Consider the following 140,934-nt stretch of genomic DNA (forward strand, 5'->3'; position numbering starts at 1 on the left):
ACTCTACTGTCTTTATCTGCTTTTTGTATCAGGGTGATGCTGAGCCTCATAAGATATATTGGAAAATGTTTCTTTCTTTCTTTCTTTTTTTTTTTTTTTGAGATGAAGTCTCACTCTGTTGCCCAGGCTGGAGTGCAGTGGCGCGATCTTGGCTCACTGCGACTTCCACCTCCCAGGTTCAAGCAATTCTCCTGCCTCAGCCTCCCAAATAGCTGGGACTACAGGCGTGCGCCAACATGCCCGGCTAATTTTTGTATTTTTAGCAGAGACGGGGTTACACTATGTTGGCCAGGCTGGCCTCGATCTCCTGACCTCCTGATCCACCCACCTTAGCCTCCCAAAGTGCTATCATTATAGGCGTGAGCCACTGTGCCTGGCCAAATTGTTCCCTCTTTTTTTTTTTTTTTTTGAGATGGAGTCTTGCTCTGTAGCCCAGGCTGGAGTACAGTGTATTCAATTTACTGTCTGGTATTCTTTCATTTTAGCATGAAGGACTCTTTTCCATATTTTTTGTAAGGAAGGTCTGCTAACAGCAAATTCTCTTTTTTGTTTTTGTTTATCTGGAAATGTCTTCATTTCTCTTTCACTTTTTTTTGTTGTTTGTTTTTGTTTATTTTTGAGATGGAGTTTCACTCTTGTTGCCCAGGCTGGAGTGCAATGGCACAATCTTGGCTCACTGCAACCTCTGCCTCCCAGGTTCAAGCGATTCTCTTGCCTCAGCCTCCCAAGTAGCTGGGATTATAGACGCGCACCAACATGACCGGCCTATTTTCTCTATTGTTTTTCTAGTCTGTATTTTCCTTATCTCCCTTATCTCTGTTCTAATCTTATTATTTCCTCCCTTAGGCCAGCTTTGGGTTTAGTTTGTTCTTTTTCCCCTAGCTTCTTTCTGTCTTTTTTTTTCTTTTTCTTTTTTTTTTTTTTTAAGAGACAGAATTTCACTCTTGTCCCCCAGGCTGGAGTGCAATGGCAGGACCTCGGCTCACTGCAACCTCCGCCTCCCAGTTTCAAGCAATTCTCCTGCCTCAGCTCCTGAGTAGCTGGAATTACAGGCACACGCCACCACACCCAGCTGATTTTTGTATTTTAGTAGAGACGGGGTTTCACCATGTTGGCCAGGCTGGTCTCAAACTCCTGACCTCAAGTGATCCACCTGCCTCGGCCTCCCAAAGTGCTAGGATTACAGGTGCCGGCCCCTAGTTTCTTAAGCTGTAAAGTTAGGTTGCTGATTTTAGATCTTTCTTACTGTTTTAATGTAAGCATTTATAGCTATAAATTTCTCCCTTAGCACTGCTTTTGCTGCATCTCATAAGTTTTGGTGTATTGTGTTTTTAATTTTCATTTACTTCTAAGTATTTTCTAATTTCCTTTATGTTTTCTTCTGTGTCCATTAGTTGTTTAAGAGTATGTTGTTCAATATCCACAAATTTGTGAAATTTCCAGTTTTACTTCTGTTAATTGATTTCTGACTCCATCCCACTGTGACTGGAGAAGATACTTTGTGTGATCCCTATCTTTTAAAATCTATTGGCACTTGATTTGTGGCCTAACATATGGTCTATCCTGGAGAATGTTTCATGTGCATTTGAGAAAAATGTGCAGTATGTCGTTGTTGAGTACGGTGTTCGGTACATGTCTGTTTGATCTGATTGGTTTATTATACTGTTTAATTCCTGCATGTTCTTACATTTATCTGGTTGTTCTATCCATCATTGCAAGGGCGGGTATTGAGACCTCCAACTACAGTTGTAGAACTGCCTATCTCTCCCTTCAATTCTGTCAGTTTTTGCATTTTATATATATGTATGTACATAATATATATGAAATATATATACAAATATATATAATATACAAATATATATATTGTATATAATATATATGTGTATATATAAATGCAAAAACTGTATATATTGTATACATATATGTATATATATGTGTGTGTGTGTATATATATTATTTTTTATTTTTTATTTTTTTGAGATGGACTCTTGCTCTGTCACCCAGGCTGGAGTGCAGTGGTGCAATCTTGGTTCATTGCAACCTCTGCCTTCTGGGTTCAATGGGTTCAAGTGATTCTCTTGCCTCAGCCTCCTGAGTAGCTGGGACTACAGGCGCGTGCCACCACACCCAGCTATTGTACTTTTAGTAGAGATGGGGTTTTGCCATGTTGGCCAGTCTGGTGTTGAACTCCTGACCTCAGGTGATCCACCCACCTCGGCCTCCCGAAGTGCTGGGATTATAGGCGTGAGCCACAGCGCCTGGCCTGCATCCTATATTTTGATGACCTGTCATTAGGTGTGTAAATGTTTGTTATTGTTATATCTTCTTGCTGTATTGAACCTTTAATATGTAATATCATTCTTTGTCTCTTATAACCCTTTTTGATTTAAAATCTATTTTGTCTGATATTAGTCTAGCCACTCTACTCTCTTTTGGTTACTATTTGCATGGAATATATTTTTCCATCTTTTCACTTTCAATCTATTTGTGTTTTTGGATCTAAAACGGGTGGCTTGTAGACAGCATATAAAGGATCATGTGGATTTTTTTTTTTCATTCTGCCAATCTTCGTCTTTTGATTGGGAAATTTAATTTATTTATACTTAAAGTTAATTATTGATAAGGAGGGACTTACTTCTCTCATTTTGTTATATGTTTTCTTTTTTATTCAATTCAATTAAATTAATTTTTTTTTTTGAGACAGAGCCTTGTTCTGTCATGCAGGCTGGAGTGCAGTGGCATGATCTGGGCTCACTGCAACTTCCACCTCCTAGATTCAAGCAATCCTCCCACCTCAGCCTCCTGAGTCGCTGGGACCACAGGCACGTGCCACCATGCCTGGCTAATTTTTGTATTTTTAGTAGAGTTTCGCCATGTTGCCCAAGCTGGTCTCAAACTCCTGATCTTAAGTGATCCACTCGCTTCAGCCTCCCAAAATGTTGGGATTACAGGTGTGAGCCACCATGCCCAGCCCATTATGTTACATGTTTTTATATGCCTTATAGCTTTCTGTCCCTCATTTCTTGCATTACTGTCCTTTTTGTATTTTGGGGTAGTAACATGTTTAAATTCCTTTCTCATTTCTTTCTGTGTATACTCTCTAGCTATTTTCTTCATGGTTACCATTAGGATTACATTTAGCATGTAAATTACACCAGTTTAACTTCAATAACACACAAAAACTCTGCTTCATTACATACAACACTGTGTTCACCTCTTTTCATTGTAGGTGTCACAAAATTACCTATCTTTATACATTGTGTGCCCCTAAACATAAATTAATGAAGTGGCCTCATTGTCTGGGGTAAATACCTGGGTGGGGTTCGCCGTCTCCCGCTGAGAAGATTAACAACACTGTCACACACTCAAGATGTGGGTTAGGGAGTGGAAAGTTTAATAGGCAAAAGAAAGGAGAGAGGAGAGCAGGTCTGTTTTTTGTGAGAGAGAGGTGTCCAAAAGGGAAAAGGTGGCCTGCGGCAGACTGCAGCAGATTTGACAGGCAGGCTTGAGGAGGCGGTGTCTGCTTTACAGAGAGCTCACAGATTGGTTCAACCAGGTGTGACATTTACATAGCATGTGGGGAAGGCTGGTTGCCCCACCCTAATCTTATTATGTAAATGGACTTTCCACTTGGACAGTGCCATCTTGTCTGCTCCTTACTGTACACGTTGCTGGCAAAGAGGAGAGAAGACGGACCCACCATTTTGATCATGCCTAGTCACAGGTAGCCTTTTTTTATTGGCACAACTGCCGGCATTCACCCGTGCAAGCTTCTAGCTTGGTTTTCTATGTCTGCAGCTCGATTTTACAGGCTGCTCTTTGTTAGAAAAGAAAATGATTTGGGGGCTGTTTTCATTAAAAGGAAAACCTTACTGAGGACTCCCGTACCCTCACTATCTGCCGAAGTACCTTTCTCTTTTTTTTTTTGAGACAGAGTCTCGCTTTGTCGCCCAGGCTGGAGGCACGATCTCGGCTCACTGCAAGCTGCGCCTCTCCGGTTCACGCCATTCTCCTGCCTCAGCCTCCCGAGTAGCTGGGACTACAGGCGCCCACCACCTCGCCCAGCTAATTTTTTTTTGTATTTTTAGTAGAGACGGGGTTTCACTGTGTTAGCCAGGATGGCCTCGATCTCCTTACCTCGTGATCTGCCCACCTCGGCCTCCCAAAGTGCTGGGATTACAGGCGTGGGCCACCGCGCCCAGCCTAGTACCTTTTTCTTAATTCCTGTATCACTAATATTTTTAAACTACATTAGTCTCCTAAATTATACAGAAAACAAAATATAGAGTTGCAAACCAAAGTTAAAATAATACTGGGTTTTAGGCTAATAATTTTTTTAATGTATTCATCTCTCACATCATATAAAAAATAAAAAGTGGAATTACAAACCACCTTAGTTGCAATAATGCTAGCTTTTATAATTGTCCATGTATTTACCTTTATTATTATCTTTATTTTTTTCATATGGCATCAAGTTATTTTCTGGTGTCCTTTTATTTCACCCTGTAGGACTTCCTTGAGCATTTCTTGAAGGGCAGATTCAGTGGTAACAAACTCTCTCAGCTTTTGTTTATCTGGGAATGTCTTAATTTTTCCCTCACTTTTTTTTTTTTTTGAGATGGAGTTTTGCTTTTGTCGCCCAGGCTGGAGTGCAGTGGCACAATCTCAGCTCATTGCAACCTTTGCCTCCCAGGTTCAAGCAATTCTCCTGCCTCAGTCTCCAGAGTAGCTGGGATTACAGGCACCCACTGCCCAGTTAATTTTTGTATTTTTAGTACAGATGAGGTTTCACCATGTTGGCCAGGCTGGTCTCGAACTCCTGACTTCATGATCTGCTCACCTTGGCCTCCCAAAGTGCTGGGAAGTTTTTCCCTCACTTTTGAGGGACAGTTTTTCTGGATATAGAATTCTTGATTGATTTTTTTTTCTTTTAGCAATATATTATTCATTTATTTATTTTTTTTCCCGAGACAAAGTCTTGCTCTGTCACCCAGGCTGGAGTGCAGTGGTGCGATCTCGGCCCTGTAACCTCCACCTCCAGAGTTCAAGCAATTCTCGTGCCTCAGCCTCCTGAGTAGCTGGGATTATAGGCGTGTGCCACGCCTGGCTAATTTTTTTGTATTTTTAGTAGAGACGGGGTTGTACCATGTTGGCCAGGCTGGTCTTGAACTCCTGACTTCGTGATCCGCCTTGGGCTCCCAAAGTGCTGGGATTACAGGCATGAGCCACCACGTTTTAGCAATATATTCTTGAATATATTGGCCCACTGCTTTCTGGCCTCCAGAGTTTTTGATGAAAACTCTGCTGTTAATTTATTGGTGATCATTTGTATTTGAAGAGTTGCTTCTTTCTTGCTGCTTTCAAGATTCTCTCTTTGTCTTTCTAAAGTTGATTGTAATGTGTCTCAATATGCATATCTTTGAGTTCATTTCATTTGGAGTTTGTTAAGCTTCTTGAATCTTTATATTCATAAAATTTGAATCATTATATTCATCAATTTTGGGAAGCTTTCAGTCACTATTTCTTCAAATATTCTCTTTGCCCCTCTGACACTCCCACAATGCATATGTTGGTCTGCTCCATGGTGTCCCAGAGGCCCCTTGGACTGTGTTTGTTTTGTTGTCTTGTTTTTTTGTTCGTTAGACTCAATAATTAACATTGTCCTATCTTCAGGTTCACTACTTCTTTCTTCTACCTGCTCAAATCTGACTTTGAATCCTTCTAGTGAGTATATTGTATTTTGATTATTGTACTTTTCAGCTCCAGAATTTTTTCTTGTTTCTTTTTAGGGTTTTCATCTCTTTGTTGATATTTCCAATTTGTTTATACATTGTTTTCTAGACTTTCTCCACATCTTCCTTTAGTTCTTTGAGCATCTTAAGACTTTTTTTAAGTCTTTGTCTAGTAGATCTCCCATCAGGTCTTTTTCAGGGACATTTTCTGTTGATTTATTTTTTCTTTTGAATGTGACACACTTTTCTGTTTCTTTGTATGCCTTGTGAATTTTTGTTGGAAATTGGACATATGCATCTAATAAGATGGTAACTCCAGAAAGCCAATTCTTCACCTTCCCCAGGACTTGCTGTTTTTTGTATTTGTTTTTATTTTTCAATTTTTATTTTTTGGTTAGTGTAGGTTGTCTCTGTGCCAAGGATGAGCCTGAGGTATAGAGTTAAGGTCTCCTCAGGTCTTTTTTTTTTTTTTTTTTTTTTCTGAGATGCAGTCTCACTCTGTCACCCAGGCTGGAGTGCAGTAGTGCAATCTTGGCTCACTGAAACCTCTGTCTCCCAGGTTCAAGCGATCCCCCCACCTCAGCTTCCCAAGTAGCTGGGATTACAGGTGTGCACGACCACACCTGGCCAATTTTCCTCAGATCTTTTTTGAAACTTTCCCTGGGCAGGCTCAGTCACTTTCTAATTTGCTCCATATATGTAGTCGTTTTTTAATGTCCTAGTCTTTAATGTCTGGCTCCCAAAAGGAGAAAAAGCAAAAACGAAATGGGGGAATAGAGAGGTCACCAGCCCTTTAAATCTCCAGGAGTCACTACAGCCAGAGGGCAAGAGGATTGAAACAAATAGGGGAAGTTGCAACAACAATGGCTTTCCCTGCTTTGTTTATACCTCTGTGATAAGAAGCGGGAATGAGAGATCAGGGCATGGATCCCCCATAATCAGAGGACAAAGTCCTCTTTGCCTACCCTGGCTCCCACAAGCTGTTTGTAAGCTGCTCCAGGAACAGGTGCACCGCTGTCTGCCATATGGCTGAGTGGTGGTGGATGAGTAGCTGCTGCTGTGCTAAGAGCTGAAATGAACTAAAATTAACCACAATTTACCATCCTTGCCTTCCTCTGGATGTTGCAAGCCCTTATTAGACTCCGGAGTCCCGTAATAGTTACATCAGACAGATTCCACCAGCACAATTTTTGTCTAGGTGAGAAGCCATATTCCTGCTGCTTCCTACTCTGCCATCTTCCCAGAATCCTCTCCACCCAATTTTGACAATTTTGCTAGTATTCTCATTGTTTTTATGGAAGATTATATTTCAGAGGTCATTACTTCACCTTTCCAAAAAGGACAATTCCAGAATAACTTTCACAGTGTATTTAGAATTAATATTTTACCACTTTCAGTGGAATGCAGAAACCTTACTGCCTTATAGATCCCTTCACCCTTCCCCATTTATGTGGTAGTTATCATATGTGTTACATTTACACACACTGGCAACTTTATCAGACAATGTTATATGTTTTGCTTTTAATCATCAGGTATATTTGTAAGAACTTAAAAGGAGAAAAATAGCCTATTATATATCTACCTAGCTATTTACCACTTTTATTGCTTTTTCTTCATTCCTGACATTTCCAGTTTTACTCTGTTATCATTTCTTTTCAGCCTGAATAACTTCCTTTAGGCTTTATTTTACAAAGTGTGGCTGGTGATGAATTCTCTTAGTTTTTCTTCCTCTGAGAATCTCTTTAGTTTGCTTTCATTCTTGAAGGATATTTCTACTGGATATAGAATTCCAGGTTGACTGTTCTTTTCTTTCTGGACTTGAAATGTTTTGTGTCACTACTTTTTTGGCTTCCATGGTTTCTGATGTAAGATTCATAGTCATTCTAGTTGTTTTTCCCCTAAATGTGATACATAGTTTTGTCAGCCTAAATAACAGAGAGAGAGAGAGAGAGAGAGAGAGAGAGAGAGAAACTCTCCAAAAAAGAAGCTGTGTTTATTCAGGAATAAGCATTGCAATGGGAATACAGCTGCCACAGTAAATAAGGTGTGTATTCAGACAGGTAAAGGAAGACCAAAAATTTTTTAGGAAAAATGAGGAGGATTACATAAATGTTTCAAGACAATTATCCTTCACTACAAGGATCCTTAATAACAAGGATGGTGTCACTGCAAGTTTGGACAGGCAGTTGTTAGGCAGTTGTCCTTGCAGAAGTATGTTGTTGTTGTTGTCGTTGTTAGGTTGTGATGACTTTTGTGGAAGACTGTGATTTTTGCAGAGTCTTTTGTGATAGTTCTTGTTATCAGGCATTTATGCATGAGAACCCTCCCTTTGTGGGTTCCCTGGCTCTGTCAGAGTTTTGTTTTTTTGAGATGGAGTCTCACTCTGTGACCCAGACTGGAGTGCAGTGGTGTGATCTCAGCTTACTCCAGCCTCCACCTCCCGGATTCAAGCGATTCTCCTGCCTCAGCCTCCTGAGTAGCTGGGATTACAGATGTGTGCCACTGCACCTGGCTAATTTTTGTATTTTTAGTAGAGACAGGGTTTCACCATGTTCGCCAGGCATGTCTTGAGCTCCCAACCTCAGGTAATCCACCTGCCTTGGCCTCCCAAAGTGCTGGGATTACAGGCATGAGCCACCACACCTGGCCTGTCAGAGTTTTAAACATGAGTGACTCCATTTTGATTCTGACAACTTTCTCTGGCTCTTTTTAAGATAGTTTATTTGGCTTTAGTTTCCAGCAGTTTGGTTATGATGCATTGGGAGTGGATTTCTTTGGGTATTTACTGTTTGGGAATTTCTGAGCTTTTTGAGTCTGTAAATTTATGCCTTTTTCCCATTGTTTGGAAGTGTTTAACCATTATTTCTTCAAATATTTTTTAGCACCAAATACTTTTTCTACCTCCTTTTCTTTGTAGGACTCCGATGACATAAGTATTGGATCGTTTGGTATTGTTCCCTGGGTCCCTGAGGCTGTCTTCACTTTTTTTTTCCATTTGTTTTTCACGTTTGATAATTTTCATTGATCTATCTTCAAGTTTAGTGACTCCCTCCACCCCCATCATCATCATTCTGCTATTGAACCCATCTAGTGAAATTTTTGTTTTTGTTACTGTACTTTTTAATTCTAAAATTTCCATTTGGTTCTTTCTGCAGAGACTCACTATCTTTCTATTCATTTTTTAAGAGTCTCACTCCTGTGTTTTAGGTTACGGTTATAATAGCTATTCTTTAAATTGTGGTAAAAAACACAACATAAAATTTACCATCTTAACCATTTTTAAGTGTTGTTGAAAGAAAAACTTTACATAAATAAAATTTAGCAGAGATTATTTGAGAAAAGAAACAATTCATGAATTGGGAAGCATCCCAAACCAGTAAAGGTTCAGAGAGCTTTACCTACCAATGGAGGCATGCAGTATTTATAGACAGAAAAAGGAAGTGACATACAAAAATAACCTGATTGGTTACAGTTTGGCATTTGCCTTATTTGGACATATTTTGGCAGTTTGCATCCCCATGACTGACTGAAAGTTTACCTGCTATGATTAGCCCAGACCCAGATACTTGTTACAAGAATATACTTTCGGGAGGCCAAGGCAGGCAGATCACAAGGTTAGGAGTTCAAGACCAGCCTGGCCAATATGGTAAAACCCCATCTCTACTAAAAATACATAAATTGGCCAGGCGTGCTGGCATGTGCCTATAGTCCCAGCTACTCAGGAGGCTGAGGCAGGAGAATTGCTTGAACCCGGGAGGTGGAGGTTGCAGTGAGCTGAGATTGTGCCACTGCACTCCAGCCTGGATGACAGATCGAGACTCCATCTCAAAAAAAAAAAAAAAAAGAATATACTCTCAAGTTAGGTTACAGTTTGTTTACATATTGTTAGATTACATTATGTATGGAGGGAGATTTAACCCAAATGTAATTTAACAGTGTACAGTTCAGCAGTGTTAACTATATTCACATTGTTGTGCAAAATATGTGCATTTTAGGTTGCCTTTTAGTACAAGTTGGGAGGAAACAAAGGGGAAAAAGATTGGGAAACTCACTCTTGATTTGACAGTTCTTTGACTTCTGGTTTCCTTTCTCCATATTTCTGCCATTTACTTTATACTTTACCATTTACTTTTCAGAATCCTCAGATAGTTATTCCATGCATTCTGTCTAAGGTTTTAAATTACATTCAGTGGGAGAAACAGAATGAAATGTGTTGTTTCAATTTTGACAGGAATTGGAAATTTCTGTTTTTCTTTTTATTCTTGGGTATTTTATATATATACGTGTGTGTGTGTGTGTGTATATATATATATATATATATATATATATATAAGAGATAAGTCATTTGTCAGATATATGTATTCTGAATCCTTTCCTCTCATTCTGTGGTTTGATTATTCAATGTCTTAATGGTGTCTTTTGTTGAGTAGAAGCCTTTTATTTTGATGAACTCCATTTTATCATTATTTTTCTTTCTGATTAATGCTCCCTGGGTCCCATGTAAAAAAAAAATCTTTGTCTACCCTAAGTCTGCAAAAATATTTTCCTATGTTTTCTAAGTTTTATCATTTTAGGTTTTAAGTTTAGGTCTATGATCTATCTTAACTTAATTTGCATTTGTCATAAAGTGAGAATCAAAGTGGGCCGAGCATGTTGGCTCATGCCTGTAATCCCAGCACTTTGGGAGGCTGAGGTGGGCGGATCACGAGGTCAGGAGATCAAGACCATCCTGGCTAACACGGTGAAACCGTCTCTACTAAAAATACAAAAAATTAGCCGGGCGTGGTGGTGGGCGCCTGTAGTCCCAGCTACTTGGGAGGCTGAGGCAGGAGAATGGCGTGAACCTGGAGGCGGTGCTTGCAGTGAGCCAAGACTGCGCCACTGCACTCCAGCCTGGGCGACAGAGCAAGACTCCATCTCAAAAAAAAAAAAAAAAGATTCAAAGTTCATGTTTCCCTATATATTTATCTGGTTTTTCCAGCACTATTCATTGGGTATACTCATATACATTAAAAAATAAAATTTAACTTTAACTTGACTATATTTTGAATGCATTCTCTCATTATTTAATGCTTTACATAAAAATTAAATCATTAAATTTGCTAAATATGTTAACTTTTTCAATATAACTCATTTCGTATACCTTATTTTATACCCTTCAAATTATTATTTTGAGAACGGGTCCATAAGCTTTACAAGATTACCAAAAGTGTTCGTGTCACAATGCGTGTTAAGAAGCCTTAGTGAGGTGGAAAGGACACTAAGCTTTAGAATATAGAGAACTAGGTAAATACCTGTTTGCTGCTTCCTAGCTCTGTAACCTTGAACATATCACTCAGCCTTCATTCATATTCCACACTTCCACAGATTCAGTAAATATCTATTGAGCACTGACCACCAGCCTCTGTTAAATCTTGTGAATTTAATACAGACAGACAATCTTTCCTGTACAGAGTTTACAGCTGAGTCAGGGAGGCAGATGAATCCACAGGCCATTACACAACACTGTGGTAAGTGCTTTGATAGTGGAAGGACAGAGTGCTTTAGGAGCTCAGAGGTGGGGCTCCCAACCTAGACTTGTGACATCAGGAAATATTTCGAGATGAGGACACTAAAGTGAGTCCTGAGGGATAAATGGACATTAGCCCAGCAAAGAGGAGAAGCATGATCCAGGCAGGGGGCTGAACTCTTAAGAGACATGGCATGTTTTGTTCTGTTCTGTTTTTGAGATGGAGTCTGGCTCTGTTGCCCAGGCTGGAGTGTAGTAGCGCAATCTCTGCTCACTGCAACCTCTGCTTCCCAGGTTCAAGCGATTCTCCTGACTCAGCCTACTGAGTAGCTGGGTCTATAGGCGCGCACCACCACACCCAGTTACTTTTTTTGTATCTTCAGTAGAGACAGGGTTTCACCATGTTGGCCAGGCTGGTCTCGAACTCCTGACCTCAGGTGATCCATCCACCTCAGCCTCCCAACGTGCTGGGATTACAGGCGTGAGCCACCGTGCCCGGCGGAGACACGGCATGTTTGATAAACTAAGAGTCAGCATGGGGAGAACTAAGGGATAGTAGTACAAGGCATACCTGAAGAAGGGGTCATGCTGGAGGGTCTCTGAGGCCATTTTAAGGACATTAGCTTTATTCTAAGAGCAATGGGACATCATTGATGGATTTTAATCATTGATGGGTTGTGACAGGATCAGGTTTAATTAATTAGTTAATTTTAAATTCCCTTCTTTTCACAGGTGTTGAAAATTTTAAAAATCACTTTGGTTTTGTGAAGAACGCATTAGAAGGATCACAACTGGAGGCAGTCACGGGAGTTTGGAGGTTACTGGAGAAATTCTGCTGAGAGGGGGTGAGTGCATGAATTGTGGCAATGGGGATGGGGGTGAATGGATGGATTTGAAAGACAATTAGGAGGTAAACGCAATTAAGTGTATGAGAAGCTTTGGGGTATGAAGAAGAGGGAGACTCCTCAGATTTCTAGCTGGACCAACAGGATGGATGGCAGCGCCCTTCACCAGGAAAAAAGTGAGCTGATGGGAGAACATAAGGTGAAATTTGAATTCATGGGGTTTGAGGTGACCGAGTAAAGATGTCCAACAGACGTTTGGCCATATTGGCCTGAAAATCAGAAGAGAGGTTTGAGATGGAGAGCCAACTGTGTCCATATGGTAAGATGCTATAGGCGGCATTCCTTCTTTCCTCCCGTCCTTCGTTCAAAATCTGTTGAGATGTCCCATAGGCTGGATGCTGGGGATACGGCAGGGAACAAGAACACTGCGTTCGCTCAACCAGTTTACCATCTACCTCTCTGAACTTGTTCTTAGTCTGTAAAATGAAGATAATGATAAGATTAAGTAAGATGAGGTCGTGTGAGGGCACCTAGCATTTATAATTTTTGTATTGGTTTCTCTTCCTCAGAGCCGAAGGAAGAGATAGTGACTTTTGCTTTTGCAGCCTTTTCCGGGCGGCTTTTCCGCGCAGGCGCCCCTGGACCTCCCAGGTTGCAGGGCGGAGCGGGCCAGAACCTCAGCGGCCTTTCCCGGGGCCGGGACCCGGCCGGGGGAGGACCAAGCCGCGGCGCTGTCCGTGACGTCATCAGGCTGCGCTGCCCGCAGTACCGGACCCGAGCGCGACGGTGCCGCTGGCGGACCTGGGCTGGCTTGTGGGGAAACGAAACTGAGGGAGGAGGCGGCGGCTCTGGCAGCGGCGGCGACAGTGTCGGCCTGACCCCCCCTCCGCTCCCCGGCAGCTCGCTCTCTCCCCTCAGCGTGAGTGCCGACGCGCGGCCCGGGGGGAGCAAGCGGGCGGGCGCGCGGGCTCAGCATCCTTCTTCCCTCCACCGCCACCGCCGCCTGGGCCCCCCACCCGCGGTCGTGAGTCTCCTCGCCTTCTGGCCCCTTACGTCTTCCCTCCTCCTCCCACCCCCAACGCCGGCTCCCTGGAGCCCGAGCTGCGGCTGACACACGTCTCTGCGCACACATTCACACGCTCACGTTATCTTCAAATGAAGGGACTGGCCGGGGGACATGGGAGCTTTTCTCTCTGTGATTAGGGGTGGCAGTGCCAAACCGAGGCCCAGGGAGAGAAGACTGCAGCGGGGATTTGAACCCCTTCTGTTCGGAAGCAGCAGGTAGAACCAGGCCGCCTGCCTTCCGCTTAGAAGTTCCCTGCCAGAGCATTCTGCTGGCGTGTGTGGGTCACTTGAGCTGGGCACTGCTTAGCTGTGTGGCCTTCCCCTCTGCGGCCGCAGTCTTTTCCAGTGGGAGATGATAGGGTTGGATGAGATGATTTGGAAGGCCCAAATCTAAGGTGATGTGGTTTGGGGAGGAGCATCCGCCTCTCCTGCCTTTCACACAACTATTCAATACAGTCCGCTTTGAGTTTGCTGTACTTCCAGTCTCCCCCCCCCGAGTCACTTAAGAATTAAAAGCTTTTAGCGCTTGCAATGGCTAGAAGCAAGCTCTATGATGAGCCTTCCTTTAGCTCAGCCTGGGGGCCTTTTGGGGGTATTTAAGACTACGGCTTAAAGTGAAATGCGGCTTAGCTTGGTCTTGCTTTCTGTTTGCTTCGTGTCTCCGGTTCTTCTCTGGGACAGCCCCTGCCTGTATCTAGTAAGAGGCTGCTTTCTCAGGAAGGTGGCGATTGTGCATTGGGTTGATTGGCTCTTCCTTGAGTTGGAGAGAACTGAAACGTGATCCAGGGTTTTATGAGGTTGGGGGGATCAGTGACACTTTTGGGTTTCAGTACTTTATTGCTGTACCTCGCCTTCCCTAAGGATTGTTTCCCAGCTGGTCGCCCACCCTGTATTGAGTCCTCTTTTCTGAGTTCTCTACAGCCAGTCAGTTGTGTGTAAGCCACGCTGTATTCACTACTTCTCTTGCTTGCTCTTTAACTTGATCATTCCATAAGATTTCAGGGTTTCATAATCACTTCATTCCATCTCATTTTTTTCTCATGCTTCTCTCTCATGTACCTAACCATGGGGATGGATGATTGATGGTGGCATGGTGCCTGTTTCCTTTCTTTCTTTCTTTTTTTGAGACGGAGTCTTGCTCTGTCGCCCAGGCTGGAGTGCAGTGGTGTGATCTCGGCTCACTGCAACCTCCGCCTCAGCAATTCAAGCAGTTCTCCTGAGTAGCTGGGACTACAGGCATGTGCCACCATCCGGCTAATTTTTGTGTTTTTTTGCTAGAGATGGGGTTTCACCATGTTGGCCAGGCTGGTCTTGAACTCCTGACCTCAGGTGATCCGCCTGCCTCATTCTCCCAAAGTGCTGGGATTACAGGCGTGAGCCACCGCGCCCAGCCGGTTTCCATTCTTTTTTGTGGAGGTGGATTTCTGTCCTTAAAATTGTTGTTTTCATAACTCAGTTCTGTGGTATAGCTGCCTCCAGTCCCAATAACTTTCCCACTCTTGTATTTCCTCAGTCTTAAGCCATTCACTGCTTCCATTCCTTACTCTGCTTAAAAACTTTCCCAATTCTTTCATGTTTTCAAACATTACGAAGTAAACCAAAACCAGTATTTTTATGATATTATGTAATTTCTTAATTGTTTTGGTAAAATAATGCTGATGAAACAGTCATTCTGGGATGGTCCCTTCACCTTGGGAATATTGGTTAATATTTATTAGGTTTTATAGTTCATTTTCAGTGTACATTGTCATGCATGGCCAATATTGCATCAAAAGTGTAGAATAACTACAGGTACCAAGGCTTTTTCTCCCAGTGGCTTGTGGAGTTGATCCATGACTTTCTGTTATCTGACACCAGTGGCCCAGGGCTCTCTCAGTCTGTGAGCACCACATTTTCCAGTAAAACAGCTATTATTGAAAACCAACACTTGGCTAGCATCCTTCCTAGACCTCATTCTGAGGAAGAGGCTATCCAAGTGCTGGCACTGGAAGATGTGTAGAGTTGCCAAATCTCATCCCATTGATGATTTACACTTTGGAATCCCTGCTGTGATCCCAGTGGCTCTGACCCAAGGGCAGCTGACTGACTGGATTTATGGTTACAGTTAACGATGAAGAGGAGAACTGACCCAGAATGCACTGCCCCCATCAAGAAACAGAAAAAAAGAGTTGCAGAGCTTGCCCTGAGCCTCAGCTCCACGTCCGATGATGAACCTCCCTCCTCTGTCAGTCATGGAGCAAAAGGTACGTGTGCTTGTGTGGTCTGAGGCCACTGGCCATCTGGTTATTTGAACACACAGTGTCTAATCTAGGTGGAGCAGACTATAATCCACTGCCCCTTGGTCTCTTGAGGAAAATTAGGAATACTCTACAGAGAGATGTTGGCTATAGACTCTTTTCCCTTCTGCCATTCTCCGACTAAGAGTGGGGAAACTTGTTTTAAATAAAAAATGGTAATTTTTCCAGATGTTGCTTTCTGTTGGTTGTCCTTCAGTAGGTGGCACTCTTGCTGCCTTAAACCAGTTAGAAGTAGTGGTGAGCATTGAGTGCTCTGTGCCCTTAATAGCTGTTAATTATTCTGGGGCTCTTTTGTAAGGGAGGGCCTCTTTGCTGCAGCCATCGAGCCTAATTTTCACTTTTTTTGCATGCATACTGTTTTCTCAATTCCTTCAGCAGTTGTGGTCAGAAACATCCAACTGTACTGGGGCATTGCTGTGTTCACTGTTTGCATTAATCGTCAAAGATTTCACTAATCTGGTTGAAACTAGCATTTTGCTTTGCCTGTCTTTTAGGGTTCTTCACAGTTTCCATAGATGCTTTCTGAGAAATGGTAAAATGTCTGGGAGCTTGCCTCAAATACCTCAAGGTAAATTTGCATTTACCTTGACTTGCCAGCTGTATTAGTTTCCTAGGGCTACTGTAACAAATTACTACAAACTGGGTGACCCAAAACAACAGACATTTATTCTCTTACAGTTCTGGAGGCTAGTAGTCCAGAATCAAAGTGTTGGTGGGGCCATGTTCCCTCAAAGGCTCTTGGGAAGACCGTCCTTACCACTTCTAGCTTCTGCTGGCTGCTGGCATTCCTTGGTGTTCCTTGGCTTGTGGTAGCATAACTCCAATCTCTGCCTCTACCTTTCCTCTGTGTGTGTCTGTATCCAAATTTCCCTCTTCTTATAAGGACTTCGGTCATTGGATAGGGCCTACTGTAATCTATTATTACATTTGATGTAATCTGGAAAGACCCTATTTCCAAATTAGGTCACATTTACAGGCTTTGGGGAGGATACCATATTCAACCCAGCACACCAGCAGGCTTACATATTGGATCCTCTGTTGGATCACTGGGAAATTGGAATGAAATTTCGTAACAGATTGGTGACTGAAAGGGTGTGAAGCACCCTTTGAAGGTAGTAGGAAGTACAGTTTATTCACAAGTGATAAGCTTATTGAAGGGCAGTTACTCATCAGCTGCTACTGAGAAGCTGGTCCAGAGAGAAGCTTGACAGGCGGTACAGTGAATGGAGCATTGGTATTGCTGTAGTCCAGGCTGGATAAGAGACTCACTTGCAACTTTGTGTGTGGAGGTGTTCACGCCTTTAAAGCAAGCTTGTCCAACCTGCGGCCTGTGGGCTAATGTGGCCCAGGATTGCTTTGAATGGGACCCAACATAAATTTGTAAACTTTCTTAAAACATTATGAGATTTTTGGGGGATTTTTTTTTTTTTTTTAAAGCTCATCAGCTGGCCAGGCGCGGTGGCTCACGCATGTAATCCCAGCACTTTGGGAGGCCGAGGCGGGCGGATCACGAGGTCAGGAGATCAAGACCATCCTGGCTAACACGGTGAAACCCAGTCTCTACTAAAAAATAGAAAAAAGTAGCCGGGCGAGGTGGCAGGCGCCTGTAGTCCCAGCTAGCTACTCGGGAGGCTGAGGCAGGAGAATGGCGTGAACCCGGGAGGCAGAGCTTGCAGTGAGCCGAGATCGCATCACTGCACTCCACGGAGCAAGAGTCTGTCTCAAAAAAAAAAACAAAACTCATCAGCTGTCATTAGTGTATTTTATGTGTGGCCCAAGACAATTCTTCCAGTGTCGCCCAGGGAAGCCAAAAGATTGGACACCTCTGCTTTAAAGTCACAGTAGATTCCAGGGTAGGTAGGAATTGAAGTTCCTGAGTAGGAAGGCAAAAACTTATTGCACGCGATGGTTCTGGAGATTCTTGAGGAAAGGGAATTTTACCTCTCACCTGGAATTTGAGCAGCTTGGTGAAGATAGAATCTCCTTGGATAGGGGTACTGGGAGAGATGGCCTGTAAGGGAAAAAGAGAGAGCGTGTCTGGGGAACAAGTGATGCCTGGTTCTAAGTGGATCTTGGGGGACATTTGCTCTCAAGTAACATCTCTTTGAAGTAAGGAAAGGACAACTCCCAGGTAAAAGAAGGTAAGTGTATAAGGGTAAGGATCCTTCAAGGAAACCATTCTGATTTAAATTTCAAGCTTTTGTGACTGAATTGAGATTACTCTTCCCTCTTCTCTGGAAATGGTACTATATGACTCAGTCAGGATTGACTATTGCTGTTGTGTGTGTAGAATGGAAATCCAGGCTGGGCATGGTGGCTCATGCCTGTAATTCTAATACTTTTGGAGGTCGAGGTGGGCGGATTGCTTGAGCCCGGGAGTTTGAGACCAGCCTGGGGAACATGGTGAAAACCCACCTCTACAAAAAATACAGATATTAGCTGGGCATGGTGGCATGCACCTGTAGACCCAGCTACTCGGGAGGCTGAGCTGGGAGGATCACTTGAGCCCAGGAGGTAGAGGTTGCACTGAGCCAAGATTATGCCACTGCACTCCAGCCTGGGCATCAGAGCAAGACCCTATCTCAAAAAGAAAAAAAAAAGAATGGAAATCCAGAGGTGTCCAGTTCCTTGTATGTGTCTGGCAAGAGGCCACTTGGTCCTTTCATTTGCAGAAAATGAGATGGGAGGCAGAGGCAAACTAACATTTCTAGATTTCCCTAGGTTAGTTTATTTTAGGAAGGGGCAGCTCTGCATTGACACAGAAACTGAGGGCAGTATCTTTATCAGCAAGACTGCTGCCTGTGCCTTCTTTCCCACCATGCCTAGCCTGGAGCAAAAGCTCAGTAAATAGTTACTGAATAGAACTGATGAAAGGCAACAATAGTATCTTTTCCAAGAAGCTTAAAATGCGTCACAGTTTTCATTTTGCCTATCTCTTCCAGTCTGCGGAAGATCATTTCATTAAGTACTTAGCATTTATATCATCTGTGTTCTGTATCTAATTCTCTTACGTGTCCCCTGGACAGTATACCCTGGTGGTTTGCTGTCTACATATCCCCTGAAATGTATATGCAGCTTTCCTATTCAAATCATTCTATTAAAGCGGGGGTGTTTCCATTTACTGCAGCCACTTCTACCTGAACATAACGTTCAAGTAGATGATTGAAAAATGCTCTTTAGGGAGGACAATTAGAAAAACAAAACAGTAGTTACTATTTCCGTCTGTGTGGACCTTATTTTTTCCTCCTCTGCTAAATCAATGTGATGACTCATTATTAGATCTATTTAGTTTAATCGGTGTGTTTATTTTCCATTATTCACATGGTAGCTGCATTGCCAGGTCAAAGACTGACGTCTGGCCAGAGTAAAGAAGAAAAGGGATGTTGTTGTCATGGCCACTGTTGCATCATGTGATCTTTTGAGTAGTTTCAAAGGAGTTTGAAGGTATTTTCAAGTGTAAATACATTCTTACAAATTTGCTGTCAAATAACTTTTTGAAGTAAGGAGAGGCAGATGAGGTCATTTTGTTCTTTTTGGTTGTTTTTCACGGGGAAACTATGGGCTAGACCCTAAGAAAATTCCTTCTCTCCTTAGCTGTGCATCTAGTGTAGGCTCCTAGCCCTGCTGCAGCCAGTTGCTTTGGAAGTTGCCAGCCTCCTTCACCAGTATCACATTAAAGGCACCTTCCTTTCCACCAGGTTTAATTCTTTCCTAAATAGGCTATTTGCCCTGAAACACCATCGCTTTCCTGTCAGCCCAGATTCATGACCTTAATCAAAAGCTTCCTTTATCGGTATCTGTTTAAATTGCTCTAACAAGTTACCATTTGTCTGGCATGAAGGAGAAATTGAGTCTTTAAGCAGGAATGAGTTTATTTCACAACAGTTGTTAAGCAGGATGTGATGTTTATTAAAATTCATAATTTATTTTTCTGTATCTGTATGCTGCTCACCTTGGCCATTAATGGTTGGAGCTGCCCCTCTTTGTTGTCACTGTCATTTTTTAAACATAGCGTATGTATTCTTTTTCTTTTTTTAGAGACAGGGTTTCACTATATTGCCCACACTGGCCATGGACTCTTGAGCTCAGGTGATCTTCCTACCTCAGCCTCCCAAGTAGCTGGGACTACAGGCACATGCCACTGTGCCCAGCTTGTCACTGCCAATTTTAATCTTGGCATGTTTGTCCCATTGCTGTATTGCCATGTGAAAAATTTTGCCAACAGCCAGGAGACCTCTGTTTCCTCTGTAAAGTTGAACCTTTCTTCCTTGTAATGACTTAATAGTGATTTCTATCAGCTGGAGGAGAAATCTTAAAACCGCACATACTGTTTTGGGCTCTCTGGTAGGTTTTAGGAGGGAGCTCCCCAGGAGGTAAATGGGAATGCCATCCAGCTTTGGCAAATTTCTTATTGAAACTAATGAGTTTAATAGACTGACCTTATTACTCCTATTAATTTACAACCTCATTACAAAATTATCTGCTCAATGTTTGCTAAATTCTTTTTTTTTTTTTTTTTTTTTGAGACGGAGTCTCGCTCTGTTGCCCAGGCTGGAGTGCAATGGCGCGATCTCGGCTCACTGCAAGCTCCACCTCCCGGGTTCACGCCATTCTCCTGCCTCAGCCTGCGGAGTAGCTGGGACTACAGGCGCCCGCCACTGCGCCCGGCGAATTTTTTGTATTTTTAGTAGAGACGGGGTTTCACCATGGTCTCGATCCCCTGACCTCGTGATCCGCCCGCCTCGGCCTCCCAAAGTGCTGGGATTACAGGCGTGAGCCACCGCGCTTGGCCTATGTTTGCTAAATTCTTTATCAGTCTTGAGAAGCTAAGCCTCCTGTTTAGTTCCTGCTGCAGCCATGACAGTTGTCTCCCTTTCATATGAAAAGAGTAGCCTCAAAGGCCCCTGAGTAAGAATAAGTAGTGGCTGTGGCAGTCTGTGGACATCAGGAATAATCTAGGGAACTTTGGCTTAAAGCATGTCAAGCTAAGAAGTGGTCTCCTATACCATGTGAATAAAAGAAAAAAATAAGACTTATTTGCTTATCTAGCACACTTCTTGATCTTTACAAGGAATTGCCTAGTAGGGTGATATTTTACTCCCATTAACCTCACTCTTAGAACCTGGAAAGGACAATGTACCTTAGGTAACACCTTGGGAGGAAGAGTAGGAGGGAAAAATCTTTGTGCCAAAGTCTGGTACTGGAATTTTACACCAGAGTCACCACTGATTTGCTTAGTGAGCCTTGCACTCAAATTTGGTTCTCCCTGTCATTTTTGCCCAGAGATATTCTGAAGACAGAAGGAAACAAAAGATCTCTCTTTGAGATCTTAGGGTGGCAGGAACCCTGTGTGCCCAGGAATGTTATTTGTACTATTTCTGTGCTCATTGTTGGGCCCTCAGGCAAATCTAACAGCCTGGCAACTCTTTAGAGCTGGAGCAAGGGCGTACTCTCCTTTGAGAAGGATACCAGGTTTTCAGACTTTTTCATAGGTAGACCTATGAATGTCCAGATTGCTGGTGAAAGGAATAGCAACTGATTTAGCCTTGTAGCTTGTGATTAGTCAGGGCCCTGGATCCCTGGACTGCCCAAGAGGAACTTTAGGTCTGTGCTTAGGGAGCTGCCCACATTCCTGATACCACCTGTTTCTGTATTAAGCAGTGCAGGTTGAAGGCATGAAAGCAACTGAGTGAAGAGAATCCATACCTTTGGAAGTGCAGTTCTTTAGCATGTGGGCACTCTGTTGCAGAGTGCATCTCTCTCCTCTGCGTGGGAGAATAGATGAGAGGCCCTGGAACAGTCTTGAGCCATTTAGAAGGCCTTTCCCCTCAGATTTGCTACTCTTGGAAGATTTCCCTGGAAAGGAACCAACCTCTTCCCAAGGCTTGGAGTGGTAATCTATTTATTTATAGCTTTTTTTACCCTAATTTTCTTTTTCTTTTTTTTTGAGACAGAGTTTAGCTCTTCTTGCCCAGGCTGGAGTGCAATGGCTCGATGTCGGCTCACCGCAATCTCCACCTCCTGGGTTCAAGTGAATCTCCTACCTCAGCCTCCCGAGTAGCTGAGATTACAGGCATGTGCCACCATGCCTGGCTAATTTTGTATTTTTAGTAGAGACGGGGTTTCTCCATTTGGGTCAGGCTGCTCTTGAACTCCTGACCTCAGGTGATCTGCCCACCTCGGCCTCCCAAAGTGTTGGGATTACAGGCGTGAGCTACTGTGCCTGGCTCCTGATTTTCAAACTAATACATTCTTGTGTCTCACAAATGCAGAAAATGCAGGAAAATGCAAAACAAAAGAAATATCAGTTTACCTCTCAGTTTCCATGGTTACTCATTCTTAGTGGTCTGGATTTTCTGAGTGGCACACTCTGGCACTCTGACGTTTGCCAGATTGGTTCATGTAAGCAAGTCAACTCGATTAAGAGAATTGGAGAGCCACCATAAAGGGAAGGGCAGATTTTGTGCCTCTCATACAGGGACTTTCTCAACCAAAATTTCTCCTTGCTGACTTATTAGGAGCCAGAATTTTGGTTTTAAGTTTATTCTTTCACACACATTCACCTGTCTTTTCTTTCTTTCTTTTGTAAAATGTTGTATCCTTGAAAATGCATATTAACCTTATCTATTAGATTTTTAATAGATAAGGGTTGTTACTTTTGCACAGTACCCCATTACATGTAGCATGATCTTTTATAGAATAGGTGCTGAACCAGTATAGTAGTCTGATCTTTTAAACAGTATCAGTGTTCTGAACTATGACAGATGTCCTAATTCAACCTACTGGTGGGGAAGCTAAATCATAGCCCAGGAGGGCTGTGTTCTCTGTTAAGATATAGAGATCCCATTCTCATCCTTAAACTTTTGAGGCCTGAACAGCTTGCACTATTTGTAAGAGGAAATGTCTTAAGGAGTCATATACTCTGTAGGTCCTTAGGAAAGTGATACTTGGCTGACACATCTTTATATTTACTACAGTAATCATTTAATTAATTTCTATTAAATGGAAAGCCTCAGTCCAGGTGTTGGGTACAAACTATGGGTGACATAGTTCCTGCCCTCCAGGAGTGACCCTTTCCAGTGGGGTCAGCAGGTGGCAAACAATAACTGGCTCTAAGGCAATGTGATGAGTGCTGTGCCAGTGACACTGGTGCTACTGGATCACAGTGGAGGGGATAATCAGTTAGGCCTGGAGTGCTGGGGAAAGCTTTGTTCTTCTTGAATGTCAACTCTTAGCAGGTTTTGGTTCTGGTAGGGAAATGGATGGATCGCTTAAGATTGGCTTCAGAATTATAATGTATTCTTCAAGTTAGAAATACCTGAATAGTGACCACCTCGGGTCTATTAAAAAATGTTTTACACACTGCCGTCTGTGACTTTCCTTCAGTATTTCTCACAAGCAGCCAAGTTTTGAATCAGCACCCTTTCTGAGTGGTGTCCCTTCTTCTTCAAAGGAATTATGCCACATTGCTAAGTCAGTATTTTCATATTTATTTTAAATTTTAATAGGTAATATATTCACATGGTTCATAAGTCAAAAAATATAAAAAGATAGCCAGTGTAAACTTTCGTGGTATAAAAATGTAAATCAAGTTTCACTTTCGCTTTCACTAGTTCCAAGTAATTGTTTTGGTATTCTGTCTCCAAGTGCTAACCCTTGAATGTGTGAATAATCACTTTTATTGGTCTTCTTGTATATCGTTCCTTCCAAAAGCTCTTTTTGCAATTATAAGAAATAAAAATGTTAGCCTTATAATGGAATCGTTGAAAATGGAATCAGGCATCAATGTTTGGATATTGATGTTCAAATAATAACCACCAGCAGCAGAAATAACAATCATATCTTCAGTAAATACACTTTATATTTGACAATGTACTTTTTTTTTTTTTTTTGAGATGGAGTCTCATTCTTTTTGCCCAGACTGGAGTGCAGTAGCGCAATTCTGGCTCACTGCAACCTCTGCCTCCCGGGTTCAAGCAATTCTCCTGCCTCAGCCTCCCAAGTAGCTTGGATTACAGGCACGCACTACCACACCCGGCTAATTTTTGTATTTTTATTAGAGATAGGGTTTCACCTTGTTGGCCAGGCTGATCTTGAATTCCTGACCTCAAGTGATCCGTCCACCTCAGCCTCCTGGAGTGCTGGGATTACGTGTGAGCCACCATGCCCAGCCAACAATGCATTTTCAAATACATTATTTCATTTAATCTTTAAACAATCCTGTGAGGCAGGTATTGCCATCTCAGTTTTGTAGTGGAGGAAATTGAAAGGGTGGGGAAGGAAAACTGTTATTTTTGAGCTCCCATTGTGTCAAGTCCATTAGGAACTTTCAGTAGTGACTTGCCCAAGATTACCTAGCTAGTAAGAGGTAGAGAATAGATTTGACCTTGGGTCATTTAATGAACTTTATATGTGCATTGTGTATACTGAACAGTAGTTGAGTAAATGAAACTTGGACTTCTGGAGGCTATTTTGTGCCATAAACCTACCTAAACATTTTCCTTTTTCTTTTTCAGCATCTACTACAAGCCTTAGTGGGTCTGATAGTGAGACGGAGGGGAAACAACACAGCTCTGACTCTTTCGACGATGCATTCAAAGCAGACTCTCTTGTGGAGGGAACTTCTTCTCGCTATTCCATGTATAATAGCGTCTCCCAGAAGCTTATGGTATGTCAGCGCTTGGGTTGGGTTTCTCAAGCCCCACTAGCGGAGTGAAAGAAGGGCAATTTGTATTGTATGAGAAGAAGAAAAGTTTGGCCATAGGTTTTTCCTTTGCTTTTCAGCTACTGAAATTTAGCAGAGTGTGGCCCACTTCTTGATAGAAGTGTATCTATCACATTTGTATCATCTATGGGCAGCAACTCCTTAGGCCTGTTTCTGCTGTTCTATCTGGACTGGATCACCTTTTCTTATCCACAGTAATGAATTCTTATTATTTTTTATTTATTTATTTATTTTTATTTTTATTTATTTATTTTTTTGAGACAGAGTCTCGCTCTGTCACCCAGGCTGGAGTGCAGTGGCGCGATCTCGGCTCACTGCAAGCTCTGCCTCCTGGGTTCACGCCATTCTCCTGCCTCAGCCTTCCGAGTAGCTGGAACTACAGGCGCCCGCCACCACACTCGGCTAATTTTTTGTATTTTTAGTAGAGACAGGGTTTCACCGTGGTCTCGATCTCCTGACCTCGTGATCCGCCCGCCTCGGCCTCCCAAAGTGCTGGGATTACAAGCGTGAGCCACCGTGCCCAGCCATATGAATTCTTATTATTAATGGGTGTGAATATACTTCCCTAAACATGGATGTTTGTCAGTGGGTAAAGAAGCTTCATGCTGTGAATTTTTGCTCTAGTGAGTGGTGTCAAAAGAAATGACTAAAATCCTGTTCACTCCCAGATGCCTAAAATAAATGGAAGTATTCCATTTGTTCTTTTTCTGAAAAAAGCCCAATTATCTTTCCAACTTTTATACCTAATTGATGTATCACAAGAAGAATGGTGGCTAGGAAGACCTGCTCATACTCCTTAGTGTATGTGCAAACGTTAGAGAGATCCAAGTTTACCTTCTGTCTAGCTTTAGAAATATTATAGTTGGGCCAGGCACAGTGGCTCACGTCTGTAATCCCAGCACTTTGGGAGGCCAAGGCAGGTGGCTCACTTGAGGTCAGGAGTTCGAGACCAGCCTGGCCAACATGGTGAAACCCCGTCTCTACTAAAAATACAAAAAATTAGCCAGGCATGGTGGCAGGTGCCTGTAATGGCAGCTACTCAGGAGGCTGAGTCAGGAGAATCACTTGAACCCGAGAGGTGGAGGTTGTAGTGAGCTGAGATCACGCCACTGCACTCCAGCCTGATTAACAAAGTGAGACTCCATCTCAAAAAAAAAAAAAAGAAAGAAATATTGTAGTTGACTCCTCCATTTTCTCTTGGATTCATTTAAGAATAAGAATTGTCACTGCTAAAGCCATAGGTCAGGATTCTAGTTTGCAGGCCACAAGATTTGGGGAAGTTAAAGATGAGAAGGCTTGTGACTTAGCCTGTTTGACCTGGGAGAAGTATTTGTGGCTACCATAGGAATTCCATCCAGCTCTTTAGCTGGTAATACCCCTTTCAGAAGGAATATAGACCCTCCAGGGAGATTTAGATCTTCTTAGGATTGCAGTTTTTTTTTTTTTTTATTAGGCAGGAGTCTGTGGGGTTTGGGATTCAAGTCTCTAATCTTTGGGTATATACCCGGGCCCAGTAACTCTAAAGTTTAGTGAGAACTTACAGATAGTTGTGGCATTTAAAAAACTGTTTCTGTCCCAGGGTATTATAGTACCTCCCATACCTCACTTTTTTTTTTTTTTTTTTTTTTGAGACGGAGTCTCGCTCTGTCGCCCAGGCTGGAGTGCAGTGGTGTGATCTTGGCTCACTGCAAGCTCTGCCTCCTGGGTTCACGCCATTCTCCTGCCTCAGCCCCCTGAGTAGCTGGGACTACAAGCGCCCGCCACCATGCCCGGCTAGTTTTTTTGTATTTTTAGTAGAGACAGGGTTTCACCGTGTTAGCCAAGATGGTCTCGATCTCCTGACCTCGTGATCCGCCCTTCTTGGCCTCCCAAAGTGCTGGGATTACAGGCTTGAGCCACCGTGCCTGGCCCCATACCTCACTTTTACATGAAGCAAGTTTTTAATCTCTTAAGTGGGCTCCTGCAAAGCCACTTATCCTTGCCTAGTAAGGCTGTTTGACTGGATGAGGGTAAGGTAGAAGTTACAGCTTGAAGCGGTTCCATTTTAAATTATGTTCTCTTTATCAAGTCTACTCTGGATCTATTTCTCACTTAATCAGACAAATTAGCAAATGTCCAATGAGAGATTCATTAAGTACTCTGGGTGCTTTTAATTATGGCTATGAGGTCCCTTCTCGTTTATCCAATTTCTGGTTGCCCTAGACGTTAACTCCAGAACAGCCAGCCACTGGGCCCACAGTTATACTGCAGTTATTTATTTATGCTTCTTTTCTTCATTAGGCTAAGACAAACTTTAGACCTTACTCATCTATTTTTCTTAGGATTTAGCACACTGTTTGGCATGTGATGGGGCTAAATAAATGTCTGTTGAACCTAATTAATTGTGCTCCATTACTTCTCTTTTTCAGGCCAAGATGGGCTTCAGGGAAGGTGAAGGATTGGGTAAATACAGCCAGGGTCGGAAGGACATCGTTGAGGCTTCCAGTCAGAAAGGTCGAAGAGGCTTGGGTCTGACACTCCGGGGCTTTGACCAGGAGCTGAATGTGGACTGGCGAGATGAGCCAGAGGTAAGTGTTAAAGAGAGGAGGAGATGGAAAGCCACTTGTGTTTTTGGATGCATGGCTTTAAGAAGCCATATCAACAAACTAGAAATCTCCAGAGGCAGTATGAGCAAAGTGGAATTAGTTTTTTATGTGGAAAGTACTGGGGATATCCAGAATGGAAAACAGAAGGCTGGGGGAGATATGGTGGGATGTGGATTTCCTGTTGCATTATAGGACTGTCTAAGACCAGTGGGTAGAAGATGTTTGAAAGGCAGAGTTTGGCTCCATAAAAACTTTAATAAATAGTTAGAGCTCTCCACTAGTGGACTAGGCTACCTTGTCAGGCAGTGTGCTCTCTGCTGAAGGTGTTCAGGCAGGCCAAGGGAGCACCCACTCTCTCACTGTGTGAGTAACTGGACTAGGTGCCTTCTAAGAAGACCCTTGTACCTCCCCAGGTTTATGCCATCCAGGTTCTAAATAGGTGCTTTTTTATGCCACATTGCTTTTCTACTGTGGGTTTAGTCTGCTTACTAGGGTACCAGTTTGTTTTCACCCTGAAGACCAAAGGAAACTCTCATTATCCCTTTTCATGGCACAGATAATGTGAGATTTTGTTTTATTCATTTATTTATGTCCTATCTTATTCCACAAAGGATCTGTAGTGGGTACAATAAAAACACCTAAAAATAACATTGAGATATTACCATTACAGAGTTGAAACTAGAGAAAATGGAACTCAAACATCTAGCTTTCTGCATAGTTCCTGTAGTTCAGCTTCAAATGTGGCTCTGAACTCTGGAAAATTGATATTTTATTTGTCTCCCTAATGTTCCAGTTCAGGAAAGAAGTCCCGTGAATCTGCATGTGATAAAAGCCTAATAAGTCTTCTGAGTAAGATTCTGACAAGTGAGGGGCTCATGGGTCCTGGGGCCGGTCTTGCTGTTGCCTTGTAGTTGTGGGTGTTGAGACCAGCAGACTGGCAATGCGGAGTAGGGTAGATACCTGCTGCTGGTTGCTGGTTGTGGGCTTTCATCTCAGAAGTACCTGATGGTTTCTATGTCTTCATTCGTGCAGAAATTGAACTAACTTTACTAAACTCAAAATCTGAAATCACCCTATAGGCCGGGCATGGTGGCTTATGCCTATAATCCCAGCACTTTGGGAGGCCGAGGCAGATGGATTACCTGAGGTCAAGAGTTCAAGACCAGCCTGACCAACATGACGAAACCCCATCTCTGCTAAAAATGCAAAAACTAGCCAGGCATGGGACTCACACCTGTAATCCCAGCTACTAGAGAGGCTAAGGCAGGAGAATCACTTGAACCTGGGAAGCAGAGGTTGCAGTGAGCAGAGATGGTGCCACTGCACTCTAGCCTTCCAGCCTGGGCAACAGAGTGAGACTTTGTCTCAAAAAAAAAAAAAAAAAAAAAGCCCTATAAGTAAGTAAAAGTTTGTAAGTAAAAGTTAGGTCAAATGGGGCCGGGCACGGTGGCTCACGCCTGTAACCCCAGCACTTTGGGAGGCCAAGGCGGGTGGATCTCAAGGTCAGGAGATCAAGACCATCTTGGCTAACATGGTGAAATCCCGTCTCTACTAAAAAATACAACAAATTAGCCGGGCATGGTGGCGGGCACCTGTAGTCCCAGATACTTGGGAGGCTGAGGCAGGAGAATGGCATGAACCTGGGAGGCGGAGCTTGCAGTGAGCTGAGATTGCGCCACTGCACTCCAGCCTGGGCGATAGAGATTCCGTCTCAAAAAGAAAAAAAAAAAAAAAAGAGGTCAAATGTCAGTTGGCAGCCACTTCTTCACAGCAGGTGAGTCTGGGTGTCCAGGGGTGTATATCCAGTCCTGGGGTTACCACAGGATAAGTGCTCAGTGGCTACTGCAGCCTAGGAATGTGGAGGACAGGGTATGACCCTCTGGATAAAGTCCACTCTGTAGGTAGGTATAATAATCAGACTTCTATAGGGACATTGAGTCTGCTTTTTCTTTCCAAGTTTATATGAGCTTCTTGTTCTCTAGAGTTTATAATTTATAACCAACTCTATCACCTTTATGCTTAAATGTGATAGATTTGACCAGGAAAAGAAGCCATGATTCACTGCCAGATTCATGGACAAAAGGCTTCAGTAATTTTTCTTTTCAACTTTGTCTCTGTTGATGCTGGTTGGCTTGTCCTCAAGACCTTTCATTGTGATACCACTTTATGCCTTTCAGAGCATGTAATATTACTTTTAATCACATTGCTTCAATTTGCAATGGTGAATCTCTTCTTCACACTTGCTTGGGAGCCAATATGTGAAGCTGCCATGCAGGTTAGCCACCTGTTTAGGTTTTATAATCCATGTTTCTCTATCCTGGTGGCACTTAGCGCTGCCTGCACAGTAGAATCATCTGGGGACTTCTGAAAACTTATCCCCAGGCCTCACCTCAGACCAGCAGAATCTTATACTCTGGAAGTGGGTCTCAGGCATCAGTACTATTTTTTATTTTTTATTTTATTTGAGACAAGGTCTTGCGCTGTTGCCCAGGCTGGAATGCAGTGGCACAAACACAGTTAACTGCAACTTCAAAATCCTGGGCGCAAGATATCCTCCCACCTTAGCCTTCTGAGTATCTGCAACTACAGGCCTGTGCCACCATACCTGGCTAATTTTTTAGACTTTTTTTGGTAGAGACAGAGTCTTGCTGTGTTGCCCAGACTGGTCTTAAACTCCTGGCCTCAAGCAGTCCTTCTACCCTGGCCTCCCAAAGCATTGGAATTACAGGTGTGAGCTATTGTGCCTAGCCCCAGGCATCAGTACTTGTTATGTTATGTTATGTTATGTTATGTTATGTTATGTTATGTTATGTATGTTATGCTATGTTTTTTTATTTTATGTTATGTTATGTTATGTTATGTTATGTTATATTATGTTATGTTATGTTATTTGAAAGATGGAGTGTTGTTCTGTCACCCAGGCTGGAGTGCAGTGGCACAATCTCAGCTCACTGCAACCTCTACCTTCCGGATTCAAGGGGTTCTCCCGCCTCAGCCTCCCAAGTAGCTGGGTTTACAGATGTGCACCACCATGCCCAGCTAATTTTTGTATTTTTAGTAGAGACGGGGTTTCACCACGTTGGCCAGGCTGGTCTTGAACTCCTGACCTAAAGTGATCTGCCCACCTAAGCCTCCCAAAGTGCTGGGATTACAGGCGTGAGCCACCACACCCAGCTGCATCAGTACTCTTTAGAAGCACTGCAGATGATCCTAATGCACTGTTTTGGCCTGATAGGAAAGTAATTGAAAAATTAAGAGGAAGCAGCCATTAGAGATGTCAGTTTTTGTTCTGTCATAGAATGAATGGGCTAGGAATCCTATTTACCAGTTTCTGGATTGTTTTGTGAATAACACTTTGAAAGGACTCAGGAGATGAGACTCATTGCCATTAAGGCTTTCTGATATACTTATCTTGTCATAGACCTACATCGTATGTGATAACTGCCTGTTTACTTCTCTGTGTCTCCACTGCTCTGATTGCAAACCCCTTTTGTCAAGGGCCATGTCTTATTTAACTCTGCATTCTGAGTGCTTAACACATAGTAGGTATTCATTAAATAATAATGGAAAAAATGAAAGAAACAGGTTTGAGAAGTTTCTAAGGATTCTAACCACAATTGGAGCTGGCCTTTAGAAGTTAAACTTTGGAATTCTGGCTCTCACTTCTCATGTCTGGCCACTGCATTTGGCTTCAGCAACCTGCACCCTTCTTGGTCTGTCTCAGTCCGTTTTGATTGTTTTGGGGAAGTCCTGATGAGTTGGGGTTTAGCTTTGAGAGTCTGTCATATCTGTCTTACTAGCCTCTCTTTTGTTTGCAGCCCAGTGCTTGTGAGCAGGTGTCATGGTTTCCAGAATGTACCACTGAAATTCCTGACACTCAGGAAATGAGCGATTGGATGGTCGTGGGAAAGGTAGGCTTTCAGAAAAACGTACCCTGACTTCTTGGCATTCTCTTGACTTTTCACTTGCTCGAGTCTGGTATGTACATACACTTGCAGTTTAAGAAAAATAGGAATCTGACCATTCACGTTGGTAGGAATAAAACTGTGTCAAGAGGGAGTGTCATGAGCTTTACAAGTATGCCCCTTGGAGATATGACAGGGTTTTTTCTTTTCTCCGAGTCATTTAAATTGTAAGGCAGACAAAATGTATAACCTCTGTCTTCTTCATGGATGCCTTTTGAAGTGGCTTATCATACATATCTGTGTATTCTGATCACTGCTAGATGAAAAGACATTGTCCCTATCCTCAGAAAGTAATGAGGGAATTGTTACAGAGGGAATTTGTTTAATCTTCTTCTGGAAAATTGTGAGAATAAAGTAGATGGCTACCAAATCAATATGGTATAGAGGGCAGTTCTCAAAGTATATGTGCTGCCGGGGATCTCTAAGACCCCTTCGGGGGTCCACAAGGGCAAAGCTATTTTCATAATGATATTGAAAAGTTATTTGCACTTTTCACCCTCATTCTCTCACAAGTGTTCAGTGGAGTTTTCCAGAGGCTATGATGTGATATTACAACAGATTGAATGAAAAAGCAGAGAGGAAAATCTGGCCTTCTATTAAGCGAGACACTGAAGAAATTTGCAAAAATGGAAAACAGTTCCACTCTCCTCACTCATTTTTTTGTGGAAATGTTATTTTTCTGAAAATATATTTCTGAAAAATATTTATGTTAACATTAGCCTTTTAAACTGAATTTAAAAATATTTTAAAAATGTTTTTAATTTCTAATAATATAATTATTTGAATTCTAGATAATAGATTACCTATTATCTATCCCACATAAACAAAAATTCTTTAGGATCCTCAGTAGTTTTTACGAGTGTAAAACCTGAGACCAAAGAGATTGAGTTTCACTGGTTTCGAGGTGGTTTCACTCATTTGGGGGTTGCACTTGATATCCCTGTGAGACCCCTTAGCGTCCCTGTTTTCTGAAATGCTACCAGGTCAGTGCCTGGTATCATGCATTTGTACTCATCGCAGAATGAGAGGCTTCCTGGTGGAAGGACAAGCTTTTGTCATTTGAGGCATTCCCCATCCTTCTGCCTCCATGCTCCAGGGCTAGACAGCTTGAATGTCTCCTTCCTGTTTGGTGTTCCTAGCCTCAGCATTCGTTAGTCTTGTGTCCATGTGGTGCTCCACTCAGAGCTCCTGGGATGGGGCTGAGGGGGTGCTTCATCTCAGCCATCTGGAGAATAGCCAGAGGGATTTAGGATTTTCTCTTTCCCACCCTTCAGGGATTGATATTTCTTGGCAGAGAACCAAGTCCCTTCTTGCTCTACTTATTTGGAACCCTAATTTCTTCATTCATCCCCGACAATTGCAGTCACATGTGGTCATTACTTAACTGCTTTTTTCCCCCTGTAGAGAAAGATGATTATTGAAGATGAAACAGAGTTTTGTGGGGAAGAGCTGCTTCACAGTGTGTTGCAGTGTAAGGTAAGGTCTTGTGGCTGGAACCAGATATGAAAACCTTGTGGGAGGTGATTTGCTGGACTTTTCCATTTCTCCTTTGAGTTGGTTTTGGGAAAGTTAAGATTTTTGCTGGAGATCAGATGCATAGCTTGGTTCGTATCTGCAAATTGTCCTTTTCCCGGGTAACTGTTCTGCCCTGTGGGTGTTGTGCTGTCCCTGTGGTCAGCAGCCAAGAAAGGATCTGCGTAACCTCAGTGGGTCTGTTCATTGTAATCCTGAGAGGGCCTGGTGTAGTAAAAGGTTTGGAGTCGTTCTTCAGCATCAGATAGACCAGGATTCAAATCCAAGATCTGCAGCTCTTTGCTGTGTGACCTTGGCCCGGTTGTTTTACCCTCTCTGAGTTTGAGTTTCCTCATCTATAAAATGAGGAGAAAATACTCATTTCTTAGGGTTGTTGTGAGAGCTAAATGAAATAGTGGGTGTGAAGTACCTGGGTAAATGTTAGCCTCCCCTTGACACTTTTTGGCCTAATTGAGAATCACATTGTCTGTGGGCAGAATGAGCCAGGGAAACTGAGGAGGAAATGGGTTGATGAAAAAGGAGGCCTCAGACTGGCCTCACAGATTTTATTTTTTGGCAGGCATAGGGTTGGGAATATCCATAAGGTGACTGGAACTCAGGTAATGTGAGGATTTCTTTATCTAGAGAGGAAATTGGTCAGGGGAGTTTAAGAGAAGGGATCGCTACTGTGTGGTCGGTGCCATCAGAAAACCCTAGTCTTGTTTATTTGTTTCTCCTCTCTCTAAGTGAGGTCTAGTCAGGTAAGCCTTCATACCAGAACTTTGATCCCTTGGAGAGTAGCTGCTGGTATGGGATGGAGAAACAGATTTACTATGAGGATTAGCAATGCCCAGAGGTGGCTCTGTGTGTAGCAGCAGGTGCTGTTTTGTAACCATTTGCCATGTGCCAGGCACCTGCTTACATTTTTTTTTTTTTTTAACCAATTTACCGGCAAGGTAGTTGAGAGAGTTATTGAGCAGCCTGTGTAGGGTCACACAGTGAGACATTTCAGAGCTGAGATGCCACAGGAATCTTGTTCCTTGGAGGGCTGTGAGTTGGGCACTGCAGGCTCTTAAGATCCCTTTCGTATCCTGGAATTCACCTTGAGGTTCTGATTCTCTGGGCAGAGCGTGTTTGATGTCCTGGATGGGGAAGAGATGCGGCGAGCTCGGACTCGGGCCAATCCCTATGAGATGATCCGAGGAGTCTTCTTTCTAAACAGGTTTGCTGACATTTCCCTCCCCGCCCCTGATGCTCCCTGCTCTACCTTTTCATTTGAGCCTAGTACATGTAGTACTTTTCTGTCTTGCTTTATTGCAGGGCAGCAATGAAGATGGCTAACATGGATTTTGTGTTTGATCGCATGTTCACAAATCCACGGGACTCTTACGGGGTGAGAACAAGATTCTGCTTCTGAATTCATGGTGCTAAGAGGGCTTAAGCTTCAGTGGCTCAGCCATTGCCATTTGTTCAATGCTAGGAGAGTATTCTGACTGTGTGATGGAGATATTTTGCTTTGAGCTTCTCAGATAGGGTCCCACAGTGCTTCTGTGGTCCCAGGAGTAAAGCAGTTTTCTCCAGGGCTTCAGTCCTGGAATCCGAGCCCCTAACCCCACAGAAGGTAGAGTGGAAGGGTGAATACTGTTTTTATATAGCAAGCTTATTTTCCAAATTTAAACTTGGTGACATCACCTGATTTAGGTGCTGTTTCTGGTAATGAGAGGGGAGTACTGGGAAATACGGTTTGAGTGTTGGATGAAATGTGGGCATTTCAGTGGGCATTTTCACTGATCTATTTAAAATCAGTGTTGTATCTGAAAATCTAGCCTGTGCTGTTGGAATGTGGTGAGGAGGGACATAGCATTTATGAAGCAGGATGGATTACTTAAGTTTATACCTTCTTTGGACCTCAGCTGCCTCATTCTGAAATGAGCCGTACTAACCTGCCAGAGGGCTAGGGTAGAACCAAAAGGCTCTTAAGATTTGTCCCAGCACTAAGACTGTAATTTTAGACTGGGCCACTTTCCTTCTCTGCCTCTCTGAACAAGCTTTGCGTGGGATCATAATTATAAGGCTTTGGCCCTTTTCAAGAAGTGGTAAAGCAGAATGATTTTCTACTCTGCTGCATCTCATTTCTCTGAACATAGACTCTCCATAGTGATAGAGAAAGAAAAAAGGAAATTTCATTCTAGAATTCCCTTCAGGGTTTCAAAGCATTTTTACCCGGTCCTAGAAAGTTACTTTTCTTTGACAGTGATAGGCCAGGAGCCAGCTATCCCCAAACCTGTTTCTGCTTCACTCACCCTCACTGGCTAAAGAAACTTGTTTTCCAAGTTCTTTAATGTTTCAGCTCCACCTGCCTAACTGCTTCCTCCTTGCTGGCAAAACTGGCATGTAGCTCTTCCAGCTATTACTCATTTTTCACTTCCAGGTCTCCCTTTCCATTCTCCAGTACCAGCAGGCAGCACAAAAGGGCTCTTGGAATTAGCATCTTGAGAAAATTAGGTTGATATAATGTTGATTTAATTTTCTGAGCTCCAAATGATTTCCTTTAAATCCCTGCCTGGCAGAGGAGCTCTGTCAAGCTGATGGGAAGTCACAGTGTCTTTTTTGGCTTTTGAATACAAATGCCTCCAGCAGCTGGTATCTGGTTATTGCCTTTTGCTGTCATGAAAATGAAGTAGGCACCAGGGTTGTACCATTCAGGTTGAGGGTGGAGATGTTAGTTACATAGGAAAAGGCAGCCGTGTTTGTAATGCTTCAGGCAGCTTCTTGACCTGAATTGATTGTTAGTGGCCACAGAGAATTGCCCTTTCAGAGATGTTTCTCTATGCTTCACTATAAAAAAAGTGATTTCTCTCGAGCCCCTAGTGTTTTATTTTCTCTTTTCATTTCCGTTTTCCCCTGAGGACCAGAGTTACAGCCAAGCCCAACAGGCTTGGTGTGGTTTTCAGGCAAGCAGAGACACTAGAGCAGTCCCCAGCAGAAGAGGGAGTGGCTGAAGGCCCAGGCACACACCCATGTTTGCGAGGGTCATAGTGGCTCTTGGATCAGGCAAATTATAGACTAAGAGCAGGAGAATTTGAAGCTTGGAATGTGGAGAGGTTAGGAGGTGATAACAGGTGATGGAGAGAGCAGACTAAAGTTTTTTGTTTTTTTTTTTTTGAGGTGGAGTTTCGCTGTTGTTGCCCAGGCTGGAGTGCAATGGCGCGATCTCAGCTCACCCCAACCTCCGCCTCTTGGGTTCATGCGATTCTCCTGCCTCAGCCTCCCAAGTAGCTGGGATTACAGGCATGCACCACCACGTCCAGCTAATTTTGTATTTTTAGTGGAGACAGGGTTTCTCCATGTCAGGCTGGTCTTAAACTTCCAACCTAAGGTGATCCGCCTGCCTTGGCCTCCCAAAGTGTTGGGATTACAGGCGTGAGCTACCACGCCCAGCCAACTCTGAAGTTTTTAAGTAGGTCTGTGGTGCGGCAGGTTATGGTAAAAGAGAAAGGGGGCAAGGGGAGGAAAATAAAGAAGCTATAAGCAAGAACTGGAAGAGACGGAGGGAAATTTAGATCCTTGGAGTATATGGAAGCATATTATAAACTGTTACATTATGTCAGGGGTTCGAGTGCCTGGGAATGTTGTTGAGACAAGAATACATTTTCTGTGAAGCATTGCAGAAGACAACTGAAGGTAGATCTGTAAGTTTCAGTCCTAACTGAGGAAATTAGACATCATTTATCTAATTTCCATTGAGTGTGGAGTGCTGCTGTACTCGCCCCTGGAAAGAGAAAAACATGGAAAAGGATAAGTTTTGACTCTGAGGAAGTTGATCTGATTGAGTACAATATCATCTTGCGTTAATTGTTTAATACTTTACAGTTTGTAAAGCTCTTCAATATAGGATACTTTATTTAGTCCTACAACGGCCTGGAGAAATACCTGCATCAGTCCCAATTTACAACTGAGCAAGCTCAAGCTTAATGACGTAAATTGTGTGCTTGTCCTTGACTGCCTAGTCAGTAAGTAGCAGGGCTAAGAACCCCAGCTGTCCTTCCTGTGAAAAGACTTCCTGGCCATGACCTATAAGGGCCATACATCTTGAAATCACAGAACGAGGTCATATTCATGCCCCCTTTTCAGGGGTGAGGTGTTTGCATCGATCATTCCGCATCCTTCTCCCAGTCTTCCTTTGGACCAGTGGTTCACTTAGAGGGCACGGCCAGTGGCAAGGAACCTTGTTTTCCCTCTTTGCAGTATGTGTAGGGCTTAAACTTGTGAGCCCTGCCTCATTACCACCATGCTGACTCGAAGATGCTACATAATGTTCTTGGCAAATACCATTGGGTCTTTTTTGTGTGCAAATGAATATAATCCAAAAAGATGAATAATCGATGGCTCAGGAACAAAGAATGCTGGGGCGGCTTAGTAAGGAAGTGGGGAAAGAACGATTAAGACCCAGCATGCCTGGAGTGGGCTTGTCACGGGATGATGACATTTATTTTTAGCTAAACTCACTTTCTCCAGAGACTTTTTCACTATTTTGATAAAGCCAGATAGCTATCATCAGAAGAAAGGCCCATCTCACCTAGAAGTGATTGGGTTGTAAACATTAGTATGTCTATTTCTTTCTTGGGAGTGTTTCCCCCAAAGCTTTCTGATCATTATCTAGCAGCTGCAGAACTCCAGACCAGCACTCAGCCATGCCAAACCTGTAGAGAGGGAAGACTGAGGTCCCTAAGCCGCTTCTGGCTGAGTGTTCATCATGGTCTGAGGCCAACTGTAGTCTTTTGCAGTTGCTTACTTGTAGAACTCAACCTTTTGTTGTTGTCACCAGTGCAAATGTTCATCCTGTCTGCTGTGGAGGGTGGGTAGAATTTCACTGCCTAGGGCTCAGGTGTGGGTAAGAGCATACCTAGCATTTGTGTAAGAGAAGTATAAACATACAATATGGGCCAGTACTGGGTTCAGCATAAATGTGAGGTTAAGAGATAAAGCTAGGCTGGGCATGGTGACTTACACTTGTAATTCCAACACTGTGGGAGGCTGAAGTGGGAGGATTGCTTCAGTCCAGGAGTTGGAGGCCAGCCTGGGCAATATACCAAGATCCTGTCTCTAAAAAAAAAAAACAAAGAAATTTGTTGAGCGTGGTGGTGTGTGCCTGGGGTCCCAGCTACTCAGGAGGCTGAAGAAAGAGGATTGCCTGAGCTCAGGAGTTCAGGGTTTCAGTGAGCTATTGTACCACTGCACTCCCTGCACTCCAGCATGGGCTGAGTGAGCCCTCATTGCCAAAAAAACAAACAAACAAACAAACTGGGGAGAGAGAGCGAAAGCTACTCAAGGGGCCACAAATGTAATTATGCCAAAATTCAAATGATGATTAGTCAGTCCTGAGTTGGCTGGGTGCTCCGAGGGTTGCCTGGAAGCTGCTGTTGCTGCACACCAGTATTTCCTTCCCTCTCTGTCTTGTTGCTTCTGACTGTGCCCTGCCCCAACCCCACACCCAGCACTGGGCAGTAGAAGAAAAAAGGGAGTGCAAAAAGGAGAAAGACCAAATGCAATGTGGTGTCTTGGATTGGATCCCAAACAGAAAAAGAACATTAGTGAAATCTAAATGAAGTCTAGAGTTTAGTTAATAGTAAGGTACCAATCTTAGTTTTGCCAAACATACCATGGTGTAAGGTGTTAACAAAACTGGAAACTGGGTGAGGGGTACTATCTTGGCAACTTTTCTGTAAATCTAAAATTATTCCAAAATAAAAAGTTATTTGGGATTTTTTAAAAGGTGGTTGGGAGAGCCAAGGAGGAAGGAGAGAAAGGAAGACAGAGGCTGTGATGGGAAAAGGGAGGTTCCTGTGGCTGGGAGAGGTTGTTAGAGTCCCCCAGCCTTTGGTTGGACAGGAAGACCTGAGTCTAGTGGCTAGGCCAACTGGACCCTGATTTAGCTTTGTTGCAGACTGGCTGTGAACAGATTACTTTGTGACTTCGTATCTTGGTGCCTCTTTTTCCCTATCTGTAATGTGGGGCATGTTCTGTTCAGTAGGACTCTTGAAAGGCAGGATATGGTGAGGAAAACACTCTGAGAAATAAAAAATGTAGTCAGATACCTATAAAGATTTTTTTTTGTTTTTGTTGAGACAGGGTCTTGGTCTGTCATCCAGGCTCAACTGCAGTGGCGCGATCTCAGCTTACTGCAACCTCTGCCTCCCAGGTTCAAGCAATTCTCATGCCTCAGCCTCCTGAGTAGCTGGGTTTACAGGTGTGTGCCACCACACCTGGCTAATTTTTTGTATTTTTAGTAGAGATGGGGTTTTACCATGTTGGCCAGGCTGGTCTCAAACCCCTGACCTCAGGCTATCTGCCTCTCTGGCCTCCCAAAGTGCTGGGATTACAGGCGTGAGCCACCGTGCCCAGCTCCATGAAGATGTTTTTATGAGGAGTCTGAGCTAGGCCTGGTGATGTGATAGGCATTGTGGGTATTTTGAGGGTGGGTGAGGCAACACTAAAGGGTGTTAATCACCAGAAGATACATTTCCTGGGTGCTGTAGCCCTGGTGGGAGCTCTGGATTGTACTTGCTGAAAGGCTTATTTTACTCTCCCTGCATTCTCCTTCCTGTTCCCCATTGAGCTGTCTTGTTTTCCTTCCTCTCCTGTCCTCCACTTGCCTTTGTAGAAGCCACTGGTGAAGGACCGGGAAGCTGAGCTTCTGTACTTTGCTGACGTCTGCGCAGGCCCAGGTGGCTTCTCAGAGTATGTGCTGTGGAGGAAGAAGTGGCATGCAAAGGGCTTTGGAATGACTTTGAAGGGCCCTAATGACTTCAAGCTGGAGGACTTCTACTCTGCTTCCAGTGAACTCTTCGAACCCTACTATGGTAGGGATACTGAGGAGGGTACTAGGAGGTATGAGGGACAACCCCTCTATGGGGACTTCAGGTCAGAAGCCGTTGTTATCCACATGCCATATTTTCTTTCCTAGGTCTCTTACCCTGGGCTTCACAGTTCATGTCAGAATCTTGGTTCCCTCTGGACTATCCCTTTTTACCCTGGGCCTGCAGAATACAGGTCAAACACTCCCTCAGCAGATTCTCATCAAGGCCCTATTAATTCCTCCTTTCAGGAGCACTCTGCTTTTGTGGTGGCAGGAGATAATGAAACTGCCTGATCTCTGGCTGAGAACTGGCAGGGTTATTAACAAATATAAACCCATGCCCATCTCTCGCCCTCTGTGCCAGGTGCAGAATGCACTGGGTTGCAGACAGCTCGGCAACCCACAGCAGTCCCTCTGCTCTATGTTGATTGTAATTTGACAGCAAATCCTAAGTTCTTTCTGAACAGTCCTTATTAAAAAATTGATGCCTAAATGTAGGTGCCTTAAACACAACTTGGGTCTTAAAGAGAAAGTTCCACGAGTTGATGACTTTTGGCTGGTCAACTCCTTTGGGACTGTGTTTCATTATAGCAGAGTACTGTTCTTCCTCCTGGTCCATCACTGTAAGGGAGCCTTGCAGGATGGGCCCTAGTTCTTGAGACACCTGATGCCCGTGTTCACTGACCCAGAGCACTTGTGTCCCAGCTCCTGACATGTATAGGGCAGATGAACTCACTATGACTCTTGTATTCTGACAGGTGAGGGTGGGATTGATGGAGATGGAGATATCACCCGCCCAGAGAACATCTCTGCTTTTCGGAATTTTGTCCTGGATAACACAGATCGCAAGGGTGTCCACTTTCTGATGGCTGATGGGGTAGGTTACCTTTTTTCCATAGACTGATACATTAAGGATTTGTTATTTTAGAGGTTTGAGAATTGTTTGTTTTATCTGGTTCTTTAGCTGCCCCCAAAGATGGTATTTCACAGTTCAGAGTGTAGGGAATGCATTTTTATTCTTTTTGTACATTTTTAAAATGATAATTGTGTAGAGACTGATGTTGTGGATACCTTTGCCTGGAGCAGGGTGATCTTGGTGTTGCTCCTGGTGGAGGCTGTCTATGCATGGTCACCTGTAGGCCTCTCATAGGCTGACAGATGGCCACCTAACCAAAGACGGCAGCACAGGGGAATCCACAGGAGGCTCTTGTCAGGGCTGGGCTGAAGTGAATGTTCAAGAGGCCTTGTCTACGGGCTGCTGCTTGAGGCACAGAGGGAAGCCCATTGCAGCTTTGTTCAGCAGAAGCTCTCACCCAGGAATCTGACAATGCAGGCATTCCTTTCTGGAGTGAGCCACCACTTACTCTAGAGGAAGGACAGACAATGTGGCAGCTGCTCCAGGGTCATATAGCTAGAGTTGAGAAAAGCCTCAGGGACTCTTTGGGTGGCCTCTTAAGCAGTAGCTGTGTGGCTAGTGAAGGAAGGTGGGCAGGATGTCAGCATGATATCCAAAGATGCCTAGGCTCACCAAAGCACTGTGCACAGCAGGGAACAACAGATGACAGGCTTGGGGCTGGATGTGAGGGAGGGGCGGCTCTGGCTGAGCAGATGTGGGAGTCTGATAGCGCTTATGAGGCAGCTGTTGCCGTGCGGCAGCTGTAGAGTTGGAAACTCAAGGGCTTTCTGCTTTAGCACTTCAGCAGTGTAGAGGGGTGACCTGGGCTTTTTTTTTTTTTTAATTGACCCCATAATCAGGCATGCATTTTGAGAAGCATCTTTAAGTCTGGAAGACACTCCCAAACATTTTTTATCCTGAGTCCTTTAGCTATCACTTTTGTAGAACTGAGTCAGGGACACCTGGGGCATGTTTAATAGAGGGGAGCGTCCTTTTTTCTTTATTTTATTGTAAAAAACACAAATTTGATCATCTTAATCATTGTTAAGTGTTAACAGTAGTGTTAAGTCTATTCACACTGTTGTGTAACAGATTTTCAGAAGTTTTCACTTTGCGAAACAGAAACTATACCCATTTAACAACACCCTGCCACCCGATGTCCCCTGGCCTCCTTTACTTTTATGTAAGCCTGACTCTGTCTCTTGCTGGGATCTCACAAGGAGGGAGACCACTCTAGAAATAGCGTCACACATTCTTTCAGTAAATACCCTGGCCAGAGAGTCTGCCAGCTAGAGAGAAGAGGCACTGTGGTCTTAGGACAGGAAAGGGGGTATTGTAAGTAAAACCTGAGTCAACAGAGAGAGATTACTGTGACTAGGAAAGTTAACTTTTCTCCTGTCACCAGAGTGGGAAGCTGAAGCAGAGTGTCCTCACTGCACTCACCCCCTGGTCTTGTTAGGACTCACCAGAGCATTCTGTTTCCTGTGTCGTCGTTGACCTCTGACTAGCCAATATTTTGCCTCTGTTCTGCCTTACTCTTCCTGGATTCCCATGAGTTAAAACACTTTCTAAACCATCTCCTTGGAAAAGCAGGCTTGGTTCCATCCCCTGAGAATGATAGAGCAGGAAAGTGGAGCTGGTCCAGTAGTAGGCCTGGGTCCTGTGCTTACTCCATCTAACAAGCCCAGTGACCTTCTAAAATAACACTGAGCTGCTTCTTCATCAATCAGATGGTGATCAGTGAAAACACTTCAAGAACTCTCGATGAAGGATGAAGATGAGGTAGTAATGTTATTCTCAGTCCTTCTCCTTTCTCTTTCCCACCCCATTCCTTGTGCTCTCATTTCAGGGTTTCTCGGTGGAGGGGCAGGAGAACCTGCAGGAGATCCTCAGCAAGCAGCTGCTTCTGTGTCAGTTCCTCATGGCGCTGTCCATTGTCCGGACAGGTGACACTTCCTCAGCTGTTTCCTCACCCCAGGACCCACTTAGAGGCCCTATTGGACAAGAACATGTACAAGGGGTTGGTGGGGAAGTTAAAAAAATCTGCTTATATTAGATGACAGGTAGCTAAATGAGTAATTTAGGGAAGAAAGGGCTGTGGAATCCTCAAAGTCCCCTCCAAAGATGGTTCTCCCCCTTAAATTGTCTCTGAGTTTTAACAGACCCAGGTGCTGGTTTCCTTGACTTTGTCATATTTACTCCCAAGACTACTTCACCCATCTCTTGGAATAGACCCATTGGCTGCTTTTGGTGTTTTCTCTCTAATCTAGGAGGCCACTTCATCTGTAAAACCTTTGACCTGTTCACACCGTTTAGTGTGGGGCTTGTCTACCTGCTGTACTGCTGCTTTGAACGAGTTTGTCTCTTCAAGCCTATTACCAGCCGTCCTGCCAACTCAGAGAGGTGAAGCCTTTCTCTCTATATTAGCCAGATTAATTGGCTAAATGTCAGAACAGCAAATCACGGTGCATCTCTCTGGCATGACCTCTTAAGCTACATTTAAAACCTTGACTTTAAAGAAGTGATGAGAGCCAACAGGATTCAGGATTCCTGGATCTTTTGGTTTTATGATATGCCAGTTCAGCCTCTGCCTCCTTCTTCCAAGCCTTATGCTCCATGCTTATGTGAGGGATTCTCAGCTTGGCCAAGGAGAAGGTGACCAATAGTAGGGACACTTCGGGGGTCTTGGGCTGGGAAGGGGCAAGGAGCCGCTATCCAGAGGCACTCACTATTGGGGTCCCAGTGTGACACTGCCCACACACAAGGTGAGAGAAAATGCAACCAATCAGAATTGCCTGGTGGCTTCTTACAAACACATATTTCTGGGCTTTCTCCTGGGAGAGTTTGATTCATTAGGTCTATAATTTAACAGATTCCCCAGGTGATTGTGACACAGCCCGTCTGTCACAGGGAAGTTAGGAACTACTGCGATAGAGAGTAGAAATAGAGCTTAACAGAGAAGGATTTGAGGGGAACTTTAGCACCACAAAGGGTCTGTGTTGTTCTTTGTGCGTAGGCCTAAGGTTGAACAGGGAAGCTGTTAAGTTTTGTGATTCCACAAGGGGTTGGGGGGAAAGGAATGTATGGGGAGGAAGCCCTTGCTCGGTGGAGTGACAAGAGTATCTCCTGCCAGGTATGTGGTGTGCAAGGGCCTGAAGGTGGGCATAGATGATGTTCGGGATTACCTCTTCGCAGTGAATATTAAACTCAATCAGCTGCGGAACACGGATTCCGATGTCAACTTGGTGGTCCCCCTGGAGGTGATCAAGGGAGACCATGAATTTACTGACTACATGATTCGGTCCAATGAGAGGTAAGCCAACGGGCTGGTTTTTGCTGGTACCACTGAGGTCCTAAGGAAGACCAGAGAGTGAAAGACCGAATGGTTGGCTCTTGGTATCACTTTGTCAACCCTGACAAATTGGCAACTGGGTATGGTCTGCTGGTTTCAGGGCTCCCTGGGACTTTGGTTAGTTACCCTCAGGGACCCCCATCCTGCTGCCATGCCCTATCCCAAGGGTGGCAGGTAGGTGCCTGGCTAGTATAGGCCTGCCCGCAGGAGCCTGTATATAACAGTGAAAGCTGACAGAGCAGCCTGTGTCCCTGGAGGCAGGAGTAATTTCCCTTTAATTGCTGCTGTTTGTAAAAGGCCATCATGCTTGTTGCCTGGTGAAGTCCCTGTTTGGAGGCAGGAGATGGATGGAAAGCTTGTGTACAACATGCTTTGGAAGTGCCCAAACTTTTGCCAGTTCTTCATGAGTTCCCCAGCTGGTGATCCAAATGCTTTTTTCTGTATCTTCTTTGTTTTCCCCACTCCCTGTTAGTGGTAATAATTTAAAGTTGTGACATTTGGCTTAGTTTTCTTAGTGGGCAGGCCTTAGAAAAAAGTGTTTGGAGATAGGCTGGAGGGTTGTATAGTAGCAGTGAATCAATAGAAAGTGCTCTCTTAGGGGGCTAAACAGGTGTTGGAAAGGCCTTAGTTAAGGGTCCAACCTTAAGTCCCCCAGAGAAGTTTGAAGATAGAGGTGGCCCTGGAGAATCATAGAAGGAGAGGAAGTCTTTATCCTGTTCTCTCCTGTTTTTCCAGTATTGCCTGGTGTTTTAACTTTCCACAGTACTGCCATATAAGCTCCCTCATTTTGATAGCAATGTAGTCACCAAGGTGGAGCAGACAGTAAACTTCAGCATGTTATAGATGAGGAAGCAAACAGGCCCAGGGACCCACCTGGCTAGGGCTTTATAACACTTCTCGGTTATGGAACATGTCTTTTGGCTGAACAAGTGTGCACAGATGCATGGCAGAACTGGAATTCTTTTCAGTGGTTCCAATAACACAGAGTGTTTAAGCAACTCTATAACCAGCCACTTTTCTTTTTCTAAAAAAGTTGAGGTATAATTCTGTAAGTGAAATGCAAATCTTAAGCGTATAATCAGTTTTGACAAATGCATATATCCTTGTAGCCTACATCCCTATTAAGATAAAAAATGGGCCGGGCGTAGTGGCTCACACCTGTAATCCCAGCACTTTGGGAGGCTGAGGCGATGGATCACAAGATCCAGAGATCGTCTACCATCCTGGCTAACACGGCAAAACCCCGTCTCTACTAAAAATTCAAAAAAAAATTAGCCAGACGTGGTGGTGGGTGCTTGTAGTCCCAGCTACTCGGGAGGCTGAGGCAGGAGAATGGCGTGAACGCAGGAGAATGGCGTGAACGCAGGAGAATGGCGTGAACCCAGGAGGCGGAGCTTGCAGTGAGCCAAGATGGTGCCACTGCACTCCATCCTGGGTGACGAGCAAGACTCCATCTCAAAAAAAAAAAAAAGATGAAAAACGTTTCCATCACCTAAGGAAATTTCCTTGTGCCCCTACTCAGGCAACCCCAAAGTAAGCCCTCTTCTGATTTTTATCACCACAAGTTAGTTTTGCTTTTGTATTTTGTGTCTGGGATTTTTTCCTCCTCATGTTTTTGAGATTCATTCATATTATGTTAGTTGGTTTCTTTTTCTTGCTGACTAGTATTCCATTCCATCGTATGAGGATTCTTTTGTCAATGGCCACTTGAGATATTTCCAGTTTGGGGCTGTTACGAATAAAGCTGATACAGACATTCTTGTACAAAGCTTTTGGTGGACAAATGTTGTAATTTCCCTTGGGTAAATACCTGAGTGGGAAATTCTGGATCATAGAGGAGATGTATTTTATTTTAAAATACCACATAGTTTTCTAAAATGCTGTGTGTGTGTGTGTGTGTGTGTGTGTAGACACACAATAAAACAATGTATATGTATATAGTATACATATAATATGTATATTATGGCCGGGCGTGGTGACTCACACCTGTAATCCAGCACTTTGGGAGGCCAAGGCGGGTGGATCACCTGAGATCAGGAGTTTGAGACCAGCCTGGCCAACATGGTGAAACTCCATCTCTACTAAAAATACAAAATTAGCTGGGCATGGTGGCACATGCCTATAATCCCAGCTACTGGGGAGGCTGAGGCAGGAGAATCACTTGAACCCGGGAGGCGAGGTTGCGGTGAGCTGAGATAGCGCCATTGTACTCCAGCCTGGGCAATGAGCAAGACTCCGTCTCAAAAAAAAAAATGTATATTATATATAAAAACAATAAAACAATTGATGTATATTGTTTTATTCTCCTTCCTGCAAAGTATGAAGTTCTGATTACGTCTTTGTCAGCATTTGGTATTATCAGTCTTTTATTTTAACCGTTTGGTGCGATGTAGTGTTATATCATTGTGGTTTCAATATGTATTTCTGTGACAACTAATTATATTGAACCCCTTTTAATGTGCTTATTGGCTATTTGTATATCTTCTTTTATGAAGTGCTTCTTCAAGTCTTTTGAACATTTAAAAAAATTGATTTGTCTTTTTATTAAGTTGCAGGAATTATTTTACATTCTGGATACAAGTCCTGTGAGTAGTTGGAGTAGCTAGGATTACAGGCACCCACCACTACCCCCAGCTAATTTTTGTATTTTTAGTAGAGACAGGTTACAGCATGTTGGCCAGGCTGGTCTCGAACTCCTGACCTCAGGTGATCCGCCCACCTGGCCTCCCAAAGTACTGGGATTTCAGGCATGAGCCACCATGTCTGGCTGACCTTTGGCTGTTTTTAATTGTTTTTTGTTTGTTTGTTGTTGTTGTTGAATTGTAGGAGTTCTTTATATATTCTGGATATTAATACTTGTCAGATATGTGATTTGAAAATATCTGCGATTCTGTGGATTTTTTTTCCCCCACTGCATTGATTGTGTCCTTTGATGCACTGAAGTTTAAAATTTTGATGTAATCCAATTTACCAATTTTTTTCTTTTATTCCTTGTGCTTTTGGTGTTATATGCAGTAAATCATTGTTAAATTCCATGTCATTAATCTTTCCTCTATGTTTTTAAAGAGTTTTACAGGTTTTTTTTTTGTTGTTGTTTTTTGTTTTTTTTTTTTTTGAGATGGAGTCTTGCTGTGTTACCAGGCTGGAGTACAGTGGCGCAATGTCGGCTCACTGCAACCTCTGCCTCCCCGGTTCGAGCAATTCTCCCGTCTCGGCCTCCCGAGTAGCTGGGATTACAGGTGTGTGCCACCACGCCCAGCTAATTTTTGTATTTTTAGTAGAGACAGAGTTTCACCATGTTGGCCAGGATGGTCTTGATCTCTTGGCCAGGATGGTCTCGATATCTTGACCTCATGATCCTCCTGCCTTGGCCTCCCAAAGTGCTGGAATTACAGGTGTGAGCCACTGCACCCGGCTGAGTTTTACAGTTTTATCTGTTACATTTAGATCTTTGATTCATTTTAATTTTTGTATAGAGTATTAGGTAAGGGTCCTTTTGCATGTGAATATCCAGTTTTCCCAGCACCATTAGTTGAAAACACTGCCCTTTCCCCATTGATTGGTCTTGGCATCTGTCATTTGACCATATATATGTAAGAGTTTATTTCTGGGCTATCTCTTCCATTGGTTTATGTGTCTGTCTTTATGCCAGTAGTAGACAGTTTTTATTACTGTAGCTTTGTAGGAAGTTTTAAAATTAGGAAGTGTGAGTTCTCCAACTTTGCTCATCATTTTCAAGATTATTTTGGCTATTTGGTGTCCCTTGAGATTCCACATAAATTTTAGGATGGGTTTTTCTATTTCTGCACATATGTGTATATATATATAATTTTTAATGTTATAAATTTCCCTTTAAGGATCCTTTAGGGCCAGGCATGGTGGCTCACACCTGTAATCCCAGCCCTTTGGGAGGCCGAGGCAGTTGATTACTTGTGCTCAGGAGTTTGAGACCAGCCAGGGCAACATGGTGAAGCCCTGTCTCTACAAAATGTACAAAAATTAGCTGGGCATGGTGGCTTACACCTGTGGTAGCAGCTACTCAGGAGGCTGAGGCAGGAGGATTGCTCGAGCTCAGAAGGTGGAGGTTGCAGTGAGCCAAGATCGCACCACTGCCCTCCAGCCTGGGTGACAGAACGAGACCCTGTCTCAAAAAAAAGGATGCTTTAGCTGAATCTCCTACATTTTGATATGTGTCTTTTAATTATCCTATGGCTCATATATTTTAAATTTTTTCCTTATGATTTGTTCTTTGATTCATAGATTATGCATATGTGTTGTATTTAATATTCAGATAATTTAGGATTTTCAAGATATCTATTAGATTTAGTCACACCATTCTCAGAGAATGTATTCTATATGATTTTGATCCTTTGAAACTTAATGAGGCTTATTTTATGGCCCATCATATGCTCTATCTTGGTGTTGCTTGGTATAATGTTCTATAAATGTTAATTTGATCAAGTTGGTTCATAGTGTTTTTCATATCTTCTAAATCTTAACTGATATTTTGAGTACTTATTCTGTCAACTGCTAAGAGGGTTGTTAAAGTCTTTAACTAGGATTATTGAGTTGTCTGTGTCTCCCGTTAGTTTTGTTAATTCTTCAGCTATTTGTTATCTTTGTTATTAGGCACACGCACATTTAAGATAGTTTTGTTTTCTTGATGAATTGACCTTTTATCGTTATGAAATACCCTATTTATTTCCAGTAATACTCCTTGTCTGAAAGTCTGCTTTATCTGACATTAGTGTAGCCACATAAGCTTTCTTTAGCTTAGTGTTTGTATGGTCTTTTTTTGTCCTTCTACCTTTGTCTTTATGATTAAATATGTTTCTTATAGACAACATGTGGTTGAGTCTTACCTTTTTGTCCAGTCTGACCTGGATAAAAGTCTCAGCATTTTAATTGGGGTGATTGGTACATTTACATTGAGTGTAATTATTAATGTTTGGCTTTAAATCCCCAATCTTGGTTGTTTGATTTCTATTTATCCTGTCTGCTCTTTGTTTTATTTCTATTTATCCTATCTGCTCTTTGTTCCTCTCTTCCTTTCTTCCCTGTTTTGGGGGTGGGGGACTAATTCAGTATTTTTTTTTTTTTTTGAGACGGAGTCTTGCTCTTTCGCCCAGGCTGGAGTGCAGTGGCGCAATCTCGGCTCACTGCAAGCTCCGCGTCCCGGGTTCACGCCATTCTCCTGCCTCAGCCTCTCCGAGTAGCTGGGACTACAGGCGCCCGCCACCACGCCCGGCTAATTTTTTTTTTGTATTTTTTAGTAGAGACGGGGTTTCACCGTGGTCTCGATCTCCTGACCTTGTGATCTGCCCGCCTCGGCCTCCCAAAGTGCTGGGATTACAAGCGTGAGCCACCGCGCCCGGCCTAATTCAGTATTTTTTAATAACTAATTCAGTATTTTTTAAGTAATTCTTTTTTTAGTATTTTTTAGTATTCCTTTTATCTCCTTGAGGTTTTTTAGATGCCTTTTTTTTTTGTTATGTTTCAGTTGTTGCTCTAGAGATTACAATATGCACCTTTAAGTAATCAGTCTGCCTTCCAAAACTATTTTGTTGCTTTATGAACAGTGTAAGAACCTTACAACACGATACATGCTATTGTTCTTTTGTCTTTGTGTTTTTGTTTTTATATAAACTCTATATTGTTACTATTTTTACTTTAAACCATTTATAGTCTTTTAAAGATGCACACGCATGCACATATATATCTAATTTTTTAAAAAAGGTCCTTGGTATTTACTGACATACTTACGCTTTCTGGTGTTCTTCATTCCTTCCTGTAGAACCAGATTTCTATTTGGAATCATTTTGCTTCAGCCTAAAGAATTTCTTTTAGCCTGTCTTTGTAGTACAAGTCTGCTGGAGACTAATTCCCTGCTTTTGTCTATTTAAAAATGTATTTAGGCCAGGCATGGTGGCTCACACCTGCAAATCCCAGGACTTTGGGAGGCTGAGGCAGGTGGATCACCTGAGGTCAGGAGTTCGAGACCAGCCTGACCAACATGGTGAAACCCCGTCTCTACAAAAGTATAAAAATTAGCCTGGCATGATGGTGGGTACGTGTAATCCCAGCTACTCGGGAGGCTGAGGCAGAAGAATCACTTGAACCTGGGAGGCGGAGGTTGCAGTTAGCCGGGATTATGCCATTGCTCTCTAGCCTAGGTGAGAGAGTAAGACTCCGTCTCAAAAAATAAATAAATAAATAAAAATAATGTATTTAGACTGGGCATGGTGGCTCATGCCTGTAATCCCAGCACTTTGGGAGGCCAAGGCAGGTGGATCACCTCAGGCCAGGAGCTTGAGACTGGCCTGGCCAACATGGCAAAACTCCCATCTGGCAAGAGAATCGCTTGAACCCAGGAGATGGAGGCTGCAGTGAGCCGAGATTGTGCCACTGCACTCCAGCCTGGGTGATAGAGTGAGACTCTGTCTCAAAAAAAAAAAGAAAAAAAAATTAAAAATTAAAAAAAAAAACTATTATTTCCCTTTCATTTTTGAAGGATATTTTCACTGGGTATGGAATTTGAGGTTGATATTTTTTCTCTTAGCACTTTAAAGATATGATTCCATGGTTCTCTGCCTCCCTTGTTTCTGATGAAAAGTCAGCCATTATACCTGTTGTTTTTCTGTATGTCATGTGTCTTTTTCACCTCTGGCTGCTTTTAATATTTTATCTGTTATTTTTAGTATCTCAATCTTGATATATTTATATGTGGTTCTCTTTGTATTTATTCTGCTTGGGGTTCACTGACCTTGGATCTGTGGATTGATTTCATTCAACTCTTCAGGAAATTTCTTGGCCATTAGTTTGTCGATATGTTGTTTTATCCAATTTTTTTTTTTTTTTTTTTGAGATGGAGTCTCGCTCTGTTGCCCAGGCTGGAGTGCAATGGTGTGATCTCGGCTCGCTGCCACCTCCGCCTCTGGTGTTCAAGTGATTCACCTGCCTCAGCCTCCCGAGTAGTTGGGATTACAGGCACCCACCACCATGCCTGGCTAGTTTTTGTATTTTTAGTAGAGACAGAGTTTCGCCACGTTGGTCAGTCTGGTCTCAAACTCCTGACCTCAGGTGACCCGCCAACCTTAACTTCCCTAAGTGCTGGGATTACAGGCGTGAGCCACTGTACCTGGCCTAATATATTGTTTTATTCTTTCCTCTGCTTCTGGAACTCCAATTATGTTTATGTTAAGCAGTTTGCTATTGTCCCAAATACCTAGATGATTCATTTTTTTTTTTCACTTTTTTTCCTCTTTTATGTTTCAGTTTGGGTTTCTGTTGACATGTCTGCCCTCAAGTTCACTGATTCTTTCCTCTACTATGTTCAGTCTGCCAATCCCAGCAAAATAATTATTCATCTCTAACATATTTTCATTTATAGAATTTCTATTTGCCTTTTAAAAATATAGTTTCTATATCTTTGCTGAAAATCTTCACCTTTTTATATGTCATTCACCCCCCCCTTTTTTTTTTTGAGACGGAGTCTCGCTCTGTCACCCAGGCTGGAGTGCAGTGGCCCAATCTCGGCTCACTGCAAGCTCTGCCTCCTGGGTTCACGCCATTCTCCTGCCTCAGCCTCCTGAGTAGCTGGGACTACAGGTGCCTGCCACCTCGCCCGGCTAATTTTTTGTATTTTTAGTAGAGACAGGGTTTCACTGTGTTAGCCAGGATGGTCTCGATCTCCTGACCTTGTGATCTGCCCATCTCGGCCTCCCAAAGTGCTGGGATTACAGGCCTGAGCCCCCGCACCTGGCCGTCATTCACCCTTTCCAGTAGATCTTTTAACATGTTTATCACAGTTATCTTAAAGGCCCCATCTGAGAATTCCAACATTTGGGCCATCTCTGGGTCTTGTTCTGTTGGCCTGTTTTCCCTCTTGTCAATGGGTAGCATTTTCCTGCTTCATAATATGCCTCATAATTTTTTATTAAATGCCAGACATTGTGTGTAAAGAACAGTGAAGACTAAAGTAGAAAGGGTGGCTGTTAGCATACATAGGTCGAGTAAGCTTAGTCTATAGTTGAACTGAATCTGGGCTTGAATGAGCTCACCACTACTTTCAGATTATTTAAGGGTGGGATTAGAAGCTTCCTTTTAGTAGGACTTGGGATCTAAGAACTGAGTGACTCTGTTTTCCTGTTCTACCCTCATCCTTCAGTAATCCCCACATAACTGCACTGTGGGGTAGGGGTGTGGGTTTCTTTCTCAACTCTCCAGCTCCTTCACCAAATGTAGATGGCCACTGCTCCAGTTGAACCTCTCTGTCCTGATGTCAGTTACCTGTCTTTTTTGGTAATCCTAAGATCAAATAATTTTTTTTTTCTTCTAGCTACTGTAGTCTGCAGATCAAAGCTCTGGCGAAAATCCATGCCTTTGTTCAAGACACGTGAGTGTTGCCAACTTTTCAGAAACCACCTATTTCAAGGGAAGATCTTGCTTTTCCTCCCCAGAAGCTGTTTGTTTTTTTCATTTCAACAAACATTTTAAAACACCTACTTTTATCTCATACTCTGCATGGTCTCTGAAGGATGCCAGAGAAGCGTATGACATGACCCTTGTCCCCAAATACTTTACATTGTCTTTGGGCAGATAAGAATAACCCAGGAAAAGGATACAGGAAAGGTTATTAACAGTGCATCAGAGGGTGTAGAGTGGCATAGCACAAGTAGAATACATAATGTTCAGGGGACACAGAGTAAAGAGCGATCAAGAGAGGAGAGGTAGGACTGATCAGAGAAACCTCTGGTAGGGGGTGAACATAAGCTAATTCAGCTTTGTGGGGCATGGTGACATCCATTGGGATGGGTTTAGTGTGGCCTGTGTCAGCAGAAGAGGAGCTAGAATATGCTGATGGGTGATTGAAAAGGGGTGTCGGGGAGGACCCTGGCATCCAGGTGGTCTGGAGGGCACTTTCTCCTTTCCCATTTTGGTGAGAAGGGCAGGTAATCCCATTTCGTGTATGTTTGAGCTCCTGTCTTCAAAAGGAGAGCCTTGCATGTGTTGTAATCACGCTGGGCCAGTGGCAGCATAGTGTCTGCGTGTACACTCACATGTTCATTCATTCAGGCCTCCTCTCTATGGGATATGAGGGGTGCACAGGGGCACTCCTGTGCCTCTTAAGAGATTTTAATCACTAACTGGCTTCATATTCCCAGGACACTGAGTGAGCCTCGACAGGCAGAGATACGGAAGGAGTGCCTCCGACTCTGGGGGGTGAGTATCTCACCCAGCCCATTGCTGCTTCAGGGCAGGGAAGCCATAGAGAAGAATGGGGTTGACTCCCAATCCTGTCACCTTAGGGTCTCTCCGCTTCCAAAAATATCTGCTACCCTCACAGCATCCCAGAGGTTGACATCTCGGCATTGTTGGTAGTTACCTCCTTGGCCCTTTCACTGCTGGTTTGGCCCTGCAGCTGGGTCAGAAAGGACTAAAGGGGTGGGGTGTGGGAGGTGGGCTGGTGTCAGTTTTGCAACTGGTGGCCCCATGTAGCAGCACTGACAACAGAGAGCCCCAGAGAAAAGGAAGTAGCCTTTGGGGTGCATTGCCACAGGGTCTGAAAGGGAGCAGTGAGTGAATTATCCACTTCCATCCCTGTCAGCCTGGCCTCCTTTGTCGTGTGCCATTCCTCCTCCCCAGTCTGACCCTATCCTCCACCTGCGTACACTCACACACGGCCTTGCTCAAAAGGGCATTTGAAAGTCAGAGCTCTTTGCTGTCTTATTTCAGATCCCAGACCAGGCTCGTGTGGCTCCTTCTTCCTCCGACCCCAAATCGAAGTTCTTTGAGCTAATTCAGGTAAGACTGGTAACTGTGGTGGACATAAAAAGTTAGAGATCTGTCTCTAGATGTGGATGGTATCACTGAGGCCCCAGATGCATGGTCTCCAGAGGGGCTTGTGCAGATGCCTGCCATGGGCTCTAAGGGGTGGAGCTAAGGCTGCCACAGGTGGGAACCTTTGGTATAGGATGTTGAATTCCCCAAGAGCACAGTCAGGCCAACGGAAGATTCTCATGTTCAGTGCTTGTGCTCAGCATTGCTGCCACTCAAAGGGTGGTTCTGGCTGTGTCACCCTGGCAAGTTCAGGGTCCTGTGGGAGTTGCCTACAAAGGAGACGTAGAGTGTGGGATGATCTTAGGCAAGGGAGCTGGGCACAGGGTGAAGGGAGCTGCCAGGGAAGCCCACAGCAGGGTTGGCCTAACCCCAGGTTCTTTGTCTTATTTCTGGTGAGCTGGTCCTCAGAGTTCTTTTGCCCTGTTTCTTCCTACCACTCAACCTCCAGCTTTACTTGGGCCTCATTTAAATCTGGCCCAGATCATGGGCAATTGTGGTGGTTTTGTGGGGGTCAGGGAGTAGAGACCGAGGTTCAAGATGCCCTCAAAAGAATAGTATGTGTACATTTTTCTAAATGGGGTAAAGAGATCACTAAACTGTTCTCAAACCAACTGCTGGAGAATCCTTGCTTTTAGTTTTATTGAAGGGGCAGCTTTTATATTCTGGTGACATTTTCTTATAGGTCTGGTAAATTGATCTCTGCTTGGGGACTTAGTGTTCTTTCCTTTTCCAGCCTTTCCTGATAGGTCCTACAGGAGCATTCTAAGCAGATGGAAATAGATCCCATTTAGTGCACAGTTAGGTAGAGAAGGGGGTGCAGGGGAGCATATTTCAGAGAGCCAATGCTTCCTGTCCCTTGCCTTGTCGAGCCTGCCCCCAGCCCATATAGGCACCCATACTGTCCCCTCCCCCAACCCGGCAGTATTTTCTCTGACTCGTGGCTGCAGGGCACTGAGATTGACATCTTCAGCTACAAGCCCACACTGCTCACCTCTAAAACCCTGGAGAAGATCCGTCCTGTGTTTGACTACCGCTGCATGGTATCTGGCAGTGAGCAGAAGTTCCTCATCGGCCTGGGGGTAAGTCTGCAGCTGGCTTCCTGCCCAGCTTGGGATGGTGGATTTGCCCTTTGTGGGAATCTGGACAGCTGCCTGCCACACTTGGTACATGTTCTCTTGGCATTAAGTAGCTGTTGCTTTGACCCTAGTGAAGGTATTTCTTGAAACTTCATTTCCTTTCTTCCTCTGAGTTTGCCAAGTGTCATTCATTCTTTCCTTTGTTCCTTCAACTCTGTGCATTGCTAAAGGGAACACTGCTGCTTTTCTTGTGATACAGAGCTTCCCAGGCTAGCAGAGTGGTCAGCAGGCTAATCTGACTTGAGCTCATGCAGCCATTCCTTTGCAACACCACCACCACCCGATGCCATCCCCGGTCTTGCAAAGACACTCCCTGTCCCTACCCTGGGCCCCCTGGAGTCTAAAATGAGGTGAGGGAAAGCCTTGGCAAGCTCTTTATCTTACTTAACTGGGTAAAGTCATTGCTTTTCTTTCAGCTCTTGACTTGTGTTTCTACATAATTTGATCCTGTCTTCCTCAGTTACTTCTTTTGTGCCCTCTCACACTTTGTCTTTTTCTCCTTTTACTTACTCTCTCCTTCTCTGCTCTCTGGACTCTTCACTAAACCCACCTTAGACATATACAAAACTGGATCTTTTTTGAGGGCCACTAATTATGGACTTAGGTCTTTTGAGTGGTGCCCTGCACCTGTTCCAAGGCTGAGCCAGATCTCTGCTTCTCTTCTGCTGAGGCACTGGAGAACACTACTATTATTATCACTAAAGTATAATGGATTTAATCTCTCATAGACATTTCCTTCTGACATTTCCCAGTCCCATCAGTTTGTAGCTGCCAACTAAAAGCTCCTTTGAGAAGTAAGCCTCTTATCCCTGGATCTCCATGCCTTCCTTACCTGGTTGTTTCTCTCTGCCTGTAGAAATCCCAGATCTACACGTGGGATGGCCGCCAGTCAGACCGCTGGATCAAGCTAGACCTGAAGACAGAGCTGCCCCGGGACACTCTGCTATCTGTGGAAATTGTGCATGAGCTGAAAGGGGAGGTCAGAGATGGTTCTGCCCAGGTGTTGGCCCTGCAGCTAGGGGACTAGGGGGCTGCTGAACCTGGCCTTTTGCCCTGAGTTAACTTGGTTACATTGTGTAGTGGCTGACAGGGCCCAGGGCTGGGGTGAGGGTTTATAATGACTCCTTCTCCCCGAGCAGTTGCTCTGAGCCACAGTGGTTCAGGTAAGGAGGAGCGCAGTCTCCATGTGTCAGAGGAGACCTCGATTGTCTGTGCATTGAGGGCCCTGGTGAGTCTACTGGGTATTTTTTAGCAGCTGATTTAGTTTTTGACCAGAGATCCCTTGGGAGAGAAGAGACTTGTTATTTCTCAGGAGCCATGAGTATGAAATCTATATGGTGACATTCAGAACAGTCAGTAGGAACAGTTGGCAAGGGAGGTAAGCCAGATCCTGTCTGGAGTGCCATGGCAGCAGCCTCACTGGGTTTGAGGTTCAAGGGGTCTCATCACCCAATGCCTTGGATCTTACCCTGCTCAGAAGCCCAGGCCAGTCTGATGCTGAGGAGCAGCTGGGAGGGAGACAAGAGAACTATCCTGCATTTAGAGCCCTACCCTTCCCCCAGCTGTAGGCAGAATGGAGCCAGCATGCCATGGTGGGTAGTGGGGGCTGAAGGCTGACGCCTGGCAGAGTGGGCAGTGTACTTACTTATCCTTCTAGGGGAAGGCCCAGCGGAAGATCAGTGCCATCCACATCCTCGATGTCCTTGTGCTGAATGGCACCGACGTTCGGGAGCAGCACTTTAACCAGCGGTCTGACCTGGGCCCCAGGGTAGGGAGGGTGGGGGTAGGCCAGGGCAGCTTGGGAGGACAGCGGCCTCCCGAGGTGTGGCCCCTCACCTAGGCCTTCTCTGCTTGTTGACATCCTGAGAGTGTCCCTCTCCCACCCACTGGTTGGTCCCAAAGTCAGGGCGAGAATTGGAGTTGCCACTTCAGAGTTTGCTAGGGCTTGGGCCCTGGTTATCAGAGATACCAGCATGCTCCATTTTGCCACAGCTGCTCAGGTTGAGGTATTTATGTTAAGGTTGAGCAAGAGGGTGACCTTGCGGGAAGAGGGGGTACTCCTTGGAAGAAATATCCTGTGCTTGAGTGGTCCCATTTAAGTTGCTCATCTGAGTGGGTGCACTGTGGTGTCCATGCTTTGGGGTGACAGGGCAGACACATACAATAAAAATGATACTTGAAGTTCTAGTGGAGGTGACTGAGCACAGCTGAAGGCACACTTCAGGAAAACCAACCGACATAGTGAAATTAGAGGTCAGAATCCACAGGGGCGGGGCATGAATAAAGACGTCGGTGGAGAAGGGCAGGGCGGGCTTCCTGGGTGACATGGGTGCTGCCTCTTGGAGCAGTCTTGCCGCAGATTCAGAAGGTTCTCCTACTGGAGCTGTGAAAATGCCCTGGGGGTAGGGGTGCTGGTGGAGGCATCCTTGGCTTGCCTCTGAGAGAGACTGTTTGGATTGTAGAATTCAGCTTGCCGAGAAATTTGTGAAAGCCGTTTCCAAGCCCAGTCGGCCTGACATGAATCCCATCAGGTGAGTGTGTGGTCCCTACCCTCCACGCTTCTTTCTGGCCAGTACCTGCTGTTCCCGTCCAGTGAGGGACGGGAGGGCTCAGCGGAGGGCACTAGGCAAGTGGGTGTTAGAGACAAGACCATTCTTGCCGTGAAGTTTGTTTGGGGGTGCTAGGTAGGTGACTTGCCCCAGAGCATCTCCCCATCCTGCCTGGCAGTGGGTGAGGGGTTAAGGCATCCTTGTTTAGGGTGCACGTGCTTCTGAGAGTGCCAGCCCACCTCATGAATCACCCGTTCCCACTTGAGCATTGTTAGGACATCACCTGGCCTTTTAATTTTTTTTTCAGGTAAGAAATGGGTGCTGAGGGAATAGGAATTTTGAACATGAAAAAGAGAAGGATGGTTTGAGGGAATGGGACCCCCAGTGCTGAGGGAGAAGGAGGCCAGGGTTGTTATAATGTTAGATAGTGAGAAAGTTCCAGGACCCTGAGAGGGAAAGGAGGAAGAGAACAGAGTCAAGAGTAGACAGATGGAAGACACACTTTTCCAAGGTAGGCTGAGGTCTGAGGTTATTGCCAAAGGGCACTGCTTAGCCCTGTTCTTGGGGGCTTCATCCGGCTGGAGATGGAGGTATCTATTTACACTTTATCCACATTGTTTTTGTTCTTTTTAACATTAATTTACTTAGTTAAAATTAAATCCAGTATTGAGAATGCACTTTATAGATGGCACGTGAAAGTTTCAAAGGAATTTCTGTCTGCACTTTAAAATGTCCTGTCTGCTAGGTCCTGAAAGACAGCTCCCAGGGGGGACCTTGCCTTCATTGCTTGTGGTTTAGTTGCTGGATTTCTGGGAACCTTCCCCACTAGCAGTTCCAAAGACATGTTCAGGGCCCCCAAGAGCTGAGCGTGGGCATCAAACAAGAGCCCCGCATCCTTGTTAGGGTTTCCCCACACGCTGTGGGTAATAGGACTGTTAGGACTGTTTAGCAGCAACTTGTTATGGAAGGCCTAAAATCCATGTGGACAGACCTGGGCAAGAGCCTACTCCTTGGTTTTCTGCCCTCTGGTGATGGTGAAGATGACTTGGGGGTGGGAATGCTGACAGAGACATCTTTGCCAGACTTTTCTTCCTCTTTCTCCCTCCTGTCTTCCAGTATCCAGTTTCACTCCCCAGTTGCCCTGACGCAGGCCTGAGGAGCTGCTTGGCAGCTCTGAAACCCAGGGCTTGTCTGTGTAGAACAGCCACGTGGCAGGCTTGGCGTCCTCGCTGCCGGTGGGCTGGGTGGTTTCAGGGAGGGCCTGGGGCAGAAACGAAGGTCAGGTGCAGTCTCCTGCCTCCCAGCTGCCTCCTGGATGAGAATGTCCCCCAGGAAGCCTTTGTCTTGTCTCTGTCCCTCTACCCGCAGGGTGAAGGAGGTGTACAGACTGGAAGAGATGGAGAAGATTTTTGTCAGGTGAGTGACTTGACCGGTGAAGCTGAGATTCAAGAGGAGGTGGGGGTGCGGCCGTGTCCTGGAGTCATCCTCTGTTTCATAGAGATGGGTCGGGGTGGGGTGGTGAACTGGCTCCAGCGGTCCCCTCACCTCACCTGCCTCGCTGCAGCACTGCTGCAGTCAAGAGTCCCCCGGCTGAGAGCTGCTTCAGCATCCTATCAGGAGGGAGCCGGGCGGGCTGTGTCAGGCAGAAATACGGGCTCATTGATGCTGTCATAGTTACGATGGGCCCTGCGAGGGGCAGAGCAGCAAGCTGCTTGAAATACCATAAATCCCAGCTCCCGGTGCTGAGAGAGAAATTGAGCCTGGAGGGGTAGAAGGCGCATAAATGCGTCCTCATATTCTTAGTGGTGTGCGGGTGCTCGCGGGTGCTCACAGATCTCAGTCTCCTTCGGGGTGTGCTTATGTGGAGGTTACATTAACTCTTTAGTGGCCACAGTGTTGCCATGGGCATCCGTGGTGTCAGATCTCACCCTTACTGGTGTCACCCTGAAATCCCTCAAGCAGCAGTGACACAGCAGGGTCATTTGTTACTCCCCTGCCTCCACTGCCTGAGTGGGAATTCAGGGCCTGAATTCTAAACTCAGCATGGCCACCCACTCACTCGGCTGTGTGCCTCAGTTTCATCTTAAGTCAAACCAGGATCAGATACTGCAGTTGGGGTGATTTTATTAGTCAGAGACTAATTTTATCAGCCAGGGCCTTTTCTCTCTCCCATGCACATACCTTCTCGGGGAAATCAGGTTGGAGATGAAGATCATCAAGGGCTCCAGTGGCACCCCAAAGCTCAGCTACACAGGGCGTGATGACCGGCACTTCGTACCCATGGGCCTCTACATCGTCAGGACAGTGAATGGTGGGTGAGGAGGGACTGTTCCCGCCATCCCCTCCCCTCTCCCATCTCCCCGCCAGGTGATGGGTTCAGACCCTACCTGAGCCAGAGTGAAGGGCTCCCAGCTAAGGTGGGTAGCAGCCAGGCTGGCATTTTTCTGAGGCATATGTTAGGGGACAGTGTTCCCTGAGCCTCTTCTGTTCTTCCGTGGGCCCTGGGAGTTGGTTAGGGAATAGGGAGAGGAGCTCAACTTGTACACACACACGTGTTGTTCTCATGGCAGGAAAAGGGCCTTCTCAGTAGACAGCAGCAGATCCAGAAAGTCAAGCTTGGTTTCTGTCCATTTGCATCCCCCTTTCTTCAGAGCGCTCTGGCTAACAAGTCCTAGAGATGTTACCCTGATGGAGAGTTGGCAGGACTGGGGTGGGGTCATTGAGAAGCCATCGCTTAGTCATTCTCCTGGAGCCCCTTTGGGCTGGTGATGAAGGCTACTGCCTCACGGGCTATTCCCTGCTTGCTTTTGGTGGGAGGCAGGAATAGGACCACCAGGAGTGGAGGAAGGCACACACCTGTCCTCCACAAGTGCTTTGTGTCCCTTCTGGGCTTCATCTCCTCTTCCTCCCATCAGAGCCCTGGACTATGGGATTCAGCAAAAACTTCAAGAAGAAGTTCTTCTACAACAAGAAAACCAAGGACTCTACTTTTGACCTCCCTGCAGACTCCATTGCTCCATTTCAGTAAGTAGCTCTCCTCCAAGCCTGCTCTCCTTAGCAGCCTCCAATACTCCTGCAGGATGCCAGCCAGCTGTCCTGGGGCACACCCTGGGTCCTGAGATTGTTGCCCATGCAGGGGTTCCCCTGAGCACAGGCCTGAGAATACCTTTGTGGGGATGGCAGCCTCCTGCAGGTATGGCTGGACCTGGGTAGAGCTGGTGAGGGAAGCATGATGCCTGGACCTGCTAATGGTTACGGGCCTGGCTGTGAAGGCCCATCTGGGCAGCATATCCACCCCCATGGAGCAGCCACATTTCGGTGACATTCCAACACTGGCCTGATGGTGGGAAACTGCTGAGGGCCCACAGCCCTGCCCCTTGGCACTCAAGGTCCCAGCTGTCCCTCTTTAGGACCCGGTGTCCATTAGACTGTTGGTCATAGGCTTCCCCAGCAGCCCTAATGTGCCTGTAATTAGCCACTGACATTTTCTGTCACCACACTACTAATACTGTATATTAGAGAAGCACAGACAGATAAGCCAGGAATATCAGTCATTGTAGGAATCCAGTTGGTGCAATTAGCAGCAACAGCTGTTTGTTGGGAAAAGTTGGTTCTGGGAGGCAGGGTAGTTAGTTAGGGCCTACTGGGTACCTATTGCCTGCCAGGGGGAAGAACCTCAACTAAAGTCATTGACAGACCCCTCCGCCCCACACCCTTAAGAACATGTGACCCTGTGCCATCTGGGTGCAGTCCTGACCTCTTTCCTGTCCCTCTCCTCCCCAGCATCTGCTACTATGGCCGGCTCTTCTGGGAGTGGGGGGATGGCATTCGTGTGCATGACTCCCAGAAGCCCCAGGACCAGGACAAGCTGTCCAAGGAGGATGTCCTCTCCTTCATCCAGATGCACAGGGCCTAAGAGCCTCAGGATGCGCCACCCCTGCAGAATGCCCTGTCATTCCTGAGATGGGGCCACCTGGGGCCCACAGTGCTGGCTTCTTCCCCCTCTTGAAAAGGGACTGGGGAGCACTGTACCTGGCATGAGGAGTGGGTGGCCTCCTCTCCATCCCCTGAAGAGCTCAGGCAGGGCCCTGCAGAGAACACTCCCACGTTCCTTCTGGGACACCTGCCTGGGAACTTTCCCCTGCCAGGACTCAGCCTGAAGGAAGCTGCTCCTGAGGCAGGTATGAGGTCAGTGCCTAGGGCACGTGGGGCTGATGGAGGACATACCAGAGTGGCAGAGCTGTGGGCTCTGCTGTTCTCTCCTGCATCCTGTAGACTCACTTTTCTGAGTTCCATGCACTGCCCTGAGGGTAGCCATGCCCTTGCTTTGCCCAACTTTTTATTGGGCCATCCCTGAGTGGGTGGAGACCTGCTGCCGTGAGCTGGCCAGGAGAACCTGTTATAAAAAATCAAGGTTTTGTTTCTTTGAACTTACTCTGTTTTGATGCCAAGTTGGAGACCATTTTCTTGTCTCCTTCCCCCACTCATCCTGGCCTTCCCTAGAGTTCTTCCTAGCTCAGAGCTCTGACAGTCTAGCAGGGTGGGAAGGAGGGAGTGTGGGTGTCTCGTCCCTGATACCACACTGAGATCCTGGGAGCCCTCTTTTCGTACTGAGTATGGAGTTGTAGAGCCATCCTAGGTCCCATCCCCTTTTGGTCCAAACATTGGGCAGCACTAGATGATGGCAGGAAGCAGCCTTGAAGACCCATCTTTCTCTCCCCCACAGCAGCAGTGGCCCCAGCAGTAACAAAGGGTACCTCCAGGGGTTTGGGTAGCACTGCCCTCTGGCAGTCATGCACCGCTGTCTGCCATAGCCGCTCTAGGGTCTTGGCAGAATTCTGAGCTGAAAGTGCAGCTCCCTTACTACCCTTTCCCTTCCTTTTTCTTCCTTAATAGGAGGTACAATCTGCTTTTGTTTGTCGTTATGTGGTCACTCCCATTTCCTTTATCTTGGCCGACAGTGCAGAGAGGAGGGGGCGCTGGGCAGTAGCTTGGGGTGGGGGTGGGCACCTGTGGTTGTTTTTAATGGGAAATACCTCTCAGAGATGTTCATGCAGGCTCCCTAGGGCCCCATCCCAGTGCCAGGCTGGTTTCCATGGAGATAGGGCACTGAGGCTCCCGTGAGGTTGGAATCGACTTCACCATGGGGGTCCTTCAGCCAGCATCCAGCTCCCCACCCCCAGGCTGGCAGCAGCACTGCTGAGATGCTGTATTTCCACCCAATTCTGGGTATTATCAGTGTGTCTTGCAGAATCTTGGATCATTAAAGATAAACATATTTTTAATGCCTGTGTGGCTCTGTGTTGGGGCCGCTGCTGTTTGTCCTCAGTGCTTTGTGATCTGAGACTGGCCTGGATGAAACAGCTTGAGGTGAAGGGGAGGCAGCTCTACTCAAAGCAAGGAGAGAAAAGAGAGTTTGTTTAATCGGAGCCTGTCCAAGCTCTTGGGCCCCTGCAGGGCTCCCAGGGCTGCTGCTTGCTGCTCAAGAGGGGGCCCAAAGAAGAGTTGGGGGAAATTGTGCAGCTCCTGTTACAAGCAGGGACTGCAGAGTGAATGAACCCACAGCCCTGGGAGGGCAGAGAGGCACCTTCCCCCCTTACATAAATCACACAGCTCACTCCATGGTGGCACTGTGACAATCCAGGATCAGTCTGTGTGACTAAAATAACAGAGGCGTCAGACCAATTAGTGTCACTAGACTTGGGGGAAAGAGGGAGGGAGAGATGGTTTCACTGACCCTAGCCCGCCTCCCCTCCAAGGACGGCTGGTTCTGCCTGCATGGGGCTGTGCCTGGGGGCGGGGGATGCCCATGCTGCAGGCACCTCCCTCTCTGTTCCTGGCTGGTTTCTCCCCCAGTTAGTCATCGCCCTGGTGCTGGTTGCCCCTCCAGAGTCCACCTTCACTTTGCTGGACTTCCTCACTTTGGCCCCACGAGTCCTTCGTGTATGGCCTTAGCTCCCTGGGCAACTCCATCCCTTGTTTTTCCTACTTAATTGGTTCCATCTTGGCCATCCACGCCCTTCTTCCATCCTGCCTTGCTCGTAGTGTCCCACCTGCTCCCCTCCTTATTCCTAAGCTGGGAGTTAGAGTTGGGGGTGGAAGGGTAAGGGGGAATGTCTGAGTTTGCTGCTCCTGCCACAGCTCCCCCTCTGATCAGCTCCACCCCTACTTCTCACTACAAACTCTACCTAATTTACTGGCCACTGTCACCGTAAGTCTGGTCATTACCATGACTCTTCCTGCCCACTCGCCGCCTCCCCAGCCTTGCCTGCCTGTCAAAGATGGATTAACTCTGCACTCCCCCGGGATCGCCACATGACCACTTCAAGTCCCCAAGCCACCCTTCGCTGCACAGACTGCATTTTTTCTGCCATAATTACAAGCAATGGCACTGACTGGAGGGCATGACAGTGTGTGGTGGGGGGATAGACAGGTGGCACAATGTCTGCTGCTCAACCCCAGCAGTGCCCAAGCCCTGGAAGTAACTCCCACTATTTGGCTTGGGAAGTGTTTCCCAGTGTCTCCTTCCTTCCCACTCGAGCTGGGGCCTTCTCTATTCTGAATTGTAATCCTGAGCTTTCCCTTGAACATCTCTTCTTCCTTGATTCCTGAGTGCCGCCCCTGCTGCTGCTGCCCTTCCTTCCCCCACCCCCCACCCCCCCGCTAGTCAGACCATGACATTTACTCAGCAGACGGGAACAGCTTTGTGTTCTTTATCGCCTCTCCCTTGGGCTAAGGGAGGGGCCAGCACCATGTCCTTCTGGAGACCCGGAACCCCCCAGCAGGCCAGGGAGGCAAGGCCTGGGCCTCCAGGAAGCCATGCTTGAACACTAGGTTGGGAGGGGAACACCCCAGCACCTTGGTCCTGTTGAGGCTTGAAGTGCCTGCTTGGTCCTGACCAAGGGGCCAAGTGGAAGCCTGTGTTGGTTGTGGGGAAGTGCCAGGCTCACATGGTCCAGTAGGCATAGACGAGGGTCAGGAGGATAAAGATGGCCACAGAGAGCAGCATGTTCTTCCGGTTCTCTTGTCGAAGAAACTTCAGTTCCTTCTCTGGGAGGAAAGAGGATGATAGGGATGAGACAGGCAGTTTAGGCCCGTCTGTTGTTCTGCTCTGCCTCTCCAACGAGTGGGTACACACTGCTGAGGGCAGAGACGCACCCTTCCAGCCACTTCCTTACCCATAAAAAATGACCCTGCCCTTCTTAATCTGCCCAAATCCTGATACCCTTTTGGCTACAGAACCAGCCTGATAAAGTCCCAATGCCCAGTGCTGCTCAACTATTGCTCTTTAAATGTGGTTGAGGTTGAGGGTGAGGTGGGTGAGGAGTCACCAAAAATGCCACACCTGAGAGCCAAGCTAGGAGGTGGTGACATTGCCAGGTGAGTCTGCTGGCCTGTCATGGGGTTGGCTGTGTGGTGCTCATCCTTCCAGGCAGCTCATCCGCCAACCAGAAACTGAGGGCACCTGGGGCCTCCTTGGCAGTGGAGGAGGTGCCAGGTGGGGCCGTGTGTTTCCTGAGTCTCTGCCCTCTGCTGGGTGCCTGGTTGAGCAGAATCTAGGGATGCTAAGATGCAGTTTGTGTCCATGAGGCAGCTGGTCTTGACTCTAGAGGAAATCAGTCCTGCTGCTCTATGGCCACACTTGTATCTGAGTATCCCCTCCAGGTGACACGCAGGTAGGGGGTACTTTGTGAGGGCTAAATTGAGTGGTGGTGTGGTTTTGTGTGAAAACTGCTAAACTTGAAGGGAAACTAATGTCCCATCCCTGTCTGTGCTGGGCAGTGGAAGGAGACACCTGCAGAGCTGCTCTGGGCAGGCCAGGGCCCAGGGTGCACCGGCCTAGACATGCTGAACTCCAGGCAGGGCTGGTAGGTGTGCACTGTGCCTACGACATTCATCAGACCAGTGCTTCTGGGGGACTCCCTGCCATTAGAGCCTTCCTGGGGCTGATTCTTGGCCAGGCCTGGTCCCCCAGGGGAGAACAGAACTGACAAGTCTGAGGAGCACCTGTAGACCGTGATCCTCCCCAGCCTTTAGCAGGGAGCCCACCAGCCTGCCAGCCGCCCTCCGGCGCCCCGCCGGGCCTGGCCTCTACCTGCCTCTGCCCCCAGCGCCCAGAAGGTGGCGGCATCGCTCCACCCACAGGAGCCCTTGCCGTACCCAAGTGGGAGGTTCAGCTTCCTTTACCCCTCACTTCCAATGCATGGTTTTCCTGGGAGGGTGTGGTGGGCTGGGCTGGGGCGTGGGGAGAGCAGACTTCCGACGTCTAGGTGAATGAGTGTCTTCTAGACCTGGCCACAGCCACATCCCTTCATCCCAAAGAGCAGACAGACCCACAGGCCGTCTCATCCTCCCTTAGAACAAAGTAACAAACCCGCTCTCCCGCAGGCTGCTGGGCCTAGCAGGGGTGTCTGCAGCCTCTGGGGGCTGGTTCCTTCCCAAAGAACCCCCTTGCTCCCTGCTGCCTTGTCAGGCCCCTTGGGCTTCTGACCCTTCCTGGCTCTGGGGACTGGAGGCTGGGGCTGGTAACTGAAAGGAACTTTCTTACCGTAGTTGGAGGCTTTGTTCATCAGGCTGTTTTTCTCCTTCTCCAGGGACCTCCTGTGAGGGAGAAGGAGTTTCATGGACCAAACCCTTTTCCTTTTCCCCACCTGAGGGGCAGCTGGCATGCCAGCTGGCCGGGCTCGGGTCTTGTTCGGTGGGGGTGGGGGGGTGCATTGAAGCTAAGATGTCAGGGACCCAAACCTTCTGCCTCAGGCCTACTTTGGGGGACCCAGGATAGATACAGGGGGTGGGGGCCCGATGGGGAAGGGTGGGGTGGCTGGGCAGGAGCATTACCTGGCCTCTGGGCTCAGCTCCCGGCTGTGGAGCCTGGAGTTCACGGCCTCCAGGTCTCTCCGACACTGGGACAGCTTCTCCTCTAGCCCATCGATCTGAAACAAAGGCCACAGAGAGGTGGGCTGCCGAGGCTTCTAGCTCTCAAAACACTGGGACTGAGAAGCGGGACCTCCGGGAGTCTTCTTGGACAGGTGTCCCCCCGCCCATTCGTTTTGGCAGGGCAGGGCACCCAGGCCTATCTTCCCTGGAGTGTCTTTGTTTTGCTGTCCTCTGCCTCCACGTGGTTCAGCTCTGAACTGCATAGGACAGTGTCCTGAGCCACATAGGAAATGTTAGGTAACATGGGGTACCTTAAAATGGCGCCATACCTTAAGATGGGGCCGGTTCTGGGTTCTTCTCCCCTCCTTGACCGGGCACTGTCTGAACCCGCCAAAGGAGGGCCAATCAGAAAGAAGCATCTCCCGCCTTCCCTTGGGCCCGCCCCTAGCCCAATCCACGTAGACCCAAGGGATATAAAACCCAGCACACCAGCAGCCCTCTCTCTCTTCTCTTCTCTCTCTCTTCTCTTCCCTTCTCTTCCTTCTCCGCTCGATACCTCCAATAAAGATCTCTTGACCGTGACCGCTGTAGTCTGATCCTTGCCCGGCCTCTTTCAGGAAACAGTAGTGGGTGTTGCCCAGGGTCTCACAGCTGTCCCAGCCCTCTGGGCCAAGCACAGGTTGGGGGTGGAGAGGAGCAGCCCCTTGGTCTGTTGTCTCCCCAGCACGATTCCCCAGTTGGGCGCACAACAGGAGCAACCAGAACCCTGAACATGGCACGCACGTGCCCCACGGGCATATCCTAGAGTGGCGGAGACACTGTGAAGAAACTGGCTTCCAAACACTCCACACATGTGGGGCCGCGTGATTAGACATCTAGGGGCAACACAAAGGTGTTTTTCTCATTGACATACTTCATCTTAATAACTTAGTAGGCCGGGCGCGGTGGCTCACGCTTGTAATCCCAGCACTTTGGAGGCCGAGGTGGGTGGATCACGAGGTCAGGAGATCGAGACCACGGTGAAACCCCGTCTCTACTAAAAATACAAAAAATTAGCCGGGCGTGGTGGCGGGCGCCTGTAGTCCCAGCTACTCGGAGAGGCTAAGGCAGGAGAATGGTGTGAACCCGGGAGGCAGAGCTTGCAGTGAGCCGAGATCGCGCCACTGCACTCCAGCCTGGGCAACAGAGCAAGACTCTGTCTCAGAAAAAAAAAAAATAACTTAGTAGTCCAAGTTGTAAAAATATACATTTTTCTGTGAGAATCAAAAATTACTGAGAAAAATGCTCAAAAACACCTTTCTTCCTTTCTGACTTGGTTCTTAAGCAAAAACTTTACCTACCATCAAGGTAGCAAAATAGTTAAGGTATCTGTTTTTTCCATTTGTTTGACTGGAGTTTCAGAGAAGTGTTCTCGGGGAAATACTTGAGTTGTGGAGAAATGTTTATAACATACTGGACTGGGTTGTCTAAACCTGGGTCCTGGCACCATGCATTTGGCATTGAAAGTCCATCTCCCTGTGTCTGACTCAGTCTCCAGGTGTTTAGCTGGCCACCTCTCTGGCTGGGGCGAGCCTGGGTGTCAGTGGGTGGAAGGGTTCAGGGGGGCTCTGTGACCCTCCCAGCAGCTGACTGAATACTGCCTCGGAACCCCATAATGCTCCATTTCCCATCTCTGACTTCACTCATTCTCACCACTTCCCCAGGAGACATGGTAAATAAGACCTCTATTTCATGAATGGAAGAATGGGGGTCCCCCAAATGGAATGACTTTCTGAGAAGTCAGGGTGGGGCACCCCTCTCCTTATCAGTCTCAGCCAGTTCTCTGCCCCATTTGCTTCTGGAGTTGGCCCCTGCAGGGTTAGTAATCAATGACTGCAGGTAAGATTCCTGCCTCCCAGAATGGCTGGTTAGAGGGTAGCAGGCGTTCTGGGGCTGGGTGTCAGGAGAGTCGCAGTCCAAGTCTCTGGACCTTCTGCCTCTCTCCCTGGCCAACGCCCATCTCAGCCACTTCCATGTCAGCCACTTTTCCTTCTTCCCGAGGGAGGCCTGGCAATGACCCACCATCCACCCCCTGCCCTGCAGCCCCACCATTGCCACCTTCAGCCCCATAAGCAGGGCCCTGTGGGAGAGAGCGACCACAGAGCCTTGAGTTAATTGCCTGGTTAATTGTGTCATTTCTCTGCTAATGGGCACCCAAAAAGAGGGCTGTCCTGGGAAACAGACCCAGCCAGGAGATGGGGCTGTCCCTGGGGAGGCCAAAGGCCTACCTAGAACCTGTGCAGCAGGGAAATGAACACTGGGAAGCCAGACTCAGGGAAGAGCGGCAGCCCCATGCCAGTGCCTCAGGCCACCATGTGGCCTCCCCTTTACAGCAGCACCCCCAGCACACAGCCCAGCCCCTCAGTACCCTGAGACTCAGTTTCCTATGGTGTAGAAACCACAATCAGGGAACCAGATTCCACTCAAGAGCACAAATAAAGCTTAATTCTTGATGCCCTACCTCCTCCACCAGGCTTCCCTGCTGCCCTTGGCTGTGGCAGGGGGTGGGGGTTGGGGGGCAGGGGACGGGGTGCATTCCACCCTCCTTCTCCTGGCAAATTAACCAGTCCTTCCTTCATGAGGCTGAGTATATTCTTTGTTGCCCTTCTGTTTGTGTCCAAACGTTATCTTCCCAAACTCTAGGGGTCTCTAGATGGTGCCAACTGGCAGCCCATAGGTCAGGTCTAGCCCACAGATTGGCCCATTCCACTTATATATGTGACCTGCCTGCTCCCAGCAGAGGCCCGAGTCTAAAGCTCCTGTCCTAGAAGGAACAGTGACCATCTGTCTCCTCTTTGTGCCCACCACAAGGCCTAGCCTGCTACAGTCTTTGTATTTTTAGCCACAATGAGTGGAGTTGAGCTTGGGTGGGACTGAGGGGCTAGGACAGACGGTTTAGGTCTCATGTAGCAACTGGAGTCTGAAACCCTCCCTCCCTCATGTCCACAGAAGCTAGAAAAAGCTAGGAGGAGGAGAAGCAACTAGACATGCACATAAATTACACGCTTTGCAGATTGCCCAGTGCAAGTCTTAGTCCTAGGTGAGATTTCTCCTTACAGTCCTTCAGCCAGGCCTTGGTTTGCATGTCATTCTGGGGAGGGAGCAGGTTGGGGATTTCCATCCCTGAACACCTCTGGAAGGCTACCAAGTGCCCAAACAAGTGGTAATTGCCCCCAGAGCAAGGCCAGGAACTCATGCTAAGCAAAATCTTAAAATTGAGGTTGGCAAACCACAAGTGGCCAAGCCAATCTGCTATCATGCTCTGGGCAGAGCCTGCGGAGCTGGCAGTCGGGGGCCTTTATCTGAACAAGCCCAATTTATCTGCAGTTCCACTGAATATTCCCACTTTCATTTGCCACTTTTTAATGAGGCTTAAACGGTCGAACACAAATCAAGGTTTTAGGGACTCAAGTTCTAACCTCCCTCTATGAATATTTATGTCCTGCTGACAGCTCTCGCTGATTCCCTTCTAAATAGCAAGTTCCCCTTCTTTACAACCCAGCTGCTTGATGTGGGCTGAGTGAGGGGAGGCTAAGACTGTCAAGAGGCTCTTCAGAGGCCACAAACCCATCCTCAGAAGGTGACCCTGTGGGGTCCCCAGCACTGGGCCTGGTTCGGGAAGCTGACAATCAAACACCCTGCAGCATTTGCTGAAGCAGGAGCCAGCTGTCAACATGAGTGGAGAGACTCCAGGGGACCTGGCTGTAGAGGCAGGGAGGGAAAGTAGGTCCAGATGCCTCTTTTAGTTGTGGCTGGGGTCAGGAGTGGTGGCTACAGAGCAGAGCTGACACAGCAGGATGGGCCTGAAAGGTGGGAGAGGACCCAGAAAGTGGGTCTTAAAGACGTCCCGACTTGGATTTTCAGCCAGCTCTCAACTACATGCACACGGATTATGCACTTTGCAGATGACCCGAGGCAAATGTGCAGTCTTTGGTTAGCGCTCTCTCTGCCAACACCAGGCTAAAGGCAACAGAGGACAAGACAGCCAGGACCAGGAGAGAAGACGTGGGGATTAGGACCAGATAAGGAGACAAATGTCAAGAAGATTCTAGAAGTGTAAGGGCCAGAACTGGGCAAGCAGTTGGGAGCTCAAGTGCCCAGAAGCCTGGAATGGTGGTTCCAGGTAAGCGAGTGGTAAGGAGCATGGGCTATAATCAGTGCCCCTGGCTGTCACTCACTTGTGGTATGACCGGGCAACTCCCTTAGTTCTGTGCTCAGTTGACTCACGTGTAAAACAAAGATAACCACATTTCATCATTTCAAAGGGTTTTGTGAGGATGACATGGAGCCATACAGGTAAGATGCCCAGAACATGCTTTACATGGTCAGAGTTCAGTAAGTGTTTGCTATCTTTATTATCAGAGTGTGGTTTGCACTGGATCTTTGGAGAATAAAAGAAAACCTGGTTAGTCCATGGCAAGAGTAAGAGAAGGTGATAGAAGCAGGGGTGTGGCTGGGCGCGGTGGCTCATGCCTGTGATTCCAGCACTTTGGGAGACCAAGGTGGGCGGATCACGAGGTCAGGAGATCCTGGCCAACATGGTGAAACTCTGTCTCTACTAAAAATACAAAAATTAGCCAGGCGTGGTGGTGCATGCCTGTAGTCCCAGCTACTCAGGAGGCTGAGGCAGGAGAATTGCTTGAACCCAGGGGGTGGAGGCTGCAGTGAGCCGAGATCGCACCACTGCACTCCAGCCTGGGTGACAGAGCGAGACTCTATCTCACAAAAAAAAAAAAAAAAAAAAAAAAAAAAAAAAAAAAAAAAAGCAGGGGTGTGAGGTGGAGAGGAATCTCCATGAGTTGCTGACTGGCAGTGCAGGGAGAAGGGACTCTCTAGCTTGGATGTGGCCATTCCCAGTCCATGAAGGGGTTCAGCAGGGAGGGCCCCCAGGGTAGATGTCAGAACAACAACAGGCCACAGGCCAGCTCGCTCCGCTTACTCCAGACATGGCATGGTGGGAACCTTGCGATCCTGCCCTCGGACAAAGCTGGGGTGGGCCTCTGGAGCCAGGGCCAGGTTGCAGACGTGGCGCCTGGTAGAATCCTAGCATGAGAGGCCTGGAGCCATGTCCAAGGTGGAACAGCCTCGGGGCGGTCTGGGCATCAGTGGGCATCTGAGGAAACGTGGAACAGCAGGTGAGGCCCAGCAGCCAGAGCCAGGGCTCACTCACACCATGGTTCTAGGCAGCCTGAAGAGGCCCCATGGAAGGGATCTGACCGAGCCCAGTAGGAAGGGAAAGTTACACTCTGAAGGTCACAGGGGCTCCCAGGACTCCTGCCCGACAGGCTGCATAGTAGGGCCAGCTGGCAGGAAGAGGCATGGCTGGCTCAGGTGCCAGGACTTGCCTGGAGCTATCAGGCAGCAGCACTTCTGGCTGTGACTGTGACCAGCAAAGTAGAGACAGCTAAGGCAGAGACCCAGACGACACTCGGTCAGGCACAGTGTGGGCACAGAGAGCAGGTGCCCCCTGCTGTACAACAACAGTAAGCACCACCCATGCATTATATTTACACTCAGAAAACCAAGGTCAATTTTTACATGGGGAAAAAGAGCACTGTGTCCCAGTCACTGAGATGAGTCAGCAAGGGGCACAGGGCTGCGATCTGCAGGGGCTCTGGGGACCCCAGGAAGTAAGAGAGGCAGCGGTATGAACCCACTGTAAGCCAGCACACTGTGCTTCCTGGCATCTGGCCCAGCCTGAGCCCTTGCGAGGCGCTGTGTGAAGCCCTGTGTGTGCGGTCCAGGGGCCCAAGGAACAGGTTGGCGAGTGTGAAGGGTGTCCTGGGGGAAAGTCTGTTCTTTTCCCAGAGACCAGCAGTGGCTAAAAACTGCCTGGGGGGATGGCTGGGGAGTCTGCCTAGGCAGGGGAGACACAGAGCACAAAGGAAGAGGGGAGGAGGAAGGAAAAAGAGGCATATGAGGCAGGGAATGGAGAAGGAGCATCCCTCAGGTAGACAGGAGGGAAGGGCCCCAGGGGAAGCCTTGGGGACTGGGACCCAGCAAGTCCGTTCTTTTAACAGAAAAGTCCTGTAGTGATGCTGCCTAAGTTAGTATGAGAACTGCTGCTTCTCAGTATCAGAGCTGGGGGCAGGGAATTGAGGCCTGCTGGGTGGAGGAGTGAGCTCAGCGAGGAGACCCATGAGACCAAAGGCCCTCCACAGAGCGGGTGTTCTGTGCAGAAGAATGAGAAGATCTAAAATCAGCCCGGCAGTCAAGGCTGCAGAGGCTGTGTTGTAGGCCTGAGGGGTGCTGGGGACAAGGCCCTAGCCAAGTAGGGCCGTCAATCCTGCTGGCAGGCGCCAAGAGCAGAAAGGGCTTCTTCATGCGCAGCAGCAGAGGCAGGGACTCTTCCTGCAGCCTCCCTGAGAGCCCGTCGGACAGATGCAGCTCCAAGCACCCGGGCCTGGAGTTCAGCAGCCCCCAGGCAGATAAGCAAACTCCCCTCTGCAGCCTGACTTGGGCAATATCACCTTATTCTGGGAGCTTTAAGGAAGTCTCCCTGGGGTCCTATATGCCATAAAACCACTGTGTTAAGAGAAACTGTAAAATTCGTCTGAAATCCCCGCGAGGCATCTTTTCGGGAGTGTAGGCCCTCTCAGAATCAGAGCCCCACGGAGGCCTCACTGGGAGCAGGGAATTTCGTGCCAGCTCATGCACAGATAACTGCCCCAGCATCCTGGCCAGGTCAGCTGATGGGGTGCCAGCTCCAGGGCTAGCTGCTGTTGGGGGCCTCATATGCAGCTTTTCTTCTGCCAATAAGCACGAGACAGTTTGAGCCACAGGCTACCGTTCACTCCATTCTCCTACTGAATGGTGCTCCCACAGAGCATCTAGACAGCCAGAGAGGTGGCTCTCTGCCCACTCCCTAATGAGCCACTGGCTAGGGCCAGACCTTTTTCTGGGAAAGGGCAGAAGGCACCCCCGGGGCCTGGCGCTGGGCCACACAGGTCACTCTGCTTTCTGATTTAGGAAGTTGTTTGCTGTCTCTCCGGCTTTACTCTTGGGAGCTTCTGGCCAGCGAGTGACAGGTTTGCTACAAGTCAGGCAGTGGTCATGGGGCATACCCTGCACCTGGCTGGCCAGGCCCTTACTGGGCACCGAGACCTTCCAATAAAGAGCGTGGTGCCAGGGTAGCTGAGCCGAGCCAAGTCACGGAGTCTCCAGTGTCTGCATGACAGCATGAGTGTAAGCAGCCTCCGGAAAGCAAAAGTCCCGGCAAAATGGAACCACAACAGTGACAGCAGCAGCAACACTTCTGTAGTCTGTGCTGTGTGCCAGGCACTGACCTACATGCTTTACACCGATTAACTCGCATAATGCTCGTAAGAACCCTGTGAGGTGGGCGGTATTATCAGCTTCCACATTTGACAGATGAGGGAACTCAGACATAGGTAACTGTCCAGGGTCACACAGGCATTAAGTCCGGGAGCTGGGCAGCCAGGTCTGTGCCCTTAACCACCATGCCACATGGAGAAGGCAATGCTCATCAGCTCTGAGGGACTCCTAGCTCCTGGGCACAACCTCCACACCTTACCCCCGGAGCTGGGCACGTTGTGGGCAGCTTCCTGTGTCTGTAACCGCCCTGCAAGGAAGGGCCCATCTGCATCTCACAGAGGTGCAAGCTCCCGTTTTCAGCACCTTGCCCAGGGTCATGTAACTGGGAAGGGGCAGAACTGAGGCCTGAATCTGGGCTTTTCTGCTTCAGGGCTTATGCTCTTCCCACCACTTCAAGCTCTTTCTCCAAAATCCCTCATGAAAACATTCATGACAAAGAAGAGTTCTGCAGAACAGTCGTTCCACATCCCAGCTGACGCCCATCTAAGCTTGCTGATCTGGCTTCAACAGACTCTGTACTCGGAATACTCTTGTACAAGGCTCTGCTCAGTTTCTGTCTACATAACAGATACTCTCTGTGAGGGAAAGCCCTGATTGAAATTTGTTTGCTGAGACAGAGGAGACAGGAGCCCGGCGTCTGCCCTTAAACTGGGCCAACTCAATGAGCGTCACAAACATCCCAGGCATCTTGCCCCAAATCACCTCGACTGTCAAAGCATCCTCCAAAATTCACACAAAACAGATCCAGTTTGGAGAAGGAAAAAGGTGGGCTACTTGGGCCTGATAAACCCTTCTTTCCCCAGCAGTACCGAAGGCTTCCCTTTCACTTGCTAATTCACAGCCTGGAGAGTGGTGTCAGCTGTTTCATCTCCAGCCCCAGCAGCCTGGGAACTGGATTTTTGAAAATCCACTCATTTTCACACGTCAGGAGACCCCAGGACATTTATTATAATGGGTAAAGCAGCCAAGTGCCTGCCCAGATGGTCTCTGGCAAGAGTGCAGGGGCTTTCCATCTGGGGCCTTCAGGCTCCACAGCAAGTCACACGGGGTTCTTGGGCCTCAATTTTCCAGGTGACCAGCCTCAAACCCCAAAGGGCTCATTATCCCCACATCGTTTAAGGGATGTTTTTCTGTGGAGGCGGCTCACAGAGCTCTGTGGGGGGCAGAAAAACCTCCGCCCATGGCTCCCCCCATCAACAGGCCCTGTGAGGATTTCTCTCGCAGGTTGTGCAGCTGAAGACGGCAGACCTTCCCAGTTTTTAATCAATGAACAATTTTCACGAAGAGTAGGGAGAGCCTAGGGGCTTGTCGCTTGCCTGGACACACCCCCATGCCAGGTCGGAAAGGCGAGGGGGCCGCTGCAGCCCACGCGAGTCCCGACGCCTTCCCGCGCGGAGACGGAGGCCGAGCCAGCCCTGCAAGTAGCGCCCGAAGACGCCAGCTGTCCCTGGGCCGGAAGGTGGTGTGGGGTTTGTTTTCTCTTCCTTCCCCCCGATATCTGTTTTTTGATAAATTAGCAAAAGCTTCTTCACCGCTGAAAGGCTCAAAGCACTTTTCAAGAACTGGCATCCACCCCGAGCCTTATGAATTCATTAATTAAGATGCTGGCAGACAGCCACTCCGCACACGCCGCCATCCAGCCGCGCTAGGTAATGAGGTTTTAGTCTCCCGACCCCCGTCAAGTGGCGCAGAGCCAGACGCAGGCTGCCGCGAGAAATCACCTGCCCAATGGCGACCTGTCGCTCTCGCCTGGCAGCAGGTGAGGCTCATTTAATGGTCAGCGGTCCCTGAACAGTCCTCTGCGTGCTGCGAGCCTTTCTCTCAGCCCCTGGCTTTGGGGTTCAGGGTTCCCAGCAAGGTGGCGTCTAGCCACCTGCTCTACTGTGACCTCCTCACCTCTGACCACCCAGCCACTCAACTGGGCCCAGACGTCAGGGTGGAAGGTTCAATGCCTCCTCCTGCCAATCGAGCCAGTTCAGCAAATATTTACTGACAGTCCACTCACCTGCTCCTAGCCCTTGTCTCAGGAAAGTGGGAGGTTCCCCTGAGCCCTGTGCACAGCCTGCTCCAGAGCAGAGACCGTCTTCAGCCACACTTGGTGCTTCTGCCCGCCCTGCCCCACGGAGGCGACTGCAGTGGCTGGCACCACACAAATGACCACAAGCGTCAAGCCTTTCGGTGCTCTTCCTGGCCCAGGCCATTCTCTCCCCTCAGCCCACCACTCCTCCCTCATGGTCAGTGATCCTGCTCTCTTGTTTTTTTTTTTTTTTTGAGACGAAGTTTCACTCTTGTCGCCCAGGCTAGAGTGCAATGGCGCGATCTCGGCTCACCGCAACCTCCACCTCCCAGGTTCAAGCGATTCTCCTGCCTCAGCCTCCCGAGTAGCTGGGATTACAGGCATGCGCCCCCATGCCCGGCTAATTTTGTATTTTTAGTAGATGGTGTTTCTCCATGTTGGTCAGGCTGGTCTCGAACTCGTGACCTCAGGTGATCCGCCCGCCTCAGCCTCCCAAAGTGTTGGGATTACAGGCGTGAGCCACCGCGCCCAGCCGATCCTGCCCTCTTTTTCTGGTAAGGATTCCAGTGAATTTTCAGTGACTCCCATTAGCATTTATTCCTTACAGCAGATACTGTCAACTGGCCAACACAACACCGACTCCCCACCCCTGCTCCTTTGCCCACCTCTACTCCAGAAGGTGGAAAACCTCAGCAGATGCTCTCCCAGCCTCACCGCAACTAGGCTTGCTCATGACCCAGTTCTGGCCAATGAGACGTTCCAGAAGTCAGCTAGGAGACTCCCGGGGAAGCTTATGCTTTGTTGATAAAAGGGACAGTGTTGTTCCTTCCTCCTCCTTCCTGAGTTAAAGTTGAATATTAGACTGGAGCTGTGGCAGCTATATTGTGACCATGAGCAAACAGTGAAGAGAATGCAGAAATACCAGCTCTGACATAGCTAATCTTTTGAACCAATGCCAGTAGCCACCTACCTAAACATTTCTTTTTTTTTTTTTTTTTTTTTTTGAGATGGGGTCTCTGTCGCCCAGACTGGAGTGCAGTGGCATGATCTTGGCTCACTGCAACCTCCACCTCCCGGGTTCAAGCAATTCTCCTGCCTCAGCCTCCCGAGTAGCTGGGATTACAGGCGTGTACCACCACTCCCAGTTGATTTTTGTATTTTTAGTAGAGATGGTGTTTCACCATGTTGATCAGGCTGGTCTCAAACTCCTGACCTCAAAGGATCCACCTGCCTCAGCCTCCCAAAATGCTGAGATTACAGGCGTGGCCACTGCGCCCGGCCCCTACAAATTTCTATAAGGAGAAAAGTCTACTTCCATTTGCTTAAATCATTGAGGTCAGTTTTCTATAACTTATAGCCAAAAGCTTTCCAAACTGTTAAACTTTCTGTACTAGGGGTCAGATCCAACCAAGTTATCCGCTTTAGGATACCAGTTAAGACACCACACATCTGTTAACTCAAGACCAACTGGTCACTGAAACATCTAAAGACACCAGTTTGAACAGTCCAGCTACAAAAGAAAAGTGCAATGACCAAGGAACAGCTCATTACTATCAGAGATCCGAAAACACAAACAGGTTTTACATCAGTCAAAATTCTCCTATCAGTTTTGACTGAAATTCAACCTTTCCTTCCTCCCACACAACATTAAAATCAGTACTGGGTAGGTGATATCTCATTTGAACTATAATTTTCTTATTAAGAATGAAATCTCAGAAGGTAAAACTCACAGTTTTTTCCAACTCTGAGATCTCATATGGTGGCAAATGAATTGGATAAAAAGAACTCAAAAGGAACCACTTTAAGGGGGAGGTTAGAGGGTGCCCTGGTTGTCCTAAGAGGTGACTGCTTACACAGCTGGCCCGAGCCAGCCCTAGGGGTGAGTGCTGCCTGCTTGGTAATTGTTTCATTACAATTGGAGACTGTTTGCAGGTGCTGAGATCACTCACTTGTGGGGGTTTTATTGCACCCGTCAGATTAACAAACATTTTTGATTAAATCACCACTTCATTGGCTCTGAGCACACGACTTTCAATAAGAGGACAATATCTACTGCTACTGAGCATCAGTGCACATTCAATACTCAGACCCGCTGGGGGCAACTGAGAAGCAAGGTGGGGAGACAGCCAGCCAGATGTCAGGCTTTTTCCAAGGCACACGGTTACAGATGTCAAATCTTCGAATATCCAAGCAAAAAGTAAACTCAGGGACCAAGATAGCAAATATAAATATCTACCGTGGTATGGAGAGGGTAAAACAATGGAATCTGCCCCAGTATAAGGCACTTGGAGAATATATGTCCCACCAAGTTCAAAAATGTAAAAATCCGGCCGAGTGTGGTGGCTCACGCCTGTAATCCCAGCACTTTGGGAGGCTAAGGCGGGTGGATCACTTGAGGTCAGGAGTTCGAGACCAGCCTGGCGAACATGGTGAAACCCCGTCTCTACCAAAAATACAAAACTTAGCTGGGTGTGGTGGTGCACGCCTGTAGTCTCAGCTTCTCGGGAGGCTAAGGCACGAGAATTGCTTGAACCTGGGAGGCGGAGGCTGCAGTGACCCGAGATCATGCCACTGCACTACAGCCTGGGCAACAGAGCAAGACCCTGTCTCAAAAAAATAAATAAAAATAAAAACTTAAAAATCTGTGTCAGCCAAACAGAAGACATCTGTGATCTGTATTTGGGCCACAGTCAAGGAGTCTGTAACCCCTGGTGAAATTCAAGTCCTTCATGTTATAGATGAGTGAACGAATGCCCAAGAACGAGTTTGACTTAGCCATGGTGGAAGGATGCAAAAGAAATACAAAGGCTGGAGCTACCGTGTATTGATTACCAATCCGGTGCCAGACACGTGCTGGGCACTTAACGCAATGTCTCATTTAATCCTCACAATCACACCGTGAGGTGAGGTGCCATCTGCAGTGAGACTACAGGCTGTCTGTGAAAACACACTGGTCTCTTCCATAGTAAGCAAACAGTAGCTGGCTATGTGGCCTCCTGACTGGTGAACGCATTTCCCTGGTCCCTTGCGGTCAGGTGGGGTCTTAGTTCTTGCCAATGGAAAGTGGACAGTTTGGGCCCAGGACAGTGGGTGTGCTTCCTCCATTCTCCTCTTTCTCTGCCAGTGGACACATTAGTGGGGTATGCCCTGGTTCCACTGATAAGGTGACAAGATCCCAAGAGATGGTGGAGCCACAGAGGAAGGGAATCTGGCAGAACCACCATAGACCTGGTACTCTTAGGAGTTGGCAACTAAGCCCTGTGGCCAAATGGTCTAATGCCTGTTCTTGCAGACAAAGCTTTAGTGGAACACTGACACACCCACTCGTTTACATATTCCTTCATTTACATACTCTTTAGCCTCAATACAGTTGGTTCTTGTTATTCCTGGTAGCTATGTCCTATAAAGTTGCCTCCAATATTGAATTAGCAAATACCAAACCAGGTTAGGTTCCTGCACGCCTATGGACACAACATTTTTGCAACCTTGTTTTATGTGTGATTCTGTTTAAAGTGACCTTATTCAATATATATATTGTTGATTCATTAACACCGGACTCACAACCAACAGCATGTATAGTGCTGTTACATCATGAGTTATATCATGCCTCAACAGTTTATCTAAGAAACCTGTTTTCTTCTACAACATATCACAGCCTTCTTGGACTTAGGAACGCCAGACAGCACTTCAGCCCTATGCTTGGGGTCGGGGGTCAGGGATTGGAGGCACTTTAAACAGCGAAATCAGGCAGTGGCTCACACCTGTAATCCCAGCACTTTGGGAGGCCGAGGTGGGCAGATCACCTAAGGTCAGGAGTTCGAGACCAGCCTGGCCAACATGGCAAGACCCCCGTCTTTACCAAAAATACAAAAATGAGCCGGATGTGGTGGTGGTCTAATCCCGGCTACTAGGGAGGCTGTGTCGGGGGAAGGTGGGAGTGAACACTTGAACGGGAGGTGGAGGTTGCAGTGAGCCAAGAGTGCACCACTATACTCCAGCCTGGGCGAGAGTGAGATTCTGTCTCAAAAGCAAAACACAGCGAAATCACCAATAAAAAACACAAGAATGAAAAAAACAAAACAAAACAAAAACAGGGCACTAAATAGAACACAATAAGGACCCTTGTTTACAGTAGGACAGATGAAACAAGGCAGGGCATCATCACCTGTTCGACTTTAGCTGAGAACGTGGACTTTGAGCGACTCAAATTTTTTCCCACTGCCTTGCATTTGCCACAAAAGCACTGTGAGTACTGATTTTGGGGTTACAAATACATTTTAGCCATTAGGGAAATTCGCAAATGTGGAATCCTTGAATAATGAGAATCAACTGTAGTTGCAACCCAGACCATCTGGCTCTTTAGAAGAGACCATGTCTCTTCTAAAATAGTTACTATCTGACCATTTGCAGACATCTGCTGCCCCTTGCTCTAGCCTGTTAGAAAAAAACTCACTTTCTTGTTTTTGAAGCCACTGAGTTTTGGAGTTTCTCTGTTACTGCAGCTTATTGTACCCTAATGCAGGTTATAAAGTCTATGTTCCTCCTGCCACACAGTGCCATCAAAGGCACCACTCATAAACCATCCTCTTTACATTTCCATCAACCTTTTTCCTACCAAGTAGGCCAATATTTCTCAAGGGGTGCTACTAAAACTACCCGCTTCACCACGGGGTGTGTGTGGCTTGTAAAAAAAAAAAAAAAAATGCAGATTCTGGCCGGGTGTGGTGGCTCACGCCTGTAATCCCAGCACTTTGGGAGGCTAAGGCGGGCGGACAGATCACTTGAGGTCAGGAGTTCAAGACCAGCCTGGCCAACATGGTGAAACCCCGTCTCTACAAAAATACAAAAATTAGCCAGGCATGGTGGCACGTGCCTGTAATCCCAGCTACTCGGGAGGCTGAGGCACGAGAATCGCTTGAACCCGGAAGACAGAGGTTACAGTGAGCCGAGATCACGCCACTGCACTTCAGCCTGGACAACAGCGCGAGACTCTGTCTTAAAAAAAAAAAAAATGCAGATTCCTTGTTAAGAATGCACATCAAAGTCCAACTGAATTACTCGGGGTGTGGGAAGAGTTCAACTCTCCATTTTTAACAAGCCCTGTGACTCTATGCATGCTAAAGTTTGAGAATCACTGAACTCACTAGTAAGCCTGAAGAAGACTATGACCCTGTACCTCTCCTGCAACCTCCGGGAGGATGCCCTAAGGGAAGGGAAACAGGGGAAGTAAGATGAATTTCCAGGAAGACCACCTGTGCTTGATTCCCAGGCTCCAGCACTTCCATCATCTCAGCCTGGGTTCCACCTGAAACCTCAATTTCCTCATCTGTACAAACCTCACAGGCTTGCAGTGAGGATTAGCTGAGGATGCAATGAAAGTAGCACATAGCTGTGCTCAATATGCATGTTTTCTTTCCCTTCTATATGCAGCAAATTATTTTTAAGCCATTCAGTGACATCACCAATTCCAGAACTCTCTTTACATATTCCCAAAGCAATTTTGAAGGTACAAGCTTCCATACTCGGGAGGAAAAACTTCCCCTTTTAGAGGATATTTAAACCATTAATAATATACACCTGAATGGGCTCCCCCATCTTTGCGTCCTAGCCCTTTGGGAGCTCCCCTCATCTACAGGACCCTATTTCTCCGGGGTCTCCCTCACCTCTGTACCCATCCCTTTTGTTCTGTGTCCCCCGCTTTGAGTTCCCTCACTTCTATGCCAGGCCGTCTTTGCGGCTCCCCTTCACTTCCATGTCTCTTCTCTCTAGAGATGCCCTGGAGTCTGGTTCGCCCATCCGGCACCTCTTCGGGCTCCCTCGCCTCCGGGAACCCCATGGGCCTTCTCACCCCTCCCGTCCCTCTCCCCAAGCCGCGTCGCCCTCTCTTCCTACGCTTGGCTCCTCCTCCCACCTATAGCCCAGCCTATCCCTTATCCCGCGGCCAGAAGAAGGCAACTAACGAGGTGGCGCAACCCCCACTTTTCCCCTCACCTCCAGAGCGACGCCCAGATTCTCCCGCTTCTTTTTAGACATGTTACTTGCCGGGATCCCCCAGTCATCACTGGACGCGACCACCAAGTCGCTATATGCGCATGCGCAAGTCTTCGTGCTTCTCCTTCATTGGCCACCGAGGCAGCGGGAGGCGGGGCTGCTGCCGTCGCCATCTTGTTGAGGGGCGTGGCCGGCTTGGTGCGGACATGTTTATGAGGGGCAACTTCTAGCTTGAGACATCAGCCTAGGTGGGTGGAAGGAGGAAAAGTCGGTACAGGGAGGCACAATGGACAGCCCGGGAATGGACCTGCCCCTTTCTTCCCTAGTTTTAAGCCGCTTTGCATCACTGAGAGCCTTTTTTAACCCCATGTTCTCTTTCAGTGCGTTTTGTGTTTCAGCGACTACCCCCTCCCTGTTTAGGCCACGCCCCCCATTCAAAGTCTGTCCATTCCTTCAAGGCCGGTGCTGGAGCCCTGAGCTTCTGGGCCAATGGAATCTGATGATGGCCCTCTATGGTTACTTCTCCTTTGTGTCTTGACTTCTTTTTTTTTTTTTTTTTTGGTTTGTTTTATTGTAAGAACAACCTACAAACATCACAGAAAACATGTAACTGAGAAGCAGCATCCTTTATTCTACCAACTTTATCAGTTCCTTTTTGCTTCTGTTTATTCCTCCCAGGCTTGGCCTCACACACAGTATTTTATATATTGTTGTAATCCTACTATACTGTACACCATAGACCCACAGACTTTGAAATGTTTTGACTGTGACCCCACGATAAAAAATGTATTTTATACCATGGCCCAGTTACCCATGAAACCAAAACCAAAGTTTCACAGTAAATACCTTTACCTCGTGTGATGCACTCTGTTATTTTCTATTCTTGCCTATTTAATTAAAGAAAACAAAGTTGAGCACGGTGGCTCAGGCCTGTAATCCTGTGTCCGGAGTTGGTTCCTTCTGGTGGATTCCTGGTCTCACTGACTTCACGGTGAGTGTTACAGCTCTTAAAGGTAGCACGGACCCAAAGAGTGAGCAGCAGCAGGATTTATTGTGAAGAGCAAAAGAACAAAGCTCCCACATCATGGAAGGGGACCTGAGCGGGTTGCCATTGCTGACTGGGGGATGGCCAGCTTTTATTCCCTTATTTGTCCCCTCTTACAGAGCACTGACTGGTCCATTTTACAGAGTGCTGATTGGTTCATTTTACAGAGTGCTGATTGGTGCGTTTACAGTCCTTTAGCTAGACACAGAGCGCTGATTGGTGCGTTTTTACAGAGTGCTGATTGGCACATTTACAATCCTTTAGCTAGACATAGAACGCTGATTGGTGCGTTTACAATCGTCCAGCTAGACAGAAAAGTTCTTCAAGTCTCCACTCAACCCAGGAAGTCCAGCTGGCTTTACCTCTCAATCCCAGCACTTTGGGAGGCCGGGCAGATCACGAGGTCAGGAATTTGAGACCAGCCTGGCCAACGTGGTGAAAGCCCGTCTCTACTAAAAATACAAAAATTAGCTGGGCTTGGTGGTGGGCGCCTGTAATCCCAACTACTCGGGAGGCTGAAGCAGGAGAATCACTTGAAACTGGAAGGCGGAGGTTGCAGTGAGCCGAGATTGTGCCACTGCACTCCAGCATGGGCGAAAGAGCGAAACTCCATCTCAAAAAAATAAATAAAAACAAGTTGGTGGCAGGACACCTCTTAGGTTTATTTCATGACCTCTTAATGGAGGTTGAACTGCAATCTGAAAAACACTGCCAAGGATGTTTTTCTGTGTCTTTGAAATTATCATTTGCAGTGGCCTCATGTGCCACCAAGTGAGTCTCTCCCATTCTTGCACTGGATATCATTTTATTGACAGTAACTCCAAATAGTGCGAAAGCAAACCTTTTCGTGCACACAGCTCTGTCCTCTGGATTCTTTCTTTAAGATAAATTCACAGAAGTAGAATTACTAGGTCAAAGAGTATGAGACCAGAATCAAAGCTCCTTATTTCCTGATCAGTTATCTCTGTTGGTGCTTGTGTTTTTGTGTGTGAATAATAACCCCAACTCAGTGTTAGGGGGAAAAGTGTTTTCAGATCTGTGTTCTCTTCTTGATAGAGACATTGAGTGATGGAGCTGGAAGGGGCCTGAGATACCATCTTGCCTGGCTGCCTGACTGAGGCCCACAGAGAGAGAGAGTGTAGTAAATTCTATCTGAACAGGAAGCAGGCTGTTGAGCAGTTGTTTAGTGCAGTTCTCAGCTTAACACCCAGCACAGGAAAAACTGATTCAAGAACATTGTCCATCAACTGTCAATCAACATTCATTGTCAGAACACTCTTCACAGCATTGGTTCCAATCCCAGAAAAACCAGACTCTGTGCTTCCCAATTATCACAGGCACCAGCCCAGGGGAGGTGAGAAGAGGAAGAAAAACACTGTGTTCTTTGAGAAGTGGCTCCTTCTGCATTTGTTTGGCACCAAGAAAAAGCCATAGAGATCTGGGTGCGCCTCATGTCGGTCCCTTGTCCGTGAAATGATGGGCAATCTGTTGTCTGTCTTCCCGAAGAGCCTCATGTTTTCCCAACCAAACCTTGTCCCACAGGTCTGAAAATGGGAAGAAATGCTTGAAGTGGCGTTGGAATGAGAGTCTATGTGGGTTGTAGTGAAAGGGGAGGCTTTTAGAGGGAGATCAACCTGGATGCCAATCCCAGCTCTGCTTCTTAGCAGCCTGTGATGTGAGGCAAGATACCTCAGCCCCGTAAGCCTCAGCTTCCACATCTATAAAACAAGCACATCATACCAAACTCATAGGGTGTTTGTGAGAAGTACTAAGTGGCGGGTGCTGTGGCTTATGAGTGCCCAGGAGGGGCTCAGCAGGACTGATGAGGCTGCTGCCAGCTTGTCGTTATAGGGTTTTGCCTAGCAATTGTTGCCATGGGTATTTTTTGTTATTATTTTGTTCTCAGTTTCTATCAGCTTTGACACCATTGTATCTGTTGTTATAAATTTGGGGCAAATACTTGGGTGGTTTCCTGCTATCAAGGGTGCATAGTTCACTGCAAAAAGGCAGCCCCTAGCAAACACAAGCGTTTCTCTGTAAACAGGAGATGCCCTCTCCACCTGTCTATGTGTCCTTCCTGCTGAGACCATCAATTATGGGTTTCCTTTGCCCCAGACATCGCAGACAATAGTGACCTGTGTGGTGTCAGGGAGGACGCAAGTGCTCCAGGTACCCCACTGAGGTCCTTTCATCCCCCTGGCACATACAGAGACCCAGCTTGGATTCCCATGGAGGCTGTTTGCTGAGTCTTAGAGCAGCTTGACTTGCCTCCATGTTGGAAATTCTGCCCATGAGCAGATGGATTACTGTGGGCCAGCTCTCTGTCTGTCTGTCTTTATTACCCCAGGGGGCTGTGGTTCTGAACCTCCTATTTGGGGGCGTTAGAACTAAGTGTTTCAGGAAAGTAGAACGCTGCATTGACAGACAGGAGAATTGGAGTCATTCCTGGCTAGCCCAAGTTCTCACTGCATGACCTTGGGCAGGTCAAGCCTCCTCTTTGGCTCTCAATTTTGTCTGCTCAATGGGTACAGTGGGGAGAATGAGACAGTCACCCTAGGTTCCTGTTTTTCATGACCTCGTTATTTGTAAGGTACGCAGACATAAAGCTTCCTCGTTAGCTGTAAGGGAGACATATAAAGTAAGAACTAACGATCACCTCAAGATCTCTTTAATCTAGTTAGAGAGACAGACTGACAACATGAAATAGTGCATGCCAGACATCATATAATTAAATGCCAGCTGTCTGGTACTCACTGTTGATGCATTAGGAGTGCAGAAATGAGAATGGGGTGGGTATTTGGGGATGGCTTTGTGGAGGCTATGGGTCCAGGAGGACAGATGCGATTGCATCAGGCAAAGTTGCAGGAGAGGGCATCCCAGGTGGGAACCCACAGGGCTTCCTGTGCCAAGGAGGGGCGCCCTTTCCAACTTTGCACGAAAGCACTTTATACGCTAGCCACAGCCCTGGCTTATTTGTCCTAGAAACCCTGGGAGACCATTTCCTCTATCCCATGCCTCCTTCTGGGCTTGCCTGAGCTGTGGGGCCCCGTGTTGGGTCCCCATTACTGCCCAAAGGGAAGCTTTTCAGAGCAAGAATGAGGGAGAGTGGCATCGCTCACTATCAGAAGCATTTCAGGCAGGAAATGAAGAATTTTGTAGGTGGTTAAAAATACTGTGAAAGCTGATTTATGTTTGCATTTTGTTCCAGGACAGCAGATTATAGCCCAAGTTCTGAGGCAAAGGCAGCAGCGCCTTTATGGCCTGCTTGGAACAGTTTTATGTCTTAGTGAGTTTTATACATTTCAGCTAAGCCAAGATGGTAGAACTTTTTTGTCCACATACTTCACTGGGGAAAACTCACGTACCACTCCTTGCACCCAACCTCATGTTACCATGCAAAAAGAAAGAAAAGGAAGGAAGGAAGGAAGGAAGGGGAAAAGAATGTGCTTGCTATTTAGTTGGTATCCAGTTTTCAGTTAACGTAAATCAAATTGTAGACAGTGAATCCACATGAAACTGAATTAGACATCCAGTGACATGAAAACCAAAGGATCTTTATATATTGTTGAATATGCAGACCACTCCACCCTGCAGCATCTTTTTTTTTTTTTTTTAATTCCGTCTCACTCTGTCACCCAGGCTGGAGTGCATTGGTGCGATCTCAGCTTACTGCAACCTCCGTCTCCTGGGTTCAAGTGATTCTCCTGCTTCAGCCTCTCAAGTAGCTGGGATTACAGGCGCCCACCACCACACCTGGCTAATTTTTGTATTTTTAGTAGAGACGGGGTTTCACCATGTTGGCCAGGCTGGTCTCGAACTCCAGACCTCAGATGATCCGCCTGCCTCGGTCTCCCAAAGTACTGGGATTACAGGCGTGAACCACCGAGCCTGGATCACCCTGCGTTATCCTCTTGAGAAGAAATTTCTACCAGACATTGGTGCTGAGCTAAGCTCTGTAGCCTTTCCTGACATGCTGATATTCTCTTATCCTGTGACTACTGTATCTTTTGTAACTGATCATGTTTCCCACTTTGTTCATGAGGAAGCTCAGAACCAAACTTGTTCTGGGACTTTGAGCATAAGTTTCCAGGTACAAGAATTTTCCCTGGCTTTATTTGATTTTTCTACCTGTGTTTTCCCTCTGCTCTATCCCCTTACTATTTTTATCCCACTATATTGTGTGCATTTTGGTAAGCTACCTCAAATCCTTTTTTGAAACACAAAGGAGCATAAATAAATCAATAAATAGATCCTGTGTTTGTCAATATGGCACTTTGTTCTTTCTACAGCAGTGTTTGTATCCATTAACTCTGTGGGTCCTCACATACCTCTGTGAGGAAAGTAAGGCAGGCTCCATTGCCCCAATTTTCCAGACGTGGAAAAGTTTGCGGAAGAGGATACTCACCCCCTCCCTCTATATAGAAGACCATATGAGCCTCTCTGAAGAAAACAAGAGTAAGAAACTAACAGCCTATTAGGTGACTTCTTAGTAGATACAGATTGAGGAAGGAGAAAACCAAGGTTGCTGTTGCTAGTTGGAAAGGATACAAACTGAGGTGACCCAGGCTTCAGAGAGTCCCCCAGAGTTCACATCGGTGTTGCCATCTCCCCCTCCCACCCCACTTTCTTATAACAGATCCACTCCCACTGTTCACATGGGTGGCATATGATCTAAACGGGACAGCCAATCATAGAACCTCATGTCCCTAGCCATAGTGATTGGTTCAGAAGCGGGGACTCATGATCTGAGCTAGGCCAACAAGAATCCTTTCCTGAGATTTGTTTCACCTGTAGCTGGGAAAGGAAATCACACCTTAACTTTGGTTGCAGAGCAGCTGATGTGTGATCCTGGAACTGCTGGCGACAGTGTTCTCTTCCTGAGAAAAAGCTCATGGAGTATGAAAGAGGGCAGGCAGCCAGCACAAGGCAGCAGCAATGAGCGATGATGAGGAAGACTGCCCTGGGGGTGCTTGTTTGAAACTTGAATTCCAGGTGCCCTAGCCTCACCTTTGCCCCTCGGAGAGTGGAGGCCAACAAATTCCCTTTTTCGAGTGAGCTAATTTGAGCTGAGTTACTTCATTTACAGCCCACAGATTTTTTGATTCATGTAGTGTTTAGACTGAAGGAATAAACTCAGAAGTTTGCTTCTCTGGTGTCCAAGTTTTGGTTTCCCAGCTCTGTGGGTCTCAATGTTCAGCTTATCCGACAGGTCTTAGGCCCCGGGAAGTCATCATAATAATGTGTCTGTCTACAACTGGACCACAAACAAAAGTACTAGAACCTAGTTGTTCAGAGTGTGGATCTGACTCTATTGTTCATCAACTGTGTGACCTTCGGCAAGTTATTTAACCTCCGAGCCTCAGTTTCTTCATCTGTGAAACAGAGATTACAGTAGCAGCTACTTCATAAGGCTCTTGTAAGGATTATACATAATAATCATTTTCAGCATATGACGCTATGCCTGGCATCTAGTTAGCAGATCACAAATATAGTTCAATTATTATGGATAATTTTATACACAATATCCCTCAAACAGTTCTATGAATAAGGCAGAACAAAGATTCTCATATCTGTCTGAGCAGTGAAGACTGTGATGCTCAGAGGGCTGTGACCCACTAGGTCACATAATAAGTGGAAGAGTCTGGATTCTGGACACCAGAATCAAATCCAGAGTCCTCCCACTTTGGACTTTGCTTCTCAAATGGCATTGTGTTGGCAACTGTCAGAAAGCCAATTTAATAGCTTATAAAGGGCACTGTCCCTCCAAGGACAGTGTTTATTAGAGAAGCCAAATTCTGGCCAGAATGCTGCTTGGTGGGGACAGAGGATTGGCCCTGGAAAGATGCCCGGAGAAAAGACTGCTTAAGCTGAAGTCCCCAGGCACCCCTAGCCAGTGTCAGCACACCCTCCTTCTCCCCTTCTTCTCCCTCGCTGCCAGTTCCTTGTACCCACACACTTTACATGTGAGAATTCTAAAAGACAGACGGTCAGAACCAGAAGCGAATATAGAGGTCACTGTAGTCCATTCAGCATTGATTAAACAGGCAATAGTAGATGTAATGATGAACCAGACACAGATCAAATCTCTCATTTACAGGTGAGAACCGCGAGTCCGGGAAGGAAGGTATCTTCCCTGAGGTCTACGGTGAATTAGTAACTGCGTTAGGCACCTTCTAGAGAATATCTGCCTAGCTCACAATAGGCCCCATTTCCTGAGGTTTGTGTGATCCCACCTACCCAGTCACAGCTGATTCGATCAGAGGAACACACCTCACCAAAGCTGGGCCAATCAGATTTTAACTCCCAGGAATCTGACCCTAGGATGAGATGCTGATCATAATTAGCCCAGGGAGGAAGGGGACAGAATGACAGTATGGTTATATCAATGGTCCGATTCTTGGTTCCAACCCTTGATTGTCCTATGAGAGCACCACCCATTCCTTACAACACATCTCTCCTCTTCATTTTGGGAGTTTTGAAGTTATTAAAGTTATTGACTTCTTTTCCTTACAACCAAAATAATCTAAATTAAGACTGTGGTCAAGCTTGGATTAAAACCCGCCTCCTGGCTCCAAGACCCGTGTTTTTCCATCATGCTGACTGGCAGCAAAGATGTCTCCCCATGGATTTTTCAGAACTCTGTTCTTTAAATGTGACCTTGGATACACCAAACAAACTCATGCCATCCAAAGGTTGGAGGTAGGTGGTGGTGGGGGGTGGGGGTAGGTGGTGGTGGGGGTGGCAGTAGATAGTGGTGGGGGGTGGGGGTAGATGGTGATGGAGATGGGGGTAGGTGGTGGTGGGATGGGGGTAGGTGGTGGTAGGGGGTGGTAGGTGGTGGGAGGGGTGGGGATAGGTGGGGGTGGGGGTAGGTGGTGGTGGGGGTTGGGAGTAGGTGGTGGGGGGGTAGGTGATGGTGGGGGGTGGGGGTAGGTGGTGGTGAGGCGGGTAGGTGGTGTTGGGGGGTGGACATAGGTGGTGGTGGGGGGTGAGGGTAGGTGGTGGTAGGAGGTGGGGGTAGGTGGTGGTGGGGGGTAGGTAGTGGTGGGGGTCGGGGTAGGTGGTGCTGGGGTGGGTAGGTAGTGGTGGGGGTCGGGGTAGGTGGTGCTGGGGCTGGGTGTAGGTGGGGTGGGGGGTGGGGGTAGTTCTGGCAGGTGTCAAGTTCTTTGTTCTCTAAAGCAATTACCTTGGGGTGGGGGAGTGATAAATAACAACAGGATGGTGGCTACAGCGAGGCTTTCACCAGCTGCGCACCCAGGGCAGGTTACTTTTCTCAGTTTCCTCCTCTGATATTTATCTCGTATGTGTAAAGTGCTTAGAGCAGTGTGCAGCAATGCAAGCTATTTATTATATGAGTAACCTGCTTTTTAAAGATGGCATTTGCCCACAAAACCTTCCTAGACCCTTAGGGTTTAGCTTTCACTCACATCTCTCTAGCTACTGTAATTCAAGCCTGGAATGATTACATTTTCAGCATAAAAACAAGTCACATTCAAAGCCCAAGTGTGATAACCACATGAAAAGCAATCAGTCTCTGTCCTTTGACACACCTTGATATGAGGGCTGTACCTGTGATGAGGTAGTTGTCTCAGCGTATACATTCCCTAGGACTGGAGCTGACCAGCTTGATTGAAGTTTCTCATGAAACTTTCATTCAACAATTATTTGCTAAGTGCCTGGTCTGGGGGACAGGGGCTATCTGTATGGTGACAGATTAACAGATAAATGCAATACCAGGACTGTGAAAGAGGCAAGTGTAAGGAGCTATGGATGCAATGAGTATATGGACCCAGTTCAGATGGGGGCATTAGGGAAGGAGGCCCAGAGGAAGAGAAAGATGAGTAAGAGTTAGATGGGCAATGGAATTTTACACCCACAGATCAGCAGACACCTGACAAAACCAAGTGTTGACAAGGTTGTAGAACCAAGAAAACTCTGACATTGCTGGCAGAGTGTAAATGGGTACAAAACTCTGGAAAGCAAATCAGCATTAACTGGCAAAGTTGAAGATGCATTTGTGCACCAGTTGAGGTATATGAGCGTGAACTTTGTTGCAACAGCAAAGAATCAAAAATGTAAATGTCCATTGTATTCATTAGCTACAGCTGCAATAAAGCTGTGTAACAAACAATCCTAAGAATATCATTGGCTTATAATGACAAACATTTATTTCTTGCACACACGAGTGCAGGTGAGCTGGGGTGAACTCACGTTCACACTGGCTACACGTAGCTGTCATTTGGGGACTCAGGCTGAAGAGACCACAGTTTACTGGGAACATGCTCTTCTACGGCAAATGGCAGGACCACAGGATGCCAAACTAAACCCTAAAAGCATATTAAAAACCTCCATTTGCGGCCAGGCGCAGTGGCTCACGCCTGTAATCCCAGCACTTTGGGAGGCTGAAGCGGGCAGATCACGAGGTCAGGAGTTCAAGACCAGCCTGGACAACACAGTGAAACCCCATCTCTACTAAAAATACAAAAATTAGCGATGTGTGGCGGCATGCCTCTGTAGTCCCAGCTACTCAGGAGTCTGAGGCAGGAGAATTGCTTGAACCCGGGAGGCAGAGGTTGCAGTGAGCCGAGTGAGACTCCATCTCAAAACAACAAGAACAACAAAAAACCTCCTTTTGCATCACATTCTTTAGCATTTGCCCGGTTAAATTCCATTAGGCCAAACCCCAAGTCAATGGGATGGGGATATATTCTCCATCTACTCTGTATATCAACGAGTTTAAATGTATAGTCCTATATAGTCCTGGAGTAAAGAATTGGGAGTGATAATTCAACCATACCATGAATAGAAGAATGGATCAATAAACTGTGGTGTAGTCATACAATGAAATATTATACAGCAATGAAAACAAATGGCCTAGATTGGTAAACTATGGCCCATGGACCAAATCCAGCTTGCTGCCTGTTTTTGTAAATGAGGTTGTATTGGAATGTGGCCACATTCATTCATTTACATATTGTCTGTATCTGCTTTCGCACTGTAATGACAGAGTTGAGCAGCTGCAACAGACTGTTGGGCCCACAAAGCTTAAAATATGAACAATCTGTCCCTTTCCAGAAAACTTTACCGAGCTCTGATCTAGATCTACGCATATCAACATGGATAAAATCTCACAAACATAATGTTACATGAAAAGACAAGTTGCAGAGGAATGTAAACCAGAGGATCCCATTCACTTAAAGTTCGAAAACATTCAAAATATTCAAAACAGTGCTACATGCTGCTTGTCTTACTCCCTTTGTGCTGCGATAACAGAATACCACAGACAGGGGAATTTAAGAAAAGAAATGTATTGGCTTGCAGTTCTGGAAGCTGGGAAATCCAATATGAAGATGCCAGCAGATTTGGTGGTTCTGATTTCAAGATGGCGCCCTGAATGCTGTGACCTCCAGAGGTGAGGAAGGCTTAGTCTTTGCATGGTGAAAAGTGGAAGGGCAAAAGAGAGCCAGAGGGGGTCGAATCTGCCCTTTTATAATGGCATGAACCCACAAATGAGGGTGGAGCCCTCATGGCCCAATCACCCCTTAAAGATCCCACCTCCTAATATCGTTACAATGGTAATTAATTTTTCAACGTGAGTTTTGGAGGAGACAAATATTCAAACCACAGCACGGCTAACTTTCAAACCTGTGCTGTACTAGTGGTAAATATAAAAAGCAAGATAGTGATGGCCTCCGTCACTGGAGAGATAGATGTGCCTAGGGCATGTGCCCAGGGGGGCCTCTATTGCATGGGTAATGTTTTCTTTCTTAAGCTGGGTGGAGGTGGTAGTGCATTGGGATTAATTTTATTGTTATTTATACCTTTTATGTAGGTCCTAAATATTTATAATACTAATAGAAAAAAAAGTTAGAAGAGGTAGGAGAACACAGGAGTGGGGGAAGGGTGTTCCAGGCCCAGGCTCCAGGTTGCAAGGGTGGAGGCATGAGAAAGAGGAGGCATGGCGTGCACAGGGAGGAGGGAATGGAGAGTGGAGACTGGAAGGACAGCTGGGTCTTTGGGCCATTCTAAGGAGTCTGATTTCATACCAAGGCCAAGGGGACCCCTGGGCAGCTCTGAGGTTTTGTGCCATGGTGATCAGATTTGCGTTTGAGAACAGTCAGCCTGGTTGCAATAGGGAGGGTGGTGGGGAGCAGGGCTGCAACACGACCCCAAAGGGAACACCTCCTTAACATTTGTCCCTGAGGTGCCTCACTCTCTCACCCTACTCCTGGCCCTGGCATGCCCTCCCTCCTGAAGCCTACATGGCTCTCTCCATCCCCTCCTTCCAGTCTTCACTCAAAAGTTGCCTTCTCCACGAGGCCCTCCCTGACTACTGTCTTTAAATTGAGTCCCCTCTGAATTTCCCTTATTCCCCTTGCTTTTTCTTGATAGCATTTCCTGTATATTTTGCTCATTTGTTTTGCTTATTGTCTTCCTCTACTAGAATGTAGCTCCTTCTCCTCACTGATGGATCCTCAGGGCCTGGAGTAGTGAAGGATAATAGGAAATATTCACTAAATATTTGCCGAATGAATGAATTTATAGGAACTCCAGAACTGACAGGAAGGTGTCACTTTCTCTTGCTGATCTCAGCCGCCTGGAGGATGAAAGCAGCTGTCTGGCTTAATTCAGGGATGGGGTTTGGCTCAGAGGAGGCAAAAGAAAGTCAGCAAGACAGGCGAGGGCTTTGAGAGGCTCCTCTGGGGTGAGGTCTCCATGTCTTTGGTTATCAAGACACATGGTGTGGTGTGGAAGAGCACGGACCCCAGGACTTGTATCCAGCCCTTTCCAGCCAGCTCTCGTTGATGGAGAGAGGGCTGCCCCCTGCCCGCCACCCTCCTTGGCCATGTCCCTGCTCCCAGCACCTGCCTTTACCTAGGTGACTCCTGTCATGGAATTCTGACCTCTCCAGTCATGCTTAGCTAAACTCCCTCCCTCTTCCCACCAGTTTCCCCCTTTTTGGGATTCCTATATACTGAAACCTGTACTGTTGTACTCAGCCCAACGATGATTGCAGCCTCGTAGAGTTGTCACATTGTTTTTTGTGTGTGTTTTGTCTGCAGCCCCACTTCCGGCCTGTAAGAGTAGACCCCCGTCTCCTCCTGTGCGCCAAGAAGCCCACAGGGCGAGGGCCCCCACTGATGCTCAGTAAACCCTCATGGGGAGAGGGAAAGGTGCTGTCATTTCCATCAGACATGTGTAGCGACTAGTGTTTCTTTTGGGCTTCCCATCAAGTGGCACTTGCCTACCCCTCAGCCCCCGCGTTTCTTCTGATGGGAAACACACGCTTTCACCTGTGCTGTCACATTCCACCTTCCAAGAACCCTGGCAAGTGGGTGCTTTATTGCCACTTTCCAGATGAGCACACTGCTGCACCAAGAAAGGCAGGAGCCTGCCTAGAGCTGCACAGTCAGTCGGAGGCACAGCGGGTCAGAGCCGGTGCTGAGCTCCTCGGGGCTGAGGGAGAGAGAGCTCCTTGTCCCCTTCTCTGCCAGCTGCCTCTTCCCAGCTAGTTCAGAGCCTTCAACACCAGAAGCTTCCGCTCCGGAGGGGAAGTCAGAGCCTGAGCTGAGCTGTGTATATAGCAGTGAACAAAGGCTCGGGGGCTCTTCCTAAATGTCTCGCTGGAGGCACCAGTGTTTGTATCAGTGGCCTCCTGTCTCCCTGCCTTCTCTCTTTGAGCTGAGTAAGGAATCAGAGAGCTTTCCTTCCACCTGCTGCCTGCATCCCCTCCACGAGGGCACCTGCTCAGGCCTGGCTTTAGCCAGACCTCTGATCAGCTGTTTTACACGGCTCTGCCTGCGGAGAAAGTTCGGGCTTCTTCATCTGACATTCCAAGCACGTCTTGATCCGCCCAAGCTCACTCCTGCAGCCTCCGCCCGCCTTTCCTCACCGCTCAGCCCCTCTGCTCCCATTCCTGTAGGGAAGCTGTGGGGAGGTGGGATGTGGTTATCCGTGAGCACCTGAGGGGCAAGGAGCAGCCCCGTGGGTAGGGGCCAGGCCTTTGTGGCACAGAGGTCATTTGCAGTGCATCCAGCAAATCTTCCCTTTGTCCCGTCCGATGCATATTCCCCTTTCCACACCTGGCTCCCCCTCCTTCTTGGCCTAGAATGCTGACTTCTCTGCATCCAAGAGCTCCCTTGGCCTCTGGCTTGCAGGTGGGTTTGGAGGAAGGGAGGAGAGTGAGGACAGGGAATTTATTACCCCAGCTCCCTCCCCACAAGGTCACCACAGGGTGGCTGTGTCCCTCCGACCCTGCTTGCAGCTGCTCTCATGCAGCTACTCTCAGAGGGGGCTCCCCACTCTTGCTAGCCCTAGGGTTCTGAGGCTCCCCATGTTCGTTTCCCTAAACCCTGCCTCCATCTTTGTAGAGACCCTTTATTCAAGTCTCCTCACATTACTCAGGGTGAGGCTGCCATCACGGTGCCACCAGCACCCTGCACGAGTCCAGTGCTGGCCCCTTGAGGAAGAGCCGAAGTCCAGACAGGAAACAGGGACTGAGACAGCAGGCTCTGTGGGTACGAGGCCACGGCCGCCACTTCCTGGGCATCCTTCTCCTGGAATGGAGGCACCCCTTGGCGAGGTACAGGCAGGAGCTCAGCAAACTCCGCTAACCATCTTAGTGCTTGCTGCTTCCAAGCATGGAGCTGAGCGCAAACGCTGAAAGCGGCTCCTTCCACTCCTCCCCTAGGAAGGGGAAGCCGCCCTGAACCACCAATGGGCAGCATCCAGTGCACTAACAGTCATCTCCAAATACTTGGATCACACAGCCCAGTGGGTAGAATATTTTTGAGAACGTGCTGCTTATCAGGTCAGGGTCCCAGCAGGAGACAGATGCCACTTTTAAATTAGGGTAATACGAGCAGATTTCTTCACAAAGGACTCTTTATAAAGGTGCGAGTGCAGGGGAGCCAGGAGGGACAGTGCAGTAAGCAGGGGCTGGCTGCTGCAGGGCTGTGACCGCCACGAGGGGAGGGGTGCTGAGCCAAATTTGGAAGGAGAGAGTCAACTTGTAAGCAGCTTCCAGGAAAGAGTTGCCTGCAGTGCCCTGCAGGGATGGAGCAGTGGAATCAATTCCCCAACTGCACTTTGCCAGTGTCCTCTGATCTCCCCAGGGAGCCCGGGTGATGGGGACCACGCAGGGCAGCCTCAGAGCAGGGTGGAGGAAGTGGGGAACCCAGGGGTAAGCAGGAGATACTCAGTGTGTATCCCTAGCAAATGTACACTTATTTATTAGTAAATTCTAAATGTGCAATCATGCTAATATGTGCATTATAAAATATACAGAAAAAGGGGTGTTGAAAAGCATGTGATAAAATAGATAGAAGTGGAAGTTCTATTCCATTTCTTCTGTCCCCAACAGATTCTTTCACGCCCCGTGGGGGTGTATTTTTCCTGCCTTGAGGAACACCATGTTCAAAGGCCAGTGCCCTGAAGGAGCACTCTGGGGTGACGGGAACATTATTATCTTGATCTGCATGGTGATTATATGAGTGTATACACATGTAAACGGTGCATGTGGCCGTGTCACACTGCACACCGATCTGGGACCAGTGGGTTCCCTTTTCTTTCATTGTTCATCCCGGAGGTGGGGCTGCCTACAGCTCCAGGGCTACCTCCCTCACTGTCTTTTCTTCCCACTCCTCTTAGCCCATCCCTGCAAGGCTGAAGTGGTCCAGCCCAGAGTGCCTGCCTCCCTGGGTAGGCCCAGCCACCTTGTTCGCTGAGAGTAATCATGAGTCACACGTATATAGCTCTTCCTATGTGCTGGGAGCAGCTCTAAGCACTGAATATGCATTCACTCATTTAATCCTCACAACAGCCCTGTGAACACTGGTACTGTCTTTACTTTCATTTTACAAACGAGGACACTGAAGCACAGAGAGTTCAAGTGACTCACCCAAAGCCACAGAGCATGTAGAGTAGAGCCAGGACTTACCCCAGGGCCTGTGCTCCAATCCACGTTGTGCAGCTTCTTGTCTTCCCCAGGGCCAGAAAGAAAGTTACACTCGGGGCCCGTTCCCTTGAAGCCGATCTCTTTTTTCTCTGTCATTTTCCCCAAATTCCAGTTCTTTTCCTCTCACGTGGCAATTGGTGTGGGACTGAGTCCAGGCCAGGGCTATCTTGGCGGCACTGTGGTAATTAATGAGCAGTGCCCTAGGGCAGGCAGCCTGGGAGGCAGAGTCAGGGCCTGGGGCTGCCTGGGGCTTTCTCCCTGCCAGCCTGGAGGTGGGAGAGGTTTCTGTTTTCCCAGACAACCCCCAGCAGGCTGGCTTCCTTCTCGCCCTCCCTCCCCACCACCTGAAATGAGTTGCTGCCCCAGCCCATGAGATGCACCACGGCCTTCCAGGCCCAGCAAAACCACACTCTGCCTTGTGAATCTGAGAGCCCGGATTCCCTCACTGCAACTCTGGGAAGGCAGGAACCATATCTGTCTTCCTCGCTGTCACCACCCGACACCTTCCTCAAAGGTGCTTTGGGACACAGCATATACCAATGACTGCTAGACTCTGTGGAGGAACGTTAGAATGTTCTCAAAGGCCTTGGCAATGTTCTGTGGGCCTGGTGGGTCACCAGAGTTTCCCAGCAGGTGAGTTTCATGGCCAGAATTCTCCAAGTCTCCTGGGGTGTTTGGGGCTGGCCGGCATCTTCCCTTCCTTTTTTTTCCTTTTTTTTTTTTGAGATAGAGTCTCACTCTGTTGCCCAGGCTAGGGTGCCGTGGCATGATCTCAGCTCACTGCAACCTGTGCCTCCCAGGTTCAAGCGATTCTCCTGCCTCAGCCTCCCGAGTAGCTGGGACTATAGTGCACACCACCAAGCCTGGCTAATTTTTGTATTTTTAGTAGAGACGGGGTTTTGCCATGTTGACCAGACTGGTTTCGAACTCCTGGGCTCAAGTGATTCGCCTGCCTTGGCCTCCCACAGTGCTGGGATTACAGGCATGAGCCACCATGCCCGGCAGCATCCTCCCTTCTTTCTGAGAGCTCTAGCAGCCTGTGAGCCTCCTCCCCATGGGATGGAAAAGAAAGGGTGGACTCCCGCTCATCAGCAGCATGAGATGTGGGATGCAGCAGGGTGACGCTTGAGAGGCCTGCTTCCCCAGCTGCTGGGCACCATTCGTGCCCACCCGGTGGGGGAGAGCCTGCAGGGCATGAGCCTCATGACAGCCTCGCATCAGAAGGCCCTGAGCAGACTGATCTCTGTCGCCTCACAAGACGGGTCACTTCCCTCCTGAGCTTCCAAGCCTTTACCTGAGCTGTTTTCTTGTCCCTTAAGTCTGTTGGTATTGAAGTCTGGGCGGCCTGACAGCCCTGGCAGGCATCCCAGAGGCCAGTGCCCCAGGCAGACACTCTCTCTGCCTTATTTATGCAGCTTCGCGGCCGCTGCGATTGGGTGGCATTTATGAGCACAAAAGAGAAGACTCCAGGCTTTCAGAAGGCCCTTTCAGCAAAGGGCGCCACAGGCCTGCTGGCTGGAAATTCTCCTGAGATCGGTTGGAGTCTATTTGCAGGCGTGCAGGCGCTTCTGTTTGCTTCCTGACCCTGGCCTCCTGGGCACTGGGGTGGGGTTGGGGGGGCGGTGCGGCGCAGGCCTCTGCATGCGGGGACAGGAAGCGGGGGGATTGGCACAGAGGTTTCTGCCAGAGCCTCCCTGCCTGGAGGACCTGGCCTTGTGGTCTTCCCCAGGCCCATGTGCCCTGCTTGCCTGCTTTCTCACCAACAGGGTGATGAGGTGGCATCCACAGGGGTCAGTCCTGTACCACCTGGCCTCCCCCACCCTGCTTCTGCAGCCCGCTGAGAAGTGAACAGAAGCTGCTGCAGTGTGGCTGGGATTCAGCTAGGAAGGGCCAACCCCCTCAATTGGTGCCCCACGTGACTGAGGCTCCTTGGTCACATCATTATCTGTGGTACCCAGATCAAAGGTCCTGCCAGCGGTGCACCAAGCCCTCCTCTTGGCAGGAAGCAGCAGACTAGAGCAAGTGAGGGAGAGTCGAAGCTGCCAGGGGTTGGGGGGGGGGTTTCCCAGACAACAGCCTGTCCCGTGCTGCTCCCTGCCAGCCCCAAATCAGGAGTCCCCCCACCCCTACCCCACCGTGTTTCTAGTCCTGAGAGCGATGGGCTGGGGGATGGAGGCTCTGAAAATTCCACGCAGGTTTTTTTGCCTGGTCCCGGCATGCCCTGTGGCCGTCTGTTGTTGATTTTAAATCTGTTCGCCCGGGAGTCCCAGTTCGGCTCAGCAGACAGCAGTATTTGCTTATTAATTTGTTTATTGATTTACTGGGCTGTACTTGGGGCTTCTCCCGGGAAGGACTCCAGATGTGCGTGTGCCGCCCAGCATCCAGCCATCCATCAGACTCAAGTTTAGGCTTAAGATGCCACAAGGCCGGGACCGGGCAGGCCTGGTGCCAGCGCAAAACTCCCGGAGGACGGACTGGGCCATGGGGCACTGGAGGACTGAGGGCAGTGGAGGAGGAAGGAGGCCACCTGCAGCAGCTGCAGTACACAGGCACGCTGTACCCTGTGGGAATGGCGCCCCTGGAGTTGTGCAACTGGGCACTCCCGGTTTGGGCCTCTCCCTATAGAGCAAGGGGAACACATGTCTTCTCAGGAGAGGCCCTTCTCTGTCTCATATCGCATTTAAGAGGCCTCCTTCAAGAGGCAGGGGATGGAGGAGAAAACCAGTCCAAGGTCTTTGGTGCCCCAGAGGCTCAGATTCATGTCTTCGGATGGGTTTTCCAACGTGCCAGGATTAAGTAAGGCGAGGGGTGTTTCTAGCAACGATTCTCTCAGCTCTTGCATAATAATACTACATTTTTTTTAAAAAACCTCTGAGGACACGTCTGTGGCTTTGTCGCCTTTTTGAGGCATATGCTGACTACAGATTGTGGCAGCAGGATGGAGGGAAGGGGAGGAGAAGCGGGAGGAGGCCGCAGTGTCTGAACAGAATTCTGTCACGGATGTAGAAAGAGCCTTGCCTGAGGACTTGTAAGAGCGAGGTGGCTATGAATGTGGACTTGGCATCAGGCAGACCTGGGGTGAATCCTGGCTCCCTCATTTATGAGCTGGGCAACCTCAGGCAAGTTACTTACCCTCTCTGTGCTTCATCTCATCCATAAAGTGAGAGTCCGCTTGTCAGCCTCATAGGACTGATGTGAGGGTTATAAACGAGATAATTGTAAGAAACACATTAGTATATAATTAGTTGCTACCTCCTTATCACACATGGAAGTTGGGAGATGTGATGCTTCCTGATAGAACTCCCTGAAATGAAAAGAGGGCCATGTCTGAGTAAACCCAAGAGTTCTCTTTTCAGATCTGCCTTTCTCTTTGGCTGCTCTGGACTTCCCTGGGCCTCCCTGGTGCTGTTATGTTTCCCTTTCCCTCCATGTCCAATATTAAAACCTCCTGATATGTCTACAAGCCAGCATGGATGAACAGGAGGCCTCGGAGGATGCTGGGTGTGGACACGGGTGCTCAGGTCAGGAGAGGGAAGGGGCGGTGGGTGCCCTCAAACCCCGCTGCCTTGTGAGAGTGGAGCATGCGGGCTGAGGGGTCCCACTGCCCAGGCTCCACTCCCAGCCCTGCTGGGCACTGCTGGGCATCCTTGAGCAAGCAGCCTAATCTCCTGTGTCTGGTTTCTGAATCTGTGCAAGGAGGCTATGATAGTACTGCACTTAGCTCGGAGGGTCTTGAGGGTAAGCCAGCTAACGCGTGTTACACACTTAAAATATGAAGCACCCGGTACACAGTTCCAAGTCCTCCCCAGCATCTGCCGTCATTCCTACCCCCTCCCTGAGCACACCACACTCAAACCATGTCCAGTCATGGCCTCTTTGCCTTTGCACTTGCTGTTCCTTACCCAGGAACGTTCTTCCTCCCAACCTGTCTAAGTCTTTCTCATCATTCAGAGCCTTGTTCCATTCACTTTGGAAAAATCTTTCTCAGTCCCTTGGGATAAAATTTACCCCCCCGCCCCCCACCTCACTCCTGAACTCCCCAACTCTCTGCATGCATCTATCTCAGTTATAGCACTTTCTTCCCTTTCCCTCCACCTCCCACCAAAGGCCTCCCCATTCTTTGGGACTTGATGTAGATGTCGTTCCCTCCAGGAAGTCTTCCTAGATCCCCTCCCACCCTTCCCTCCCTTGCGTTTCCTCCCACAATACTCTGTGCCTACACATCCTCACCACACTCTGATGGATGGGTTGGTCTGTTTCTTTGTGTGCCCCCCGCCAGCTAATTGTGAGCTTCCAGTGATGCGTCTGTATCAGTTAGCTTTAGCATGGGCTGTAGGTCATGAGTAGTATAACCCCAAACATTGGCTCATGCAATTTAGCAGTTTTATTTCTTCTCTTGAAAGTCTGCAGTATGGGGCTGGTTGGTGGCTTTGTTTGATATGGTCCTCTGAGGCCCAGGCTCCTATTATCTTATTGTTCTGTGAGGGGTGACTTCCGTCTCCTCACAGTCCAATGTGGCTGCTTCAATTCCAGCCATTTCATCCACTTTTCAGTCACCTGGGGGAAGAGTGAGTGCCAGCCATCCCTTAAGGAGTTTCAGAAGCTATCACTTGACACTTTGCACTGTATTGGTCTGAATTTAGTGAAAGGGCTATGTCTAGCTGCAAGAGAGGCTGAGAAATCTAGTCTTTATTCTGTATGGCTATGTGCCTGGCCAAGAATTCCAGGACTAGGGAAGAAGGGGAGAGTGGAATGGGGACAACCAGTAGTCTCTGCCATAGAGCCCTTGCGTCATTCACCCCTATGTTATGCCCAAGCCACCCCACAGTACATTACCTGGCACATAGTAAACACTCCATGTTTGCAGAAAGAAAGGCCTGTATTGACAGTTACAGCACGTGTGTTTGCCTCCTTGACTGGAGTAGGTGTGTGGCGGCCGCTGATTGATCCATGTGTTCACCTCCCCAGTTCACTCATTCAACAAATATTTGTGCTTCCTATGCACTGGATATTGTTCTAGATACAGGGATGAAGCCATGAATAAAAGAGATAGAAGTCTGTACCCTGGGGCTCACATTCCAGTGGCTTCTATAGTGATAGCAAGCACTGTTCGGCCAGGTGAGGTGGCTCACGCCTGTAATCCAAGCACTTTGGGAGGCCGAGGCAGGCAGATCACCAGAGGTCAGGAGTTCAAGACCAGGCTGGCCAACATGGCGAAACGGTGTCTCTACTAAAAATATAAAAATTAGCTGGGCATGGTGGTGGGTACCTGTAATCCCAGCTACTCGGGAGGCTGAGGCAGGAGAATTGCTTGATCCCGGGAGGTGGAGGTTGCAGTGAGTTGAGATCGTGCCATTGCACTCCAGCCTAGGCAACAGAGTGAGACTCGGTCTCAAAAAAAAAAAAAAAAAAAAAAAAAAAAAAAAAAAGCAAGCACTCTTCGCAGTACTTTTTTTCTTTCTTCATTAAAAAAAAAAAAAAAAAAAAAGAAACAGGATCTTTCTCTGTTCCCCAGGCTGGAGTGCAGTGGTGCAATCACAGCTGACTGCAACCTTAACCTTTAAGGCTCAAGCGATCCTCCTGCCTCAGCCTCTCGAGTAGCTGGGACCACAGACAGGTCTGCACCACCACACCCGGCTAATTTTTTGTATTTTTAGTAGAGATGGGGTTTCACCATGTTAGCCAAGATGGTTTCGATCTCCCGATCTCGTGATCTCCCCTCCTCGGCCTCCCAAAGTGCTGGGATTGTGAGCCACTGCCCCCAGCCAATTTTTTTATTTTTTTGTAGAGATGAGAGTCTCGCCATGTTGTCCAGGCTGATCTCGAACTCCTAGGCTCAAGTGATGCTACTGCCTCGGCATCCCAAAGTGCCGATGTGAGCCTTACAGGTGTGAGCCACTGCGCCTGATCCAAATTGCTTCTGAGGACTAACTCACGCAAGCTGGGTCCCCACATTAGTCACCTCTGTCTTACAGGCGAGGAAACTGAAGTACAGAAAGGTCAAATGACTCTCTACGGCCGCACGGCTTATATGAGGCAGAGCTGGGTTTGACCTGGATGGTCTGCTGGAGAGCCCACCATCGCCTCTAGCGCCCTTGCGCTCCAGTGCCCTCGCTGTACACCCTGCCCTGTGCCCTGCTTTCCTCAGTTAACAGAGCCACAGATATTTCCCGTAGTTTCTGTCATCACCATCTGTGGTGGCTCCACGGGGAAGGGCGAAGCAGAGCAGCTGCAGTCTGCAGTAAATGGGGGGAAAGGAGGGGTTGTGGTTCCCTTGTGGGGTCAAGAAGGATTTGTGGGCACTTGCCTGGATGGGGCCTGTGGCGAATGGAGCCGGGGCCCTCCTGGCCTGGCTGACATGTTCTCGCTGCCCCTCTTTGACTCTCCCCCTGGGGCCTGCCTGCCTTCTCAGGCCCTCTCCGAAGTCCAAAGGGAGGCTGCAGGGCCTCGAGCCCTCCCCACCTCCCTTGTCTTGTCCTGTGACTGACTTCCAGACCTCAGAGATGTCTTTCCACCTCAGCCAGCGGAGGCGTGAGGGTCCCCCACCCACACCCCATGGAGCACATCTGTCTTCCAAGACCTTTTCCTAGCCCCAGGGAAAGGGAGAAAAAAGAGAAGGGGGAAGAAAAGCGCTCTGGGGGAAGGAAAGCCCACCAAAAATGAGATGCTGGGGCTCATGTCTCTGCTACTGCCCGACACCTCACCTTTCCCCAGTGGCCTGCTGTTGTCCTTCAGGGGAGCAGGGCTGCCCCGCACACCTGCTCCATTACTGGGAACGTTGCATTGCACAGGGGAGGACGCTGGGGCTTGAGGAGGGCGGGTCCCTGGTTCCACTGGCTAGTCAGTGGAAGGGTAGAGATTAAAATTCTGCCCCTGGTGTGGTGGGCGGGGAAGGAGAAGAACAAGGCTGCCCATTTTGCAGATGGGCACATCGAGGGCTAGACATTTAGTTAAGTGACTCTGCCCATAAGCCACAGGTTGCACAATGAGTCAGGAATGGAACTTGTGTCGGAGGGACTCTCAGTCCAGGGTGGGGCCTTTCTGATTTCACCTCTGTCCCCACAAGTTTGGTTTCTGAGACCCCAAGGATCTTAAAGCATCTAAAGTAAACCTGTGGACATCAGTAAGTGCTTGTGGCCAGGCTGGTTCCTGGCAAGCATCGTGTGAAATGCTGTGGAGGATAAAAAAGAAAGGGCTGGGTGCGGTGGCTCATGCCTGTAATCTCAGCACTTTGGGAGGCTGAGGCGGGCAGAACACAAGGTCAGGAGTTCGAGACTAGCCTGGCCAACATGGTGAAACCTTGTCTCTACTAAAAACACAAAAATTAGCTGGGCATGGTGGCGGGCACCTGTAATCTCAGCTAGTCGGGAGGCTGAGGCAGGAGAATTGCTTGAACCTGGGAGGAAGAGGTTGCAGTGAGCCGAGATTGCGCCACTGCACTCCAGCTTGGGTGACAGGGCGAGACGCTGTCTTAGAAAAAGAAAAAAGAAAAAAGAAAGTCAGATGTGATTCTCATTGGTGGTGGTGATGGTGTGTTTTCAATCAGGTTGGTGAGATGAGTACTTGGAAATAGGAAACTCTTCGAATACTGACTATTTCAATATGTGGTAACGCCCCTGAGTGCCTTGAGAGCTGGGATGGATCAGAGCAGTTAAGAAAGCTTCCTGGAGGAGGAGGATTTGAGCTGGACCTTAAGAAGTGCTAGGAACTAAACTCATATCTGAAGGATGAAGATGGGGCAGGAGCGTGGGAATGGCAGCTTGAGTCAAGGCACAGAGGTAGGTCTGAGGTGGTGTGTACCAAGTGCAATGCAAAGCTTGGCGTGATGGGGGTGGCCTTGCTGGAGAGGAGTGGGCAGTGACTCTGGAGAGGAAATGAGGGGTCAGATGGCGGAAGAGTTTGGTAGAGCAGCAGAGGCATTTAGACTTAGTTCTGTAGTCCAGGGAAGACTGACATTCAGTGTGGGCGGCTGCAATCTCCCCTCTTTCATTCATGGCAGACATGGATCATTGATCACTGCACTCTCCCTGCTGAACCCACACAAGGCCTCAGAGATCTGTTTCACCCAGAGCTCCAGGCAGTCCCCACCTATGGTCTGCCGTTGAGAGGAAACGTCATTGTTGTGGGTAATTGGGAGCCACTGCATGTTCTTGAGCAGAAGAATGGGTGTCAGAACAGGTTTTGTGTTCCTGGATCCTGGGTGAACTGCTTGTCTTGATCCCACCAACTTTGACTCAGTTGCAGTAGGGGTTGGGCTCTCTGAAGACCCCAAGGCAGTGGGGTCTCTGACTTTACCCTGTAAACTCACTTAGTCCAGACCTGTCCCCTTGGGGAGAGGGCCCAGCTTTCTCATCGCAGAAACCGGGCAGAGGCCGGGGGTGGTGGCTCAAGCCTGTACTCCCAGCACTTTGGAAGGACAAGGTCAGGAGTTTGAGACCAGCCTGGCCAACATGGCAAAACCCTGTCTCTACTAAAAATACAAAAATTGGCTGGGAGTGATTGTGCATGTCTGTAATCCAAGCTACTCAGGAGGCTGAGGCAGGAGAATCACCTGAACCCGGGAGGTGGAGGTTGCAGTGAGCCGAGATCACGCCACTGCCCCCTAGCCTGGGCAACACAATGAGACTCCGTCTCAAAAAACAAACAAACAAACAAACAAACAAACAAAAACTGGGCAGAGACAGAAGTGGTCACGCCACTCAGGCAAGATTAAATTCTGAATGAGAACCTGGTTGGCTGCCTTCCTGCTGAGGGGAAGAGGAGGCCAGGGTTGGGTGGGCACTGCCACTGATCCAGATTCTAATTTAGTGAGTTTAAATGCACCTTTAAAATGCATAGAGGCCCAAACAAAACTCATCTGTCATGGTTTTCAGGGTGAGAAAGATCCATCTATCCACCACTGGTATGTATTTGAGTGTGTGTGTGTGTGTGTGTGTGTGTGTGTGTGTATATATATTTTTTTTTAACGTACATTTTTTTCTTCTCCCAAAGTAAGTATGGATTCTCAGTGACTATAAACAGGCCATATGAATGCTCTCAGGCATCCCACCCTCTGATTTCAACTATGCAGCTAGGACTCTGAAATGACATTCTGCTATGGTTTGGGACATGTTAGTCATTGCTGGTGTGTGTGTGTGTATTTGTGTGTTCCTGTGTGTATGTTGGAATGGGTCAGTGAGAGGCACAGGTACTGGAAAGGTGGAAATAAAAATGGAGTCTTTCCACCTTCTGGGAGCTGCTGTGGACGCCGAGTGGATGTGTGCATCAGTTGTGGGTCTTGGAGGCTGGCCAGGGGAGAGGGAGCTTCGACTTGCCTGGAGTGGGGAGCTGCAGGGCCCCCGCTTTGCAGGTCCCTGGACTCCCACTCCACCTCCAGACTGCAACTTTGTCCCCATCTGGGGAGGCTTGTTGATAACCCCGCTCCCTGGTGAGTGCTAGGTCCGTGAGCGGCTGAGAGACATGTTTATTTCCTTTTAATATTGTTTAGGGTTCAATTTACCCAGTGGCATGCAAATAAATAAATAAGAAAACCAAACCTTTGACAGGGGGAAATATAGAGTTTTCCTCCTATATTTCTGGGTAATATCTCAGAACTTTTGTGACTCATGAGGGCCTGCAGTGTTTGGCTAAGGAAAAGGAAAAAAACATGAAAAAGGAAAACATCTCATTTCCTATATTTGTCAACAGTTTTATAGCAAGTGGAGAATATTCCATATAATGTGGCCCCATGCACCATCTGTGCCGACACTAGGTTCCCTGAGGTCTGTGGCCGTGTCTGAACTCAGGGAAGTATAACCTGTATAATTGTATCTCTGTAAAGGGGGCTGTTTTCTACTGCCCAGAACCCATTACCCACCAAATCTCCTGACACTAGTCTCCTAGGCCTTGAAGATCTGGGCGTGGGGGTGGGCAGTTATTGCACAAAAATCGTTCAAATGCTCTGGCTCAGAACATAGGAGCAGTTAAGAAAAGGAAAAAAAAGGCAAATGAGGGAGAAGCTGTTACAGGCGAATGAGGTAGTAGGAGGCAAGAGCAGCGAGGTGAGGATGACAACTATGCATTTGTCATCTGTGTACCTGTAAGACTTTGCTGAGACCCTACTGTGTGCAAGGCACTGGGCAAGGCATGAGGAGAGCAGAGCAGATAGCAATAACAACAGCAACAATGCCATCATGATAATAGTCATAATAAAGCAGCCATCTCCTAGGTACTTACTAGGAGCTGGGCGCTGTGCTAGGCCGAGTGGCTCAGAGTTGAGGGGCTGAGCTTCTTGTTCTCAGGGAGTTTACGATCTGGTGGAGGAGTAGGGATTGGGCTCAACTGCCTGCTGAAAAATCCAACGAGAGTTCTGGTCTTGAAGGATAGTTGAGACAACCTCAAATTTGGGAATTTTTAGAAATTTTGAAATTCAGATTCTGATGAATGCTTGCAATTTCAACACTGTCTTTCTAATGGACTAAGGGCCAAAGTGACCATGAGCACTGATAATTTAGGCTTTCATGGGGTAATCTGCCAAATTTATCACAGATGGGATGGGCAAAGGAGTGAGGAGAGGAGGGGGCTGGGGAAATATGGCTGGGTGAAAAGGGGACATTCAGAGCTCAGAGAAAGGCGGGGGCAGGAAGAGGAGAAGGGGGTGAGGAGACATCTGACCATGTGGCTGTGAAATGAATCAGGCCTGTAGCATGCAGATAACAGAGCTGGGGGATCCCAAGTCCCCCAGCCAAGGGTGCAGTTTTGGGAAAGGAACAGATGGGGGCAGTTGGCTGGCCAGGAGGCAAGTGCAGTGTTAACTGAGGTCTTCTGCATCCTGAAAGGAATCAGTGAATGTGACTGAGAGTGAAATTGCTCCTTCGGTTGCAGGACAGAGTTTGAGGATGTGCTTCCCAAGGAGGGAGCAGGGAGAGGCAGGGGTCTGAGTGGAAACCAAGCGGTGGGTGGTGGGTAGAGGGAGATGGCGGGGAAATGCTGTCCTCAGCGGGCTGCCTGTCTCAGGCCTGAGTGGTGAATGACAATGAAGAGCCCGTTGGGGAGCTGTCCACACCTCGGGTGCTGAGATGAATTCCTAGAAATAGCCCTTTCTGGTCCATAGAAGTTGAGATCCTCCTACACAGTGGTTCTCAAAGTGCAGTCCCTGGGCCAGCAGCATCAGAACCAGCTAGAAACCTGCTAAAAATGCAAATTCTCAGGCCCACCCCAGGTTTACTGAATCAGAATCTCTGTGGCGGGTGGGGGGAGGTTGTGCACAGCAATCTTTTTCCGTTTTTTGGTTTTTTTTGAGACAGAGTCTTGCTCTGTCACAGGCTGGAGTACAGTGACATGATCTCTGCTCACTGCAACCTCTGCCTCCCAGGTTCAAGCAATTCTCCTGTCTCAGCCTCCCGAGTAGCTGGGACTACAAGTGCGCACCACTACGCCTGTCTAATTTTTGTATTTTTAGTAGAGACGGGGTTTCACCATATTGGTCAGGCTGGTCTCGAACTCCTGACCTCAGGTGATCTGCCCGCCTTGGCCTCCCAAAGTGCTGAGATTACAGGCGTGAGTCACCGCGCCCGGCCAGCAATCTATTTTTAACAAGCCCTTCAGGAAATTCTGATGCCACTCACTTTGGAGAACCACTGTTCTCAATAGCTCTTCCTGTCCCCAATCCCAGGGCCCCAGTCCTTCCTCCGCAGTGCACACCCTGCACACAGCTCTGCCAGGCACTCAACCCCTGCTTCTGAAAGCACCAGAAGTTCGTTTTCTCATCCATGCTGAGATCCACGAGGGAGGGCAATATCCTACTCAACGCTAAACTGCAAGTGCCTGGCACACAGTAGGTATGCAGGAAATCTTGTTAATAAGCAGGTGGAAGGATGGATGGATGGATGAATGCTAGAGCGGCAGCCAATGTGGTCTTTTAAAAACATAAATGAAATCAGGTCACTTTCTGGCTTAAAACTCTCCAAAGTCTCCCAGCATCTCTAGAATGAAATCCAGCTCCTTATTATGGCTGATGGCCATTGGCCTGGACCTTGTGGCCTCGTCACTCTAATTTATCCTGTTGTTCCCCTCAGCTGCTTTGTCTCCCAAATACCCCCAAGCTCATTCTGGCCTCAAGCCTTTGCACACTGTACCCTCTTCCTGGAGTGCTCTTTACTCGTATTGTCACACAATGGGCTTTTCTCCCTTGAGAGGCCTTCCCTGATGACCCATCTAAAGCGTCACCTCCCACCCTGTTCCATTGCCCTGTTGGTTGGGTCAGTTGTTTTCCTCTTCATGGCATGAGTACAGGTGCCAAAAGTGTACTGGGAGGGATGTCCCCCATTTCCGTATGTCCCTCCCAATGTCCTTCCATAGAAAAGAAAAATAACCCTTCATATACACAACTGACATTGCCTCAATTTTTGAAAACCTTCTTGTATTTGGATTTTAAGTAAAATCATTGTGTATACTTAGCAGACTCAGCTTTAAGATGAGCTCCCTTCTAATCATCTTGTTGCCTCCGAGTCCCCTTTGGATAGGCCCTACTGGAACACTCATGGACCAAGCCCCCTTAATCCTACCATGGTGGGAGTTATGGACCTGGGGTGAGAGATATTGGCCAACTGGACAGGAAACCAGTTATAGGCCAAGACTCACACGTTCAGAGAAATGAGGGAAGGATGAGTGCTTTGAGACTGGAGTGCAAGGTGCATTCTGGTTCATCAGAGAAGGCATTTACAATGCACTGGGAAGATTTTGAAGTGATGAAGACAACCAAGATAACCATAATAATAGTTATCCTGTATAGTGCTTGACTCCATGCCAAGCACTGTTCTAAAAGCTTTGCTCCTATTCATTTAATCTTAGAAGAACCCTCTGAGATGGGTGCTGTTTTCACCCTCATTTTACAGGCATGGAAACTGAGGCACAGAGAGGTGAAGTCGCCTCTGCAAAGTTCCCCACTAGTAAGAGGTTGAGGCAGGATTCCAACCCAGGAAATCTGGTTTGAGTCTTCCCCATCACCCTCTACGGCTTCTCCGACAAAGACATCAGCAGTACCCTAAGGTCTTTTCGTTTCCCAAGCCTGTCCCCATACTCCAGCTGGCGCTCAGTGCCTCTGAGGTGGCCAGGGTAGGCATTTCATCTCCGTTTCCTTTTTTTTTTTTGTTTGCTTTGAGATGGAGTCTCGCTCTGTTGCCCAGGCTGGAGTGCAGTGGCATAATGTCAGCTCACCGCAACCTCCGCCTCCCGGGTTCAAGTGATTCTCCTGACTCAGCCTCCCAAATAGCTGGGATTACAGGCGCCTGCCACCATGCCTGGCTAATTTTTGTATTTTTAGTAGAGATAGGGTTTCACCATCTTGGCCAGGCTGGTCTCAAACTCCTGACCTTGTGATCTACCCACCTCGGCCTCCCAAAGTGCTGGGATTACAGGCATGAGCCACCGCGCCCGGCTCATCTCCGTTTTCTAGGTGAGGGTGCTGAAGCTGGTTAAGCAAATCACCAGAGGCTCCACAAAGAGGAAGAGGCAGAGTAGGGCTCAAAGCCCTGCCACCCAGCATGCCTGCCTGTAGGAAAGCCTTCGGGGTCCCTGTGCCCCAACCATAGACCCCACGCCCTGGCTGCAGGCAAATGGAGGGCATTTGGGGAATGACAGTGAAAAGCTGGCAGGCAGGTGGTGTCCTGCTGCTCTCCCCCAGCCCACTCTCTCCCAGCCGTAAGATATATATAGTGCCAATGGAGAAACAACACGAATCGGGTGTTTGTCTGTAGCCCCTTCTGCAGATCCATCACAGAGCAGCGCTTGGTGCAAGATCTTGCAAACAGCTTGAGATTACTGAATTAATTAGAATGAAATTAATCAAAACACCCACCACAAAGGAACCTGAGCATGTGGAGTGTGACTTGGGTGAAGGAGGAGGCGCAGCAGAGAGAGGGCATGGCAGGCTGGACTGGCTTCCTGCCTGGAGCCTGCTGGGGCAGGCCAAGAGCCTGAGGGGTGGGACCGAGATTCCTGCCCGCGCTCCCACATGTTCCCCAGCCCCCGCGTGTGCACACTGGGTCTCTGTCCAGGCAGTACATTCTGTGGAGACTGAGCTCAGATCCTGGTGGGTGTTGGGCTGAGCCTTTAAGGAGGTAATGAATGGGAGGGGGGTCACCTGGCAGACAGTGCAACAGATTAGAGATCAGAAGACCCAGAACTCTGAGCATCATTATCCAGTTTTCCAGGATGGATAGTTTTGACTTTACTCACCTGCTTGTCCTTGTAAGTTGTACAAAACAGACCAGAGGTTAAGAGCATGAATCCCGGGCTAGACTGCCTGGGTTCAAAGCTTGGCTCTACTGCCTGCGAGCTATGTGATCTCAAGCACTGACTAGCTGTGTACTCTCTCTGAGTCTTGGTTGTCAAATGCGGGTGCTAATAGCACTTGCCTTATGAAAACTGGTATACAGCAGTTGCTATAAAGGTACAAGCTGTTATCATCACATCTAACCAGTCAAGGGGCCTTGTCTGTCTTCCTTCAACTTGTCTTCACATTTCCTTTTCCTTCCTGCTGCCGCTGTCTCAGTCAGGCCTTCATCACTCCATTCCTTCATCCCATAAACATTTATTTATATATTTATTTATTTATTGAGACGGAGTCTCGCTCTGTCGCCCAGGCTGGAGTGCAGTGGTGCGATCTCTGCTCACTGCAAGCTCCGCCTCCCAGGTTCACGCCATTCTCCTGCCTCAGCCTCCTGAGTAGCTGGGACTACAGGCGCCCACCACCACGCCCGCCTAATTTTTTGAATTTTTAGTAAAGACGGGGTTTCACCGTGTTAGCCAGGATGGTCTTGATCTCTTGACCTCATGAGCCGCCCACCTCGGCCTCCCCAAAGTGCTGCGATTACAGGCGCGAGCCACCGTGCCCGGCCCCATAAACATTTATTAAGCTCCCACGATGTGCCTGACACTAGACCAGAGCTTGGGGATGAAAAGCTAAAACCCAGCCCCTGCTTTTGGGGGGTCAGAGTTCAGGGGTTGCTTCACAGAGAGCTTTGAGTTGCAGTTCTTGGGGCATACAAGTCTGGGAAAGGCATTCCAAGCAGGGGGAATAGCATGTACAAAGCATTGCCACCAGAGTGAGTGTCCTAAAACACGAATTTGATCAAGTCACGTAAGTTATGTCCTGGTTCAAGAACCTGGAATCAGCCCTGTTAGCTCACTGTAGTCAATGTTGTGGTCACTATAAAGCCCTTTGCTTGGGTTTCAGGCCTCCCAAAATCTGCCTTCCAACACCCTCCTTCAGCTGGGGGACTTAGTGCCAATCTCCTCTCCTGTAAAACGATAGAGTTATCATGGAGCTCAAATGGTTATGTGTATACAGCAGGTGCTTGGTAAGTGAGCCCCTCCTCCCCTGCCAACACACACTAAGCCTGCTTGGTCTGGTTCTCTTTGTTTCAAGATGTGCAGGAGGCAGCCCCGTGCAGAGTTCAGAGCGCTGGTCCTGGCTTTGCCTCCAATGCAGGACTCCTGTGCCTTTTCCAAGGGGATCCTCCCTTTATTTCTGCATCTGCAAAATGAAATGTGGAATTTCTCAATAGGGGGCACTGTGGACATGTTGGGGGAAGGAATATCCCATGCGGGGTACAACAATTTAGCATCCCAGCAACCCCACTTCTCCCAAACATGGAGGCAACCACCCCTCGAATTTCCAGCCCCACCCTCCCTGCCCCTTTCATGATCCTTTCCAGATCTTACCTTCTAGCAATCGCCGACTCCTTGATTCTCGGTCTAATGACTCCAGGGGACTCTGCTTTGGGCAACCCCCAACCCCCAAACTAGAGGAGCTTGAGGCACACATAAGGCAGGAAGCAGGAAGCCAGTGATAGACTCCTGGTGGGAGCAGGGAGAGCCCAGGCTCACATTTGGCTCTGCCACTTACCGCTGGCTGTGTGATGCTCAGAAAGCTACTTAACCTGAGCTCCAACACTAGGCTCACCTGTAAAACAAGCGGTGATGGTGAAAGTACCCACCTCACAGTGCTATTGTGAAGGTTAAATAAGATAATAAATGTAAAGCACAGACCCTAGCATGTCATGAAATAATAAAAGGTTTATTGGGTCTTCTTGGGCAAAATTGAACTCTCTCAATTTTCTCATCAGATAAGGATAATAGTGCCACCCCCCCAGGAATGTAGTGAGACTAAAGTCGATAATGCACACCCATGTCTGCATGCAGTTGGGTCTCAGCACAGCACATAACTGGTGGGAGTGTAAATGATTCAGCACCTTTGGAGGTCCGTTTGTCATATCTTTTAAAATTACAAATGTGCATTCCTCTTGTCCCAGTAATTCTATCTCTAGCATTTTCCCTATAGTTATATTTCCAAGTGTGTAAAATAACTTAAGTACAAGATTTGTATTGGTAAATGATTGGAAATAACTCAAATTTCCATTCACTGAGAACTAGTTAAATCAATTATGGGACATAAATACACTGGAATACTATATAGCTTTAAAAAAGGAATTAGGAAGTTCTTTCTGTACTCACACAGAAAGATCTCCAAGACATTTTGTTCTAGAGAAAAAGAAGAATGTGTCTGGAATGACTGCATTTATGTGCCTGTCTGTGCATAGACTATCTCTGGAAGGACTCATAGCAGATCAGTGACAGCGTCTGTTGTCTTCAGAGAGGGAAGCTGGGGCACAGGAAAAGAGGAAGGCTTTTGTGGATTTGGAACCATGTGCATATAAAAGCTATTGATATGTATAAAGCCAGGAACTGTAATAAGGCCAGGTCTGAAGTGAGCTCTCTACGCTGAAAGGATGATGTGAGGCTTGGCTCCCCAAGTCTCAGGCATATGGCCTGTTGCTCTTGCCATCAGCACACACTTGCAGGGGCTGAGAGTGGGGCTCAGCTGGGGACCAGGAAGTACTGCAACCCTTTGGGGCAGGCAGCAGCTTGGTCCAACCCTGGCACTTTGGGAGGCCACTTTCCCTCAAGGATTTCCATGTTTGCACGTAAATGGGGCTGTGGTACCAAGTGCCTGATTGCTCTGCCTGGGACCGTGCCACCCAAGGGTTCTATGAGTGTGACTGGAAAAGGAGAAAATATCACAGATGGCCCCAGCCCTGTGCCTCTGCTCTCTGCCTGGAGCAAAGGAGCTGCTGCTGTGCCTCTGAAGGAATGAGCTTTCCATCTCTGAAGCAGGATCCAGCCCCTCAGAGGGAAAAGAGGGAGACGGATGGAGATGTAGAGTCTGTGGCATCAGACGGACATGGCTTCAAATCCCAGCTGGGCCACTCACGTGCCGTGTGGTCTTGGGCAAGGCATTTAGCCTCCATTGGCCTCAGTTTCCACATCTGTAACATGGGCACAATCACACTCACTTCTCAGGTGGTTGTGAAGAGCGAAGGTAGGCTAGGCACAGTGGCTCATCCCTGTAATCCCAGCACTTTGGAGGCCGAGGCAGGAGGATTACTTGAGGCCAGGAGTTTGAGACCAATCTGGGCAACATAGCAACACCCCACCTCTACAAAAAATTAAAAAATTAGCAGAACGTGGTGGCTCATGTCTTTAGTTCTAGCTACTAGAGAGGCTGAGGTGGAAGGATCTCTTGAGTCCAGGAATTGAAGGCTATGGTGAGCTATGATCGCATCACTGCTCTCCAGCCTGGGTGACAAAGTGGGATGCTGTCTCAAAAAAAAAGAAGAAAAAGAACAAAGGTACATTTGTGAAGTGCATTAGCACAGAGTAATAACTGAGGGAAGGATTTGGGTGCAAGCCGTTTATTGGAGAGCGATGCTGAGGAGCACTGGGTGGGGAAGCCAGGGGCAGGAGGGAAGACAATAAGAGGTGTGTGAATGAGCAGTTGGCCTGCTGGGTACAGGGCTCAATCCTGCTGAACCTCTGCAAGGCTGTGCAGAACAAGCCTCAGAGCTATCTCAGAGGGACCACTAGGGTATTTATATGCCAACTCCCTACAGTCATCAGGTTGAGGGCTGCTCTGAGCCATTTCCACTCCTTGCACTAGCCTGCATGGAGCTCAGGGCAAGGACACTGGAGTGATGGGGTAGGGGTGTGGGAATCAAATAAACCTATCAGGCAGGGCAGAGAACCACAGGTGCTTGGAGTCCAAGAGCCAGGCATGGGACTAGTGGGTGCCAGGGGTATAAGACGGAGCACCAATATCCCTACCACAAGTGCTTTGGCATGTGCCAGGCACTGTTTTAAGCACTTTAAAAATGTTAACTCACTTAATTCTTACCACAACACAATGAGGTGGATGAAGACAGAGACATAGAAAAGTGGAGAAACTTGCCCAAGTTTACCCACCTAGAAGGAGGAGTTGAGATTTTAACCAAGGAAGTCTGGTTTATTGGGTCTAAAGGGCCTTAGAGACCATGTAGGTCAATACCTTCATTTCATGGTGAGGAAATCAAAGACCAGAGAGGGCAAGCAATTTATCTAAAGTCACACAGCTAGCTAGCGACACGACTAGGACTTGAACTTAGATCTCTGTTCCTTCCTTGACACGCCCACTGCTTAGCCTTAGCCTTTTCTCCTCCGGGTTGCCAGACTCAGGTGGGGCTGGGGTGTGGGAGGTGGCTTTCTGCAGAGCACTGGGTGCTGCAGTGCGGAAGCCAGGAGGCCATTAATCGGCCAGGAAGGCGGGCATAGCACAATCAGATTATGATCTTTAAGATGCATGCTTTGAATCTCAAAATCAGCCAAGGAATCAGGCCCCAGAGGAGGCGTGTGTCGTCTGTCCCTGCTTTTTAACCCCAGGCTGGCATCAAAGAGGAAAAGATGAGCTGGGTTCACTAGGGTGTGAAATTTCCTTTTTGTCTCCTGGGGTGGGGAGGGAGAGATGAGAAATTGCGCTGCATCCCATGTGTAATTATAGGCTCTAGAATTTCTTGAGGATTATGTTGCTCAAAGAGACTCAGTGGGCTCTGTGTGGTATTGCTGGGCCCCAGTGGACATGCCTTTCAGTAGACTAAGGGAGACTAGGAGCGGGGTGTGTGTGTGTGTGTGTGTGTGTACGAATGCAAGGGGAAAGCACAACTGACAAAATGTAAATTAACTCTTGCAGCTTCATATTTTTCAGAAAAATCAGAGCAGGGGCTGGCTGTCTTCATCCAGAGATAATCTTCTAGAATCTTTGCCCTTGAGTTAGCAAGAGGAGTCCTTGCCAGACTCTTAGCAAGTTGCTGCAGATATGTCTGGCAAGACAAAGGTGACCGACTTGTTCCCGTTTTCTAGGGACTGCCTAGTTTTAGCAATGAAAGTCCCACGTCACGGGAAACCTCTCAGTCCTGGACAAATCAAGATGGTAGGTCACCCTAGGCATGACCCTTCAGACCCTACTCTGGCCAAGCCTGGACCAAGAGAAGCCAGCTGTGTCAGAAGACTGGGCGGGCAGTGGCTGCATAAGGTCATGGACAAGTGGAGGCCATCCAGCCAGGTTCCAAATCCATCTCTAATTCTTGGGATCCCCTGCCTTTATCTGACTGCTCTCTCAAGTAAGGTCACACCCCAGTCAGGGGCCCTTCCTGCTCTGGGAAGGGGGTGCTCCATGATTCCCTCATGGGTCTGGTGGGTCTGGCTGGCAGAGCTGTGTGTGTGGGGTGAGGAGAGGGCAGGACCAGTGCTGAGGCCAAGCTATAAGTGCTGTGCAACTTGGGAAAGTCCCTTTCCTTCTCTGGCCTCAATTTCATAAGGGGTTGGGCTGAGAGATTGCTGGGTTTGTTTGTTTGTTTTTTTTTGGGGGGGGCAGATTTATGTTTAAATTATGAAAGTAATACAATTGTTAAAAAAATTCAGCAGTACATAATGTAAGATGAGAGGTTAAAGTCCCTTTCTGCTTCTCCTTATCCTGTGGGACAAGCATTGCTAACAGTCTCTTTTTATCTTTCCAGACATTTTCTATGCATATGCAAGCATGTGAGTATATATAGCCTTTATTTAAAATGTAACACAAATGAGACTGTACTTTACATGCTATTCTGCAACTGGCCTTTTCTGTTTAACAATATATCCTGGACATCTTTCCATGTCCCCATACACATAAATCTCCCTCATTCTTGCTGCAGAATGTTCTGCGGGAAGGATGCACCGTGGTTTGTTTAACCAGAACTGCTGGTTTCCAAGGTCCCTACTAGCTCGGAGCCCGCCATCCAGGCAGAAAGAAAAGCTGGAGGGGGGTGTGGAGCAGGGCTGGGGAATATCAGCAGATTCTCAGACTAGGAAGGCTGGGTGTCTGCCCCAGCTCTTCAATGAGAGACGTAAAATGATTTAGAGATGAGTGAGGAGGAACCAGTAACTCCTGGGTCCGGGAAATTAGGCATGGGGTGGGGGCGGGGGCTTCTAAAGATACACGGAACACCCTGCCTGGCACCGAGGTGGGGCTGCAGACACAAGGCTCTCTGCTAATGCAATGTGACGGGCCTGCAGCCCCTAGTAAGTTTTTCCATTTCTTTGTCTTTCCTGAGAGAGGCTCATGATTATCGCCTTCTAGGTCACCAGGAGCAGAGCACAGAGGGACAACACAGCTTTTGCCCTTCCAGCTGGCTCCCATCAAGAAGTTAGAAGGGAGCCTGCAAACACATTTCCTGCTATCATCTTTCCACCCCAGAGTGACTTTCCCTGGTAGAGCTGGGGGAGGGGAGGCAGGCAGCAGGCCCCCCAGGAGGCCCTGGGCAGGAATATTAATACCCCAACTTCCTAGCACAAGAGGAGGGAGGAGGAGCAGCCACGGCGCAGGGGCCCTGGAAGGTGGTTGCTGAGCAGCCGGTGGGAGGCACGGATCCGCCAGCTCACGGCGGCAGGGGCCGCCCAAGTCCTAATGAAAACATCTAGCTCCTGGCAGGGCGCAGCCGACACATCGCCCGGCCTTCTCGGCCACCTGGGAGAGGACGGGCCCGCGTATACCCAGCCTGCCGGGTTGTGCGCGCAGTGACATCGCTTTTCTCCTGGCAGGTGCATCCATCTCGCTGGGTCTGGATAGATAATACAATCTCTCTGCCCACACCCCATTTGCTGGGAGACAGCCTGGGCTTCTCCATTTTTTATGGGCTTACTTAGCTTGGAGGAAATCCAGAGGTCAAAGCCGGCGCAGACGCTCCAGTCACCTTGCCCGTCCGGGCGCACAGCCCTTCCGAAACGGGCTCACCCACGGGGCCCTAAATTACGGCGATTACACTGCAATTCGCAGCGCGATATTACTTTGATACACTACCTGCTGCAGCCTGGCCCGGGAGGCGTGCATTATTTACCAGGGAGGCTGTCTGTGCTGCGCACCAGAGGCGACAGCGCTCCGCGGGGTCCCTACAGCCCCGCCTTCGCCCGCGTGTGGGGTCTGGAGGTGGGGTTGGGGGGGGGGGTCATTGGAGCAGCCCCGCTCTCTCGGAGTGGCCCTTTGCTGACCGCAATATAGCCCGGAGAGGACCCAGTGGCGGAAGCGGCAGCTGGCGATGAGGTTGGGGGTTGGTAGGCGGGAACGAGTGCTGAGCCCGCAGCTCCTCCTGGCTCTTAAGGACACCCAGACCCTCCTTAGCCGGCCTGTAAGGGCCCTTGTTGCGCGCGCGCTGGGAACCACACAGAGGGCCTGCCCAGGGGTGCAAGGCTGGTGCCCGGCCCCTGGTCAACTGTTAAAACGGCTAGCAGCCGGCTAACCCCACCGGCAGGCTCCAGGATTTAGCCTGTGGCGGCTGGTGGCGGGGATGGAGGGAACTCAGGCTACCCTCTTTTCCTCGGGCCCTGGAAGCTGAGGCCTGATTTCGCTGTGGCTAGGGGCTGGGGCCGGAGTTGGGCCCGGCTTCTCTCCGGCTCCCCCATTATGGCCTGGCATCAGCATCTAGATTGCAGGTTACTTCTGCTTTTATCCAAAGCGGTCCTTAAGGGAGATGGATTTCTGATTGAAATCCAGTCAATTGGCGCCGTGGCTCAGAGGGCCCAGCGTGAGCACACTTGTAGGGAAATTGCCCTGGGTCTGAGAGGAGGGGCGGGGTGGAGGAGGGGACAGGACCCGCAGGCCCGGCTCTGGAGCCTGTGAACGCGCTGCTGCGAGGACTTTAACGGATGTGCTCAGGTCGGTATCCGCGGGAGTCCTGGAGGGAAATCCGCTCTCCTTCTCCAGCTCCCTGGGATTGATGGAACCAGAAACCTCAGGCAAGGGATCCCCAGAGGTCACTGCGTCCAGTCTCCAGCCTCAGACAGTGTCTGGGTAGTGGAGGCCGAGTCTGTGGGACGGAGCTGTCTGCTTTGGTTGGTGAAGGAGGGTGGACTTCAGGGGTCTGGGTTCAAGTGTGGATTAGTTCCAGAACTAGTTCCTGTTACTCACAGGCGGGGAGAGGTCATGGTCCCTGCTGAACGCGTTTGGCTGTGTTCAGTCCTGAACTGCCCTGGGCTCCTCAGCAGTGTGCACAGGGGTCTGGCCTCCAAATTTCTTGCAAACAGCTCCTCAGGAGCTGGAGGAGCCGGCCTGGCCTTCGAGGTGTGGAGGGGCTCCTGGAAGGAAGCAGATGGGCACAGGGAGGAGAAGAATGACAAATCCATTCTTCCCCAGTGCTAGGGAGAGAATATGGTGGTGGGGAGGAAGCATGGAGACCATGCATCCCAGGAATGCTTCTGGTATCCCAGAAATGTCAAGAGCTCATTCTGCCAGCTCTTCCTGGGCCAGCAAAGAACATATATATCATTTCTCCATCCACTTTGGGACCTGCCTGAGATGAACATATGTTTTAAAAGGAATCTCAATTGCTGCAGGAGCAGATGGTGCTACAGGGGCAGGCAAGGGCAGGAGAAAGAATACTGGCTGGCAGTAGGGTAGGTGTCTTGGATTCTGCCTCGCCCCTTCCTCTTACCAGCCGTGTGAGCTGTGTGGCTGCGGCAAGTCACTCCCCGGCTCTGCGCTGCCCCATTTTCCTTGTGAAGAGTGAGTGGGTCCCCTGTAGCACTCAGGATGAGCTGAGGCCTCACCCCGCTGCGATGGAGAGGACAGAACACTCTCTCCATCAGCAGGGAAGACTGATTTTCCTATTTATTAGCCTTTTCAGCTGGCAGACACGGGGACTGTCCTCTAGGCCATGGGGTGGGGAAGAGGGGGACAGAGCCCCACATCAGCCACAGCTGTGTCCATCCTCTGCCTGTGGCTGTTTGCCTGATTATTTGTTTGGTGGCCTCCCTGGCTGGGATTGGGTCCCGGTGTCCTCCTGCACATTTGTCTCTGGTCCCTCTCTGTGTGGTCAGGAGGGGGAGCTCTAGGTGTAGAGGCGGAAGAGACTGGAACATCTATCCGGGCTGACTCTTGGGCTTGGTAAGGATCTTCACAACCACTGGTCCGACCGCCACCTTGTGCTCCGGGCCCCTCCCCCAGAAGCTCCCCCTGCAGTGGGAGGCTCACTGCCTCTCGCTGAGACACTCCCAAAAGTTCACCCTTTTCTGGATCCCAAGTCGAGTCCCTTGTGTCATCTCTCATTCATCCTAGCTCTTCTTGTTGGCCTAGGTGTGAACTCCATGCCTACAGGACCACCCTTCAGATGTTTCAGGGCAGTGATCTTGTTCACCCCCCACTCCACCTTCTTGGGGCAAAACCTGCCTAGTATCCTCCCTGCTGCTTCCCAGTTCCCTCACACTCTAGCTCTGACAAGAATTGATTGAGCTTCCAGTCAGATGTCAGAGGCCCTGGTCTCCCGGGAGCTTCTAGTCTGGGAGATAGTCTTCCTAGGACCTAAGGAACGAATAACAAAATCACACAGGCATTTGGGACCGTTGGATTTCCAACTGGCGTGGCTGCTGGTCTGGAAACCTCCTCAGAGGTGAGTGGGTTTAGTCATCTTCCAGGGAGAGAAGTCTTCCTGTTCTCTCTGAAACAGCTATGCTCCCCCTCCTCAGAGACTGTGGGACTACTGGGTGCTCCGATGGGGCTGGTGCCTGCTCCGGAGAGAAGTGGGAGAGAATACTTTCCAGTTCTTTCCACCTCCATCCCCATCCATCCTGGAGTGGGTACCACAGAAACCTGAGGTCCAGCGGGAAGCTTTCCACAGTGGGGAAGCCACCTCAGCGTCTTCGGTCCCCAGGGCACCTACTTTTTCTCCTGACTTCCAGAAGATGTTCCCAGAGGGGCTGGTCTACGCTGCAAGAGTGGGCTCGCCACATCTAGGCCTCCACCCCGCCCCCAGCTCTTAATTTATTATTAACTCTGGAACTGACTTTGAAATTACGGAAGGCCATGTTGTTTCTTTCCTCTGCATCTTTTATGGTCCCCAAGGGGAGGCGAGCTGAGAGTGCCAGATACACAAATATGCAGGGAAAACCCTGTGGATTTTTGGTTCTAGCAAGGGGAAGGAAATTGGCTGTAATAAGCTGCTGTCGCCTCACTGGAAAGCCTCCAGCACAGACCCTTGGAGGGGCTCCTGGGCCCCCTTCCTCTGCTCTCCCCACTTCCCGGCTGCATGGCTGGAGATCTCTGTCTTCAGGTTCCTCTGCAGGGCAGTGGCCTCCTCCCCACCCAGTGCTGTGACATCACTGATGGAGATGATCAATATCCCGGGCCTGTGAGGAGGAGGAGGAGAAGGCTGCAGGCACACACAGAAGTGGTCCCCGGCCTCTCCCCGAGCCATTAGCTTGAATGGTGGTAGGAGAGGCAGGTGGGAGTCAATTTCCATTCTCCTAGAATTACTGGAAGGCAGAGGGTTATTTGGAAATTTCTGAAAGGTGTGAGGTATTCATTGGCCCTCACACAAAAGGATCAGTAGGCTCTGGTCTTTCCTTTTTCCTCTCCTGAGGACAGCCAAGGGCTAAAACCCTTAAGTGACTACCCCACCGCAGCAGCTGCACTTAGGCAGAAAATAGCCTGGGCTGTGACTGCAGCCCTGGAAGGAACTGGTTCTAGCCCTTTGCTGGCTAACTTGGCCCATCCTGATCTGCCATTGGGCTTCTCTCTGGCTTCTAATGCAAAGAACATAGCTCAATCAAATGGCAGATATAACGCTAAGCATTCATTGAATTGAGTGGTTAGGTTCTCCCATAACTTGCTGTGTGACCTCTGGTGAGTCACCTAACCTTTCTGGGCTTCACACAGTTTATATGTAAAAGGAGAGCAGGGGTGAGATGAGTGCGCCATTTCTGAGACCCAGGAGTAATCACGCTGGGACACATGTTTTACAACCATGGCCCAAACGCTCTATCATGTCCACCAGCCAAAATGTTGGGCCATCTTCTGTAGCCTCACTCGCCGATAATGCTATTACATGGAAGGTTTTACAGCCAACAGGACAGTCATGAGCTTTCACTACTAATAATTATCTTTGTGATTTAAAATTTTAGCAATAAGATGGATTCTTACCAATATTACTATGTATTAGTCTGTTTTCACATTGCTATAAAGAACTACCTGACACCAGGTAGTTGATAAAGAAAAGAGGTTTCATTGACTCACAGTTCTGTGGGCCGTACAGGAAGCATAGCTGGGAGGCCTCAGGAAGGTGGATGGGAAGCAAGCACCTCTTTACATGGCGGCAGGAGAGAAAGGGCAAAGGGAGAAGTGCCACACACTTTTAAACAACCAGATCTCATGAGCCAGCACTAGGGGGATGGTGCTAAACCACTAGAAACCACCCCCATGTTCCAGTCACCTCCCATCAGGCCCCACCTCCAACACTCGGGATCACATTTCAACATGAGATTTGGGTGGGGACACAGAGCCAAACTATACCATACCGTATATTTTAACTTTTTAAAAAATTTCCTAAGATTTTTCCCTTGGAGAGACAACAGGCTGTAAGAATGAAGAGCGTGAACCCAGGAGCCTGTCTGCCTGGATTTGAATCCTGGCTCTGCCACCTACCAACTTTGTTATCTTGAGGGTATCCCTTCACTTCTCTGTGCCTCCATGTCCTCATCTATAAAGTGAGAAAAACGGCTGGGCGTGGCTGTTTACGCCTGTAATCCCAGCACCTTGGGAGGCTGAGACGGGTGGATCACCTGAAGTCAGTTCAAGACCAGCTTGGCCAACATAGTGAAACCCCGTCTCTACTAAAAATACTGTAGTGCCAGCTACGGGAAGCTGAGGCAGGAGAATTGCTTAAGCCCAGGAGGTGGAGGTTGCAAGGAGCTGAGATTGCACCACTGCACACCAGCCTGTGTGACAGAGACTCCATCTCAACAACAACAACAAAAACAGCGGGGAAAAGTGGGGAAAAGAATCCAACACCAGGTTGCTGTGGCCTGAAGGGGTTAAAACAGTACCTGGTGCATAGTTAGTGCAAGCTTATTAAGTGTTGAGTGTTATTACTGTCAATGATAATAATAGAATGCCTTTGAATCCTTCTCAGGAGAAGCGGCCTCTTTATCATGTTGGCTCCTGCGTCTTTGCTAGAGTGATCAATTAGACACATATACTTTCCGAAATTCTGAGGGCACCCAGTGGGATCACTTTAAGGTATACTTCCAGCCAGAATGTTGGGGGCGGCATGTGTGTGTGTGCGTGTGTTCCTGGCTAATAGTATACACTGGTTAACTGAGAATAGCCCACTCCTTTTCGTTTCGTTCTCCTATAGTTGAATATTGATTTGAAATGCACAAATCCTGTCCCGTGCCTTAGCGGTGCTATTGATATCCCTTTCTGAGGAGGCCATAAGGTATTATCGGCAGGCGCCGTGGGTAGGCTGTCAGAAGGGTGAGTCAGTTCTGCCTCTTCCCCTGGCTTCCACATCTGTAAAATGGGGGCAGTAACACCTAGAGGGCGTGGGGGCTTTCCATCCTCACAAGGAGATCTCAGGTGAGATGACGGCTCCAATATAACTTTTTAAACTGTAACATGCTGGTCACCCAAAATGGCATATCCTCCTCACCACAGAGCCTCTGCACCCTGGGAACCCTTTTTCAGGACAAGATGTCACCTTATCCCAGGCCCCTGGAGGGGAGGCCCAGGAGATAAAGGATTAGGATATTGTTTTGTTCCTTGCATTCTTTTCTGATCTTATTTTATCTTAAAAGTTAAAACAAAGATCCAGTTAATGGATAGTCCCATGAATTCAGACTTCAGAGGTCGGGTGTGCCTGCGTGTATTGTGGCTTCCCCATGGGCCCGACTTTGACCAATGCCCTTGTAACAAGCATCTTAGTTCCCAGAGCTCATGTCTGCACAACACCACACACTTCGTGGATGTAGACGTTCATTCGTTTGACAAATATTTATGGAAAAACTGCCAAATGCTGTTCTAGGCACTGGGGAGATAGCCACGAATGACACAAGGTCCCTGTCCTCATGGAGCTCATGCCGAGAGGGAGAGAGACTGACAACAAATAGGAAGATACATAAAAAGGATTTTTTTTTTTCATGATGATGAGTGTCTTGAAAAAAAGAAACCAGGGGAATGTGATAGCAAGTGACTTGAAGGGCAAGCATCCTTCCTTGGGCGTGGTCAGAACAGGACAGATTCTGGTGAATGGGCCACTTTATGTAACAGAAATAATCTCAAGTCCTTCCTCTTTAATAGAAGTACTACTGCTACCATGCATAAGGACAATGACAGTAATTAATAGTTACTACTTGCTGATGCCACATCCTGTTCTGAATGGTTAGAAGAATCGAATCCTGGCCAGGTGCAGTGCCTCATGCCTGTAATCCCAGCACTTTGGGAGATGGAGGCAGGAAGGTCTCTTGAGGCCGGAAGTTTGAGACCAGCCTGGACAACTTAGTGAGACCCAATCTCTAAAAAAAGTTTTAAAAATTTAGTCAGAAGTGGTGGTGTGCACCTGTAGTCCCAGCTACTTGGGAAGCTGAGGTGGGAGGATCCCTTGAGCCCAAGAGTTTGAGGCTGCAGTGAGCCGTGATTGCACCACTGCACTCCAACCTGGGTGACAGGGAAAAGACTCTGCCTCAAAATAGACCACAAAAAGGAATCAAATACCCCCAACAACCCAGGTGGAGGGTATCATTATTATTCCCACTTTACCAGTGAGGAAACTGAGGCACAGAGAGGTTAAGCAACATTGCACAGCTAATAATGAATGAAACTGGAATTGGAGGGTCCTGATCAGTTTGAGAATACTGGTGCTTTGGGGGTCTATTGTATGAGTGTTTAACTGCCATTTGAATAGTTATGCTCCATTAAGTATTCTTCATTCAATTTGACTCATTTTCAAAATGAATTTGGTAATTTGTAAGTTTTATCTCATTTGAATGAAGAGGGCTTCCTTTGGGAGTTGGGAGGCGGGCGGTTCAGGAAGGTTTGTAGCTTCCGAGATGGTAAAGGTAGAGAAATCTTGAAGTCGTGGAATGGGAGAGCTGCAAAGGCTCCATTTGGGCCTGGTCACTTACTGTGTAGATTGAAAAAGAGGGCCCAGAGAGGGACTAGAGTCACCCAAAGCCACATGCCACACACACTGTGGCCCCCTTCCCTCCAGCCTTCCGCACATTTTGAAGAACATGTCAGATTCTGTTAAGAGTAACCGGGGGGTGGAGCCAAGATGGCCGAATAGGAACAGCTCCGGTCTCCAGCTCCCAGCCTGAGCGACACAGAAGACGGGTGATTTCTGCATTTCTGCTTGAGGTACCGGTTTCATCTCACTAGGGAGTGCCTAACAGTGGGTGCAGGACAGTCGGTGAAGCGCACTGTGCGCGAGCCGAAGCAGGGCGAGGCATTGCCTCACTCGGGAAGCGCAAGGGGTCAGGGAGTTCCCTTTCCTAGTCAAAGAAAGGGGAAACAGACGGCACCTGGAATATCGGGTCAGTCCCGTCCTAATACTGTGCTTTTCCAACGGGCCTGGAAAACGGCACACGAGGAGATTGTGTCCCGCACCTGGCTCGGAGGGTCCTATGCCCACAGAGTCTTGCTGATTGCTAGCACAGCAGTCTGAGATCAAGCTGCAAGGCGGCAACGAGGCTGGGGGAGGGGCGCCCGCCATTGCCCAGGCTTGCTTAGGTAAACAAAGCAGCCAGGAAGCTCGAACTGGGTGGAGCCCACCACAGCTCAAGGAGGCCTGCCTGCCTCTGTAGGCTCCACCTCTGGGGGCAGGGCACAGACAACCAAAAACTCAGCGAGAGCCTCCACAGCCTTAAATGTCCCTGTCTGACTGACAGCTTTGAAGAGAGTAGTGGTTCTCCCAGCACGCAGCTGGAGATCTGAGAACGGACAGACTGCCTCCTAAAGTGGGTCCCTCACCCCTGAGCAGCCTAACTGGGAGGCACCCCCCCCCCAGTAGGGACAGACTGACACCTCACTCGGCTGGGTACTCCTCTGAGACAAAACTTCCAGAGGAACTATCAGACAGCTGAATTTGTGGTCTCACGAAAATCCGCTGTTCTGCAGCCACCGGTGCTGACACCCAGCCAAACAGGGTCTGGAGTGGACCTCTAGTAAACTCCAACAGACCTGCAGCTGAGGGTCTTGTCTGGTAGAAGGAAAATTAACAAACAGAAAGGACATCCACACCAAAAACCCATCTGTACATCACCATCATTGAAGACAAAAAGTAGACAAAACCACAAAGATGGGGAAAAAACAGACCAAAAAAACTGGAAACTCTAAAAAACAGAGCACCTCTCCTCCTCCAAAGGAACGCAGTTCCTCACCAGCAATGGAACAAAGCTGGATGGAGGATGACTTTGATGAGTTGAGAGAAGAAGGCTTCAGACGATCAAACTACTCTGAGCTACGAGAGGAAATTCAAAACAATAGCAAAGAAGTTAAAAACTTTGAAAAAAAATTAGAAGAATGGATAACTAGAATAACCAATGGAGAGAAGGGCTTAAAGGAGATGATGGAGCTGAAAGCCAAGTTTTGAGAACTACGCGAAGAATGCAGAAGCCTCAGTAGCAGATGCGATCAACTGGAAGAAAGGGTATCGCTGATAGAAGATGAAATGAATGAAATGAAGAGAGAAGGGAAGTTTAGAGAAAAAAGAATAAAAAGAAATGAACAAAGCCTCCAAGAAATTTGGGACTATGTGAAAAGACCAAACCTACGTCTGATTGGTGTACCTGAAAATGATGGGGAGAATGGAACCAAGTTGGAAAACACTCTGCAAGATATTATCCAGGAGAACTTCCCCAATCTAGCAAGGCAGGCCAGCATTCAGATTCAGGAAATACAGAGAACGCCACAAAGATACTCCTCGAGAAGGGCAACTCCAAGACACATAATTGTCAGATTCACCAAAGTTGAAATGAAGGAAAAAATGTTAAGGGCAGCCAGAGAGAAAGGTCGGGTTACCCACAAAGGGAAGCCCATCAGACTAACAGCTGATCTCTCAGCAGAAACTCTACAAGCCAGAAGAGAGTGGGGGCCGATATTCAACATTCTTAAAGAAAAGAATTTTCAACCCAGAATTTCCTATCCCGCCAAACTAAGCTTCATAAGTGAAGGAGAAATAAAATACTTTACAGACAAGCAAACGCTGAGTGATTTTGTCACCACCAGGCCTGCCCTAAAAGAGCTCCTGAAGGAAGCACTAAACATGGAAAGGAACAACCGGTACCAGCCCCTGCAAAAACATGCCAAATTGTAAAGACCATCGAGGCTAGGAAGAAACTATAGCAACTAACGAGCAAAATAACCAACTAACATCATAATGACAGGATCAGATTCACACATAACAATATTCACGTTAAATGTAAATGGGCTAAATGCTCCAATCAAAAGACACAGACTGGCAAACTGGATAAGGAGTCAGGACCCATCAGTGTGCTGTATTCAGGAAACCCATCTCACGTGCAGAGACACACATAGACTCAAAATAAAGGGATGGAGGAAGATCTATCAAGCAACTGGAAAACAAAAAAAGGCAGGGGTTGCAATCCTAGTCTCTGATAAAATAGACTTTAAACCAACAAAGATCAAAAGAGACAAAGAAGGCCATTACATAATGGTAAAGGGATCAATTCAACAAGAAGAGCTAACTATCCTAAATATATATGCACCCAACACAGGAGCACTCAGATTCATAAAGCAAGTCCTCAGTGACCTACAAAGGGACTTAAACTCCCACACAATAATAATGGGAGATTTTAACAACCCACTGTCAGCATTAGACAGATCAACGAGACAGAAAGTTAACAAGGATATCCAGGAATTGAACTCAGCTCTACATAAAGTGGACCTAATAGACATCTACAGAACTCTCCACCCCAAATCAACAGAATATACATTTTTTTCAGCACCACACCACACCTATTCCAAAATTGACCACATAGTTGGAAGTAAAGCTCTTCTCAGCAAATGTAAAAGAACAGAGATTATAACAAACTGTCTCTCAGACCACAATGCAATCAAACTAGAACTCAGGATTAAGAAACTCAGTCAAAACCGCTCAACTACATGGAAACTGAACAACCTGCTCCTGAATGACTATTGGGTACATAATGAAATGAAGGCAGAAATAAAGATGTTCTTTGAAACCAACGAGAACAAAGACACAACATACCAGAATCTCTGGGACACGTTCAAAGCAGTGTGTAGAGGGAAATTTATAGCACTAAATGCCCACAAGAGAAAGCAGGAAAGATCCAAAATTGACACCCTAACATCACAATTAAAAGAACTAGAAAAGCAAGAGCAAACACATTCAAAAGCTAGCAGAAGGCTAGAAATAACTAAAATCAGAGCAGAACTGAAGGAAATAGAGACACAAAAAACCCTTCAAAAAATTAATGAATCCAGGAGCTGGTTTTTTGAAAAGATCAACAAAATTGATGGACCGCTAGCAAGACTAATCAAGAAGAAAAGAGAGAAGAATCAAATAGATGCAATAAAAAACGAAAAAGGGGATATCACCACCGATCCCACAGAAATACAATCTACCATCAGAGAATACTACAAACACCTCTATGCAAATAAACTAGAAAATCTAGAAGAAATGGATAAATTCCTCGACAAATACACCCTCCCAAGACTAAACCAGGAAGAAGTTGAATCTCTGAATAGACCAATAACAGGTTCTGAAATTGTGGCAATAATCAATAGCTTACCAACCAAAAAGAGTCCAGGACCTGATGGATTCACAGCTGAATTCTACCAGAGGTACAAGGAGGAACTGGTACCATTCCTTCTGAAACTATTCCAATCAATAGAAAAAGAGGGAATCCTCCCTAACACATTTTACGAAGCCAGCATCGTCCTGATACCAAAACCTGGCAGAGACATAACCAAAAAAGAGAATTTCAGACCAATATCCTTGATGAACATTGATGCAAAAATCCTCAATAAAATACTGGCAAACCGAATCCAGCAGCACATCAAAAAGCTTATACACCATGATCAAGTGGGCTTCATCCCTGGGATGCAAGGCTGGTTCAACATACGCAAATCAATAAATGTAATCCAGCATATAAACAGAACCAAAGACAAAAACCACATGATTATCTCAATAGATGCAGAAAAGGCCTTTGACAAAATTCAACAACCCTTCATGCTAAAAACTCTCAATAAACTAGGTATTGATGGGACGTATCTCAAAATAATAAGAGCTATCTACAACAAACCCACAGCCAATATCATACTGAATGGGCAAAAACTGGAAGCATTCCCTCTGAAAACTGGCACAAGACAGGGATGCCCTCTCTCACCGCTCCTATTCAACATAGTGATGGAAGTTCTGGCCAGAGCAATCAGGCAGGAGAAGGAAATAAAGGGTATTCAATTAGGAAAAGAGGAAGTCAAATTGTCCCTGTTTGCAGATGACATGATTGTATATCTAGAAAACCCCATTGTCTCAGCCCAAAATCTCCTTAAGCTGATTAGCAACTTCAGCAGTCTCAGGATACAAAATTAATGTACAAAAATCACAAGCATTCTTGTACACCAATAACAGTCAAACAGAGAGCCAAATCATGAGTGAACTCCCATTCACAATTGCTTCAAAGAGAATAAAATACCTAGGAATCCAACTTACAAGGGATGTGAAGGACCTCTTCAAGGAGAACTACAAACCACTGCTCAATGAAATAAAAGAGGATACAAACAAATGGAAGAACATTCCATGCTCATGGGTTGGAAGAATCAATATCGTGAAAATGGCCATACTGCCCAAGGTAATTTATAGATTCAATGCCATCCCCATCAAGCTACCAATGACTTTCTTCACAGAATTGGAAAAAACTACTTTAAAGTTCATATGGAACCAAAAAAGAGCCCACATCGCCAAGTCAATCCTAAGCCAAAAGAACAAAGCTGGAGGCATCACGCTACCTGACTTTAAACTATACTACAAGGCTACAGTAACCAAAACAGCATGGTACTGGTACCACAACAGAGACATAGATCAATGGAACAGAACAGAGCCCTCAGAAATGATGCCGCATAGCTACAACTATCTGATCTTTGACAAACCTGACAAAAACAAGAAATGGGGAAAGGATTCCCTATTTAATAAATGGTGCTGGGAAAACTGGCTAGCCATATGTAGAAAGCTGAAACTGGATCCCTTCCTTACACCTTATACAAAAATTAATTCAAGATGGATTAAAGACTTATATGTTAGACCTAAAACCATTAAAATCCTACAAGAAAACCTAGGCAATACCATTCAGGACATAGGCGTGGGCAAGGACTTCATGTCTAAAACACCAAAAGCAATGGCAACAAAAGCCAAAATCGACAAATGGGATCTCATTAAACTAAAGAGCTTCTGCACAGCAAAAGAAACTATCATCAGAGTGAACAGGCAACCTACACAATGGGAGAAAATTTTTGCAACCTACTCATCTGACAAAGGGCTAATATCCAGAATCTACAATGAACTCAAACAAATTTACAAGAAAAAAACAAACAACCCCATCAAAAAGTGGGCAGAGGACATGAACAGACACTTCTCAAAAGAAGACATTTATGCAGCCAAAAAACACATGAAGAAATGCTCCTCATCACTGGCCATCAGAGAAATGCAAATCAAAACCACAGTGAGATACCATCTCACACCAGTTAGAATGGCCATCATTAAAAAATCAGGAAACAACAGGTGCTGGAGAGGATGTGGAGAAATAGGAACACTTTTACACTGTTGGTGGGACTGTAAACTAGTTCAACCATTGTGGAAGTCAGTGTGGCGATTCCTCAGGGATCTCGAACTAGAAATACCATTTGACCCAGCCATCCCATTACTGGGTATATACCCAAAGGACTATAAATCATGCTGCTATAAAGACACATGCACACGTATGTTTATTGCGGCACTATTCACAATAGCAAAGAGTTGGAACCAACCCAAATGTCCAACAACGATAGACTGGATTAAGAAAATGTGGCACATATACACCATGGAATACTATGCAGCCATAAAAAATGATGAGTTCGTGTCCTTTGTAGGGACATGGTTGAAACTGGAAAACATCATTCTCAGTAAACTATCGCAAGGACAAAAAACCAAACACCGCATGTTCTCACTCATAGGTGGGAATTGAACAATGAGAACGCATGGACACAGGAAGGGGAACATCACACTCCGGGGACTGTTGTGGGGTGGGGGGAGGGGGGAGGGACAGCATTAGGAGATACACCTAATGCTAAATGACGAGTTAATGGGTGCAGGAAATCAACATGGCACATGGATACATATGTAACAAACCTGCACATTGTGCACATGTACCCTAAAACCCTAAAGTATAATAAAAAAAAAATTAAAAATTAAAAAAAAAAAAAAAAAAAGAGTAACCAAGCGCAGTGCTCCAACATGGTTTCGGTCTATTTATCCAGGGACGCCACAGCTTTGGAGGCAGCAAACATGCCCATTTGTTACTATTTGCAAAGATGGTGTACACCAAACATGGGCTTTCTGTAAACAAATTAAAAAGTAATAAAGTGGCCCCATCTGCATACTAGAGCAATGTGCTTCCATCTTAATGAAGCTTGCTATAGAAAAGCCATTTGATGGCTTGTCAAAAGCGTGAACGCCTGTGGCTGAACATGGAAGTGTGCTGTGGTGCAAACATGTAGTCCTTTCTTCCTCCAGTATGCATGGGGCACCTGCCGCACCTGCGGCGAGGACCTGCTCCTGCCCCTAGGCCATCTGCTATGCCAAAGAGACCCTGTGTGTGCATACAATACAGTTAAATATCAAGGTCAGTCATCACAAGAGGGTTCACGGGCCAAATGAACAGTAATAATAGCAATACTATTTAATCAGCCCTGGCCGATGTCAGTGCTGGAGACCTCCTGTTTGCTCCTCCAAATCCACTCTTCCCCCCTCTTCTGCCCTGCACTGTGCCCCGGGAGGCTGACTCTGTGGATTGCATCCTGGGACCTTCTCTGGGTGGTGTTGCCCAATGATGGGAGACTGGAGGGAGGAAGGTGAGTGAGGTTGGGGTAGATATTTTGGGATGGCAGTGGCTGCCTCCTCAATGTCCATGGCACCTGTCATGGCCCCTTGCCTATAGCATGTTTTTTTTTTTTTTTTTTTGAGACAGTCTCACTGTGTTGCCCAGGCTAAAGTGCAGTGGCATGATCTCGATTCACTGCAACCTCCAGCTCCCAGGTTCAAGTGATTCTCCCACCTCAGCCTCCCGAGTAGCTGGGGTTACAGGTGCCTGCCACCATGCTCAGGTGATTTTTGTGCTTTCAGTAGCAACAGGGCTTCACCAGCTTGGCCAGGCTGGTCTTGAACTCCTGAACTCAAGTGATCCACCTGCCTCGGCCTCCCAAAGTGCTGGGATTACAGGCGTGAGCCACCGCGCCTGGCCTACAGCATAGTTTTGTCTCTGGGTTCCTTTGACCGCTCCCTCCCCTTTCCTCTCTATCCTTCCTATGGATGGCCAGCTCCCCAACATGGTCGGCCCAGGCGTTCTGCACTGTTCCTTGTTGCTTTCCTCAACCCAGCCCACACCTATGCAAACAACCACTTTGGTAAACTCCCGAACAGTTCGAATGACCCATCTATTTCCTGCCAGGACCCAGGTTAACACAGGCTGCCTGAGCTAAGCCTTCACAGAGTGTTCTCCATCCTCAAAACAACTCTCTGAGGGAGGGGATGTTATCAGCCCCATTGGTGGATGACGAAACTGAGGTTTAACTTGCCCAAGGTTGAGGAAGTGGCAGAATTTGAACCCAGTTCTGTCTGGCAACAGAGAGAAGCTCTTAATCACTGCCTTGCCTCCTGGAGAGGAAGAATGACTCCAGTCCTGGGTACCTTCAGGCACCTCCAGGAAGGGGATGGCCCATCTGTTAGGCAATCATTGATTAACAAACATTTATTGAGCACCTACTATGAGCCAGGCACGGTGCTAGACACTAGGATTTAGAGATAAAAGGTAGCTCCCCTTCCTCTGGGGAGCCTGCAGCTTGGACTCCCAGCTTTGCCAGCATGCGTGTTAGCATGACCTGGGGAATGAAAAGGAATCAATGCCCTGCTGCCCCACCACCAGCCAATTAAACCAGGGTCTCTGGTGGTGGAGCCTGGGCATTCCTGAATGAGTGACAAGGTTGAGGGCTTGAGTGGAGGCTGGGCTTGAGTGCAATGAGGGGACAGAGAGGTTGACACAATGTGCGGCTGGGCCGACTGGGGAACACGGGCTGGCCCTGCAGGATTTGGGAAGACAGAGGCTGGCAGAGGTGAGTGGTCTAGGCTAAGGGAGGAACTGGCCTGAGAGTTTGCAATTATTTATTCAACAGACACGAAGTGGGCAGCCCCTGAAGCTCAATAAACCCCTGTGTTTTCTGTGTGGAGATGGTCTTTCAGACCCCTACACCACAGGGGCTTCCCTCTGGGGCTCCTAAGAAGGCTGGGCATTGGGGAGCCATCCACACTCCTTCCTGTCCGCTGAAACTGGTGCAAGCTTGAGAAAGCTGCTGGCTGGGGCCAGGGGCAGGACCAGGGAAGAGAGTATGTCCCCAGCATAACCTCCATCAGCCCCCACCACCAAGCATGGACTCCATGGCCCTTACCTGGTCTTTCCAGTTTCTACCAGGCCCTTTAATGCTCTATCCTGTGGCACACCTATTGGCAAGAAGAAAGGAATTTTTGAGTAAATGCAACATCCGTTCCCTCCCTAGAACACCCATGAGGTCAGTCTTGTTCCGGAGATAAACGAGGTGACTCCCAGGGAGGAGACTCAGCCCCGTCCTCAGGGAGCCCCAGTCTGAGGGGGCCACAGCTTTGACTCAGGGAGCCCCAGTCTGAGGGGGACACAGCCCTGACTCAGGGAGCCCCTGTCTGAGGGGGACACAGCCCTGACTCAGGGAGCCCCTGTCTGAGGGGGACACAGCCCTGCCTTCTACAGCAGTGACGACCCTGTCCCACTGGAGTCCTACGCCAGCCTGTCTAGAGGGCTGGAGGCCCTAAAAGAATGGTTGGTGGCCTGAGGCCTGCCCAGGGAGCAGGGTGAAGCCTGACAACGGATCTCTCCATGTCTGTCTCTCCCTCAGGACTGGGGTAGAAAGGGAAGGAAGAATGAAAGGAGGAATAGCAGGAGCCAGGCAGGACAGCCTCAGCTCGAACTTTCATTTCCTTCCCACCAGAGGACAGTCCTGACTTTGGCCCCCCACCACCCATGGCCCTTCCCCCGCCATGACCAGTTAGTTACACACCAGGTCCCTCCTCCTCCCCGGGGTGAGGCCTGGAGGCCTTGAGTCAATCCCTTTCCCGGACACCCTGACCCCTCCCCCGCACCCACCGTGTTGCAGGGACTCCAGCAGCTGGAGACCATTGAGCCCATAGCCTGTGCCCGGGGCTGTTTGAAACCTTGTCCATAGGATTGTTTAACCCTAACAACAGCACTAGGAGGTGGCTGCTATATATATATATATTTTTTAACAACTAGTAATCAATTTATTAAAATAGTTGACCTAAGCATCTGCAATGGTGACTTCAGCCTTCACTCCTGGGCACATTACTAATGGAAGTAATGAGCTGATAACCTCGGAGGACGGTGCAAGTCAATGACTCACTCGTGGGTTCTTATCTGGAAGACATCCTGCGTCTTAGAACCTTCACCACAAGTTTTTGTTGTTGTTGTTTTGTTTTTTTGTTTTGAGACAAGGTCTTGCTCTGTCGCCCAGGCCGGAGTGCAGTGGCATAATCTCGGCTCACTGCAACCTCCACCTCCTGGGTTCAAGCGATTCTCCCACCTCAGTCTCCCGAGTAGCTGGGACTACAGGTGTGCGCCACCACGCCTGGCTAATTTTTGTATATTTTTCTAGAGGCGGCGTTTCACCACGTTGGCCAGGCTGGTCTTGAGCTCCTGGGCTCAACTGATCCACCCGCCTCGGCCTCCAAAGTGCTAAGATTACAGGCGTGAGTCACCGTACCCAGCCCACCACAAGTTTTTCTTAGGGTGATTCTCAAAGTCCTGGGAGGCATCAGAACTGGTCCTGTCACTTTTGAGAGTCCTTTCCTTGGTTCCTCTGATCAAGTCAGCACACACCTCCAGGGATTTGTCTTTGCAGCTGGTTAGGGTAATTCTAATTCGGTGATTTGCCACCTTTGGCTCCATGAGTGTTTCTCTGGTGTCCTTAAAAGCCACAGCTGGGCCGGGCACGGGGGCTCGCGGCTGTAATCCCAGCGCTTTGGGAGGCTGAGGTGGGTGGGTCACTTGAGGTCAGGGGTTCAAGACCAGCCTGGCCAACATGGTGAAACGCTATCTCTACTAAAAATACAAAAATTAGCCGGGTGTGTTGGCAGACGCCTGTAATTCCAACTACTCAGGAGGCTGAGGCAGGTGAATCGCTTGAAACTGGGAGGTGGAGGTTGCAGCGGGCCGAGATTGTGCCATTGCACTCCAGCCTGGGCAACAGAGCAAGGCTGCGTCTCAAAAAAACAAAACAAAGCAAAACAAACAAAAAAACACCACAGCTGCAGTGCAGCTTCGTGACCAACTTGTTCCTTGGTGAGCGAACAGCGGTGACCTGCAGCCGGAAGCGGCGGACCGGAGCTCCGCAGCACCCATAACCGCATCTTCCCGAAAGAGAGGCTTCTATTATTTTCATCGTATAGATGAGGAAACAGTGGCACAGAGAGGCTAAGCGACTTACCCAAGTTTGCAGAGCTGGTAAGCTCTGGAGGTTGAACCCAGGCAGTCTGGACAGAGCGCCTGCTCACTGCCCTGCCTCTCCTCGGAAGTTTGCCAGTTGGATGAGGTGCTGAGGGGAGGCCAAGGCTTGGAGGGATGGAGTTGACGGAAGCAGGAAGGAAGGAACTCCAGCTGGAACTTGTTCCCAGGAGTGCTCACATATTATTCTGCTGGAGGTTGAGGGGTTGGGGGTTGAGGCTGCTCTGGCCCCGTGTGGACAAGGAGCAGCACGGGTTGTAAATTAACCGCCCTCTGAGGCTGGTGGGTCCATCCAGCCTTGCACAAATGGCAGCCCACGATCAGGGCAGAAAAATATAGCTCAGCTGCTTCTGGAGCCAGGGTTAGCCTCCTTCTGCCCCTCTTCTGGAGGGGAAGATGAGTCATACTGGCTTCGAGTTGCCCCAGGATGGGCCAAGAGGTGTGGACCAATCCTCCTCAGACAGCTCCCTGGCCATGCACCTAGCCCCTACCCCACAGCTGAGTCTGTAGGAGACTAAACTGCCACCTACTCAGATGGTAACCTACCTAGATGCCACCTACCTAGATGCTAATTTTCATGTATTAGTTTATTTAATCCTCACAACAGCCCTCTGTGGTGGGGACTGTTGTTATCCTGGTTCTACTACAGGTTCAGGGAGGTTGAGTCACTTGTCCAAGGTCACACAGCTCCAGCTAACTCTGGAACCAGTGTTCCTGACCACTAGGCACTTACCTCCGCATCCTGCTGCCTTGTCAAGCCAGTTCACGCAGCTGGGAATTGGGCCTCAGGTTTTTCTCTTGAGTCTCCTGGCCCACGTGGGAACAGAGCTCTGAGATTGGGGTCCTGGCTTTGTGTCCAGCTCTGCACCCTGCTCCCCGTCTTGCTCCCCTCAGGGACTGGTTGTGGTGTGTCCTCAGATGTCTGCAGGTGCCTGAAACAGCCTGGCATGGTGGTTCAGAGCTTGGGCACTGGAGTGCCCATATACCAGCCCTGCTATGTGGTCCTGGGCAAGTTACCTAGCCTCTCCGGGCTTCAGCTTCCATTCCTGCCAGGTGGGGATAATAATCTCTAATGGGGCAGCCCAGGCGTCTGAATTTTTTAATCAGCACCCTAGGTGGATCTGATATCCATGAAAGTCTGAAACCTCTAGGGAGGGGAGGGTCATAGAATTGTCTGGATGCTGGTCAGCGGGGAGCAGATCTACTAACCCTAAGATTCTCTGACCTCTCACCCTCTATTCTCAACAGGACACTAGGAACTCCCTCTCCCCACTGCAATGCTGGCCTGTGAGTTGAACTTTCCACAATTGCCCAAATCTCTCCTATATGACAAGGAGCCCCCAGCCATTACGGTCACAGCACCCAGTCTCTCTCCTTAGGAAGCAGGTATAATCCGTCTAACACAGACTTGCAGGAGGGTGACTGGGCGTGGGTGTGCGTGTGCATCTCTGTATGTGGGGGTCTGTTTCTGCATGTGTATCTCTGTGTCTCTGCACCTGTGTGTGTCCCTGTATCTGTGCACACGCCCTCTCAGCAGCAGCATCTGGTGATGAAGCAGCTGGGGCTGGTGCTTCTGCTGGGAGTGGCGGCAGCTCCCTTCCACAGCTCAGAGCCCTCTTGGCCCCCTGGCTCCCTACATCCCAGGGGCCTGCACACCTGGTTTCTGGCCTCTGAGCCCTCCTAAGCTGAGGCTGCTTTCCCTTAATTATTTCCTGCCTGAGTCCTGGAGCAGCATCTTTAACTATTTACTGCACAGAATGCAGGCTGAGGCCGCAGAGCTGGGAGCCGCAGAGGCCACTCGAGCGGGCTGAGGTCCCGGAGCAGAGTGGAAGGACCACAGAGTCCACATTTGGGACCTGCCTCCTGTCTGGTATGAGCTGTGTGACTTTGGGGCCCTCCTTGAGCTTCAGTGTCATCATCTTTAAAATGGGGACATTAATAGCTATGTCATGGGTTGTTACGAGGAAATGAGAGTTCAGAGCCCACGGTCTCATCGGAGAGATCAGATCATCAAATTATACCACCACGTGCAGTGAGGGCCAAACTGTTCATAACAATCATAAGCGACTTTTACTGAGGGTTTCCTCGGTGCCACACACTGGGCTAAGCACATTACAAGCCCTCACTTGATCTCCACATCGACCCCATGAGTTGGCCTCTATTATTTCTCTGTTTTACAGATGATGCCACTGAGACCCCTATATGTGAGATGACTCGCCCAAGGTCCCACAGCCAGTAATTTGAATGCAGGCAGTCAAACCAAGGAGGAAGCGGGGAGCAGCTGTGCCTGGATGGGCGAGGGTGGAGGACTGCACAGGTCAGGGAGCTCGTTCTGGCTCCTGCCAAGGGAGACGGGTGAGAGCGAAGGTCCAGAGACTGTGGGGTAGGGGTGGCCCCGCATCCCAGTGGGGTGGGCTGTGGCTCCTCATCAGGAGGTGCTGGCTGTGGTCCTGAGCATCCCTTGTTGCTAAGGGTAATAAACCTGCCTCTTTATCCCCCTCCGAAGAGGCCGTTTTGTTACTCTTCGGTTCTCCCAGCACCATAGCACCAATAAGCCCCATCTTTATGGCCAACAGCAGACACATTGAGCTGGTTAGGGACGCTCCCTCGCCTGGTGTTTGCCCAGCATCTAAGAGGAGGCCTGGGCCCTATTCTTACTCCTCTGTAGTGGAGCTGAGCGCCTTCTTTCTTTTTTAATAGTTCCACTCCAGGAGCCGAGTCCCCTAATCTCTTTTCCAATCTTTGGTTACAACACTTTATTAATTCCACAGCCATGCAGTGTGTGAAAGGTCTCCTGGTTCCTGGGAGTGTTTGGCTGTGATGACATCATCCTAGAAGTCACTGACTGGATTGGCAATGGGGCTGATGCTCATTGAGTGCCTGGCATGCTATGTGCTGGGCACTGGGCTACACAATGGACACTGAATACTTCCCAGAGACAGCCCTACAAGGTGCATGACCTTGGGTAACTTACTTGACCTCTGTGGGCCTCAGTTGCCTTATCAGTAGATTGGAGATAATAATAGGACTCACTTCCCAGGAATAAATGACTTTCTCCAAGTAAAGCAACTTAGAGTAGTGGTATCTCCACAGACCAATCCCTGTAGAGGCGGTGGGGATAAGGCTTGGAGGCTAGAGATCCTGCCCAGGTTTTAGCCGGGATTTAAATCCAGGCCTCTCTGGCTCCTAAACTCACCCTTATTTCACCACATTTTGTTGGCATCCAATCCAAGGTCTTCCTTCTATGGGAAAGGCAAAACCCAGCCTGGAGCCACTTCCCCAAGAGCACACAGCAGCAAGCTAGGAGGCCGTGTGGGACAGTGCCCTGCGTGGGGAACAGCCACTTCCCCTCTCTGGATCTCAGTTTCCCCACCTGTAAAATGGGTGAAGGGGTTGGTTGGACTTGAAGGGCTCTAAGGCACTGCTGGTTCCATATTTGAGTGGTAGAGCCCGAACTTAAATAACAGAGATTTGTCATGGTAGAAGGAACCATAAAGCTCAGCCCATTGAAACTGCTGGTCCCAGAGCTCTGCACACTCCACAGACCCGTTGTGTTTGGCTTGCAGAGCGTTTTTAGAATTTAACATTTGAATTTGTTTACACAGGCTGCTGTCTCCAGGTTCCACAGCTGGCTCCGCTCCCTAAAGTTTCACACCAGGTCTCCTTACACCCTTCGCACCCTTATCACCTTGGTCCCTGATCTGGTTCAAACTCCTCATTGCTCAGAAACTAATAATTGTTATTTTATGGAGCTCTTCCTATGGGTCAGACGCTGTCTATTAGATTCATATGATCTAACTCATCTAACCCTCATAGCATGCCTCTATGCAGGTATCGTTATGAGCCCATTTTACAGATGAGGAACACAAGGCTCAGGGCAGTTAAGTAATTTGCCTAACACCCTAGGGCAGGACCAAGGCCGGAGAAGGAGCATAATTTACCAAAGTGGCAAAATAGATTATCCTGATTCACTGTGCAGTGCACTGTGCAGTGCTCTGTGCGTAAAACAGCCTCAGCCAGGGCAGGCATTTTTGGGGGGCTCCCTCTGGCCCTGCCCTTTGGGGTATAGTAGAAGGAAGGAGAAGAAAAGTGTGTCCCCCAGGTCCACACTCTTTCCACTAGACAATGAACACCCTCTACCCGCCCAGCCTCTCTGGGGGGCCAATATCGTAGCGGCTGCAGAGGATCAAAACAGCGAGTTAAAAGCGAAAACCCGCAGCATTTTCTTCACAATTCCCTCTGCCTCTTGAGGAAGAAGGCGCAAGTGTTCGCAGGAGCTTTCAAGTTCTCAGGAACAGAAATGAGATGCTCTCATGGCTCTTCCTCTACATTTGAGTTCCTCGGTGCAAAGTGCTATTATTAGCATTGCCTTCACTATCTTCCAAACAGGCTTCCCCTGGAAGAAGTAATTAAATGCATTATTCTATGCAAAATAAAAGCACGTATCCACATTCGCAGCCTCTGACACCATCCCTCTCATTTTGTGGTTTTTACAGTTGGGAAGCTTTTTGGTTGCATCCCATCCAAAGAGGACAATTCGCCCTGGCACAGGGCCCATGGAGGGTAGAGGGCAGGCCCTGTTGAGAGCCTAGCAGTTGGATGAGGTGGTTTTTTATGAATTTTGAGGCTGGAAATTGGGGCCATGTGAGAAACGGAAGGATTGAAGTATCTGAGCCAGGCAGGGCTGAGCCAAATCCCTTCAGACCAGATGGAGAATGAGGATTGGAGGGGTTGGCCACCAGCCCCCAGGTGACCCTGCCTTGGGAGATGCCCTGTCTCCTCTGAGCTGGGCGATTCCTAGCAAGAAGGCTCCTGTCTGAATCTTGCCTACTGGAGCCGGAAACTGAGCTCTCCTTCCTTCCCCCCCCCTCCTTCCTTCCTTCCTTCCTTCCTTCCTTCCTTCCTTCCTTCTTTCCTTCCTTCCTTCCTTCCTTCCTTCCTTCCTTCCTTCCCTCCCTCCCTCCCTCCCTCCCTCCTTCCTTCCCTCCCTCCCTCCTTCCTTCCTTCCTGACACAGTTTCACTCTTGTTGCCCAGGCTGGAGTGCAATGGCGCGATCTCGGCTCACGGCAACTTTCACCTCCCAGGTTCAAGTGATTCTCCTGCCTCAGCCTCCCGAGTAGCTGTGATTACAGGCGTGTGCCACCATGCCCAGCTAATTTTTGTATTTTTAGTAGAGATGGGGTTTCTCCATGTTGGTCAGGGTGGTCTCAAACTCCTGACTTCAGGTGATCCGCCTGCCTCGGCCTCCCAAAGTGCTGGGATTACAGGCATGAGCCACTGTGCCCGGCCTGAGCTCCTTTCTTATATTCCTCCCTCTCCTTTAGCCTCCATAGCGAATCTGTTTCCTACCCTTGCTTGTTTGATTTACTCAACAGTTTCAAATGCATCTGCTTTTCTCCCTGGATGCCAGGGCCTTAGAGGGTCCCACTGTAACAGGAGAGCAGTGGCTAAGGGCACAAGGCTGTGGGGTAGGAGCTGGGGTCTGAATCTTGGCTTTACTGTTACTTGCACTGTGACCTTGGACTAGGGTTGCTAGATTCAGGAAGTCTAAAATATAGGATGCCCATTTGAATTTAATATGTAATGTTTGGGATATATTTATGCTTTAAAAAATTCCTTGCTTATCTGAAATTCAAATGTAACTGCTCATTCTGTATTTTATCTGGCAACCCTACCTTGGACAAATTCTTTAACTTCTCAGTTCCCATGTCTATAAAATAGGGATAATAATAGCACCTACTTCAAAGGTGGTTCTGAGGGTTAAATGAGTTAAAAATATAAAATGCTTAGAACAGGATGATAATGACCATCTCACTTAATTAGTGTATTAAGAAGTGCTTCGTACATTGAAAAATGCCTTGCAAATGCTATTGAT

General features: G+C 47.9%; 4 protein-coding genes across 14 annotated transcripts; 2 read left to right on the plus strand and 2 right to left on the minus strand.

Annotated features, from left to right (window-relative positions):
- Positions 1 to 11,670: 11,670 nt before the first annotated feature.
- Positions 11,671 to 13,072, minus strand: LOC134735686 (uncharacterized). The gene is made up of 2 exons (XM_063632329.1): positions 12,678 to 13,072; positions 11,671 to 12,562 (listed from the first exon to the last, which is right to left on the minus strand). The coding sequence occupies exons 1-2, from the start codon at positions 13,060 to 13,062 to the stop codon at positions 12,558 to 12,560; spliced, it is 390 nt and encodes a 129-aa protein (XP_063488399.1). The 5' UTR covers positions 13,063 to 13,072; the 3' UTR covers positions 11,671 to 12,557.
- CMTR1 (cap methyltransferase 1) lies at positions 12,719 to 62,151 on the plus strand. 4 transcript variants are annotated; one of them, XM_055264309.2, is made up of 24 exons: positions 12,719 to 13,005; positions 15,256 to 15,394; positions 23,965 to 24,116; positions 26,582 to 26,740; positions 30,577 to 30,669; positions 32,128 to 32,199; positions 33,363 to 33,457; positions 33,556 to 33,628; positions 38,900 to 39,098; positions 39,853 to 39,971; positions 41,839 to 41,935; positions 42,260 to 42,392; positions 43,123 to 43,302; positions 51,680 to 51,736; positions 52,506 to 52,563; positions 53,077 to 53,145; positions 54,129 to 54,260; positions 55,174 to 55,296; positions 55,975 to 56,066; positions 56,780 to 56,848; positions 58,235 to 58,282; positions 59,065 to 59,177; positions 59,782 to 59,890; positions 60,650 to 62,151. In XM_055264309.2, the coding sequence occupies exons 2-24, from the start codon at positions 15,262 to 15,264 to the stop codon at positions 60,780 to 60,782; spliced, it is 2,508 nt and encodes an 835-aa protein (XP_055120284.1). In that variant the 5' UTR covers positions 12,719 to 13,005; positions 15,256 to 15,261; the 3' UTR covers positions 60,783 to 62,151. The 4 variants fall into 4 exon arrangements, 3 of the variants coding, with proteins under 3 accessions (XP_055120284.1, XP_063488369.1, XP_063488370.1); XM_063632299.1 differs by having other exon boundaries at positions 12,855 to 13,110; XM_063632300.1 differs by having other exon boundaries at positions 12,910 to 13,367.
- On the minus strand, positions 57,484 to 81,237 carry CCDC167 (coiled-coil domain containing 167). 8 transcript variants are annotated; one of them, XM_063632328.1, is made up of 9 exons: positions 81,126 to 81,237; positions 65,705 to 65,799; positions 65,415 to 65,467; positions 63,725 to 63,916; positions 61,903 to 62,253; positions 61,094 to 61,262; positions 59,254 to 59,551; positions 59,048 to 59,154; positions 57,484 to 58,253 (listed from the first exon to the last, which is right to left on the minus strand). In XM_063632328.1, the coding sequence occupies exons 1-4, from the start codon at positions 81,165 to 81,167 to the stop codon at positions 63,813 to 63,815; spliced, it is 294 nt and encodes a 97-aa protein (XP_063488398.1). In that variant the 5' UTR covers positions 81,168 to 81,237; the 3' UTR covers positions 57,484 to 58,253; positions 59,048 to 59,154; positions 59,254 to 59,551; positions 61,094 to 61,262; positions 61,903 to 62,253; positions 63,725 to 63,812. The 8 variants fall into 8 exon arrangements, with proteins under 8 accessions (XP_063488398.1, XP_063488397.1, XP_063488396.1 ...); XM_063632327.1 differs by adding an exon at positions 58,417 to 58,626 and having other exon boundaries at positions 59,254 to 61,262; XM_063632326.1 differs by having other exon boundaries at positions 59,254 to 61,262.
- A 7,273-nt stretch (positions 81,238 to 88,510) lies between these two features.
- On the plus strand, positions 88,511 to 117,327 carry LOC129473638 (putative uncharacterized protein FLJ45825). Its single transcript, XM_055264322.2, has 4 exons — positions 88,511 to 88,869; positions 115,340 to 115,409; positions 115,996 to 116,020; positions 116,595 to 117,327. The coding sequence occupies exons 1-4, from the start codon at positions 88,783 to 88,785 to the stop codon at positions 116,860 to 116,862; spliced, it is 450 nt and encodes a 149-aa protein (XP_055120297.1). The 5' UTR covers positions 88,511 to 88,782; the 3' UTR covers positions 116,863 to 117,327.
- Positions 117,328 to 140,934: the final 23,607 nt, after the last annotated feature.

The sequence above is a fragment of the Symphalangus syndactylus genome, chromosome 23 (genome assembly GCF_028878055.3).
Source record: "Symphalangus syndactylus isolate Jambi chromosome 23, NHGRI_mSymSyn1-v2.1_pri, whole genome shotgun sequence".
Lineage (NCBI taxonomy): Eukaryota > Metazoa > Chordata > Mammalia > Primates > Hylobatidae > Symphalangus > Symphalangus syndactylus.

Coding starts and splice junctions, on each gene's coding strand:
- LOC134735686 (XM_063632329.1), bottom strand. CDS start 13,062: ATGCTGAGCCCGCGCGCCCGCCCGCTTGCTCCCCCCGGGCCGCGCGTC.
- CMTR1 (XM_055264309.2), top strand. CDS start 15,262: ATGAAGAGGAGAACTGACCCAGAATGCACTGCCCCCATCAAGAAACAG. Junction 15,395..23,964: donor TGTCAGTCATGGAGCAAAAG/GTACGTGTGCTT, acceptor TTTCTTTTTCAG/CATCTACTACAAGCCTTAGT. Junction 32,200..33,362: donor ACAGTGTGTTGCAGTGTAAG/GTAAGGTCTTGT, acceptor TTCTCTGGGCAG/AGCGTGTTTGATGTCCTGGA.
- CCDC167 (XM_063632321.1), bottom strand. CDS start 59,082: ATGATCTTCATCTCCAACCTGATTTCCCCGAGAAG. Junction 58,627..59,047: donor AACCTGATTTCCCCGAGAAG/GTATGTGCATGG, acceptor CTACCCCTCCAG/GCTCAATTTCTCTCTCAGCA. Junction 58,254..58,416: donor GCAGTGCTGCAGCGAGGCAG/GTGAGGTGAGGG, acceptor CATCTCTTCCAG/TCTGTACACCTCCTTCACCC.
- LOC129473638 (XM_055264322.2), top strand. CDS start 88,783: ATGTCTCCCCATGGATTTTTCAGAACTCTGTTCTTTAAATGTGACCTT. Junction 115,410..115,995: donor GTCCTGGACAAATCAAGATG/GTAGGTCACCCT, acceptor TTATCTTTCCAG/ACATTTTCTATGCATATGCA. Junction 116,021..116,594: donor TTCTATGCATATGCAAGCAT/GTGAGTATATAT, acceptor ATCGCCTTCTAG/GTCACCAGGAGCAGAGCACA.